This window comes from Mustela lutreola, chromosome X (genome assembly GCF_030435805.1).
Source record: "Mustela lutreola isolate mMusLut2 chromosome X, mMusLut2.pri, whole genome shotgun sequence".
Classification (NCBI taxonomy): Eukaryota; Metazoa; Chordata; class Mammalia; order Carnivora; family Mustelidae; genus Mustela; species Mustela lutreola.
Genome location: NC_081308.1, coordinates 67080718 through 67224896, shown reverse-complemented (window position 1 = coordinate 67224896; position 144179 = coordinate 67080718). Strand labels below are relative to the sequence as shown.

The following is a 144179-nucleotide window of genomic DNA, read 5'->3' as shown; positions in this document are numbered from 1 at the left end:
CAAGCTCCAGGGATCTGGAGGGGAAGAGAAGGGGGGGACCAAGGTTATGTATGCCCCCACCCCCAGCCTGGCCAGTGCTTGCATTTTTCAAGCCTGAAATTGGGTCTCTGGGGTTGGGGTTAGGGTTGAGGTAGAAGGGTTCATGGAACAAGTCTCTGCTGGGTGGATCCCTGCTTGCAGCTGGTTACATTTCTTTGACCAGCTTCCAATAGGAAGAATTCGTCTCCTGATGAAGAAGCACATTCCCCTGGATAGAGAATCTAATTGTCTGGGAGGCGGGAGTCCTGGGTTTATGTCCTAGCTCTGTCATCAGCTTGCACTGTGGCTTTAAGCAAGTCAGTCATCATCTCTTTGTCTCAACTTCTTCCATTTAAAGTGGAGCTACTAATACCTGCTGCTCACATATATGGAGTAAGAACACGGTGTAGGGGACATTGTTGAATGTTCTGGGAGAAATAAAGGGATGGTAAGACTTTATTCTTACCTCCCTCAGATGGAAGGAACTAAACTAATTGTTCTTATTTCCTTTCCTCTTGCCTTATGATGTTGGTAAGATGTCAGGGTATGGGGAAGTCTCTAAGGATTTAGATAGTCATGGGGCAAAAGGAAGAATGGTGGTATAAGCAGAAGCATAACCTAATATACAAGGGGATATACCCTAAAACATTCTCAAGGAGATGTTGACGGCCAGCTGGAAGCAAAGTCTTGTGATAATGGGAAATAAGATGTTGGGATCAAGGGTGACACATAGGTGCCAGGAAGGAGGAGAGTGCCAAAGACAAATTTTATTGCCTCTTACCATAATGCATTGGACTGTGCTAATCCTATCTAGAAATTGCCCTCATTGGCTACCTGGACTATCAGAACCTTGGCCCAGCTTTGGTATCTCCAAGCTTCTTTTTCCCTTTGGACCAGAGTTGTACTTGGGCTGCATACCTGGAAGGGGTATCAGAGGATACGAGAAAAAACAGCCTCTGCCCTGGCATCAGAAGTCACTTTGGTCCTACCTGTACTCTGACACTCCTATCTCTGACTTACTGTCCTCTTGAGATCTAGACATATGCTGTCCAGTGTGGTAGCCACTAGCCAGATGAACAACACTGCACTGCTCATGAGAAGGCCTGGATAATAGTATGGTTGCTTTGGCAGCAGCCCAGCAATGCTGTGAGACCTCAGGGCTCATATCCTCCTGAGAGTAGAGTAAGATGCATTTTTTTTTTAAACAAAGGCTCTTGAATGAAGCATTTTAAATAAAACAAACAAAAAAAAAAGAAAGAAAATCTGGGAAAGTAATTGGACTAGGAATTTTATTACCTGTTAATCATATACCTGCAGAGAGCAGAGAGCCTAAACCCATAATCCATCCCCAGGCCTCCTATTTCATAGCTCTTTGTAGCCTGGAAAGGGTGTTCACGACCATTATTTCATTTAAGTCTCCTTAATAAGGTAGAAGCAAGTATACCAGGAGTTATTCTATTCATCTGATACACAAAGAAACTGAGGCTCAGCAGACTGAAGTGATATCCAAGGGCCTCTAGTTATTAAGTGGTAGTGCCAAGCTGAGCATGGAAAAACCTTGGGTAGCATCTTTGACTCCTTTAGTTCTATTTTCAGTCAATTGCTAATTCTGGGTGATTTTCTTCTTTACCTCATCTTTAAGCAGTCCATTTTCTCCCCATTGTCAGTGTCACCACTGTAGCCCAAGTCCTCCAGTCCATTTTCCAGATAGCAGTCAGAGTGATCTTTCTAGTGTATTAAGTTGATCATGACAGTCTCTTGTATAAACCCTTTCTAATTGTTCTTAGGATAAAAAACAAGCTCTTGAATCTGGCCTACATAATGCCGTATGGCCTCTATCACTTAGAGTCTGTTCTCTCTCTCTCTTCCCATTCCTTCCTTGCATTCTATTCTTCAAAAACTTTGAAAATTTTCAGGTCTTTGAAGATATGCTTCCAGTCTATACACATGTTATTTTCTCTGCCTGCCATACTCAGTTACCCGACTCCTCTTCACTTGGTAAACTCCTGCTTATTTTTGAAGCCCTACCTCTGATACTGCCTTCTCTAGGAACCCTCACCTTAGCTTCTCCGTACTCAGGATGGGTTAAGCGCTTCTTCTCTGAACTCCCATAGCACCCCAGACCTGCTTGTTAATATAGCTGTTATTATGTTATATTATAATTATCTGTTTTCTTGTTTGTCTCTCTTGGTAGATTTTGAGTGTCATAAGATCAATAAATATGCCAATTTTAACTCTCTATTATGTACCTAGCATGAAGCAGAGGGCGTGGCACATAATGGATGCTTATAGATATTTCTTGATTAATTGAATGAACGAAGGTAAGAATAAATGAATGATGGATCCCACGTAATCCACCCTGCAATACAGTGTTCTTTCTACTTAGAAACAACATATTTTATTATTTATTTTTAAAGAGTTTTATTTATTTATTTGACAGACAGAGATCACAAGTAGACATAGAGGAAGGCAGAGAGAGAGGAAGGGAAGCAGGCTCCCTGCAGAGCAGAGAGCCCGATGTGGGGCTCGATCCCAGGACCCTGGGATCATGACGTTAGCTGAAGGCAGAGGCTTTAACCCACTGAGCCACCCAGGCGCCCCTATTTTATTTTTTTACAAAGCTTTTATTTGTTTATTTGAGAGGGAGAGAAAGATAGAGAGAACATGAGATGGGAGAAGGTCAGAGGGAGAAGCAAACTCCCCACGGAGCTGGGAGCCTGATGTGGGACTCGATTCCAGGACTCCGGGATCTTGACCTGAGCTGAAGGCAGTTGCTTAACCAACTGAGTCACCCAGGTGCCCATAAAACAACATATTTTAATATAGAGATGGTCATTTGACCTTCATACCACCATTTCAGTGAATATTTAAGACATGTTTACTAGTCATAGGACCTTAATATTGGATGAAGGGGCTTGGCATATGCTGTGTGTCAAACACACTGCTAAATGATCTATATTCAATGTATGCATTCATTTATTTATCAGTTTGAAGGAGGGATAGACAAATATGATTAAGTAAGTAAAATATATAGTATATTAGACCGTATTAAATGCCAAGGAGAAAAGTAAAACAAGGATGGGGGGATAGGCTATGTGTATAAGGATTATAATTTTAGATAAAGGTTGAGAATCAGAATGACATGATAAAAACAGGAAAAATTGAGGGGATAAAGAATAAGGGAAATGCAGAAAAAAATACAGGTTTTGAGTCTGGAAAAACAGTGAATCATACAGAAAGATAGAGTACCTTTCTATCTCAGATGAGGTTTCCCAGCATGAAAACATTCCTTAAAAAGTATCCAAGTTGGAGACAGATGTGCTACTGGGTATTTACCCAAAAGATACAAACTTAGTGATCCAAAGGGACATGTGCACCCGAATGTTTATAGCAGCAATGTCCACAATAGCCAAACTATGGAAAGAACCTAGATGACCATCAACAGATGAATGGATCAAGAAGATGTGGTATATATACACAATGGAATACTATGCAGCCATCAAAAGAAATGAAATCTTGCCATTTGCGATGACATGGATGGAACTAGAGGGTATCATGCTTAGTGAAATAAGTCAATCGGAGAAAGACAGCTATCATATGATCTCCCTGATATGAGGAAGTGGAGATGCAACATGGGGGGTTAAGGGGGTAGGAGAAGAATAAGTCAAACAAGATGGGATTGGGAGGGAGACAAACCATAAGTGACTCTTAATCTCACAAAAAACTGAGAGTTGCTGAGGGGAGGGGGGTTGAGAGAAGGGGGGTGGGGTTATGGACATTGGAGAGGGTATGTGCTATGGTGAGTGCTGTGAACTGTGTAAACCTGGCGATTCACAGACCTGTACCCCTAAGGATAAAAATATATTATATGTTTATAAAAAATAAAAAATTTTAAAAAGTGAAAAAAAGTATCCAAGTTGAAATATGATGGGAGAGTCCAATTGATGTCTTTGAATTATGGGTAAATCTAGGACTCATAGTTGCAAATGAGGGTCATCTGAGAAAAGCAAATGTGCAAAACTAGATGAAACAAGGCAGCTTCATTATAGCAGAAAGGGCCTGGGGCAGAGAGTTAGGAAACTTGGGTTTAGGCTACCTTTGCTGTGAACTCGGTTTGTGACTGGACATTTTTCCTCTCTCTGGGCCCTAGTACCATCTATGGTGAGGATATGTGGTTGGGTAGATGAGTGCCTTTTACACTCTGCATTATGTTACACCATGGGTGTGGAGAGCCCTGTCAGGGCTCACTGAAGTGGAGATGGAGTGGATATAAAAAGTCAGGGTTATTGGTCATCTTTCTGCTTCAGCAGAGTCAATCACTAGACTAGATGGTACCTGCTAGGTCAGATACTCTGTGACTGTTTGCCTGGCAACATCACTGGAAACCTTTGTTCACCCCTCTTACAGCTTATTCAAAAGCTTGTGAAGGTTTCCTGAGTAATGTGGGCATTATAGGGATGAGGAAGGAACAAAGGGAAAGAACTGTATGTAGTGTATGGCATTGACAGTTTTCTGTCAGTGATTACACAGAAAAAGAAAGAGGAATTCTCAGGCTTAGGGGTTGGAGCAGCTTCTGTGGTGTTGGTTATCAAACACTGGACCTTTCCAACTGGGCCAACCTTGACTATTGATAATATTTTCCACTAGTACAGCCTTGGAAATTAGACTCAAATGCTGTAGAATTGATGGGCTTTAGTTAACAAGACAGGACTTCCCTACCAATGGGAGTAGGGCAACTCATAAAGACTACCATATATGCATATCTTTTGAGTTGATAGTCAATTTCTTAGTGGAATTTGTGTATTCCTGGATGCATGAAATTAGATACCAGTCCCCTTTCTCTGGTTATTCAGGATAAGTAGGGGAGAGTCAGGTCAAGGAACAGGATAGTAATTCCTTACCTCTGTAGGATAAATCTTATTTTACATCTCTTCAGTCAAGGCTTTCAGCTGGGCTTCACATGAATTCTGTGGGGTTAATAGTGCTTAGATTCTTATTCTTATTTGATAGATTCTACCTTCTCATCTTTTAAGACTGAGCTTGACCTTTACCTCCTCTATAGTAATTCTGTTCTCACACTGTTCATCCACTGCCCATCCACCATAAAACTTAAACTCTATTCATTTCTGTGTAGTCATTTTATTATTCTGATTTAAGTCTCTGATTCTTTCATGTGTTTATGTTCCTGAAACAAGCCATTATCACTTATAACAATGACTTTTGACTTGTCCTTTACTACCTTTACTACCTTCCATATAGTCTACTCTCAGAGTAAAACCCCAAATCTTAACAATGGTCAACAAGGTCCTTCCATGCTCTTCATATTGCATGTCACTTCTCTGACTTCCTCTCCTATTATTCTCCCTTCGCTTGCTCTGCTTCAGCCACATGAGCTGCCTTACAGTCCGTTGCATGCACCCAGTACATTTTTTTCCTCAGGAAAAAATGTATTTTTCTGTTCTGTATTTTCTGTTCCTTATGTCTGGAATTATCTTTTCCCAGGTACATGGTTGGCTCCTTCACTTCCTTCATGTCTCTAAACAAACTTTATTTTATAAAAGAGTCCTTTCTTTATTATACTATGTGAACTATTAATGATATATACTTGCACTCTCCTTCTTGCTCTGTTTTATTTTTTATTGCATTCATTGACATATTATGATTTTACTTACTTAATAATGATCTATCTCTCCACACTAGGATATTAGTTGCTTGAGAACAAGGATTTTTGTTCTGTCCAACGTTAGATTTTCAGTCTCTGGAAGAGCGCTTGGCACATAGTAATTTTTTTTTAAATTCTGCTGGATAGCAATGGCCACGGTCGCCAAACTGTGGAAAGAACCAAGATGGCCTTCAACGGACGAATGGATAAGGAAGATGTGGTCCATATACATTACGGAGTATTATGCCTCCAGCAGAAAGGATGAATACCCAACTTTTGTAGCAACATGGACGGGACTGGAAGAGATTATGCTGAGTGAAATAAATCAAGCAGAGAGAGTCAATTATCATATGGTTTCACTTATTTGTGGAGCATAACAAATAGCATGGAGGACAAGGGATGTTAGAGAGGAGAAGGGAGTTGGGGTAAATTGGAAGGGGAGGTGAAACATGAGAGACTATGGTCTCTGACAAACAATCTGAGGGTTTTGAGGGGGCGGGGGGTGGGAGGTTGGGGGAACCAGGTGGTGGGTATTTTAGAGGGCACGGATTTCATGGGGCACTGGGTGTGGTGCAAAAACAATGAATACTGTTACACTGAAAAGAAATAAAAAATTTTAAAAAGTTATGCTGGAATTTTGTTAAAGATGTCATTTATTTATTTGAGAGAGAGAGAGAAAGATCGGAGGAGGTGCAGAGGGAGAAGGAGAAGCAGATTGCCCACTAAGCAGGGAGCCTGATGTGGGGGGCTTGACCCTGGGACTCCAGGGATCATGACATAAGCCAAGGGCAGAGGCTTAGCTGACTGAACCACCCAGGCATCCCCAAAACTTTTTTGGATAAATAAAACCTAAAAGGCCTAAGGGCTGATACTTTCAATTCCTTCATTCATGTTCCTTATTGTAAACACACTTGTCTTAATAGAACAATGGAAGTTAGAGCAGAAAAGGCATTTTTAAATAACTTTTTTATTTTTTTATAAACATATATGTATTATAAGCCCCAGGGGTACAGGTCTGTGAATCGCCAGGTTTACACACTTCACAGCACTCACCATAGCACATACCCTACCCAATGTCCATAACCCCACCACCCTCTCCCTACCCACCCCTGCCACCCTCAGTTTGTTTTGTGACATTAAGAGTCTCTAATGTTTTGTAGAAAAGGCATTTAGGGACCTGCTTGTCTAACTCTCTCATTTAATAGATGATAAGACTGAGGGGAGGAATCTTGCCCAAGACCATATAGCAACTTGTTGTCAGAGTCTGAAGAAGAGTTCAAGACATCTAAGCCTAGACCCACAACTTTCCCCATTATATTCCATGCTAGGCACACAAGTTAGTTTTATTTTCCAACTCCAGGGCATAGGTAAGGCATTGTCAGTACATAGAAGCAAGCTCTGGGCAGATTAATGTGGAGGTAGAAGAATTTTATTTTTACATGAACAGGAGTTTCTCTGAGCATTTACCACTCTGGTTTTGGAGAACAATAAACACTGGGCCAAGCATTACATAAATACCTGACCTATCAATCCACAAATAATAGTCATTCAATAAATCAAGTAGCAAGCCTTTCTTGAATGTATAACATGTGCCTAGACTTGTACTGGAGATATGAAAACATTCAGCCCTGATTCCTGCTTTCTAGGAGTAGTCTAGTAGTAAAGGCAAGACTCACCTCAGACAAGCAGATACCAATTTGTGAGATATGACAATAAGCATTGTAGAAAACAGCAGGAGACCACTGAAGGACAAATTAGTCCAAGAAAGCATTATGGAAGAAAGGAGACATCTTTGCACCTATTTCATGTTGCCTTCCTGTCAGTGCTTTATCTTCCTTCATTTGGAAGTGTTTATTTGCATGCATGGGCCCAACCCTATGCTCTTTAGGGAAGGATGATGAGTTTGATGCTATTTGAAGCCAGGTCTCTTGCTTCCTCTTCTTTTCACTCCTCCCAAATAGAATCTGCCTTAGTTTCAAGCATGTTTACTGAGTACCCTGTGGGTACCAGGTACAGATCCAGGGGCTTGGAATAAAAAGATAAATAATCTACAGTCATTTACCTGTAGTAGACCAAAGTCTAATAGGTCAGATAGATATGCACAGAGGTTTACAAAATAATTCAATATTGAAAAAAGTAATTTATATTCTTCTTCATTAAAGAAAGGATTTGAGGTGCTAAACGTGGTAAGTTCTGCTTATGAACAAATTATAATGAAAACCCAGATGAGAGAAGTAATGATGTAAAAGTAAATCATCCAAAGTTTGCCAGACTAGGTGATATTTGAATTGAACTCAGATAATGATTATTTTTCTAGGGAATCAAATATGGGAGGTATGGGTAAAGGGACGCATTCTAGACAAATGGAACATTACACAAAGGTGGGCATTGCCTGGCTTGTTGCCCTGTGTGTCTACAGCAAGTATGGTAAGTGTCTGGCATGGTCATCACTATCAGCTCCTTCCATGCCCATGGTAGCAAGCTTTAATCAGATGTAATATTCTTTCCCAGAAATCCTGGATAAGGCTTAGAATCCTTCTGAACACAGTATGGCCACTTGCAGTTAATTTGAATTGATTTACGAGATGAAACATATTTGCCATCCTTGGCTGACTTCAATACCTTTAAAGTTACAGACGTTCAGGAAACAGAATCCTATTGGGAATCTAAGCTTTTAACAATCTATTACCCCTCCACTACCTTCTGCCATGATTCTCATGTAATGAGTTCATGGATCTGTATTTAGTAGCTATTATGTTATATTATATTATTAAATTTGCCATCAGAAATTTTAAATCAGAAAAAAAGAAGTTTTAGATTAGAGAAGTGGTCTGTATTTCAGAAAGCTGCCTTTGGTAGTAGAATATAGGAAAAACCAGTGACAAGGAGACTGTATATGCAACTGTAATATTACAGGCAAAAGATGATGAATGCAGTACCTAGGAGGAGAGGGTAAATTAGATACTGACTGAGACAGATCATAGGAAAGTTTTAAGTGTCAGAATCCATGTGCTTTAGAGAGATATTAGAAGGAGAAAGAATTTGCAGGAGGAGGTGGTATATGGGGAAAGATTAGTAAAGATAGGATTTGAGCCAGGCCTTGAAGGATAGTTATCACTTGACATTGAGAAAGGGGTGGAAGTAGTTCATTTCAGACCTCTGTAGCACAGGAGCAAAGATACAAAAGTAGAAAAATCACAGGGCATGTCTGAGGAGCAGTATGTAGCTCAATTTGGCAGGCTTTAGTTTGGCATTCAGAGTGGACATCACCCCCATCACCATTCCTGTTAGATGGCTTTTCTCACCCTCCAGCCAGCAGGTACTCAGGAAACATAGATTCGTGTTAATATTAACTAAAGTGTGGTAAAAAGTGGAAGGCTTCTCATATGCAAGAATATCATTCTAATGCTGATTTTAAGAGCCATATCTGGGTTGTCTCCACTGCCATTTGCCAGCCTTGAACATCACGGAAGAAGGATGCCTAAGGGATGAAAGCTGTTTATTATCCAATGGGGAGTGGGGAGAAGAGGCTTATAACCATGAAAGGCAACTCAGGACACATCCAGAACACATAGTGGAAATCTCTGAATCACTCTGAAGGAACTCTGACCTATCTCCAGGCAAAAAGAATTATGAAAAATATCCTCCTTTAATTTAATTACATTATATAGTAACTCAACTTTTTCATAAGATATCACATTCGCAAAGTGCTGCCTCAGATAGTGTTTTTTTTTTTTTCTTTACTATAACCTTGTAAGGCATGTTTAAGATTGCCCTAATTTTGTGGGTAAAAAAACTATGTTTCAGAAGAGGTTACAGGACTTAAGCAAGGATATAGGAATATAGGATATAAGGATATAGGGCTAGTAATTGGCCATGCCAGGCTCCAATCCTTGTCTTCTGTCACCATCTCCAATTCCTAAACTTTTCCTGTACAAGAAGGTATCAAGGATCAAAATGGCATAAAATCTAACCCATTAATCTAACCCATTCTTTTGAGAGAATAATAATAATAATAATTCATTTCAACCAATACTTTCTGAGCACCTATTCTGTTTTAGACACTATGCTAGGTCCATGGGGTGCAGACTACGAAAACACAGTTCTTACCCTCAAGGAACTCACAGTCTAGTGGGAAAAACAGACATATATATATATATAGAGAGAGAGATAATCACAAGCTAATAAGTGAAGTGATACTTGAAGAATGTGTAAAGCTCTCTGGGAGTTCAGAAAAGGGTGAACTACTGTACAGGGAGGAATTGGCACTTGAAAAAATCCAAAGCCCCCAGTCAACACAATTAACTTCTTCTGTAGAATTGCAGGCTTGGAGATGGGACAGCGAAGAGAGAATTAAATGAGTATATTTTTGAGGCCTTTCTGAAAATGCCTTTGTGCTGTCCTGATTGAAAAGTTGGTTGCATTTGTGTGGCCATTATTGTGCTGCTAATGCCTGAGCTGGATTCAGTGGGCCCATGGCTTGTCCCAGCAACCTCTTGATTAACTTCTTTCAGGTTTGGTGCAAGGTGTTGGGTGCTGGGACATCAGACTGAATATTACCATTTGTAGTTGTTCTGCATGTGTCCAGGACTGGTGTGGGTCAGGTTCATGAACCCTCAGAGTTTACAATAAGAATAGGGCCTGTCAGGCAGCATTCTGCTTACCAGAGGAAGGATAACTGAATTAGCATTGATTGAACGCTTAATATTTCATTTTGGTTCAGATAAAACATACCTATGGAGGGCGCCTGGGTGGCTCAGTGGGTTAAGCCTCTGACTTCGGCTCAGGTCATGATCTCAGGCTCCTGGGATTGAGCCCCACATCGGGCTCTCTACTCAGCGGAGAGCCTGCTTCCCCCTCTCTCTCTGCTTGCCTACTGTGATCTCTCTCTCTGTCAAATAAATAAATAAATAATCTTTTAAAAAAATGCCTATGGAGTATCTTCCATGTGCTTGGCATTTTATATGGCACCACAGGTTCATCTTACAGTGGAAGAGACAATAGATAAAGAAGAAACTGTAAATGTATGATCCAAGGTGTTATGTTGTACAGTAAAGATCTATATAGTGAACTCTGAGTTCACAAAGGAAAGAACAATAAATTCTGTTTGGAGGTTCCAAACAAGCTTCATTGAGTAACTGACATTGGACTGAGTTCTTATGGATGAATGTACTAGTATTATATTAGATGTTTTAGGAGAGTAATTATTACTCAGGATGATTTTGGTTACAAAATCCAGAAAACCCAACTCACACTGGCTGAAACAGATCAGGGACTTATTGACTCATGTAACAGGAAAATATAGAGATAGGAGAGGCTTTAATCATGGTTTAGTCATTACTTTGCTTCTTTTCTTTATGATTCTCTTGACTCTGCCCTCTTTTATATGTTGGCTTTGTCCTCATCCTCGTTTCCCTTATGGTTGCAAAAGGGAAACCAGTGGCAACGAGGGTGGATGCTTCTTCTTTTATATTCAGTGAGGCAGTGAGGCATTGTTTCTCACACTATAACACAAAAGTGAACTTTAGTGGTTCAGGACAGATAAAATTTAGGGTAAGATTATAGTAAGCATGGGGGCGTCTCCCAAACATTAGTTAAAAGCAGTTGAACCATTCAATAGCTTAAGGGCAGTCCCGATTTCAGGCTTTGTTTCTTTTTCGCTTAATTCTTGCTTTTTAAATGATGTCCCAATGAGGGTGACTAGGTAGCTCAGTCAGTTGAGCATCTGACTCTTGATTTCAGCTCAGGTTGTGATCTCAGTGTCATGAAAGTGAGCCCTGCGTTGGGCTCTGCTCTGAATGTGGAGCCTGCTTAAGATTTTCTCTCTCTCTCCCTCTGCCCCTCTCCCCTGCTTGTCTGTGCACACATGTGCATGCACGCTCTTTTACTCTCTCTCAAAAAAAGAACAATCTTAAAAAATAAATAAATAATGTCCCTTTTCCTATGTCTTTTATGTGTTTTGATTTATAGGTCACATTCTGGACTTCAGAATAGTAATACTATTTCTATAACACAAAGGTCACTTGTTCTATCAAGGCATTCTTCATAGCCTGCATATGTAATGAGAGTAGTGGACAAAGTTAATTATGAGAGGGAAGTGTTGCAAATGGTTTATGAGCAATCTCTGAAGTCTGCCACATCAAGGTTCTCAACCCCGCTTTGCCATCACTTAGCTGGCTGCCTTGGACAAATTAATTCATCTCTTGGAGCCTTGGTTTCTTTATCTATAAGATGGAAATAATATTAATACCTATCTCATAAGGTTTGAGGCTTGCATGAGATAATCCATGTAATATATATGGCAGAAGCTCCCCAAGTTTCTTGGTTTACTGTGCCTTTCCTGTGTTAGTAACTGTTTTCACAGCATCCCCAAGCCAAAGGAAGTATTTAACCCTTCTGCTGTATTAAGAACATAACACATAATAGTAAGTAGTAGTTCATGCTCTGCCCGACAGATGTCACTGTGTTTCCCTCAAAAAAGTAAAATATAGTAGCCCTGTGAGTTGGCTATGGCACCCTGGTGTGCCTTGGTGCACAGTTTGGGAATAGAACACTGCCAGGCAAACAGTTAGTGCTAAATACATGGTATTTGTTATTATTATAAAATGTCTGTGATTGTTATTAGAATATCTGTTATTGTTATTAAATCGTTATTACCAAAGAGGATACTGACCTACTAGTTTGATTCAGATGTTGAATATCCCTGAGGAGAGATGCTTCCCTTTTTGGTAGTAATATCTTCTAGCCTCAGGTTTTCTCTTAAGTTAGGACCAAATAATCCTAGCTTGAGAGGGGAGAGTAATTTCTATGTGCATGGAGAAGAAAACTTCATTCTCAAAGAAAGTGCACTTTTCTAGCTTCTAGTGATTTCTAGTCAAAAATCACTCTTTCAGAAGAGGCTTCTATGTATTACATTTAAAAAATATACTTTCCTATGTTTCTGCCTGGCCTCTTCTACTCTCCTTTTCCTTCTCTTTCCTCCTCTACCTCTCTTCATATTTCTTTCAGCCAGTGTCTGAGACTTGGCCCCATCTCCATCATAATGAAGGGATGCTTGATACTAAGTTAAAAAAAAGTGATTAGTTGAACTATGTTTTGAATCTCAGCTTGGTCTGTGAACCAGTAAGAACAGTGGGTAATGATAGTTCATTCTTGTATTCTTCTTTCCCTTCCCCTGAGGGAGCATAGGAAAACAATTTAAACAGAGAGACTCCAGAAGTTGGCCTGTGGGCTTGGACACAGGAAGCTGAGGAGAATAAAGGTAAAGGCTGTGCTGAATTTCCAACTCTTAGCAGTTGAGGCCCATGAGGTATCTTTGACATTTTCCTAGAGGCTAGAGCTGACTTTAGTTCTATTTGGTTGTTTAGATTCACTGAAGGGAATCTGATGTCAGAGGTATAAGGAATAGAATAGCAGACCTGTCCATGCACTGTTGACTCTGGGCCTCCTTGGGGCTGGCCAGCAGAGGTCGGGAGTGGCCGGCTGGCTTTTAGCCCTGGCCAGCTGGCGGCGTTTGCTTTGGCCGTTGGGGGAAAGAGCACTTTGTGGAAAGCTGGTCTTCCCAGCCAAGGGCCCATTTTCATCTTGAATCTGTTGAGTCCAGCCTGAAGTCTAGATCCAGTATCAACAGAGGCTGTGGAAAATAGGACTGGATGCCTGGCAGCCAGAACTGTGGGTTTTGTCTTCCTGACCAGGACATTCTTCCCTGAGCCTGTAAAAGTAAGAATGATGGAAACTGGGGTAGTTGTGGTATCAGGGCCAGAGAGAGTTAACTGCTCTTTGCATGGTCATTGAAGCCCAGGATTGGCTGTAATATATCACTAGGCCTCATCTCTTCCCAGGTCTTCCAATCTAGGAAGGTGTATGTGTGGCTAGAGCTGACATAGCTCCTGAAGTGCCTGAGCCCCCCTAAATGGGGGCCTCCACACACTGAGGGACCACTAGAAGGCTGGATCAATAACCTTCCCAACCAACCATATACCACAGGAACAAAGAGAAGTATCAGTTTGGTTCCTTTTTTTCTGAGATCTCGAAGTCTTTTTGGAGAAACAAACCATTTTCACAAAGAGGTACCTTTAGTACTAGACAGGGTAGAGTGAAGCTCATGTGAATAGCACAAAGAAGCGCTAAAGGAGTTCAGAGGAGGGCAAAAGGGCTAGGAGAGATATAGGTTTAGATGGGTCCTGAAAAGTGACTAAGAACGAGATAAAGATATGATGAGAGTTTTCTTATGCTCCTAAGGCAGAAATCCTTTGAAACTGACTCAAAATATATTTTGATTTAGTATAGAATCCTGGTCTCCAACCAGATTATATTCACTAGGATACCTGTATTGAGATTGTTCTGAACTTGAGTTCGCATCACCAAAATGATGTGGTCTTCTCAAATATTACAACTTGTCTAGAGCTGGAAGAGAATTAGATACCTGGAGGAATGAATCACATTTCTCAAGTTCTTCTGTTACTTTGCTGCTCCACTGTTTCCCAACTTGAAACTCAATACTAGCTCTTCTGTTGCTTTCAGGATGGCCAAGCAACTGTATTCAGAGTTCAAGGCCTTTAACACTCTGAAACTTCCCTTCCTTACGTTCTCTCATTCTTTTTGGAGACTCTCAGCAATTTCATATAGCCTAAATCTCCATCTTGTCCCCTGAAGGCCATGAGAAATGGCTTAAAGTTATTTGTGGTCTCAGAAGACTTTGGTACCAGTCCCTGTCATCTGTTTGAGAATTTGACATTCTTCATGAGGTCTCTTCATTCCCTTTCATATCTAACATTATCATTACATTCTTACTTAAGCAGAGCTCTATAAAAAAAAAAAAAAACTGATTCTCTGTTGCTGTAGATCAGGAGTCAGCACGCTTATTCTGTAAAAAGCCATATAGTGAATATTTTAGGTTCTGAGAGCCATACTGTCTCAGATGCAGCTACTCAACTCTTCCATGGTAGCAGAAAAGCAGCTATAAATAATACGTAAATAAATGAACATGGTTGTGGTCCAAGAAAGCTTTATTTATGGTATGATATTTGAATTTCATATAATTTTCACATGTCACAAAATATTTTTCTTTTGATTTTTTCAACCATTTAAAAATGTAAAGCCATTCTTAGCTCACACTTTTCAGAAAATAGGTGATGGTTGAACATGGCTGGCAAGCCCTAGTTTGCTAACCTACACTCTAGAAGACAGAATTTAGATTACTGGGTGGATATTATGGGGGATTGAGCTTGGCTTAAAATTTTAAAAAAGAATCAAGATTATTGGAAAATGTAATAAATTCCCTAGGAAGTTAAACCTACTCCTTTTCCACTGAAGATATTAAAGCACCACTGACTAAGGATATCATAAGAGGACTCAAAGATTTTGTGGGGGCTTGGATTTGAGGTTTTTTAAGTCGACAGGACTGTGCTTTTGTGAGCTTTTCTTCCTTTATATAACCATCATTTCCCAACTACCTGCTGTCTTCCTTTAATTTTTAAAAGTCTGTGTGGTTGTCTTCTACTTTTATCCACCTAACATTTGATGATACTGTTTTAACTTGCTCCCCATCTTTTTCATATTTGTGCATATTCTTTCCCTTCCAGAAACCCAGGAGTTAATGTCAAAGGGCAGAGTTCATTAAGCAGCAGATGTACTGTTGCCTAGAAACCATGGGGGACAGCTGCAAATTACTGCAGGGGCCTTTTGGGGAAGATGGTCTCACCCAACCACCAGGGCAGAGTAAAGAGCAAAAGAGATAATATATGTAAATGCCCCTTATTTATTATACAAGCAGAATCTGATTCTGTTTTACAGAATATCATATCCTTTTTTACTTTACTAAAAGGAATTTAAATTTGCTTCAGGAAATTTCAGCTCCTTTTTTGCTCCCCTCCCTTCAACAGTGGTTTGATCCTGCTTCTTAGAACTGCATTCCCTTTCTGCCACTTCACAGTAGTGAAGATCCTGTCTCACAGACTACTAGGCCTTTTATGTTCTTACTTTCCCTTCTTCTATCCCTACCCCGAAGTGGTTTGATGACACCTTATAGAAAAGCCTCCTTGTTTTGCTCCTTATAGATCTCAGTGGTTTGATTCTGTCTGGGGAACATCAGCATCTTTTCCTCTTCTGTCTTACACCAATAATTTGATCCTACGTCATTGAGCATCAGTTTCTTTTAGCTCCTCCCCCGGGGTCTACAGTGGTTTGATCCTGCCTCACAAAGTATTAGGTCCTCTCTGATTCCCCCTCTAACATCGCCACCACAAATGGTATGGTCCTTAGCATCAGGTTCTTTTTGTATCCCACACTGGTCTTCGAAGCAGATTGAAGCTGCTTCATCTCATTCCTGATTCAAATTGATCCCTTCAGTGGCTCGTTCTTACACTAGCAACGTAAAACTGGCCCAAATGGGTTTAAAGTGGTCAGAACTTGCTCATGGCCAGTTCAAACCTTTTCTCACATGGAAAAATAAGTTCTGACCAGTTCTAATCTATTTTGACCAGTTTAATGTAATTCTGCAGAGCTGGAGCCTGAGGTCGGTAAACTCAGGAAGACGGCTGAAGAAGATGCTGATTTGAGCCAAAGCAAGGAATCAGGTACTTACAAAAGTTGAAACTGGGCTGAAAACTAGGAAAGAAAATAGATGAAATGAGAGAGTAAAATGTAGGAGCCAGAGTTGGTTGAGGGAAGCTCAAAAGAGATTAGTTGCACCCAAACCTATTTTTTTTTTTGAAAGGTGAGAGGCCATTTTGAGGAGGTAGTGCAGGATTTGGGGCTCTGCCTTTGTATGTCTGGGAAGCAGTATGGAAGCTGATACCATCCAGCAGTCCGATCCAGCTGGAGCTGAGACTGGGTTATATGTGGCCCCAGTGATACCTGGTTCTGCTATTCTTTGTGTTTGGCCTCATCTCAAGTTGCAATTATTAGAGTCCCAAACCACAAATGACAACATTTCCACTCCTTTAACTGTGGATGGTCATGATGCTTTTTAGCTGTTTAGGGATGTTATTTAGTTTAGAAGAAGGGATTGGTAAACCTTGAAGAAAAACTAATTACAGTAGATAATCATTAAGTGCAAAACTCGGTTAATTAGAATTGAGTTGAAGACTATACCTTGCAATTTTTCAGAGATATGTTTAAAAGAAGGTGGTAAGTTGAGAACAGTATTTAATCTTTCTCCTGTGGGACTGGTTATCTATCATCTTATTATTGACTGAAGTAAAAATTGGCCTGCATTTTCTGGATTTCTCCCAGGTGGTTGTCCTGTCCTTTACTAGGACTGTAGTAGATATTGAAAGAAATGGAGTCTGGAAAATGGAATTTTTATAGTTGTAGCATTTCTAATTTGAGCAAAATTTCTGCAGAGGGACAGTTGGCAAAGGCCAGAGGCTTTGATGATGAGTGACAGAACACTGCAAGATTGAGGGTGGGGCTGCGGCTCTGGTTTGGTGCAGGATGTCTCAACATCTTTTTTGCAGATAGATGAGGCTTTATGGCTATTTACAGGTTAAAAAAAGGAAGTATTCTTAGAATGGCATAAGAACTTTGCTGACTGGGAGGGAAATTGATCCTTTTATGAAGGAATTTGGCTTAGGATCCTGTAATTTGAAAGATGTCTTTTAGGAAAATGGATTCAATTAGCCACTGCCTATTTTTTGACTTGGAAGAAAGGAGACCATTTTTGTCAAGACAGTTGAATGGCACTTCCAAATGTCAAGGTAGAAAAAAAAAATCAAAAGATTTGGATTCAGAAGACCCAGGCTTTAAATCCTGTTTCTGCTATTTGCTACATGGGCCTTGAGCAAATTATTTAACCTCCCAAAGACTTACTTTCCTCATTTGTGAAATAAAGTTAATATCATCTGTCCTAAAAGAAAAATAACCTTAGAGTTTAATGCCTTTTGGAGCAAAGTAACTGCCATTCAACATTGTATGAATAAACTAAATTGTATGATGGATTATTTTTGTGTATATGTGGGGAAAATAATATACAATTTAGTTTGATAAAGACATTTATTTATTTTTAATTTTTAAAAAATATTTTATTTATTTATTTGACAGAAAGATAGAAAGCACAAGTACGCAGAGCAGCAGGCAGAGGAAGAGTGAGAAGCAGACTCTCTGCTGAGCAGGGAGCCCTATGTGGGGCTCAATCCCAGGACCCCAAGGCAGCCACTTAACCAACTGAGCCACCCAGGTGCCCTGATAAAGACAGTTTTTAAAAAGTCTTTCAACAATGTTAAACCTAAATGAAGCTAAACTAAAAATATAATAGATGTCAGAAATTATTATTTTTATAATAATTTTTTATTATTAAGTGACACTCAGAAAATCCATAGCATAAAATGGCTCCTTGTGTTTCAGATTCATAGAGATCTCTGGATCCAGATTCAGTTCCTATTTCATCCTGGACCTGTGGCCACTAGAAGCCCTGAGATGTGGTATGCACCATCATAAATTGTGGTGATGCAGGTGGTGGATAAGAGTTGGAAGAATCATGTCAGAGATATAGGTGATAGGTATGGACTAATGTAAACAGGGTAGGGTGTAACAAACTGTCCTTCAGCCATAAACATCTTGAAATTATTTCTTACAAGACAAACCTGGATTACTTCCCCTGGATTCTGTCATCCTCCTTGAAAACAGCAGGATCAGGTAAAGGAGCAACAGGAAGGACAATAATGTAGACCTTTATGAATATGGAAATCCTGATTCTGCCATTCATAGGTGATGGGGATGGGAGCCAAATAAGGCAGCAGAGCTTGAGCTGGAGAAAACCAACATTAGATTTTAATATATTTTTGACCATAATGGCCCCATTAAGGAGCTGTGTTCTGCATACAGATTTGTGGGCTTGGAAATGTGGCCTTTTTAAAATAAGGTTGACTAATAGATGCAAGTGTTTGATAGTTACAGTTAGTGTACCTGTATTACTGTAAGGTGTATAATAAAGATTTTTATTTTTATGACATCCTGGTTAACAAGATGGAGAAAACTAGAGCTGTGACATTGTTCCTTTAGTTAGACTCTGAAAGATTTTTTAAGTATACTATTCACTGAGCACTTACTATGTACCAAGCATTTTGCTAAGTACTTTATGCATTAATCATTTCATCCTGAAAAAAGCCTTATTATCTATGTGTAATTAGCTTCATCATACAGATGGGAAAACCATTTACAAAGGACACTAATAATTAATTCTAAGTTTCTCTGGAGCAGAAATTTTTTCCTGCTCCATAGCATAGGATTATTTTTTTATTTTAATTTTTTTAACTTAATTTTATTTTTTCAGTATTCCAAGATCCATTGTTTATACACCACACCCAGTGCTCCATGCAATCCGTGCCCTCCTTAATACCCACCGTCAGGCTCACCTATCTCCCACCCCCCCACCTTCCAAAGCCATCAGTTTTTTTATCAGAGTCCTGCAGTCTGTCGTGGTTCAACTCCCCCTCTGACTCCCCCCCCAATTCACTTTTCCTTTCCTTCTTCTAATGTCCTCCATGTTATTCCTTATGTGGAGCAGAAATTCTTGAGAAGTGTGTGTGGAATGAAAGGGAGGATGAAGGCACATTTTCTGAGGGGTTTAGTAGAATCACCTCAATGAAAGTTTTTTGAAACCATGTAGGCATTTCCCCCATTATAGTACTTTCCTTAGAAGTACTACAGAAGGCCTACCCCTCCTTGGGTATTTTAGATGTTTTGTGAGTTACTGTGATTATTGTGAAAGAGTGAAAGGAAGGGCCCTAAGGTGTGTTGAAGAGAGGAAAAAGGTTGAGCTTCAATATTGCAAAGGGAGATCCTTGATGGTGAGCTGTAGGACTTTGTACCGGGTTCCATCTTGGTTTTAGCATTTTAATTAACAATTGGATGGAGAAGTAGAATAGTATGTTCATCAGATTTTTAAGAGACAACTGGAGTGGGGGGGGGGTAGTATATATACTGGATACCAGAACCAGGAATTCAAGAAACATTTACTAGACTGTAACAATGGTTCAAAAAAGCAAAATTAATTTGATAAGAGTAAATATGACATCTTGCACAAATTTAATAAAATTTAAAAAATATTCCATAGGATAGGTTAAATTTAATATGTCTGCCAGAAAAGTTAATGCATACTCAGTCTGCATTAATAGTAGTAGAGAGTCTACAATGAAGGAGGTAATTATTCCACTCTTCTCTAGGTTTGTATGAACTACACCTCAAGTATTGTGTTAGTAGTGGCAGCTATCTCTTAAAAAGGGACAAAAACAAAATAGAGGTTAAGAAAAGAAGCTTGAAGGGTGAAGTGGGACATGATTGCTATCTTCCATTATCTAAAAGGCTGTCATAAGAAAGAGAATTTTATCTGCACAATTGTGACCCCAAGGGACAGAATTAAGATTGTTAGGTGGAAGTTATGGCAGAGCTGTCTGAAGATAAAATGGGTTGTGTTGGAAGGGAATGAATTCCCTGTCACAGGGAATATTTAAGCAGAGACTAGCTGACTACTTATTAGGGATTTGAGATTTGTTACAAAACCTCAAATGTAGTCTTATTGCTACAGTTCAGTGGATTGAGAGAATTTTCATTGAGCATTTCTTGAATGTTGTCTGGTTGCTGGAGGGGGTGGTGATCAGAAAGGAGAGGTATAAGGTAACCCTGATGATAATCTTTTAATCCAAGAAAACCCTGGGGTTAGCTGGTGTGGTTCAGCCAAGGATGATACTGAAGGCATAAAAGCACTTACTAAGCACCCTATACATGCCTGGTGATTTTACCTGTATTATTTCTTAGTTTTCACAACAATCAGGTGAATTATATATAATTAGCATCTCTTTTACAAATGAGAAAAAGGAGGTTCAGAAAGTTTAAGTGACTTGCCCAGGTTCATGCAGCTAGTAAGTGACTTTGGGGGAACATATCAGAGCTCTGTGAAGGGAAAGATGTGACAGAATTTCTACTTGTTACCTGAACACTTCTCCAGTTGAGTGAAGAGTTGGTATTGCCAGAGGCAAGTCAAAACTGTGTGGACAAGCATGTCATGCTGGGCTGGGTGCCTGGAGTAGATGAGAATATCATAAAGATATATGATCAGCCTCTAGTCCAACAAATCCTGGAGGATGGTGTTGGAATGCAACTGAGCTTTTACACAGGCTAAATGGCATGACTGTTTATTCATAATGTCTGTACCTTATACGGAACAGAATGGCACAGCTGTCAAAGGATATAAAGATCTTCAAAGTCCAGATAAATCTATCTATTTTGAAAAACAGAAGACTGTGCTCGAGAGAGGAGAAGGACTTTTCAAACCTGTTCCACTTAATAAATTTGCTCCTGATATTGCCAAGGAAGTTATTTTTAAAAATGCAATTTAGCAAATTTAGGACTAGAGCTTCTTGGAGCTGATTTGTTTTTCAGAAAGGACCAACTCCCCTGTGAAATGTGCTACTCTATTTCAGAACTACAATATGGATGGGTAATGTTCTGGTTTCTACACCTCCCCCCACCATATTATAGAAAGCAGCATCATATAAGTTAAAAGAGCATTAGTTTAGAATCAGAAAGATTAGATTTAATTCCTTTACTGGAACCCTTGGGACATTCTTTAGTTTTTTTGAGACTCAGATTCATTATCTTTGAAGATAGGAATAATAATAGCTCTATTTTAAACATGTGGAGTTTGAGGTTCTTCTGAAAAATCCAGGTAGAGAGATTAAGGGAAGGCTGAAGCTCAGGGGAATGACTGGATCTAGAGATACAGATTTGAGAATCAACAGCCAAAGGGAAGGTACATAAAGCCACATGCATGGATGGCATTGTCTAGCAGAAGGATTTCTTCCACATGATGACTCTTTAGCTCTTTGAAGTTGACAGTTATGTAATCCCAATTATTCAATTCTCTAGGCATGGCATCCCTAGATCAAAGATATTTCTGAATGTCTTGAATTCTAGCCTCTACATCAGCCAAACTGTCCTTTTGAGGACATATTATGTTTTGGTTTTATCAGTCTTGAGGTGTGGTGTTCTAAACATAGTATTCCTGGTATGGTATGGAGTTAAGTACAAAACCCTTAACTTATTCATTTTATTCACTATACATTTTTGGTGGCTCTGATGGAGGTTGTCCTTGACAGTACCTTGAGAAATACTGTCCTATGGCATAGAGAGAACTGCATTTGAACCACTCTAGTCCTTGGCATTGACATAGCTTGACATAGCTTCTAGCTCCCTACCCGGTCTTGCCTCACTGCTAAATGCAGGCATGAAGTTGTTGTGGGATATTACCAGCCCCATTTAATTTCCTAATAACCAACACTTGGATTTAGTGGAAAAGATAAAACTTTTTCCCCTTGCTTTTTCATTTTTTTAAAAAAGCTTCTTAGGTACTCTGGAACTGGCTTACCAGTATTTAGAAGGGCACATCATTGTGAGCCAGAATGACAGAGGGCTCAAAAGGTAAGGTTCATTGATTGGTGATTAGTGACTTCTTACCTCCCCCAACCCTAATTTAATACATTATCAAAAAAACCAAATGTCAGGTATATTAAACAGTTTTATGCAAAATATTGAAGATTTAAAAAATAGAAGGAAATGTAAGTGAATAAATTATTTCCTCTTTGCATATGCTTAAAGTAATATATGGTGTCATGAAGGAAAGGTTTATATATTTTTACATATAGAAATGAAAATCTCTGTAAATATAAACATGAAAAATATGAAGTACAGATGATAAACTGAAAAACTGCAACAAATACGACAATTGCAGTTGATACTCATTTGTGGATCCTATTCATTTAGTCATTAAAATTTATTTGTAACCCTGAAATCAATACCTGTGGTGTTTTTTTGGTCATTTGTAGATATACACAGTGGCAACATTTGAATTACCTGATGTGCACATTCCTCTCTGAGGTCCAACAAGATGATTCTCTTGTCTTTTTCTTTTAGCTCTCATGCTGTAAATAAGTGTATTTTCAGTCAATTTAGTGCCATGTTTTTCACATTTTTGTGCCTTTTCTTGGCAATTTTTAAAAAATATTTTATTTAAGAGTGCATGCATGCATGCGAGAAAGAGAGAGATAGCAAGAGAGAGCATGGTAGGGAAGGGAGAAGCAGGCTCCTTGCTGAGCAGGGAGCCATTCGTAGAGCTTAATCCCAGGACCCTAGAATCATGACCTGAACCGAAGGCAAATGCTTAACTGACTGAACCACCCCGGCCCCATTTTTCTTGGTGATTTTGCTGTTTATAATGTCCTCCAAGTGTGATGCTAAAGTGCTGCGTAGTGTTCTTGAGCACAAGAAGTCTGTGATATGCCTTACAGAGAAAATACATATGTTAGATTAGCTTAGTTCAGGCATAAGTTACAGTGCTATCAGCTGTGAGTTCAATATTAATGAATCAACAATACATGTTAAATAATGTTGTCTCTAAACAGAAACCCATATAAACAATGTATGTATGTATTGATTTATTGACAAAAATGTTGTGACTATGTCTCACAGGAACATAACTCTGCCGGAACTAAGCCAATCGAACATATCTATTTTCCCCATCTCCCTCTCTTCTCCTTCCCTTTCCCCTCTCCCTCTCCCTTTCTCTCCCTCTCTTTCACTTCCTTTCCCTCTTTCTGTTTCTCTCCCTCTTTCTCTCTTTCCCTCCCTCCACTTTTGGTAATGCAGAGAAAAGAAAGATTCATTCAGATTTGGGTAAAGAGGTAATGTGAGCAGGATCTTAGAAGACTTCAAGAAGGTGACATTTGAACTGAGTAATAAAAGATATGCAGGATTTTTCTAGGTAGAAAATGCAGGGCAGACCTTGACTTTCTTAGCTTCCAAATGCCAATGATGCTACCACAGATTGTAAAAGCATGCCTTTGAGAGTCAATGAGAATGATTTTCCTTTGATATAACTGCACCCAGAATTTTCTAGTGCTTTCCCTCAGATTCCAGGTGCGTTGTCATATTCTGATGCCCTGATGTTGGGATCAATAGAGGATGGACATAGAAAAAAAATCAAGAATTCTACATCATTTTGATGAATCAGGTATGTAATGTGGAGAATGGATTAAAGTTGGGGAGATTTGGGGGTGAAAAGGAGAAAGGAACAGATATTTGTTGAGAACAAAGATTTGTTGTAGTGTTACAGTTCTTACTTAATTTTAATGAGTCCATTTAACAACCCCATAAAGTAGGCAATTATTCCAATTTTACAAATGACAAGTAATGAAGGCCTAAAGAAGGTTAAAATAGTGGAGGTGGTGAGAAATGGATATATGCAATTTACATTTTGGAAATAAACTTGAATGTAGCAGTAGGAAGGGTAAAGAAATTATTAATCAGCTTAACTGTAATGTGCAGATAACACCGCTCAGTTCACAGTGTTATGCCATAAAGTTAGATGAAATAAGGGCTATGACAATGCTCTATAAACTGTAGACCATTATACCAACGAGAGATGCTCAGAAGCTTTGAGCTTTGGCAACTTGGGAGGGTGGAAATATTATTAATGGAGGTGGGTACTGAAGAGGAAGAGTGTTTTGGAGGGAAGATGATATTTCCTAATTCTTCAACATCTCCTCTTATCCTTATCAGTTCACCTGTCTCTTGGCAATTTCTATTGTTTTTTACCACTGTGCATAGAGACTCCATCTATGTAAATATCTGTAAATGCATAGATTATCTCTGGAATGATACACAAGAAACTTTTGACAGTGATTTTGCCTGCAAAGAGGGGACATGGGTGGAAGTGGGAAAAACACTTTTTACCCTGTATTTTTTGTACACTTTGAACTGTGTGTCATATACATAAGTTATGTGCTTAAAAAAGAAACATTATAAAATAGATTAAAGATAAAATGGGGAAAAAAATGTCTTACAGCTACAATACATTTACATCTCCTGTACATTAATCTCAGAATTTCCCCTGTGTCCTGTTGTCTGTGAAGCTTTTCTCTGACAATCCCATATCCTATCCTTTCTTCCCACTTGATGTGGATGCCAGTGGGAAAAAGGAAATTTGAGCTAATAAGTATTGACTACTTTTGTAAAGATTAGTGGAGAAAGGAAGGGTATTGGGTAAAATGGGACTTTGGGGTTAAGAGAGGGTTTCTAGTTTAGGTTATTTATTTGTGGCTACGAGTGACTTTTGTACCTGTTTATAGGTAGAGGGGAAGAAGCTTGGAGAGAAGTTAAAGATAAAGGAAAAGGAGGGTTTGTAAACAGGCTGTTAGCTTACACTAAGTATCAGCAATATTGAGATAGAGTTGCAAATGTATGTGTTTCTAGGAAACTGTTTAGAAATGGTGCTTAAAAAAAACCAAAATGCTGTCTGTGAGGAACCAGAGCCCAGACAGGCCCCTCTGTAGCCATTTACAATATCAGCTCTTGGGTCTGCTGAGATCTATCAGGCATTCCTTCGACAAATGTTAAGTGATTACTATGAGTAAGGCACAGCATACAGCAAGGGTTGTGTGGTTAATTGAATGTACTGACTTGATATTCACTAAAGAAAGAAAGTTTCTGTAAGAATAAGGATGCTTAGATATAATTCTGGGGCTGGATTAAGAGAGTCCAAGTGTAGTGGATTCTGACAGAACCGCTACAGTGCTTGGTTCCTAGTAGGTGTTCAGTAAGTGTTTGTGACATAATTCGTTTATTGAGCACCTCCTATCAATCAAGCACTGTGCTAGGCTCTGGGACCACACAGATAAGTTAGACAAGGTCTTGCCTTTTCAGGTGCTTAGGTTTAGTAGTGGTTACAATAAGGTGATGGGTTCAAGACAGAGTTACAAACAAGGGTAGGAGGGGACCTACTCCAGAAACAGCCAGATTATAGTGTGTTGAGGAGTAAATATGGACAGAGGAAGTGAGGACACTGAATGTAGACTGTTCTTTTGAGACACAGTTTGGTTAAGAAGAAAAGGAGACAGAGGGCAGGAAACAGAGAGACAGGGTTCAGGGATTGTTTTTTAAATAATGAGAGATTTGAACATATTTTTGCATAGAGAAGAAAGAAACAGCAGAGAGGGAAAGAGTAAAGATTAAGAAATAAAGGCAGTAATAGATGAAAAGAGATCACTGAGGGTATAGGAAGTGATGGGAGATAAAACTGACCAGGAATTCTTGGAAGAATCATTGTGTGGCACTGAGAATTTTTCTGAAGCAAGAGAATTTTGGGGTGATACTAGGTCAAAATATGGTAAGTCAAGAGTATGGAAGATAGTGGATAAAATAATGGTCTTTGTGCCCATGCTAGTCACGGAAGAAAATTAGGCTGCAGGGGACTGGTAAATTGGGAGGAGACCAAATAATAGGAGTAGTAGGAATGAGGAAGTAAAAAGTCCTTAATGGGAAAATGTATCTAGAGAGTGGAATATATGGATATAAGATTTTAGAGGTAGAGTGGTTTTGAATGGTAAAAAGATCCTTGTAGACTTCTTACCATTGGTTGTGGACAACTGAAATGCAGGGAAAGGTCACTGGAATTGAGCCGAGAAAGTGGTACTCTAAGGTTTATCTTCATGGATGTTTAAGTCTCTCCATAATGATACAAAGACTTGTATCAAGAGCCAAATATACAATTAATGTTTGGAAGAAACCAGGAAGTAGGCAGAGGCCACTGATGAGACTAACAAGTAGCTAGTGTTTCACTTGTTCATTCACCTACCCTTCCAGATAAGGAGATAAGTGATAGAAATTGTGCTAAACATTATGTGCTTGGCTTTCCCTCCTCAAAGAGCTTCTAAGGGAATGAGATGGTAGATTCAGATGTTTGACCTGTGACTGTGGAGTCCAACCTGTCCCAGCAGCACCAGCTTATTAAAGGTCTAGTCTGCAGGGTAAACCAGACCAGTATGGTATTTGTGGCTAGCCAATAACATGCAACTCCTCAGAAGCACTGAGTGGTGTAGGGATGAAGAGGTACTGAATCACATAAAGGAGATGGAAACAATATGTTCTGGGCTGAGTAATTCCCCAGAAAGTGTGGCGAGCTGCCAATCTGTCCATGCATTTCCATGGTCTTTATAAGAACAGTAGTGAACTATAACATATAAAAGTTTATCTCCTTGAGACCATGAAAGAAGCATCAGGTAGTGAGACTAAGATTTCCTTGTGTCCAGGACAGATTTTCAGGTATAGTTTTGTTTATCAGTTGGCCCCAGAGTTTATATCCTGGTGGGAGAGGTATCCCAGAGGAAGAATAGTAACAAAATAGAGGCTCCCAACTTCGGAGGTACTTAAGAAGAAAACTCAGAGAAAATAGGGAATAGCTTCAAGAAGGCCCAAGCTATCCTATCCAAGTAACAGTGGCAAATAACAATCCAAATGACAGCAGCTAACACTTACAAAGCATTTACTCTATACCAGGCAATGTTTAAGCACTTTGTGTACATTATTTTTTTCAGGAATTATAACAATCCTGTGAGATAGGTATTAATATCCCCATTTCCCTAAAAGAAGTACACATTGTTTTCCCAGGATTTATTCTCACTCTGCTGCTGGGTCCTGGGTATGTACATTAGAGACTGTTGCTTGGTTGAATCTTTGCAGATAGTTTTGGCTTTATAGTTTGGACCATGCTGTGGAAATCAGGTGTTGCTTTGAAGCAAACCTGACAGAAAGAAACTTCACAGAAGTTTTTATAACATCTAAAATTATAATAATATGCATATATATGCTTAGAAATTTTGAATAATGTTTTCCTCTAGTGAGGTTAACTGTGTGCATGTATTACTGTGTACATGTTTACCATGTGCATAGATTATCCTTTTAAAACTAAAAATAAAACAAAAAATGCATATTGTAAACTCTGCAAATACTCTTTTGAAAATTCCATTTCTTCCTTTCCATTTTCCCCTAAATAATGCTCTAACACTGCATGATAGGACTTAAGGTAAGGGAAGTAAAATTAATAGGCATAGAGCTTGCTGCTACAATTTTGCCATTTTTTCCCCGAGAGGGCTTATTGTACCTTGTAACATTCAAAATAGTTCCATAACAAACTTCAAAAGTATAAATTCTATATTTTATATTCAAAATAGAGAATAGCATAGCTACTTGCCACCATTCTGACCTATACCTTTATTTGAGTGGGGGTATAACTAGGTCTAAGGTCTACTAGGTGTTTCCTTTAATAGAAATATTCAATTTCAATTAGCCTGAGAGATCTAAACTAAAGAAAATCATCTTGTAGCTATCTGGCCGTTCAAAAGAGTTCTCTGCTCCCTTGAAATTCATTACAAATTCTCTTCAAATAATAGACCTCAACACACTGTTGCCCGATATACACTGGCCTAGTTTTGCCTGTGTCCCTTCATTTTTCTTGGTGCTATCTTGTCTCTTACTTTTAAGGTTGTATACCAAAGCCCCTAAAAATTAAAATATTTTTTCTGGTTCAAACCCTGTAAACAACTTAGAGCCTATCTCTGTTTCCAGTAAGACCCTCAACCTTATTTTAATTGTTAGCCTGTTTATTATTGTTAAGTTTCAAGGTGAATTAAATGATCCATTAGGTCACATCCACTTTAAGTCTTTGGTTCACTTAAAGCAAGTATTTCACATTCCAAAGGACAATCCTCCCTCTTGGCCACCCTTTTCCACCTTTCTTAGGACTTATGGTGTCAAAGAGTGAATATATTTTTTTTCCAGAGACATCTCAGGGAATTCACATTGTTTAAACCAAAGAAGTAAATTGTTTACATTAATAGTGAAATATCTGGTCCTAAAGAGGTTGGTGTTCAGGTAGAGGCCTTCCTAATATTCCCCTTTGCCCTTGTAAACAGTGATTATTCACAAGCTGTAGGCAAGGAAAGGACCAACAAAACAGAAAGTCTTATCATTCTTCTAGAGCTTCCCTTGATACCTCTGCATCCTCCCAAACCCCAACATTACTTTTGCCCTCTTGAAGTTACCACTCAAAGGTGGTTTGCTCAATCTGGTCACTATGAAGATTACAGCCACATTGTTGAAAAGACCTCCAAAATAAATATCACTTAAAGCCACTGTGTTATTGAACTAGTGGATGCTTCTTGCTCCAGGTCCTGGGCTAAAGGCTTCACCTGATATATTTGTACTTCCTCCAGACTAGTTGCTGCTGACCTCAGAATCAGGTTGAGAATCCTGAGAAAAATCAAAGCCTTATGCTTTACCCTAAGGCAAAACTGTCCTTGTTACCTTAAGTGCCTGATTTTATTAGTCACTTTTTTTCCTCTGGGGAAAATTAATACCATATTTAAGGACAATAAAGTCACATGGTCTCAAGTCCAGAAGCCAATATCAGACCTTGGCTATATACATGTGAAAGTAAAAGACAGGAAGGGAAACTCTCTGACACTGTGGAATGGATATCTACTTGTCAGCAAACTGCTCCAGGTTAGGGCCCTAGACTGGGAACACCATTCCAAATCAGGCTGGTTTGGAAGGAACCCCTTGCTTGGAAGGATGTGACATGATTTTTAATGAAATGGTTTCTGGCTTCTCTTCTGAATAATTGGCATGATAATGAAAGGGAACAGTAGAAGGCTCTGGTAAGATCTATAATGATGTTATTTCCTCTCCCTAGCTCCAAAAGTGATCCAACTTTAGCCTAGCTCACAGAGTCTGCTTGATCCCTGGTGTCAACCTCAATTGACAGCAACTACAAAAGCCATCAGATGACTGAGTTACATCATTAGAAGTAGGTTCTAAAGGTCATCTAATTCACCTCATTCTTCTCTCTCTCACCCTTAGCTCCCATGCAGGATTGTACCTGAAATAAGCTCTTAACTGCTGAACTTGTCAGGACTTGTCAGGAAAGGTGGATTGTTATTTCCATTTCAACCCAGTGAAACTGGAGTACAAAAAAGCAAAGGAATTTGGGGACCCACCTTTACCTGCCAATTTAGCTGCACATGGGTTTAAGCTTAGAATCTAAACAGAGAGGAAACAGTTAAGATGAGAGCATGAAGACAGAATGGGGCCTTCAAATAAGCCATTTCTGTTCTTGGAGAACAGAAATGTAGCCTTTAATGTCTTCCTGGTACCTTCTATCTATGTGAATATCTCATTTCTAAAAGAATTTTCTCCCTAAGTTCCCTGGACTTCCTTTCACTTCTTATTCCTGGTTCCCAATAACTCCCTGAGTTTGAGGGCAGAGAGCATGGGAATACATGCATATACATATACATACTCTCCTGATGTTAGGAACTAGAAGGTCCTAGATAAAGTCTTTATAGAACACTTCTCTAGTCATAGCCAGACAAAGTAATTTCAATGTGGATGTTTTTATATAAGGAATATATTAAATTGTATGATTACTGCTTTAGTATTTCAACTAATCTTCAGTTTAATGAATATGACCTTTAGAGGATTAAAATTCTCAAAAAAACTAGCAGAGCGTCCGGAATTACCACACAGAGTCTTCCAGTCGTTCCTGTGAGGGAGCATAGAGCTTTACAGGGGTGTTGTAAACTCTGGTAGATGACTAAGAATTTTAGCAGTGAGGTTGAGAGGGTGGGAATGAGGGTCTATTTTTCTTTTTGCAACTTATATTGTTTTACTAGTTATGGTGAATTCATCATAATGTAGAATTTATTAAAATTTTTCATTAACAAAATGGTATGTAAAAAAGAAAAAATATAAAATTGGAAATTGAATATTGGAAAGGAGAAAATTATTTTAAAAATACAAGTGGAAAAGAAAAAAGGAGGAAGGAGAAAATATTAAAAGCTAACAGAGGAGAGAAAAGGAGAAGGAAAATGGAAGCAGAAGGACAATAGAAATGAAAAAGGAAACTCTAGCAAATGTAAAAGAAAAAGGAGTAGGAAATAATTTTAAAAAGTTTAACAAGTGAAAAATAAAAAGAAGAGGTCATGTTAAGAAAATGCACAGAAATAATCCTGAAAGAGCATCCAATAACCAAAGTTGAACAATTGGAACAACAAAATAGATAATGCAGTACTTAATTCCAAATCATTTACTTGGATACGTGCCCCCTACCCCAGGAGGTGGAGCTTAGTCTCTTCCATTCAAAATATAGATGAGGCTTAATGACTTGATTTTAGAAAGTACAGTATCGAGGGGGATGAAAATAACTTTATAGTGGAGAAACTTGGCAAACACACCTTGGGCAGGTAATCAAGGTTAATATCAATAGTGATAAGTCCTGTACTGCTATGTATTTTGCTTTCATGACTGTATTTGCTGCATTCCAGAAGTTTTGGACCATCATGTTTTCATTATTGTTTCCATGTATTTTTTAATTTCTTTTTTGATTTCATGGTTGACTCATTCATTCTTTGGTAGAATGTTCCTTAACCTCTATGTATTTGTGGTCTTTCCAGATTTTGTCTTTTTTTTTCTTGTGATCGACATCAAGTCTCATAGCTTTGTGACTGGAAGTGATGCTTGGTATGATCTTAGTCTTTTTGTACCTGTTGAGGCCTGATTTGTGACCAAGTATGTGATCTATTCCTCAGAATGTCACATGCACTCAAAAAGTATATGTTGGCCGACTGAAGGTAATAATAGAAAGTGTATTTTGTTGCTTTAATATGAAATGTTCTGAATGTATCTTTTAAGTCCATCTGTTCCAATGTATCATCCAATACCATTGTTTCCTTATTGATTTTTCTGCTAAATGATGGGATGTTAAAATCCTCTACTATTATTGTGTTATTATCAATGAGTTCCTTTATGTTTGTTATTAATTGTTGAATATGTTTAGGTACTCCCAAGCTGGGAGCATAAATATTTACATTTGTTAGATCCTCTTGTTGGATAGACCCTTTTATTATGATATAGGATCCTTTTTCATCTCTTGTTATAGTATTTGGTTTAAAATATTCGGTGATATAAGTATGGCTATTCCAGCTTTCTTTTGACATCCATTTACATGGTAAATATTTCTCCAAACTCCTGCAGGTGTCTTTAGGTCCAAAATGAGTCTCTTTTAGGCAGCATATAGATGGGTCTTGTTTGTGTGTGTGTTTTTTTTTAACCCATCCTGACACCCTTTGTCTTATGATTGGGGCATTTAGTCCATTTACATTCAGATTCAGAGTAGTTATTGATAGATATGAATTTATGCCATTTTATTAATTGTTCTGTTGTTGCTGGAGATTTTTGGTGTTCCTCTCTAGTCTTTGTCACTTTTGGTCTTTCTTTCCCACTCAAAGGAGTCCCCTTTAATATTTCTTACAGGACTGGTTTATTGGTCATAAACTCCTTTACTTTTTGTTTGTGTGGGAAACTCTGCTTCCCTTTCTATTCTAAATGATAGCCTTGTTGGATAGAGTATCCTTGGTTGCATACTTTTTCTAATTGGGACAGTGAAGATATTATGCCACTTTCTTCTTGCATACTAAGTTTCTCTGGAGAGATCTACTGCTAAACTTATTTGTCTTCTCTGTGTGTTAAGGGATTCTTTTGTCTTACTGCCTTTAGGACTTTTTTCTTTAGCTCTATATTTTGCAAAAGTTTTTAAAGATTTTTATTTATTTCACACACACACACACACACACACACACACACACACACTCTACAGGCAGGCAGAGGTAGAGAGAAAAGCAGATTTCCTGCTGAGCAATGAGCCATCTATGCTACCCAAAGCAATAGACAAATTTAATGAAATCCCTATGAAAACATGACCAGGACTTTCCACAGAGCTAGAACAAACAATCCTAACATTTGTATGGAACCACGAAAGACCCCAAATAGCCAAAGAAATCTTGAAAAAGGAAAGCAAGTCTGGAAGCATCGCAATTCCAGGCTTCAAGCTATATGACAAAGCTATAGTCATCAAGATAGTATGGTACTGGCATAAAAACTGACACATAGACAAATAGACCAAAAGAGAAAATCAAGAAATGGACCTACAACTCTATGGTCCATTGATCCTTGACAAACCATGAAAGAATATCCAGTGGGAAAAAAGGCATTCTCTTTAACAAATGGTGTTAGGAAAACTTGACAGCTACATGTGGTAGAATGAAACAGGACTACTTTCTTACACCACACACAAAAATAAATTCAAATGAATGAAGGACCTAAATGTGATCAGTAAACCATCAAAATCCTGAGGAGAACGTAGATAGAAACCTCTTTGACATTGGCCATAGCAACTTCTTACTAGACAGGTTTCCTAAGAAAAGGGAAACAAAAGTAAAAATGAACTATTCAGACTTCATCAAGAGAAAAAGCGTCTATACAGTGAAGGAAACAGTCAATAAAACTAATAGGCAACTATGGAATTGGAGAAGCTATTTTCAAATGATATATCTGATAAAGGGTTAGTATCCAAAATATATAAAGAACTTATAAAACTCAACACCCCCTGCAGATAATCAAGTTAAAAAATGGACAGAAGACATGAATAGACATTTTTCCAAAGAAGCTATCCAGATGGCTAACAGACATGAAAAGATACTCAATATCATTCATCATCAGAGAAATACAAGTCATAACTACAATGAAATATTAATTTATACCTGTCAGAATGGCTAAAATTAGCAACACAAGAAACAATAGATGTTGGTAAGGATGCAGAAAAGGTGTACCTTTTACACTGTTGGCCAGAATGCAAACTGGTGCAGCCATTCTGGAAAACAGTATGGAGACTCCTCAAAAAAGTGTAAAACAGAACTACCCTATGATCCAGTAATTGCACTAGTAGACATTTACCAAAAGAAACAGAAATACTGATTCAAAACCATATATACACCCCAATGTTTATAGCAGCATTGTCAACAATAGCCAAATTATGGAAAGAGTCCAAATGCCCATCAACTGATGAATGGATAAAGAAGTGGTATACATATGTAGACAGATAGATAGATAGATAGATAGATGATAGATACACACACACATATACAATGGAATATTATACAGCTATAAAAGGAATGAGATCTTGACATTTGTAATCACGTGGTTGGTGCTAGAGAGTATTATGCTAAGTGAAATAACTCAAAGAAAGACAAATACCACATGATTTCACTCACATGTGGAATTTAAAATATAAAACAAATGAACAAAAGGAGGAAAAAAGAGACAGGCAAGCCATAAAACATACTCTTAACTATAAAGAACAAACTGAGGGTTGTTGGAGGGAAAGTGGGCAGGGGGATATGTTAAATAGGTTATAGGTATTAAGGAGGGCACTTGAGATGGGCACTAGTTGTTGTATGTAAGCGATGAATTACTAAATTCTACACTTGAAACTAATATTACACTGTATGTTAAACAATTGAAATTTAAATAAAAATGTGAAATTTAAAAAAATTAAAAAGTAAAAATAAAAAAATATATTTAAAAAAGGTATTACTGACAGATAACATAGTGGTAAGTAATGTTGATAGTGTGTTCCATCATTTGATGGGTGAGAAGAGCTCTTCACCTATGTGGTCTTTCTCTCCAACATATTTCCCAATTCTAATTATGAAAGAATCATTGGGGAAATCCCAATTGAGGAGAATTCTATGAAATACCTGACCAGTACCTCAGAACCATCAAGATCATCTAAAAGAAGGAAAGCCTGAGAAACTAAGTCAAGAGGAACCTAAGAAGATATGACAACTAAGTGTAATATTGCACCCTGAATGGAATGTTGAAATAGGAAAAGGACATTAGATAAAAATTAAGGAAATCTGAATAAAGTATGGACTTAACAATAACATTTTAGAATTGGTTCATTAATTGTAACAAATGTACTATACTAACGAAAGATGTTAATATAAGGAAAACTAGGTGAGTATATAGGAACCCATTGTATTATCTTTACAGGTTTTCTGTAAATCTAAAATGATTCCAATGTAAAAATATTACTAAAAGTTAAAAAAAGAGGCAAAATGTTTAAAAAAAAACCACTTAACTGAAAGGAGATAATTTTTTTAAATTAAAGAAACAGAAAAAAAGGGAAAACTTTAACAGAAAAAGAAAAATCCTAAATTCTAAAAAAAAAAAAAAAATTTATACGCCTTAAAATATAAAGAAAAATGTAACAAAATTCAAAACCCAAAGGGAAAAAAGCATAGAAAAGAAAAATCCTCCCCAAATGAGTAAACAACAAGAAAAAATACAAAACCCAGGAAGAAAGTTAAAACCCCAAACAAAAAGAAACAAACAAACCAGAGAAAAAAACCCATAAAAGAAAAATCTGAAAACACATAAAAGTAAAATGAATGCCCCAAACAGAGGAAGATATTCCCCAAATTGCAACAAAAAGAAGAAAACCAATGGGAAAGAGAAGGCAAGGACAGTGAACAGCATCAGCAACAGCAGCAACAAGAGCAACAAAGGGCAATAAAATAGCCCAGCACTAAAAAAAAATCCCAAAAGAAGGACAAAAAGCACAAAAGAAAGAAAAAGAAAAAACTTAAGGAAAGGGGAAACTCCGATAACTATAAAATCAAGCTTGGGAGAGACCGAAGTGACTTGCTTTCTGTGGGTAGGTGTGTGGAGTGGAAGAAGTACCCACAAAATGTGGCTGTCCACAGCACCCTTTGGGAGCCATTGGAAAGAATGAAAAGGGTATGTTATTGTAACATATGCAGACAGGCATTTAAGTGGCTCATTACCACCATATTAACTTTTTTCCCAAGTGAGTCTGGGAACCTGACTGTTTTTTTTTTTTTTTTTTTTTTTAAGATTTTATTTATGTACTTGACAGAGAGAGATCACAAGTAGGCAGAGAGGCAGGCAGAGAGAGAGAAAGGGAAGCAGGCTCCCCACTGAGCAGAGAGCCTCATGCGGGGCTCCATCCCAGAACCATGGGATCATGACCCAAGCCGAAGGCAGAGGCTTAACCCACTGAGCCACCCAGGTTCCCCAATCTGACTGTTTTTATCCGGAGCCCCTGAGCCCTGTTTTATTTTACCAGGGTCTGAGAGATAAACATTTATTGATTGGCCAGGTCTGAGTTCTGTATTGAGAGGGTGCCTGTCCAGATGGAGATACTGTTTTCTCTTTCAAGAGTCATTTAGGGGTGTGTGGGTGGCTGAGTGGGTTAAAGCCTCGGCCTTCGGCTCAGGTCATGATCCCAGGGTCCTGGGATCGAGCCCCTCATGGGCTCTCTGCTCGGCAGGGAGCCTGCTTCCCTTCCTCTCTTTCTGCCTCTCTGCCTATTTGTGATCTCTGTCTGTCAAATAAATAAATAAAACCTTTTTTAAAAAAGAGTTATTTATTATGATTGAAGGCAGGCCACAGCTAAGTGAGTACTATGTAGTTCCTCTTGATACTCTGCTGAGTCAGGACCCTGGAAGTTGTTAACTACTAACCTAACCAGTAGCCAGAAGGTGGTCTTGTTTTTAAAAAATCTGTGATTCCAGTCCATGTAAATGGGTGCAGGGATAAGGATTGTCCTAAACTGCTGGAATCCCAAATAGAAGCAATCTCAAACAGTGACCTTCAGTTTGACTTGGGAGCATATTATGTGGTAGTTTTTCTTGGTATTATTTGCTCTACCTTTAAAATTCTGTGTGGCTTAAGTTGATGTTAAAATCTTTTAGATATCAGATTGGGTCTTGATTGAGTGGTGGAAGGTAATAGCTAGGATGAAATATTGAATTTAGGTAATTCATAAGTCAAGTTATTTCAATGAAAATCACTGACAATTTGGTAATAATGATAATGATGATGACACTTGTGTGAACATTTTGATACATCAGTTCTCTCCTCTGGCCTTTATTTGGCCAGAAGTGGTAACAACAGGTGGCAACAGTGATAGGGCTCTTGCACCACCTGTATTTCACAAATCATACCAGTGACTAGCCAGGAGCCAGAGGCCTTTATATTCCCAGTAACGTTGTAATCTTTCTGGGTCCTGGAGTCTCGTGCTACTTGGGTCTGGCACCTAGAGTGGTGATGTTGGGCACTTTCAGGACAAATCATATTATATATAATCATATAATATAACAAATTATACCACAATGTCATTGGCCAGCTGATGGGTCATATCAAGAAACTGAGTTAAGATGTGCAGTGGATAGAAACGTGGATAAGAGAAAGGATTATGAGATCTAGAATGAAATTCTAGACTTTAGTCCTTGTTCAGTCCCATGTGAACCAATTTGTCTGGGAAAAGTCACTTAACCTCTCTTAGCTTCTTCTATACAATATGCCAACCTCATACAAATTGAGTGTCTGTGTCTTTTTTCCTCATAATAAAAATTTGAATTGAATCACAAATGAAAAATATAAATATGTGGTGAAAAAGCTATTACATATTAAATCAGGATAGTATGGTAACTTGAAGTTACCATAACAAAAAACAGGGTGATGCATTGATTGCAAACCAGTTTGTTTCTCCATGTTCTGCCATGTACATTTTTTTTTCCTTATTTGTCTTCCTCTCCACATCCCAGTCAAACCAGTCTTTTTCTGACACTTTGCTCAGTATATGACACTTCAGTGGCATATTCAATGGGTGCAAAATCTTTTGGGGGTCAGAAGAGACCTTGGATTAAGTGATGATATCCTGCCTGACACCAGATTGGACTAGGCTAGTAGAAGACTTCAAGTTTTCACACATCAAATATTTTCCAAAAAATGTTGAGACTTCACATGAGGCTGACAATTTATTATTTTTGTCAATTAAGGACATTATAAAAATAACAAGTATTTTCTGTGTTTATCATTATTTCATAAAAGAAAGGATATTTTAACATAAAAAATGGACATAATCTCATGGGGCACCTGGGTGGCTAATTTGTTAAGCATCTGCCTTTGGCTCAGGTCATGATCCCAGGGTCTTAGGATCAAGCTTGGCATCAGGCTCCTTGCTTGGCAGGAGGCCTGCTTCTCGCTCTCCAACTCCCCCTGCTTGTGTTCCCTCTCTGTTTCTCTTTCTGTCAAATAAATAAATAAAATCTTTTTAAAAAATAAAAAAAATGGACATAATCTCAAAATTAAAAATAGTTTAAAATTTTTAATTTAATAAAATAATCACTACATAGTTCTTGTATTTCTCATATTTTCCTTGGACCAGTGATGTTTATTATCAACTTATATTTAGGAACTACCCCCCTATATCTTGGTTCTAATTTTGACTAATTTATTGTGTGACATCTGGCCAAGTTTTTTCTCCATTTATCTCAGTTTCCTCATTCCTAGAATGGAGATAGATTAGATGAGATCCAAATTCCTTTTTAACTCTAATGTTCAATATACTGTAATTTGTATTTGTTGAGGTTCTTTCTAGTTCTTGGAATCTAGTTTGTGCTGAAAAAAAAAAAAGAAGACTGATAATTACAGAACCCCAAATCAAGTAGCACGCAATTCACATTCCTAGTATGCACATAACAGAATATTTGTACCAGCCATGATGCAAGACATCAGGCCTTTCCCTTTTCTCATGTTTTTTTTTTTTTTTGTATTGGGGGGGATATAAAGGTTATTTCTTTGATATCAAACTGTTGCTTCTCTAGCATTTACTACAATCACTGCATTCTCCTGTTTTGCTTCACCTTTTCCTCAAAACAATGGAAACTCAAAGTCTATAAGCCTTCTCCTCTGGTATGCATTTCTCTTTGGCATTGGTTGCTATGTAAAGATTTTTTACCTCTTATCTGTTTTTATCTGTTTTTTTTTCTCCCTTCTGCTCCTATCCCCTAATATGTACTTTCCATGAATCCTTCCATATTTATTTTTTTCTTTCTTTTTTCCTCTTTTGACAGAAAGCATGACCTCAGCTGTTGGCATGGTCCATAAATGGCATTATCTGAATTCTTGGCCAAACCCCAATTGAAGAATGTTGGGCTACAGTTGGTTCTAGGTAGCTAGAGGAACTATAAAATTAATTAGCAACATAATTTTGAGTTTCACCTGCCTTGTAAAAGTGTACTGGTGTTTGTACTAGAAAGCACTTTCTGGCCCAAATCCTACTCCGCTTTTTTAGTTTTAGTTCAAGTTTTAAGAATACTTGGATTTTAAATGCAACATTTTGAGCAAAGTGGTCATTTTATTGGCAACCTCAACTTTACTAGTCCTGGGCAAGAAATACAAGAGCAAACTCGGGACTCCAAGACTACTGTCTTGGAGTTTAAGGAGAGCTCAGTCTGCACTTGTCTTAAGAGATCCTAGGTCTGAAGATGAAAGTCTGTTCTCTTGTCCCCACTCCTGCCTCCAGTGTCTCTCTTCATAGTTTGTTTTCTTGACATTTATTCGCATGACATCTGAAGGGTGGGTCATTGAAAAAAAAAACATGGCATTCAAGAAGCAGCCCAAATTATAGTGGTTTCTTTTTATCAAATTTATTTAAAAACAAGCCAAAATGATATAATCCACAATTCAATTTAGATTCAGTTTCGTTAGTTGCTCACTACTGAGAGTGATGCATTGTTTTGTCTCTGGAAAGGCCTTAACTGAGGCCATTTCTCTGTGATCCACAACCTGCACCACCCCCAACCTGTAACCCACCCCCCACCTGCATTCCCACCCCAGCCTTCTTTGCCCTAGAGCTGAGCCTTCCCAGCCCTCGGTAGTGGGATTGTGGCACAGTGCACTTCTGGATTCTTCCAGCTGTACTCTCACTGGGGAAAATCAACTTTGAAGTAAAGCTGGGAGCCTGCCAGGAAACTGAAAAGGGGTTATTAAAAATGCTATTTTTCAAACCACAAGTGATGTTTTGCTAACAGAGGGTAACAGGTTACTTGGAACCTGAACTCCTTTGGGTTTTGGATTAAATTGCAAAGTTGGCTGAGATTTCAGACCCCCAGGGTCTTGAGGGCTGAAGACACAATTGAAAGCATATTAAATGCTGGCTGGATCTACACAATACCAACCAACTAGTTAAAAAGGGAGAATTCACTAAAATCTGTTTATTTAGTGTCATGAACACAGAAAAATAAGTTTGAATTTAGCCTTATTCTTTTTTAACTTAGTTTTATTTTTGATTTATTAATTAGTTTTATTTTAATATATTCAGGCAAATATTTTGAGTATGGAAATAGCCTGTATTTCTACTATGAACATCGTATTGTTTAGAATTCCACTATATTCTCCTTCACTTTCCTACCCCCTACAGCTTTCAATTGTGACGATTCTATCTTAAGAACAAAAAAAAGGAGTTCTGTGGGATTCTTTACAACATCACTAGCTCATTCGACTCTCCAAACTGTTTTCCCTAACAAACTATGATAAGACCTGAAATTTGGCTTTGTTCATTTAGGTCCTTAAAGAAATTTTAGTTTCTAAGAGTCTTCATTTCAGTATTTGTGGCTTAAACAGGCCTTTGGCATCATCTCATCTAGCACATAGTTGATAGTCACTATAGCATGAAAGGGCTTTCTCTCCTTTTGTCCTTATGCTGGATTCTTAGAGGTATTCCCTTCTATAATTCGGTCCCCCCAAACTTTCCCAGCTTCATGTTCTCTGATTCCTTTTCACTGGACCACTTGTTCTTCCTTTAACATTGGGATGTATTAGCAGCAGCCTCTGTATGAGCCTTGGCTATGGCAGTTTTGAGCCATAATCTCCAGGGTACCCTCGAGTCACCTGACAAGCTTTGCTTGGTAAAATTCTTGGGGAAAAGTTGCTATTATCTTATTTTCAGCTCGTAAGCTGGTATTTCTGGCCTGGAAACCTGTAATTTTGAGCTACTGTTACTTTGAGCATGGCCACTGGGACTGTTGTTGTGGATCTGGCCTTGCATTTCCTACTCTTGCTCCCCATTCTTAGGCCCAGTAGGTCCCCCAAGAAAAATATCTTGAAGAACTATGGCCAAAACCCATGGAAGTTGGTGGAGGTTGTGGATGGGGCAGACACTAATTTCAAATGTGTCTAATCTAAATTTCAAAGTATCTAATCCCACTTGGATGTTTTCCAAATTCAGGATCCCAGAAGTAACTTAAACTATTAGGATTGAAGAGGCCTTCAGAGATCTTTTATTGCATCCTCCTCATTTTTATGATGAGGTGACCAGTGTTGTTGTAGGGATTTGGCCAACATCACAGAGCTAGTCAGTGGGAGAAATGGGGTGAGAGCCTTGGTCTATATAAGTTGTCTGATGTTATGGTCTGTTAGTATTGATGCTGAGATTCAGTCTGTAGCCTTTTTAACTCCCAAGCAACTCTTTCCAGTTTTCCTCCCAGTCTACTTAATAAGAGAAAATAGCAGTAACAAACTAATATATACACTGAAATTCCAAATCAAGTGTTCGAACATTTTAGGCCTTGATGTCCCAGCTGTCATCTTAGGTCCTGCCCTGACCCCCACAGCTGCCCCTCTCCGTGGAATATCTGAGGTGGAGGTTCTCCTTTTGGTTTCTGACAGACCATGGAAGGAAGGTAAGGGAAGTTTTCTGCCTCTACAGAAGGCCAGCGCTGGCCTGAAGCCAACTTTCCCATTTCTCCCAGGGGGATTCCACAGTAAATGGGGGTAGGAGGAGACACAATTGGCCCAGACTGTTTTTATTTGGTCTGTAGTGTGGAAGATCAGACGTTCTGAAGAGAATTTAAAACACTTCTTTCTTTGGATTCCTGGGGCTGTGTAGGGGGAGATTGGGCCCCACTTGGCACAGAGTTGATTACAACATTCAAAAAAGCTCCAATATTGTTGCCCAAGGCTAAATGGAAAGTTTTCCTTCCAGTCAGGGGTGACGCCTAACCCCCCCACACACCTTCTTAAGTTTTTGATTAAAAGACACCTGCCACCTAGAAGACCAGCAAACAATAAAGCTGTGAGGGGCTGCTCAGAAAACCCCTGAGGGTGGATCAACAGTAGTGGAGCCTGGATGGGAGGAATACAATGATTTGGCACCTCTATGGGTCCATAAAGTCCCAAAACCCAGTTTTTAAAAAAAAAAACTTTCTTTGAATCTACTGAATGTTAAGTTTTTCTGTTTTTAACTCATTTATATGTACTGAACATGTCAAAAACATCACTTTATTGAATGCCACTGTGTCCAAGGAGTTAACCTATCTCCTTTATTTTTCACTTGAGGTAAGAATGCCAACTACCTCACCATTTGTCATCTCATCTTATTCAAAATGTTTAAAAAGAAGAGACTAAAGACTGAAAATTGATGAACTACTGATGACCACTTCAGGGGAGTTTGTGGCTTAAAAGATGTTAGAAGAAAGTTATAATTAATGCAAAGGAAAAAAAATAATGTCTCACAAATAGAACTTCAGACTTATTAGGGAGGAGAGAGCTTTTCTAGATCTCTTGAATGAGCCTACCTTCATGAGAGACTATTTCTGGAAATAGCTTCCTGTTAATCAGCATAAATAATTATTTTTAAATGTTAATGATTATTTATACCCCCATGTACTTTCAAAAAAATATTTTCAATTGCTAGGAGTAAGTATTTGATCTGAAAGAAAGTCATTGCAGAGACTCCTTTTGCAACTGGCCATGATGAAGTATTTACCCAGAGCAAAGCACATTGGACTAGTTGTCTTGGTGATAGACAGCTTGGCAGCAAGAGCTGTCTGAAACTCTCTGAGGTGGGGTTGAACTGTCTGTAAAGTCTCCATTCAAGTTTGGCTAATTGAAATTAGGAAGAAAATTAATGTAGAAAGAAGGCAAAAAAATTATACCTCTAGTCAGGTTTTGCATGTCTGTCAATGTACTGGGTAAAAAAAAAATAGTTTGAGGAGTTCCTGTTCTGTTATTTTTACTATGTCGTTGTTATGCAAGAAAATGGCACATTAGCTTATAAGACAGGGTTACCAGTATTGGCAACATTCGTTTCCAGAGGACCCCAAGTGAAGCTGAGCTGTGTCACTATCCACACATCATCATAGTACCTAAGGCACAGAGGAAGCAAGGAACATGTCACTGGAAAATGACCTCAGTAGCATCCAGATAAAAATGATATATGTTTTGCCAGGAAAGGAAGCATTGTGCTCAAGGCCAAAAGAAACCAAGAGAGAGGCATTTAATCTCAAGTTTATGAAACTCTAGAAGTTATTAGCAAAAAAATTCATGTTTATATGCATATGTGCAATTTTCTGGAGTCTTTACCTTTGATCAGATTCACTAAAGATCCGAAATCCTTTGAAAGTTAAGAAGTACTGCTACATAGATTCAAATTTATTGGATTGGTTCATTGTTAGTTTCTTTTCCTGATATTTAGGAATTGGTTAGCAGGGGAATGATGAAATCTTTTGTGTTCAACATGTAGACCCACTAGCTAGACATGCTCTAGTTCAGAATAGTTGGGTGTGGAGATCATTTAGCATGTTATTCTTTGGGAAAAATAAAAACATAAATACTAATCTTTCTTTTTCCTTAGATATGCCATAATTCATAATGTAGAATAAGGTTTACAGAAATACAAACACAGATATACAAATTTAAAGCTTTCTTATCTATTTTGTGTCATTATTTAATTTCATCCTACCTTCATTGCTTTAAGTATTTCTCACTTCCATAGAGTATTGAAACACCCCTACTTCTTCATTTGATAAAACCACTATACATCTTTCTGTATGATGTTGGCATTATTTGGTCGGTTTTCCTTACTCTGGTAAATGTTCTTAGTTATCATTAACTAATTAGTCTCCTTTATTCTGGTCCCCCATATTTTCCAAATCAGCTACCATCTCTACTATCAAAAATCCAAAGCAGAACATTATGACACAGTCATTTTGAAGAAACTGTTTCAACTATGAATAGTTACTATTGTTTTAAACTTATCAGTTGATATTTACAGCATACGTATCTACCTAACTCCAATCCTAGTTGTCTGAGTCTTTCATTTTATTCTTTAATTTTTTTATTTTAAAAACTTTGATGAGCATATTACCTTTATATTTTTAAAAAAGAATTAAAGATCTATGTATCTATGTATCTATGTATCTATCTATCTGGCACGTCCTTAGAAATTAGCGTGACTGGCTCTAACAGATATATATATATATGTAAATATATATATATCTGGCTCTAACAGATATCTGTTAGATGACGTGCCAATCATGTTTTTTGAAACTCTTTGATTAAAGGAACATTACTTGTAGAGCATAAGGAATAACATGGAGGACTTTGGGAAAAGGAGAGGAGAAGGGAGTTGGGGGAAATCACAGGGGGAGACGAACCATGAGAGACTGTGGCCTCTGAGAAACAAACTGAGGGTTTTGGACGGGAGGAGGGCGGAGGGTTGGGTGAGCCTGTTGGTGGATATTAAGTAGGGCACGTATTGCATGGAGCACTGGGTGCGGTGCATAAACAATGAATCTTGGAACACTGAAAAAATAAAATAAAATGAAAAAAATGAACATCATAATATTAAATATATGTGTATTACTGAGATGTCTGAGATTACTGTGAGAGATCCAACCAAAGATTTCCTGTACAGCCTAGATCTCAGAATGAGAGATCATAATGTGGCTAAAATACTTTCTCTCCCCAATGTCTTTGACTTTTAAAGGAAAATCAGGTTATTTGAAGTGTTTATCAAGATATAATTCTTGGAAAGTGAGAAGATAGATTACTGAATATAACTGATGGCCCCTTACAAGATGACCGCAGGTGGTCAACACACCACTCTTCGTATATGAAAAAACATAAATATGCCAAATTCCCACTCCATTTCAAACCTCACTCTTCCCAAGTGTAGAAGCTGGTGTTAGGGTGAGTGTCAGAATGAGGTAAGGTTATTTGTTTTATACTTTACCTGGTAATTTATAAAACAGTTTAAAGTGTAATGGTGTGTTGTTTTAGGCCACACCAAAACGGTTGGGTTAAATTAACTCGGTCAAAGAGTTCCTGATGTCAGAATGGCTGAATAAAAATCTGAATTGATGCTTAGCTAAAATGCTGCCTCTTTCAGAGGGCTTTCTCACAGTGAAGCTGAAAACTCTTAATATGTCAAGGTGTGAATAATATATCTAAAATTTATGGAATTTATGGAATGGCCACATTTATGGAATGGTCTATTAAGGATAAAACTGATAAAAATTCTTTCTCACAGTAACTGAAAACTCCGAACCAATATTGTAAGGTGTAAATAATACATCTAAAAATATTCCTTCCACTCTATCTTGAGTATATAATATTAACAATAAACCATTACTTGCAATTTTATTTTCCCACACATTATCCCTCACTCAGTTCAGGGTTTCTATGTTTGCTGTGGCTAAGCACATTTAATACATACCAGGAAAGCATCCTCTTACTTTGGAGGTGGGAACACTGTGTATCCTCTCCCAAACATCTCACTCCTAAGCGTTTCTGTTTATTCTTTTCAGCTTATCAAGTGGGGAGTAGGGTGAATAGAATCTGTTAAATCTGGTTGTTTGATATGTTGAATAAATTGATTGACAACTGATAAATGGTTATACTGAATTAATTAGTCGTGAGGCAGAACTTACTGTTAGACTGAGTTATCTATTTGACTGAAGTAATTGCTTAATTGAACTGTCAGAATGTTTCCTTGACCAATTTTAAGCAAAGTTAGAAATGAATTACAGAGTTGGACATTTTTGTCTCCTTAGAGTGTAGGAGTTCAAAAGGAATAACTCTGAAACCCTGAGAATTTTTGGGCTAGACATCATGTGTCTCCTATTTAGGATTTAGGCTTATTAACCACCCAGAGACAGTCATTGGGCTAATGAATTGGAGGGTCATGCTGCATTTATCTTTTGGGAGAGAGCAGTTTTCCAAGAAAAACACCAGATCTCTGCTAGGTATTGGCTTATTCTCGAAATCAGATGAAAGTTAAAATTAGTTATTAGGAATTGTGTGTGATCCGCAGAGGCAAACGAAATAGGTCATTTCAAAAGTAACATCAGAAGTAAGTACATTGGAGGAGGGTAGAGAAAAACATACATATTAAAAACACACTTAGAATATATTGCAAGCATCATAAATTCAACTTTAACAGAATTATGGAAACCAAAATAATACGACCCTATCTTCTGGTAGATGAGTGGCTGGGATAGAGATGAGGCAGAGTGAGGCCAACATGACTTCCTATTTTTTATTTCATCTTTAGATCAGTTTTTCTAGAGGAAGCCATTTGATGAACACTTTCCCTCTTTCTTCACAGGTCCATTCTACACCTGAAACTAATATTGTACTATAGAACTCAAGTCTCTTTTGTATTTTCAAAATTACCCCTAGTTTTTACTGTCCATTCAAATTGCATTTTTCAAATTTTGTTTTGTTTTGAGAGATAGTAGAAAATCTTCCATCCCTTGGAGTCTGTAGCTTTAGGATCAATAAGAACTGCTTGTTCTACCTACGCTGCAAATTCAAATGTCTAAAATCAAACGTTTACTTTCTGTGTGTAATCCTTCTTCCTGATTTCCCTTTCAAACAAAATTCTCTAGCTATCCTTTCAACAGATTTGGGAAACTGTCATAAGATATAATCCTAACTAAACTGACACAAGGAAGTTCAGTTACTCTATTTGCAACTCTTAGAGGCAATAAACATAAAAATATCTCCCCAATCTCTCATTCTTTGAAGTTCTTGCTGACTCAAGCAGACTCTGACAATTGACTTTCTTATCAAGGCTGAGGGCAGTGGGACAGAGAAGTTTTCAGGGATTTGTTGGAAAACAGGGTTGGGGAAACCCCTCATATCACAACTACTTTCAGGGAGTTGGTTCTTATATTGGAAATATGTAAACTTGGAGCTGTCTCTGGTTATTGGGGCAAATTCTTGAAGTTTCTAAGTAAATGAAAATATGCTCAATTTTGAAGATCAGATGGCATACCTTAAGTGTTTGGAAAGTTCTCAAGAGTTCCCCATGTATATTACACTTTGGGTAGAATTTAGAGGTGAGTCTCTCTGAGCATGCTGAAATTTATCTCTTAGGGCTTGGGCAGCCATCAGATATGTATAGCTGATGTCAGATAACTTGACATTCACTGCCACAATCAAGTCACAGAAAACTGGAAGAAATGGCTGACACTTGTTGAGTATCTACTCCATACTAGGTAATATTCTAAGCATTTTACATAAAGTTTACTAATTTAATATTTAACACAACCCTAAGAGTAGGTACAATTACTATCTGTACTTTACAGATAAAGAAATTGATAAACAGAGAACCCTTGATCACACATGGCTGAGCCAAGGTTTGAATCCAGGCAATCTGGCTCCGGACCCAGTCAATCCATATAAATAGTTATAATTTCACTACTTTACATTAATATAATTACATTATTTGTTTATAATAATATTTGTATATGTGGGTTTTCATTTATACTCCATCATATTCCAGAAAGTATGTCAGCATAGAATATCAAGTAAGGTAAAAAGTGTAGGTGGTATTCTATTTCTTATTAGACTGAAGAAACAGGCAGAGATAAATTTATCTAAATAGCTAGACAACCAGAAGTAGAAGCTGAGTTAGCTGATTCATAAAGGGGCATATGGACTTATTGTTTACTTGGCAAATTTTATGAGGGCTCTGAGGCACAATTAAATGAAAGATAATATGAAGATAAATGAATATGCGGTAATATCCCAGTGCCACTGGGAGGATCTGGTACATAGTGAATGTTCAGTAGGCATTAAGACACACTACATTGTGCAGTGGTACTATACCAGTAAAAGAGATAAGATTCTTATCCTCAAGGAACTTACAGTCTAGTTGGGGAATCATCCATGGACACAATAGTATATGACCCATGCTACGGTGAGAGATGAGGCAGGCAGAGGACAGATCTTTGATGGACTTTTACAGGACACTTAGAAGGTTCAGGTTATATCCCCAAGACGATGCAGACCCATTCAGCTATGGTGGCAATCTGATCAAATTTATGGGAAATTTCACACTGTTAGTAGTGTAGAGAGTATATTGGAGAAAAATAAGATTAGAATCTTTCAACATTGACCTGTTCCTAATTTTGTATTCTCTAGTTCATACTCGTCTTGATCTGCTAATTTCTTGATTCATTCAAACATTTTTCAGTGGCTGTCCACTATCTTTGATGGATATAAAACTGAAAAAAACTGCCCTCAAGGACGTCACAGTCCAGTTGGGAGACATTCATTATGAACATAGAGATGAGAAAAGAGTTTTAATTATTCTATGGACACAGTGATAGAGAAGCACAAACTGGAGTGTCTGGGAGAGTCTACCCTGGAAGATTGTAAGAACTCCTTGAGGACTGTCTTTTATTTTCCTGTGTCCATTGAAATAGTGCAGATACATAATAAAAGGTCAGTAAAAATATTGCTTTCCTTTTTGTTGTTGTTGTTATTTTTCTTACTCAGTATCTAGCATTTCTACTGACAATGAATCCCATGATGGCAGCTCAGATCTTAGGTCTGCTCTTGTCTCCTTTTCATCTCAGCTAACCTTTTCATTCCTTGATAAAGTTAATGTATGAAATCATTAATAAAAATGCATTATTTTTTTATGGCTTGTTCTTCTCTTCCTAATGTAATATATATAATAGTTGGAAAAGTTCACTCACTCATTAGATAAGATCTCATAAAAGATGCCCAAAGCTGTGATATTATTCCTTTTGGGTTTAAGAACATAGCTAGGTAGGATTTTATGCTGCATAAACTCAGAACCATTAAGAATCAAAAGAACAGGTTGTAAGAATCAAGTTCATTTTCTTCTAATATCAAGATGATATCCAGTAGAGGAATTGCAGCTGGACAAAGGGAAAACTGAATTCACGGTCTTAGGCTTAGCAATAGCCTTTTGGGAAATCTTTGGAAGATTGACTCCTCAAAGAAATTTTCTCAAAATATGCTCTGGAAGATTTTCAGTCAGGTTCAGTTCTGGAGAAAGACCATTGGATATAGACAACTGTTTTTGTTTTGCCCTGATTTTGAGGCTTTCACCACAGGCTACATCTTGTAACTCCAGCTTGTTTCTAATTTATGGCCAAGTGGTGATTTTATTTCAAATCTTTACATTTGACAGTTGTGTTATAAATTTGGTTTTCTTGTAAGTGAATGGGGTTGGTAGAAATGCAGTGAAGGTGAACATAGATAGCACAGACCTGGTTTGTTGTTGTTGTTTTCAATACTATTATATTAAGGTTCATTACTAGTGGGGGACTCTAGAGTTGTCAAACTGTGGTTGGTCTTTTCTGAATAATTTATGTTCAAGTAGGGGAGAGGCATTCCCCATCTTTTGTGTATAATTATAAAAGGAAGTTTGGTTGACTGATCTGAACAATGATTATTCTTATAATTTTGGTTGGGGGAAAAGAGAGACAGAGACAAGGAGAGAGAGAGAGTAGGGGAGAGGTGATGGGAAAGGGAGGGAAGGAGAAATTGGGAAGGAGGGAGCTTGGCACAACTCATTCAAAAGCAAAAGAAGTAAAAAAAAAAAGAATTTATGGAGAAGATCTAAATAGGATAATTCAATTAGGTTATGCTAAGCAAAATAAATTCTGTTGTCATTTTAAAAAAGCATTACAAATTCTCATGTTGTCTGAAATAAAGATTTGCTCCTGAAGTTTATTCCAGCTCCAAGTGATAGACCCTAAACTCAGAGGGTGGAAAGGAAGAGAGATGAAACAAGATATTTTTCTTGACAACTGTTCAGGCCTGATTCAAGCCATCTTCCTCTATCTAACTGTCTGAATCAGAAAATCCATTTTATTAAAATTTGTTTGATCATTATATATATAGCTATGAAATTGCAATTTGTCCTACAGCCAGGATGGGGGCTCAGAAAGGAAATCAGAGGCCCTATCACGGAAGATATTTCCCATAGATGTTTTCATAACCAGAGTACAATGATTACCATGTGTTGTAAATGTTTATTTTTCTTTGATGGTGCTAAATGGGACATACTAATAGTGTTAAGTAAACACAATAGCATTATAAGATTTTAATAGCTCCCAAACTTCTTCAGTGACACCATTGATATCTTTGATTTCAGTTTAAGCAATGGAGGCCCATTTTTTTCTATGATGTTTCTAAATTACTTCAGTGATAGGTTCAGCTATTTTGTGTACATCCAGGGTACACAACAGACAGCCAATTTACCTTGCAGCAACTGTGATCTGAGTTTTGTCAGCAGGGTCAACATTCCTGAGTAGAGGGTCCAATGATTTGTTTCAGAATAAAGGAAGCCTTCTAAAAACTCATACTTGCCAGTAAGAAAACCTTATAAATGAAAACTTCAGGAAGTTGATATGTAAGTTCAAGGAATAATACTTTCAGGGGATTTTGTTGAGGAAGAAAAGTCATTTGTTGTATAGTTAGTGTGCTTATCTCTCTCTCTCTCTCTCTCTCTCTCTCTCTGTGTGTGTGTGTGTGTGTATGTGTGTGTGTATCTATTTTGAAAATATAAGACTAAAAAATCTCCTTAAGACATTTGGACAGATCAGATTCTCTGAGTTGGAAGAGATTTTTTAAAAAAATTATTTATTTATTTGTTAGGGAGAGAGATAGAGAGCACAAACATGGGGGAGCAGCAGGAAGAGGGAGAACCAGGCTCCCCACTCAGGAAGAAGCCCAATATGAGACTCAATCCCAGGACCCTGGGATTGTGACCTGAGCCAAAGGCAAGCACTTAACTGACTGAGCTAGCCTGGTGTTCTGGAGGGGATATTTTTTTTTTTTCCTCTTCAGATTTTTATTTAAATTCTAGTTAGTCAACATATACTATAAAATGGGGTTCAGGAGTAGAATTTAGGGATTCATCACTTACATATAAAACCCAGTGCTTATCATAACAAATGCCCTCCTTAATACACATCACCCATTTAACCCTTGCCTCACCCACCACCCTCCATCAAATCTGTTTGTTTTCTACCCTCAAGGGTCTCTTTTGGTTTGTTTCCCTCTCTCTCTTTTTTTCTTTCTCTGATATGTTCATCTGTTTTGTTTCTTAAATTCCACATATGAGTGAAATTGTATGGTATTTATCTTTCTCTGACTGACTTATTTTACTTAGGATAATACACTCTACCTCCATCTACATCATTGCAAATATCTAGATTTCATTCTTTTTGATGGCCAAGTAATATTCCACAGTGTGTATGTGTATGTTTGTCTGTGACACCTCATTTTCTTTATCCATTCGTCAGTAAATAGACATTTGGTCTCTCTTCATAGTTTGGCAATTGTTGATAATGGTGATATAAACATCAGGGTCCATGTGTGCCTTTGAATCTGTATTTTTCTATCCTTTGGATAAATACCAAGTGGTACAATTGCTAGGCCACAGGGTAGTTATACTTTACCTTTTTTGAGGAATCTCCACACTGTTTTCTAAAGTGGCTGTACCAGTTTGCCTTCCCACCAGCAGTGTAAGAGGCTTCCTCTTTGCATCCTCACCAACATCTGTTATTTCCTGAGTTGTTACTTTTAACCACTCTCATAGGTGGGAGGTGGTATCTCATCTTTTTTTTCTTTTTATATTAATTTTTAAAATTTTTTATAAACATATAATGTATTTTTATCCCTAGGGGTACAGGTCTTTGAATCGCCAGGTTTACACATTTCACAGCACTCACCATAGCACATACCCTCCCCAGTGTCCATATCTCCACCACCCTCTCCCTCCCCACCTCGCCCCAGCAAACCTCAGTCTGTTTTTTGAGATTGAGTCTTTTAAGGTTTGTCTCCATTCAGATCTTCTTTCATTTTTTCTTTTATGCCCTCCAAACCCCCCATGTTGCATCTCCACTTCCTCATATCAGGGAAATCATATGATAGTTGTCTTTCTCCGATTGACTTATTTCACTAAGCATAATACCCTCTAGTTCCATCCACGTTGTCGCAAATGGCAAGATTTCATTTTTTTTTTGATGGCTACATAGTATTCCATTGTATATATTCACCACTTCTTCTTTATCCATTCATCTGTTGATGGACATCTACGTTCTTTCCATAGTTTGGCTATTGTGGACATTGCTGCTATATACATTCAGGTGCACGTGCCCCTTTGGAGCACCACGTTTGTATCTTTAGAGTATATGCCCAGTAGTGCAATCACTGGGTCATAGGGTAGCTCTATTTTCAGTTTTTTGAGGAACCTCCACGCTGTTTTCCAGAGTGGTTGCACCAGCTTCCATTCCCACCAACAGTGTAAGAGGGTTCCCCTCTCTCCACATCCTCGACGGCATCTGTCATTTCCTGACTTGTTAATTTTAGCATTCTGACTGGTGTGAGGTGGAATTTCACTGTGGTTTTGATTTGTATTTCCCTGATGCTGAGTGATGTGGAGCATTTTTTCATGTGATTGTTGGCCATCTGGATGTCTTCTTTGCAGAAATGTCTGTTCATGTCCTCTGCCCATTTCTTGATTGGATTATTTGTTCTTTGGGTGTTGAGTTTGCTAATTTCTTTATAGATTTTGGATAGTAGCCCTTTTTTCCAGTGTGTCAATTAAAGTCTTTATTTCCTTGTTGATCTTCTGCTTGGATGATCTGTCCATTTCAGTTAGGGCAGTTTTAAACTCCCCTACTATTATTGTATTATTGTCGATGTGTTTCTTTGATTTTGTTAATTGGCTTATATAGTTGGCTGCTCCCATGTTAGGGGCATAGATAATTAAAATTGTTAATTCTTCTTGTTGGACAGACACTTTGAGTATAATACAGTGTCCTTCCTCATCTCTTATTATAGTCTTTGGCTTAAAATCTAATTGATCTGATATAAGGATTGCCACCCCAGCTTTCTTTTGATTGTCCATTACCATGGTAAATTGTTTTCCACCTCCTCACTTTAAATCCTGACGTGTCTTCAGGTCTAAGATGAATTTCTTGTAGGCAGCATATTGATGGGTTTTGGTTTTTTATCCACTCAGATACCCTGTCTCTTTTGATTGGGGCATTTATCCCATTTACATTAAGAGTAACTATTGAAAGAAAGGGATTTAGTGCCACTGTATTGCCAGTAAGGTGACTGTTACTGTATATTGTCTCTGTTCCTTTCTGATCTACTACTTTTAGGGTCTCTCTTTGCTTAGAGGACCCCTTTCAATATTTCCTGTAAAGCTGGTTTGGTATTTGCAAATTCTTTCAGTTTTTGTTTGTCCTGGAAGATTTTTTTCGCTCCTTCTATTTTCAATGATAGCCTAGCTGGATATAGTATTCTTGGCTGCAGGTTTTTCTCATTTAGTGCTCTGAATATATCATGCCAGTTCTTTCTGGCATGCCAGGTCTCTGTGGATAAGTCCACTGCCAATCTAATATTTTTACCCTTATATGTTACAGACTTCTTTTCCCAGGCTGCTTTGAGGATTTTCTCTTTGTTGCTAAGACTTGTAAATTTTACTATCAGGTGACGGGGTATGGACCTATTTTATTGATTTTGAGGGGCATTCTTTGAATCTCCTGGATTTTGATGTTTGTTCCCTTTGCCATATTAGGGATATTCTCTACAATAATTCTCTCCAATATACCTTCTGCTCCCCTCTCTGTTCTTCTTCTGGAATCCCAATTATTCTAATGTTGTGTTGTCTTATGGTGTCACTTATCTCTCGAATTCTCTCCTTGTTGTCCAGTAGCTGTTTGTCCCTCTTTTGATCAGCTTCTTTATTCTCTGTCTTTTGGCCTTCTTTGTCACTAATTCTTTCTTCTGCCTTATTTATCCTAGCAGTAAGAGCTTCCATTTTTGATTGCACCTCATTAATAGCTTTTTTTATTTCAACTTGGTTAGATTTTAGGTTTTTTATTTCTCCAGAAAAGGCTTTTATCTCTCTGGATAGGGTTTCTCTAATATCTTCCATGCCTTTTTTGAGCCTGGCTAGAACCTTGAGAATTGTCATTCTGAACTCTCGATCTGTCATATTACCAATGTCTGTATTGATTAGGTCCCTAGCCTTTGGTACTGCCTCTTGTTATTTTATTTGTGATGAGTTTTCCCACCTTGTCATTTTGCCCAGATAAGAATATATAAAGGAGCAAATAAAATGTTAAAAAGGTGGCAAAGACTCCAGGAAATTTATGCTTTAACTAAATCAGAAGAGACCCCAAATCGTGGGAGGGAGAAAGGGGATAAAAAAGAAGTTCAGAAGAAAAAAAAAAAGAAAACAAATAAAGAAAAAATATTAAAATATTAAATAATTATTTAATATTTAAAATATTGTAAATATTTTTAATATTTAAAAATAAATAAATTTTGAAATAAAAATATATAATATAAGTATCATAAATATAAAAATAATATTTAAAATATTAAAAATCTAGTTCTGGGACTAGAACAGGGTCATTCACTTAATTTTGGGAATATTTTGGTCTCTTAGAAGAAGCTACCTCCTAAAATTTTAAAGGATGAAAAACATATATAAGCATAGGCACAATGAAGGGATGGAATAAGCCTATAAAGATGAGAAATTTTTTTTTAATTTTTAAAAAATGAGTTGATAAAGCAAGTTGGTTGGAATTATAAAGAAAAAGAGAGTGGAGAGAATTTGCTTGGGCTGGAGACTAAAACAAACCCAGAGCTAGATTTAGGGTATATTTTGATCTATTAAGAGAAGTTGTACCCAAATTTTTTAGAAGAAAAAACCCTATGTGTATACAAAAAATATAGTTAGATACAATGGAAGATAAAATATGAGTATAGTAATGAAAGTTCAAAAAAGATTATTTTTTTGGTAAGGTATTGTTAAGATAAACTAGTTTAAAAAAACGTTAAAAGAGGAAAGGGTAAAATTTTAAAAAAATTTAGCAGAAGAAAAAAGAAAAAGAAATATTAACTGCAAGACTAAAGAATCATGGGGAGAAAGCCATGAATTCCTTGCTTAGCTTTCTCCTCCTCTGGAATTCCACTGTTCTCCTTGGTAAGTGAACTTGGTCTTGACAGGATTTTTTGATTTTCTTGGGGAGGGGCCTTTTGTATTGATTCTCAAGTGTCTTTGCCCGATGCAGAATTGCCCCGCCCTTACCCGGGGCCAGGCTAAGTAATCCACTTGGGTTTGCTTTCGGGAGCTGTTGTTCCGTGAACGCTTTCCGTGGTGTTCTGGAGGATGAGAATGAAAATGGTGGCCTCCCAATATCCAGCCCAGAGGAGCTGAGTGCTCGGGGCCCCATTCCTCAGTGCACCCTCAGAGAAAAGTGCTCAATCAATCACTCCCGTCTCCCAACCTCTGGCCGTGCTTGGAGAAAAGCACTCAGTCACCAATGCTTGGAGAAAAGTGCTCAATCACTCCCGCTTGGAGAAAAGTGCTTGGTCACTCCCGTCTCCCTTGCCTCTGGCTGCGCTTGGAGGAAAGCACCCAATCACTCCTGTCTCCCCGGCCTTCAGCCATGCTCTTGGAGAAAAGAGCTTGGTTGCTTCCATCTCCCTGGCCTCCAGCCGCGCACTTGGACAAAAGTGCTCAGTCACTCCGTCTCCCTGGCCTCTGGCCACGCTCCGAGCTCACCCAGCCTGTGGCCGGTTCAAGGTAACCCCAAGCTGAGAGCTCACTCCTCGGCTTTGTCGCTGTAGCCGGCTTCCCTGCTCTAATACCTGTGAGCTCTGTGACACTCAGACACCCCTGGTCCTTCTCTGACCCCGCGGGACCCGGTGTTACGCTGACCCCACGTGGGCTTCACCCTGGTTTAGCCTCTGGAGCGATGTCCCTCAGTGGAGCAGACTTTTAAAAGTCCTGATTTTGTGCTCCGTTACTCCGCCGCTTGCCAGGAGCCGGGCCCTCCCCTCCCAGTCTATCTTCCCCTCGTTTTGGATTCACTTTTCCACTGGTCCTACCTTTCAGAAAGTGATCAATTTTCTGTTTCTAGAATTGTTGCTCTTCTCTTTGATTTCCCATTGGAGTTGTAGGTGTTTGCAATGGTTAGATAAGCTATATAGCTGATCTCCTGCTACCTGATGTCATCTCAGCCTGCTACTTTTCCGCCATCTTGACTCCTCCCATGTTTAGGGTTTTTATCAAGAAAGGATTCTGTATTTTGTCAAATGCTTTTTTCTGCATCTATTGAGAGGATCATATGGTTCTTATATTTTATTTTATTAATGTGGTGTGTTACATTGATTGATTTGTGAATATTGAACCAACCCTGCAGCCCAGGAATAAATCCCACTTGAATGTGGTGAAAAAAGTTTTAAGGTACTGTTGGATCTTTCTGGCTAGTATCTTGGTGACAGTTTTTGCATCCATGTTCGTCAGAGATTTTGCCTTGTAATTCTCTTTTTAGTGGGGTCTTTGTCTGGTTTTGGTATCAAGGTAATGATGGCCTCATAAAAGGAGCTTGGAAGTTTTCCCTCTATTTCTATTTTTTGGAATAGTTTGAGAATAATAGGTATTAACTCCTCTTTAAATGTCTGGTTGTATTCCTCTTGGTAGCCATCTGGCCCTAGACAGCTGTTTTTTGGGGAGATTTTGGATTACTGATTCATTGTCTTTGATGGTTATGGGTCTATTCAAATTTTCTATTTTTTCCTGTTTCAGATTTGGTATTTTGTATGTTTCTAGGAATTTGTCCATTTCTTCCAGATTGCCCGGTTTGTTGGCACATAATTTTTCATAATATTCTTTCATAATTGTTTGTATTTCTGTGGTATTGGTTACACTCTCTCCTCTTTTGTTTGTGGGTTTTTAAATTTTTTTAAAAAGATTTTATTTATGACAGAAAGAGATGGTGAGAGAAGGAACACAAGTATGGGGGAGCTGGAGAGGGAGATGTGGGCTCCTTACTGAGCAGGGGGCCCGATATGGGGCTCCATCCCAGGATGCCAGGATCATGACCTAAGCCAAAGGCAGCCACCTAAAGACTGAGCCAGCGAGGTACTCCTATTTGTGGTTTTATTTATTCAGGTTCTGTCTCTTCTCTTTTTGATAAGTCTGGCTAGAGTTTTATCAGTTTTATTCATTCTTTCAAAGAACCAGCTCTTAGTCTCTTTGGTCTGTTCTATTTCTTTTTGTGTGTTTCTATAATTTCTATATCATATATTTCTCCTCTAATCTCTATTATTTTACCTTCTTTTGCTGACTTTAGCCCCCCCCCCCCTTTTCCTTGTCTAGCTCCTTTAGGTGTCAGGTTAGGTTTTGTATTTGAGACTTTTTGCTTCTTGAGTTAGGCCTGTATCGAAATACTTCCCTATTAAGACTGCCTTTGCAGTCCAAAGGTTTTGGACTACCATGTTTTCATTTTCATTTACTTCCATGTATTTTTTTTAATTTCTTTTTTCATTATTTAGTAGGATGTTCTTTAACCTCCATGTATTTGTTCTCTTTCCAAATTTTTCTAGTGGTTCACTCAAGTTTCATAGGCCTGTGGTCTGAAATTATGCATCATAAAATCTCTATCTTTTTGTACTTTTTGAGGGCTGATTTGTGACCCAGGATGTAATCTATTGTGGAGAATATTCTGTGAGCTCTTGAAAAGAATATGTATTCTGCTGCTTGAGGATGAAAGGTTCTGAATATATCCATTAAGTTCATCTGGTCCAGTGTGTCTTTCAAAGCCATTTTTTCTTTGTTGATTTTCTGCTTAGATGATCTGTCTATTGTTGTAAGTGGTGTTTTAAGGTCCCCTACTATTATTGTATTGTTATTAATGTTCTATATTAGTTATTTTTGGTTTGTTATTAATTGTTTTATGTATTTGAGTACTCCCTTTCTGGGGGGCAAATACTTACAATTGTTGGATCTTCCTGATGGAGAAACCCCTTGACTATGATATAATGTCCTCCTTCATCTCTTGTACAATCTTTGGTTTAAAATCTAGTTTGACTGATATAAGTATGGTTCCTCCAGCTTTTTTTTAAATGTCCATTAGCATGATAGATGGTTCTTCATCCCCTCAATTTCAATATGCAGTTGTCTTTAGGTCTAAAAGGAGCCTCTTGTGGATAGCATATAGATGGGACATTTTTTTTTTTATCCATTCTGATACCCTATGTCTTTTTTTAATCAATTATTTTTGTTGAATTATAATGATTATTTGCCCAAGGGGTACAGGTCTGTGAATTGTCAGGCTTACACACTTCACAGCACTCACCATAGCACACACCTTCCCCAATGTCCATAACCCAACCACACTCTCCCTAACCCCTCCACCAGCAACCCTCAGTTTGTTTTGTGAGATTAAAAGTCTCTTATGATTTGTCTCCTTCCCGATCCCATCATGTTTCATTTTGTCCTTCCCTATCCTCTAAACCTCCCACTCTGCCTCTCAAATTCCTCATATCAGGGAGATCATATGATAATTGTCTTTCTCTGATTGACTTATTTCACTCAGCATAATAAACTCTACTTCCATCCACATTGTTGAAAATGGCAAGACTTCATTTCTTTTCATGGCTGCATAGTATTCCATTGCATATATATACCATTTTTTAATCCATTCAATTGTTGATGGATATCTAGGTTCTTTCCATAGTTTGGCTATTGTAGACATTGCTGCTATGAACATTCGGGTGCACGTGCCCCTTTGGATCACTACCTTTGTATCATTAGGGTAAATACCCAGTAGTGCTATTGCTGGGTCATAGGGTAATTCTATTTCCAACATTTTGAGGAACCTCCATGTTGTTTTCCAGAGAGGTTGCACCAGCATGCATTCCCACCAACAGCGTATGAGGGTTACCCTTTCTCCACATCCTCGCCAGCATCTGTCATTACCTGACTTGTTAATTTTAGCCATTCTGACTGGTGTGAGGTGGTATCTCATTGTGGTTTTGATTTGTATTTCCATGATTCCATGATGTGGAGTACTTTTTCAAGTGTCTGTTGGCCATCTGGATGTCTTCTTTGCAGAAATGCCTGTTCATGTGTATATATACCACATCTTCTTTATCCATTCATTTGTTGATGGATATCTAGGTTCTTTCCATAGTTTGGCTATTGTAGACATTGCTGCTATAAACATTTGGGTGCATGTGCCCTTTCAGATCACTACATTTGTATCATTAGGGTAAATACCCAGGAGGTGATTGCTGGGTTGTAGGGTAGTTTATTTTCAACTTTTTGAGGAACCTCCTGGCTGTTTTCCACAGTGGTTGCACCAGCTTGCATTTCCACCAACGTTGTAGGAAGGTTCCCCTTTCTCCACATCCTCTCCAACATCTGTAATCTCCTGACTTAGCCATTCTGACTGGTGTGAGATGGTATCTCATTGTGGTTTTGATTTGTATTTCCCTGATGCCAAGGGATATTGAGTACTTTTTCATGTGTCTATTGGCCATCTAGATGTCTTCTTTGCAGAAATGCCTGTTCATGACCTCTGTCCATTTCATGACTAGATTATTTGTTCTCTGGCTATTGCGTTTGATAAGTAAATTTTAGATTTTGGATACAAGTCCTTTTTCTAATATGTCATTTGCAAATATCTTTTCCCATTCTGTCAGTTGTCTTTTGTTTTCCTTGACTGTTACCTTTGCTGTGCAAAAGCTTTTTATATTTTTTTAAAAATTATTTATTACTTGACAGTATAACAGAATTCATTGTTTATACACCACACCCAGTGCTCCATGCAATATGTGCCCTCCCTAATACCCACCAGCTGGCTCCCCCAACCTCCCACCCCCCACTCCTTAAAACCCTCAGATAGTTTTTCAGAGTCCACCAGTCTCTGATGGTTCATCTTCCCTTCCAATTTCCCTCAACTCCCTTCTCTCCACCTCCCCATGTCCTCCATGTTATTTGTTAAGCTCCACAAATAAGTGAAACCATATGATAATTGACTCTCTCTCTGCTTGACTTATTTCACTCAGCATAATCTCTTCCAGTCCCGTCCATGTTGCTACAAAAGTTGAGTATTCATCCTTTCTGATGGAGGCATAATACTCCATAGTGTATATGGACCACATCTTCCTTATCCATTTGTCCGTTAAAGGGCATCTTGGTTCCTTCCACAGTTTGGCAACCATAGCCATTGCTTCTATAAACATTGGGGTACAGATGGACCTTCTTTTCATCACCTCTGTATCGTGGGGGTAAATATCCAGTAGTGCAATTGCACTTCCCTTCATAGGGAAGCTCTATTTTACTTTCTTAAGGAATCTCCACACTGTTTTCCTAAGTGACTGCACCAACTTGCATTCCCACCAAAAGTGTAAGAGGGTTTCCCTTTCTCCACATCTTCTCCAACACATGTTGTTTCTTGTCTTGCTAATTTTGGCCATTCTAACTGGTGTAGGGTGATATCTCAATGTAGTTTTAATTTGAATTTCCCTGATAGCTAGTGATGATGAACATTTTTTCATGTGTCTGATAGCCATTTGTATGTCTTCATTGGAGAAGTATCTGTTCTTATCTTCTGCCCATTTTTTGACATGATTATCTGTTTTGTGTGTGTTGACTTTAAGAAGTTCTTTGTAGATCCTGGATATAAACCTTTTGTCTGTACTGTCATTTGTGAATATCTTTTCCCATTCTGTGGGTTGGCTCCTTGTTTTATTGACTTTTTCCTTTGCTGTGCAGAAGTTTTTGATTTTGATGAAGTCCCAAAAGTTTATTTTCACTTTTGCTTCCTTTGCCTTTGGAGACATATCTTGAAAGAAGTTGCTGTGGTTGATATCGAAGAGGTTACTGCCTAAGTTCTCCTCTAGGATTCTTGTCTCATGTTGAGGCCTTTTATTCATTTTGAATTTATCTTTGTGTATGGTGTAAGAGAATGGTCGAATTTCATACTTCCACATATAGCTGTCCAATTTTCCCAGCACCATTTATTGAAGAGACTGTCTTTTTTCCACTGTATATTTTTTCCTGCTTTGTCAAAGATTATTTGACCATAGAGTTTAGGGTCCATATCTGGACTCTATACTCTGTTCCACTGGTATATGTGTCTGTTTTTATGCCAGTACCATGCTGTCTTGGTGATCACAGCTTTGTAGTAAAGCTTGAAATCAGGCAATGTGATGCCACCAGTTTTGTTTTTCTTTTTCAACATTTCCTTAGCAATTCGGGGTCTCTTCTGATTCCATACAAATTTTAGGGTTATGTGATTCAGCTCTTTGAAAAATACCAGTGGAATTTTGTTCGGAATGGCATTGAAAGTATAGATTGCTCTAGGCAGTATAGACATTTTGACAATGTTTATTCTTCTGATCCAAGAGCATGGAATTGTCTTCCATCTCTTTATGTCTTCTTCAATTTCTTTCATGAGTGTTCTGTAGTTCCTCGAGTACAGATCCTTTACCTCTTTGGTTAGGTTCATTCCCAGGTATCTTATGGTTCTTGGTGGTATAGTAAATGGAATCGATTCTCTGATTTCCCTTTCTGTATTTTCATTGTTAGTGTATAAGAAAGCAACTGATTTATGTATATTGACTTTATAGCCTGCCACATTCCTGAATTGCTGTATGAGTACTAGTAGTTTGGGAGTGGAGGCTTTGGGTTTTCCATAGAAACTATTAAATCATCTGCGAAGAGAGAGAGTTTGACTTATTCATTGCCAATTTGAATACCTTTTATTTCTCTTTGTTTTCTGATTGCTTTTGCTAGGACTTCTAATACTATGTTGCACAAGAGTGGTGAGAGTGGGCATCCTTGTTATGTTCCTGATCTCAACAGGAAGGCTGTGAGCTTTTTCCCTTCGAGGATAATATTTGCTGTGGGTTTTTCATAGATAGATTTGATGAAGTTCAGGAATGTTCCCTCTATCCCTATACTTTGAAGCGTTTCAATCAGGAACAGATGTTGGATTTTTTCAAATGCTTTTTCTGCATCAATTGAGAGGACCATGTGGGTCTTCTCTCTTCTCCGATTGATTTGTTCTATTACATTGATTGATTTGTGAATGTTGAACCATCCTTGTAACCCTGGAATGAATCCCACCTGGTCATGGTGGATAGTCTTTTTAATGTGCTGTTGGATCCTATTTGCTAGGATCTTGTTGAGAATCTTAGCATCCATATTCATCAGGGATATTGGTCTGAAATTCTCCTTTGGTGGGTTCTTTGCCTGGTTTGGGAACCAGGGTAATGCTGGCTTCATAAAAAGAGTTTGCAAGTTTTCCTTCTGCTTCAATTTTTTGAAACAGCTTCAGGAGAATAGGTGTTATTTCTTCTTTGGAAGTCTGGTAGAATTGCCCAGGGAATCCATCAGGTCCTGGGCTCTTGTTTTTTGGGAGGTTTTGGATAAATGCTTCAATCTCATTACTAGAGTGTTCTATTTAGTTGTCAATCTCTTCCTGGTTCAATTTTGCGAGTTTATAGTTTTACAGGGATGCATCCATTTCATCTAGTTTGCAAAAGCTTTTGACCTTGATGAAGTCCCAAATGTTCATTTTTGCCCTTCCTTCCCTTGCCTTTGGCAATGTTTCTAGGAAGAAGTTGTTGTGGCTGAGGGTGAAGAGGTTACTGCGTGTGTTTTTCTCAAGGATTTTGATGGATTCCTATCTCACGTTGAGCTCTTTCATCCACTTTGAGTCTATTTTTGTGTGTGGTTTAAGGAAATGGTCCAGTTTCATTTTTCTGCATGAGGCTGTCCAATTTTCCCAAAACATTTGTTGAAGATACTATCTTTTTTCTATTGGACATTCTTTTCTGCTTTGTCAAAGGTTAGTTAAGCCTTAGAGTGGAGGGGCCATTTCTGGGGTCTCTATTCTGTTCCATTCATCTATGTATGGGTCTGTTTTTGTGCCAGTACCATATTGTCCTGATGATGACAGCTTTGTAATAGAGCTTGAAGTCTGGAATTGTGATACCACAAACTTTGGCTTTCTTTTTCCACATACCTCTACGTATTCGAGGTCTTTTCTGGCTCTATATAAATTTTAGGATTATTTGTTCCATTTCTTTGAAAAAAATTGATGGTATTTGGATAGAGATTGCATTAGATGTATAGATTGCTTAATGTAGTATAGACATTTTCACAATATTTGTTCTTCCAATCTATAAGCATGGAAAGTTTTTCCATTTCTTTGTATCTTTCTCAGGTTTTTTCATGAGTACTTTATAGTTTTCTGAGTACAGATTCTTTGCATCTTTGTTTAGGTTTACTCAGGTATTTTATGATTTTTTGTGCAATTGAAATTGGGATTGACTCCTTAATTTCTCTTTCTTCTGTCTTGTTGTTGCTGTATAGAAATGCAACTGATCTCTGTGCATTGACTTTATATCCTGACATTTTACTGAATTCCTGTATGAGTTCTAGCAGTTTGGGGGTGGAGTCTTTTAGGTTTTCCATGTAAAGTATCATATCCTTTGCAAAGGGGGGGGGAGTTTTATTTCTTCTTTGATGATTCTGATGCCGTTTATTTTGTTTTGCTCTCTGATTGCTGAGGCTAGGACTTCTAGTACTATGTTGAACAGCAGTGGTTATAGTGGAGAGCTCTGCTGTGTTCCTGACCTTAGGAGAAAAGCTTTCAGTTTTTCTCCAAAGAGAATGTTATTCACTGTGAGTTTTTAATCTAATAGTAAAACTTACAAGTCTTAGTGACAAAGAGAAAATCCTGAAAATTGTACAGGACAAGTCTGTAACATACAATGGTAGAAATATTAGATTGGCAGAAGACTTATCCACAGAGACCTGGAAGGCCAGAAATGAATGGCATTATATATTCAGAGAACTAAATGAGAAAAGTATGCAGCCAAGAATACTATATCCAGCTAGGCTGTCACTGAAAATAGAAGGAGAGATGAAAAGCTTCCAGGACAAACAAAAGTTAAAAGAATTCACAAACACCAAACCAGCTTTACAGGAAATATTGAAAGTGGTCCATTAAGCAAAGAGAGAACCTGAAAGTAGTAGAACAGAAAGGAACAGAGACAATATACAGTAACAGTCACATTAGGGGCAATACAGTGGCACTAAATTCCTATCTTTCAATAGTTACCCTGAATGTAAATGGGCTAAATGCCCCAATCAAAAGACACAGGGTATCAGAATGGATAAAAAACCAAAACCCATCAATATGCTGTCTACAGGAAACTCATTTATGACCCAAAGACATCTCCAGATTTAAAGTGAGGGGGTGGAAAACAATTTACCATGGTAATGGACATCAAAAGAAAGCTGAGGTGGCAATCCTTATATCAGATCAATTAGATTTTAAGCCAAAGACTATAATAAGAGATGAGGAAGGATACTGTATCATACTCAAAGTGTCTGTCCAACAAGAAGAATTAACAATTTTAATTATCTATGCCCCTAACATGGGAGCAGCCAACTATATAAACCATTTAACAAAATCAAAGGAACACATCGACAATAATACAATAATAGTAGGGGAGTTTAACACTTCCCTCATTGAAATGGACTGATCATCCAAGCAGAAGATCAACAAGGAAATAAAGGTTTTAAATGACTCACTGGACCAGATGGACATCACAGGTATATTCAGAACATTCCATCCCCAAATAACAGAATACACATTCTTCTCTAGTGCACATTGAACATTCTCCAGAATAGATCACATCCTGGGTCACAAATCAGCTCTCAACCAGTACCAAAAGAGTGGTATCATTCCCTGCATATTTTCAGACCACAGTGCTCTGATAGTAGAACTCAATCACAGGAGGAAAGTTGGAAAGAGCTCAAATACATGGAGGTTAAAGAACATCCGACTAAAGAATGAATGGGCCAATCAGAAAATTAAAGAACAATTGAAAAAATTCATGGAAACAAATGAAAATGAAAACAAAACTGTTCAAAATCTTTGGGACTCGGCAAAGGCTGTATAGTAGCGATACAAGCCTGTCTCAGGAGACAAGAAAGGTCTCAAGTACACAGCATAACCCTACCCTTAGAGGAGCTGGACAAAGGACAGCAAATAAAGCCTAAACCCAACAGGAGAAGAGAAATAATAAAGATCAGAGCAGAAATCAATGAAATAGAAACCAAAACAACAGTAGAACAGATCAATGAACCTAGGTGCTCGTTCTTTGAAGAATTAATAAGACTGATAAACCCCTGGCCAGACTTATCAAAAAGAAAAGAAAAAGACCCAAATAAGTATAATCATGAATGAAAGAGAAGAGATCACAAAAGACACCAAAGAAATACAAACAATTATAAGAACATATTATGAGCAGCTATACACCAGTAAATTTGACAATCTGGAAGAAATGGATGCATTACTAGAGAATAATAGACTACCAAAACAGAACTAGGAAGAAATAGAAAACCTGAACAGACCCATAGCCTGTAAAGAGATTGAAGCAGTCATCAAAAATCTCCCAACAAACAGGAGCCCAGGGCCAGACAGCTTCCCAGGGGAATTCTACCAAACATTTAAAGAAGAATCAATACTTATTCTCCTGAAACTCTTCCAAAAAATATAAATGGAAGGAAAACTTCCAAACTCATTTTATGAGGCCAGCATTACTTGATCCCAAAACCAGACAAGGATCCCATCAAAAAAGAGAGCTATAAACCAATATCCTTGATGAACACAGATGCGAAAATTCTCACCAAAATAATAGCCAGTAGGATTCAACAGTACATTAAAAGGATTATTCACCACGACCAAGTGGTATTTATTCCAGGGCTGCAATGTTAGTTCAACATCCACAAATCAATCAATGTGATATAACACATTAATAAAAGAAAGAACAAGAAACATATGATACTCTCAATAGATGCTGAAAAAACATTTGACAAAACTGCAGCATCCCTTCCTGATCAAAACTCTTCAAAGTGTAGGCATAGAGGGCACATACCTCAATATTATCAAAGCCATTTATGAAAAACCCACCACAAATATCATTCTCAATGGAGAAAAACTGAAAGCCTTTCCGCTAAGGTCAGGAACACAGCAGGGATGTCCATTATCACCACTGCTATTCAAAATAGTACTAGAAGTCCTACCCTCAGCAATCAGACAACAAAAGGAAATTAAAGGCATCCAAATCAGCAAAGAAGAAGTCAAACTATCACTCTTCACCAATGACATGATACTATACGTGGAAAACTCAAAAGACTCCACTCCAAAACTGCTAGAACTTGTACAGGAATTCAGTAAAGTGTCAGGATATAAAATCAATGCACAGAAATCAGTTGCATTTCTCTACACCAACAACAAGACAGAAGAAAGAGAAATTAAGGAGTTAATCCCATTTATACTTAAACACCAAACCATAAGATACCTAGGGATAAACCTAACCAAAGACCAAAAATCTATACTCAGAAAACTATAAAGTACTCATGAAAGAAATTGAGGAAGACACAAAGAAATGGAAACATGTTCCATGCTCCTGGATTGGAAGAATAAATATTGTAAAAATGTCTATGCTACGTAAAGCAATCTACACATTTAATGCAATTCCTATCAAAGTAACATCCATCTTATTTTAAGAAATGGAACAATTAATCCTAAAATTTATATGGAACCAGAAAAGACGACGAATATCCAAAGGAATATTGAAAAAGAAAGCCAAGGTTGGTGGCATCACAATTCCACACTTCAAGCTCTATTAAAAAGCTGTCATCATCAAGACAGCATGGTACTGGCACAAAAACAGACACATAGATCAATGGAACAGAATAGAGAGCCCAGAAATAGACCCTCAACTCCATGGTCAACTAATCTTCGACAAAGCAGGGAAGAATGTCCAATGGAAAAAAGACAGCCTCTTCAATAAAAAAGATCAAAAAGGAGAATTACAGACCAATATCCTTGATGAACAGATGCGAAGATTCTCACCAAAATACTAGCCAATAGGAACCAACAGTGCTTTAAAAGGATTATTCACCATGACCAAGTGGGAATTATTCCTGGGCTGCAAGGTTGGTTCAACATCTGCAAATCAATCAATATGATACAATACATTAATAAAGAACAAGAACTATATGCTACTTTCAGTAGAATCTGAAAAAGTATTTGACAAAGTATAACATCCTTTCTAGATCAAAACTCTTCAAAGCGTAGGGATAGAGGGCACATACCTCAGTATCATCAATACCCTATGTCTTTTGATTGGAGCCTTTAGTCCATTTACTTTCAGAATGATTTTTGAAAGACATGGATTTAGTGCCATTGCATTATTTGTAAAGTTGCTATTTCTAGTGATATCCTCTCTTGTCTTTGTTGCTTTTGGTCTTTTTTCCCCATTCAAAGTGTATCTTTTAATATTTCTTGCAGTGCTGATTTAGCGGTCATGAACTCCTTTAGTTTTTGTTTGGGAAACTCCTTATCTCTCCTCCTATTCTGAATGATAGCCTTGCTGGAAAGAGTATTCTTGCCTGCATATTTTTCCCATTTGACACATTGAATATATCATGTTTCTTTCTTTTGATCCAAGTTTCTTTGGACAGATCTGCTGTTAACCTGGTCTGTCTTCCCTTGTGGGTTAAGACTTTTTTTCCCTTGTTGCTTTCAGGATTCTTTCCTTGTGTGTGTATTTTGTGTATTTGACTATGATATGTCTTGGTGGTGATTGGTTGGCTTTTGTTGAATTTAATGGAAGTTCTCTGTCTTTCTTGGATTTCAATGTTGTGTCCTACCCAGATTAGTGAAGTTTTTAGCTACAATTTGCTCACATAAATCTTCTGCTTTTTTCTCTCTCTTTTCTTCTTCTGGGACTTCTATAAAAAGAATGTTATGACACTTTAAGGAGCCATTGAGTTCCCTAAGTCTTTATTCTTTCTTTCCTTCTTCTTTTCAGCTTCATTATTTGCCATAACTTTATTTTCTATATCACTAGTTAGTTCCTTTACTTCTTCCATCCTTGTTGTTAGGACATCCAGTTGGATTTCCAGATGGAAATCCCAGCTATAGCATTTTTAATTTTCTTTTTGCTGGTTTTTAGTACTTTTACTTACTAGAGAAGTAAGGGATTCTCTAATGTTCACTATGCTTTTTCCAAGCCCAGTTAGTATCCTTATAATTGTTCTATAATCTGTTTCAGACATCTTACTTATATCTGTATTGATTAAATCCCTGGCCATGACTTCTCCCTGTTATTTCTTTTGGGGTGTATTCCTCCAACTTGTCATTTGTTCCAGGTCACTGTTGTGTGTGTGTGTGAGAGAGAGAGATTGTTAGGAAAACATGTTATATTCCTGCTTCTGTGAGTAATGGCTATATTAAGAAGAGGGTAAAAAAGGGAGGGGGCTCCTATATGTAGTCTGCTATTGTTTTTTGGCTGCTCCTACCCTCAGATCAGCCCTCTGCAGAGTTTCTACTGGCCTGCAGTGGGGTGGGGGGTGTTTGGATGTTGTCCACTGTGTGGCAAGTTTTAACTAAGTGTGATTTGGTCTGCTTGTAAAAGAAGCTAGATCAAAAAAGAGAGAGAGATAGATGCTAGATCTTATTTCCCATAGAACTGAAGCTTTGCAGCACTCTATGATGGGAAGACTTGATGCATGTTGGGGGTTTGTGCTGGTGTTCTCGGGGAGGGGTCTGTGGCACTGATTTCTCAGGAGGAATTGCCCTAGTGGACATGCACCTGCAGGGCACAGGGGGGTGGTGCTTGTTGTAAGGGGCTCCAGCCTCCAATTGGGGGCACTGTATTGTGCTGAATTTGGTCATTGCTGGTGGGCAGAGGCGAAAGTGGCTTTGCTAAGCTATCTCATCCCTGGATTGGGGAGTTCAGGCACAACACTCTTCAGGAAGTCCTCACAGAATAGTAAATAATCTCCAATCAAGAAATGGGCAGAGGACATGAACAGACATTTTTGCAAAGAAGACATCCAGATGGCCAACAGACACATGAAAAAGTGCTCCATATCACTCGGCATCAGGGAAATACAAATCAAACCCACAATGAGATATCACCTCACACCAGTCAGAATGGCTAAAATCAACAAGTCAGGAAATGACAGATGCTGGCGAGGATGCGGAGAAAGGGGAACCCCCCTACACAATGCAAGCTGGTGCAACCACTCTGGAAAACAGCATGGAGGTTCCTCAAAATGTTGAAAATAGAACTGCCCCATGACCCAGCAATTGCACTACTGGGTATTTACCCTAAAGATACAAACGTAGTGATCCGAAGGGGCACGTGCACCTGAATGTTTATAGCAGCAATGTCCACAATAGCCAAACTATGGAAAGAACCTAGATGTCCATCAACAGATGAATGGATCAAGAAGATGTGGTATATATACACAATGGAATACTATGCAGCCATCAAAAGAAATGAAATCTTGCCATTTGCGACAACATGGATGGAACTAGAGCATATCATGCTTAGCGAAATAAGTCAAGCAGAGAAAGACAACTATCATATGATCTCCCTGATATGAGGAAGTGGTGATGCAACATGGGGGCTTAAGTGGGTAGGAGAAGAATAAATGAAACAAGATGGGAATGGGAGGGAGACAAACCATAAGTGACTCTTAATCTCACAAAACAAGCTGAGGGTTGCTGGAGGGAGGGGGGTTGAGAGAAGGGGGGTGGGGTTATGGACATTGGGGAGGGTATGTGCTTTGGTGAGTGCTGTGAAGTGTGTAAACCTGGCGATTCACAGACCTGTACCCCTGGGGATAAAAATATATGTTTATAAAAAATAAAAAATTTATAAAAAGAAATAAAAAAAAGAATAGTAAATAATCACCCTTCTTTTGTACTTGGCTTCTGTCAAGTTCCTGCCTTCACCCTGTTTGTGTCCAAGCTGTCTACCTGTGAGGTGGCCCAATACTATGTTTTATCTCAGACACAGCTGGGTTTCAAAACCAAATTTTAGGGACCAATGCAGCATGGACCAGTCCTGATCCTCTGAGTGAAGGCCTCATTGTGCTTTTGCCACTTGCTGCTTTGTCTCAGAAAAGCAGTCACATGACTGTCCAGTGGTTCAGAGTTTAAAAGTGGAACAAAAAGGCACTGAGGTTTGCTGCCCTCAGCTTGTGTCTTTTGTCCCCTTACACTAGGGAAGAGGCAGCCTGTTCTTTTGTCCCCAGAGAGGCTGTTCCACCACTCACAAATGCACTCCAAGAAGGGGAACTGTTTCTCGATGTGCAACCCAGAAGATCCTCCGACCATGCTGCTCGCTCCCAAGTATCTGTCCTTCTTCCCTGTAGTAGCACTGCTAAGCCTGCCAGGGATGACCCCAGTCGTGGTATGGACTTCTAAAACTTCAGATTTTGTGGTCTGCTGCTTAAAATAACTTCCAGTAGTCAGCTCCTCTCCTTTCCTCAGTCAGTGGTTTTAAAGAATTTTTCTTGTGCACTCCCCTGCCTGCTGCTTCATGCTCTCTCTCTGTCTCTCACTCCTCTTTCCATGATCAGGACTCTCTCCCCTTCACAGCAGCTGCAGTCCTTTTCTCCCTCAAATTAACTCTCCACAGTTCTATCTTCCACAAGGTGGTTGTTTTTCTACTTGTATATGTGTAGTTACGTCCTTTCAGTCTTCAGATTGATTTCTTGGATGTTCCAAATGATTTGACATTTATCTAGCTGTGTTTGAGGGATTTGGAAAGCTTAAGGTCCCCCTACTCCACTACCATCTTAACGCCTGCCAGATCTTTAATAGTTAAGCAGAAAGGACACCCCATTCCTTAACTTCTAAGTTTTAATTACCTCTCTGAAATTCCTTTCTCATAGTTATCCAGCCTCTGATTACACACTTGGAGTTTAAGGTGTACTCACTTACAAGGCAGCCCATTCCATTGTTGCACTTCTCTTACTTGGACAAAACACAGTGTTATTTAAACATTATGATCTCTTTAAAGTTGGATCTGGGTTTAAATCCTGGCTCTACACCTTACTGAAGAAATTGCTTTATCTCTTTGAACTTCAGCTAGCAAATTATGCTATATATATGCCTCTACCTGGGTCCACATAGGAAATTGAGATCTTCCAATATCACAGAAAATATTTTAAACCAGAGCAGCAATGATTAACTAGTAAGTAGTTTGTAATAAGGCTTTGATCATTGACTCAGTCAGTATCTTCCAAGCTGGGTATAATTTCTCCATCCTTAATCAACTCTGAAGAATGTTAATATTTTCAAAACTTTCAAGTCACCCAAGCTATCTCAATAACAGCTCTTCTTAACAGCAAACAGAATATGTCCCTCAGAAGAAGATGTTTATTCTTATCCTGTCTCTATACTTTTGCTCATGTTGTGCTCAAAATTTGAAATGCCATTTCATTCTCCTCTCAATCATTATAAATCCTATTCATTCTTTAGGGCATGATTTAATTTCAGCCTCCATCATGAAGCCTTTCTTGATTATTTCCAAACATAAGGCTGTCTTCAAACACATGGAATTGATCATACACAATATTACATTTTCCCTAGTCATTCAAAAAAACCCTAAAAAAATTCCTATTTGTACCATACATACTATGTGCCAAAATTTATAAGGAATACAAAAATATACATAAACAAGGTCTTTGAACTAGTACACAGAAATAGCTAAGTAGTGGACCAGAAACAAAACTAGTAATGGAGCAACACAATTTTTTTCTTTCAGGTATAAAATATAATGATGCAACTATTCTATACATTTCTTGGTGCTCATCAAGCTAAGTGTACTCTTAATCCCCTTTATCTATTTCACCCATTCCCACCTACCTTCACTCTGGCAACCATCAGTTTATTTTGTATATTGAAGTCTTTTCTCTTGTTTGTTTTTCTTTTTAATTTGTTTATTTTTTACTTAAGTTCCCCCATATGGGGTTAATTGTATGGTATTTGTCTGTAACTTATTTCATTTAGCATTATACCATCTAGATACATCCATGTTGTTGCAAATGTCAAGATTTCATTCCTTTTTATGGCTGAGTAATATTTCATTGAATATATATTTCACATCATCTATATTTATTCATTTATCAATTGATATTTGGGTTCCTTCCCTAATTGAGTATTGTAAATCATGCTTCAATAAACACAGGGCTGTGTATATCTTTTTGATTTTGTGTTTTCATTTTCTTTGGGTAAATGCCCAGGAGAGTAAATCTTTTAATTATAGCTTCTAGTAAGAAATAGATATTGATGGTGAAGCCTGGACAGTTTTGATCTGAAAAGGGGTGAGATATGGAGTGGAGGGGGTTTGAAACTAAGCAGGATAAGCTTGAGGGTTTCCTGGGACTAGAGACTCCAAGTAAAAACTAAAGAGCCCAGAGCTAAAAGTGGCTGGAACTGGAAAAATAAGACTTATATGTAGAGACAACATGAAACTTCTGGTTTCTCCTCTGGCTTAGAAGTCATCACTCCTGTTCTAATAACAATAAAAAAGGAATAAACTAAACATCATTGACCCTTCTTACATGCGCTAGAGAATTGAGATCTCAAGAAAACTGCTTACCCACCCCCAGTTGGATAGTCAGACAGGGGAAAACAGAACACAATTTATTAGAGCAGAATCCCAGGAGCAGAAAGTGCCCCTGGTAGTGATAATGAGTTAGGAAAACAAACTGTAGTTGGCACATTGTTGGAGGCTCAGTGTGGACAAGCTTGTTAGTTAAAAACTCCAGAGGGGACAAGTTTTAGGGGAGCCCCCACATTTTCACGAGTTTTATCTCTAGATTCCCTACTGAATTTTCACAGTGAAGATATAATAATAATAATAATAATAATAATAATAATAATCCCCTTGTGCATCCAGCAGAGGAAGGGGGAGAATAACCATTTTGAACTATGCCCAGAAAATTCTGTTCTTTTTAAAAAGGCCTGCCCTCAAAGGAAACTATTCTATCAAAGCCTAACTGACTGGGATTTTACCAGAGCCAAAATGTCCCAGGGAAAGGAAATACCAAACTCCAACCCCCTCTAGGCTTTCTGTCTCACCCAAGGGGATAAAAACTGAGAAGCACTTGTGAAGATCATGGCCTAGTAATGTAGGCTCACTAAAAGACTGAGCCTTAATCATAGGACTATAGAATGCTTCCCTTCTCCCCACACCTCATCATTACTTCAAGAGTGCTTCTGTATTATAACAGAGAAATTCAGCTGAAAGAACTGTGTGTCTCAGATATTACTTAAGAAGTCTCAGGGCACCTGGGTGGCTCAGTCAGTTAAGCATCTGCCTTCAGCTCAGTTCATGAACCCAGGGTCCTGGAATTGAGTCCCATGTTAGGGTCTCTGCTCAGTGGGGAGTCTCCTTCTCCCTCTCCTTCTGCCTGCCTCTCCCTCTCACCCCTGTCAAATAAATAAATTTTTAAAAATCTTTATTAAAAAAGAAGTCTTAACAGGAGAGAGAGAGCAAAACAAAACAAACAAACAAACAAAAAAAAAAAAAACAAGTGCACCAGAAAAAATGGTTTCTGACATCTACAGCTAAAGCAAATAGTAAACACAGTAAAACACCTAGCATATAAACATAAAACTTCACAGTAAAGGCCTATTTACCTCAGTTCCTTTTACTAAGTAAATCATGTCTGGCTACTAGTAAAAAAATAAAAGACATACTAAAAGACAAAAAAAAAAAATACAGTTTGAAGTGACAGAGCAAGCACCAGAATCAGACTCAAATACAGCAGAGATGTTGGAATTATCAGACTGAGAATATAAAGCAACTATATTAATATAATAAGGGCTCTGATGGAAAAAATGGACATCATGCAAGAACAGATGGGTAATTTGAGCAAATAAATGGAAACTCTTTCTTAAAGAATCAAAAGGAAATGCTAGAAATAAAAAACAAATACAGAATTACATTTGATAGACACATCAAAAACAATAGACTGGACACAGCTGAAGAAAGAATCAGTGAACTTGAAGGATTGTCAATAGGAACTTCTAAGAATAAAATGCAAACAGAAAAAAGAATGAAAAGGGCAGAACAGAATATGCAACCCGTGGGACAATTGCAAAAGTTGTAACATACACAATGCAAATACTAGAAGGAGAAAGAAAGGAGCAGAAGAAATATTCAAAGTAATAATGACTACAAATTTTTCTAAAACTAATGAAATACATTAATCTAGAGATGCAGGAATCTCACAGAAGACCAAACAAGGCAAATACCAAAAATATATTCCTAGGCATATCATAATCAAACTGGAGAAAATCAAAGGCATAGGAAAATCTTGAAAAAAGCCTGATGAACAAAACACCTTATCTATAGAGGACAGAGGGTAAGAATTACATCAGATTTCTCTTCAAAAACTATGCTAACAAGAAGAGTAGAATGAAATATTTCAAGTATTGAAAGATAAAGCCCGTGAACCTAGAATTCTGTATTCAGAGAAATTATACCTCAAAAGTTTAAGAGAAATAAAGCCTTTCTTAGACAGAAGTTGAGAGAATTTATCACCAGTATATATGCTCAAAAGTTCTTCAGAAATAAGGAGAATGATATAGGTCAAAAGCTTGGATCTACATTAAGAAAGATCATTAGAGAATGAATAAATGGAGGTAAAATTAAATATATTATTTTTATTTTATGTGATACATAACTATTCAAAGTAATAAAGTAATAATGTATTTGATAGTTATAGCTTATGCATAAGTGAAATGAATGACACCAATGTTATAAAATATAGGGAGAATGAATTGGTAATGCTCTGTTATAAGGTGTTTTACTACCTGTGAAGTGGTATGACATTATTTGTGGGTTTTTTGGAGGGTGTGTATTTTTTAATATATATATTTTAATTTTAGTTGGCACACAATGTTATATTCATTGTACTTGGATGTACTTGGTGTACTAGGATTAGTTGTAAATATAAATTGCAAATTCTAGGGCTACTATTAGAAAAAGTAAAAAAAATACAACTGATATGCTAGGTGGAGAGAAAATGAAATCATATAAAATATTTAAAAGCAGAGAAGGCAGAAATAGAATGACAAAAAAAAGAAACAAATAACAAAGGCAACACAGTGAAAGCAGTAAAAATATGGGTAGATATTAAGCCAACTATATCATAATCACTTTATATGTTAGTGGTCTAAATAACCCAATTAAAAGACAGTCCTAACACTAGTTGAAAAATATATATCTACCCCCTATATTTGTTGCAGCATTATTTACAATAGCCAAGATATGGAAACAACCTAAGTGTCCATTGACAGATGAATAGATAAAAAAGATGTGGTATTTATATAACTGAATATTATGCAGCCATAAAAGGGATAAGATCTTGCCATTTGCAATAACATGTATGTACCTAGAGGGTATTATGCTAAGTAAAATAAGTAAGACAGAGAAAGAAAATACTGTATGATTTCACTTATATGTAACTCTAAAAAAATAATACAAAAGAATAAACAAAAAGCAGAATCAGACCCATAAGTAGAGAGAATAAACTGATTATTGTAGAGGGAAGGGAGGAACAGGCAAAATGGCTGAAAGGGAGTGGGAGATACAAGCTTCCAGTTGTGGCATCAATAAGTCATGAAACAAAAAGCACAGCATAGGGAATATAGTCAATAATATTCTAAGAGTATTGTATGGTGACAGATGGTAGCTACACTGGTGGTAAGCATAGAATGAAGTATAGGGAAGTTAATAATAAAATAATAAATAATAATAAATAATAATAATAAAATAATAAAATTAATGTATCATTGTGTGTCAACTTTAGACAAATTTAAAAAGATTTTAGTCTTTTAGAGTGGATTAAAAAAAGGCTCAGGGCACCTGGGTGGCTCAGTTTTTAAGCATCTGCTTTTGGCTCAGGTCATGATCCCAGGGTCCTAGGATCTAGCCACACATTGGCCTCCCTGCTCAGCAGAAAGCTTGCCTTTCCCACTCCCTCTTCCTGTGTTCCCTCTCTTGCTGTGTCTCTGTCAAATCAATAAATAAAATCTTTAAAAAAAAAGGCTCAACTCTATGTTGTTTAGAGGACACTCACTTTAAATATAAAGACAAAGATAGATAAAAGTAAAGGAATAGAGATAGATATACTGTGCTAACATAAAAGAATTCTGAAAGAATTATAATAATAAAATATATTTATTAAAATAATAAAAGACAGGGCGCCTGGGTGGCTCAGTGGGTTAAGCCGCTGCCTTCGGCTCAGGTCATGATCTCAGGGTCCTGGGATCGAGTCCCGCATCGGGCTCTCTGCTCAGCAGGGAGCCTGCTTCCTCCTCTCTCTCTCTCTCTGCCTGCCTCTCCATCTACTTGTGATTTCTCTCTGTCAAATAAATAAATAAATAAAATCTTTAAAAAAAAAATAAAAATAAAAAAATAAAATAATAAAAGACAAAGATGACTTCAAAGTAATGGAAATTATCAAAGATAAACAAGGGCATTATGTAATGGTAAAGATCAATACTCCAAGAACACATAAAAGTCCCTAATATGTATGCATCTAACAACAAAGCATCAAAATACATGAGGCAAAAACTTATAGAACTGCAAGGAAAAAAAGATGAGCCCACTATTATAGTTGGAGATTTCTTATCTTATGTGATGGATCCAACAGGCAGAAAATCAGTAAGGACAGAGTTGAATTGAACAGCACCGTCTATCAACAGGATTACCAAATTCTATAAGTATTTTACAGAATACTTTATCCAACAACAGCAGAATGTGCATTCTTCTCTGGATCATGCAGAATATTCACCAAGATAAACCCATACTGTGGGTCATAAAACAAACCTTAACAAATTTTTCCAAGAACAGAAATAAAAATTTATGTTCTTAGATCTCAATGGAATTAAACTAAAAATCAACAACCTGGGTGGTTTATTCATTAAGTGTCTGCCTTGCACTTGGGTCATGATCCCAGGGTTCTGGGATCTAGCCCCACATCAGGCTCCCTGCTCGGCGGGGGGCCTGATGCTCTCTCTCCCATTCCCCCTTCTTGTGTTCCCTCTCTCACTGTGTCTCTCTGTCAAATAAATAAATAAAATATAAAAAAATAAAAATCAATAACAGAAAAATGGTTGGAAAAGCCCACAATACTTGACTATTAACACGCTTATTCATAACACATAGACTATGGAAGAAGTTTCATGAACATTTTTTAAATATTTCACATTAAATGAAAAAGTATAAAATCAAAATTTGTGGTATGCAGCAAAGAGCACTTAGAGGAAAATTTATAGTAGTGAATTCATATATTAGAAAAGAAGAAAGATCTAAAATCAATAATCTAAGCTTCCACCTTAGGAAACTAGGAAAAGAGCAAATTAAATTCAAAGTAAGCAGAAGAAAGGAAGTAATAGAAATTATTACAGGAATCAATGAAATTGAAAATGAGAAATTAGTAGGGAAAATTAACAAAACTAAAAGCTATTTCTTTGAAAAAAATTAATAAGTTTGATAAACCCCTAACCAGGCTAAGAAAAGACACAAATTACTAATACTTGAAATGAAAGAGCTACCATCACTACTAATCACAATATTTAAAAGATAATAAAAGAATATTATGAACAGAAAACACAAAAACTATGTGACCACAAATTTGATAATATAGATAAGATGAACCTATTCCTTGAAGAATACAATCTACCAAAGCTCAGACAGGGAGAGAGAATGTAAATAAGCCTGTTTTTGGTAATGAAATTAAATCAATAATATTCTTCCAAAACAGAAAGTACCAGACACAGATGAGTACATTGGTGAATTCTACCAAATATTTTAAAAAGAATATATATGCAACTAATGAATCATTGAACACCACATCAAAAATGAACAATGTACTATATGTTGGCTAATTGTACATACATACATACATGCATACATAAATAAAACATGTATCAATTCTGTATAATCTCTCCAGAAAATAAAAGCAGAAAGAATATTTCTTAATGAATCCCATAATGCGGGGCACCTGGGTGGCTCAGTGGGTTAAAGCCTCTGCCTTTGGCTCAGATCATGATCTCAGGGTCCTGGGATAGAGCCCTGAATTGGGCTCTCTGCTCAGCAGGGAGCCTGCTTCCTCCTCTCTCTCTCTCTCTCTGCCTACCTCTCTGCCTACTTGTGATCCCTGTCAAATAAATAAAATCTTTAAAAAAATGAATCCCATAATGCAGCATAATATAGTAGAAAGGACACAAGACTAGAGTTCCAGTCTTGGCTTATATACTTATAAGTGTGTATAAATCACAAAACTTCTTTGAGCCTCAGTTTCTTCTTTAGTAAAGTATGGTTAATACTGTTATGGACTGGGGACGCCTGGGTGGCTCAGTTGGTTAAGCAGCTGCCTTCGCCTCAGGTCATGATCCCAGCGTCCTGGGATCGAGTCCCACATTGGGCTCCTTGCTCAGCAGGGAGCCTGCTTCTCCCTCTGCCTCTGCCTGCCATTCTGTCTGCCTGTGCTCGCTCTCTTTCCCTCTCTCTGACAAATAACTAAAATCTTAAAAAAAAAATACTGTTATGGACTGAATTGTATCACTCCAAATTCACACGTTGTTGTCCTAACTAGCTGATGTCAAAGAGTTTACTGTCTGTACTCTGCTCTAGGAATTTTTATGATTTCAGGTCCCATATTTATGTCTTTCATCCTTTTTGAACTTATTTTTGTGTATGGTGTATGAAAATGACCCAGCTATATTTTGTATGATTTTGTCCAGTTTTCCCACACCATTTGCTGAAGAGACTTTTACCCATTGAATGTTCTTTCCTGCTTTGTCAAAGATTAGTTGACTATAAAATTGTCGATTCACTTCTGAATTTTCTATTCTCTTCTACTAATCAATGTGTTTATTTTTGTGCCAGTGCCATACTTCCTTGATCACTGCAGTTTTGTAATATAACTTGAAGTCCAGAATTATGGTCCCTCCAGCTTTGCTTTTCATTTTCAAGATTGCTTTGGCAATTCAGGGTCTTTTGTTGTTCCATACAAATTTTAGGATTGTTTGCTCTAGTTTTATGAAAAATACTATTGGTATTTTGATAGGGATTGCATTAAGTGTGTCAATTGCTTTGGGTAGCATAGCATTTTAACAATATTTATTCTTCCAATCTATGAGCATGGAATGTCTTTCCATTTATTTGTGTCAGCTTCAATTTCTTTCATCAGTGTTTTATACTTCTCAGAATATGGGTCTTTCACCTCTTTGGTAAGTTTTTTTCCTAGCTATTTTATTATTTTTGGTGCAATTGTAAATGGGGTTGTTTTCTTAATTTCTCTTCCTGCTGCTTCATTATTGTGTGTAGAAATTCAACATATTTCTGTACTTTGATTTTGTATTCTACAAGTTTACTGAATTTATCAGTTCTAGCAGTTTTTTCTTGGAGTCTTTTGGATTTTCTATAAATAGTATTATATTATCTGCAGAGAGAGTTTTACTTCCTTTTACTGATTTTAATTCTTTTTCTTTCCTTTTGTTTTCTGACTAAGACTTCCAGTTCTATGATGAGTAAAAATGGTGAGTAGACATTCTTGTCTTGTTCCTGACCTTAGGGGTAAAGCTGTCACTTTTTCCCCATTAAGAATAATGTTAGCTGTCGATTTTTCATAGATGGTTTTTATTATGTTGAGATACACTCCCTCTAAGCCATTTTGTTGACAGTTTTTGTCATGAATGGATATTGACCTTTGTAATGCTTTTTTTCTCCATCTGTTGAAATGATCATATTTTTCTTATCCCTTCTCTTATTAATGTGACATATCACAATTGATTGATTTGAAAATACTGAATCACTTTTGTGACCCAGGAATAAATCCCACTTGATTGTGGTGAATGACTTTTTAAATGTATTGTTGAATTCAGCTTGCTAGTAATTTATTGAGAATTTTTGCATCTATGTTCATCAGGGATATTGAACTATGGTCTCTTTTTCAGTGGTGTCTTTATTTGGTTCTGGTATCAGGGTAATGCTGGCCTCAGAATGAATTTGGGTGTTTCCTTCCCTTTCCTATTATTTTGGAGCAGTTTGAGAAGAATGGGTATTAACTTCCCTTTAAATGTTTAGTAGAATTCACCTGTGAAACTATCTGGTCCTGGACTTTTGTTTATTGGGAGTTTTATTTTTTTATTACTGGGTCAATTTGCTTGCTGTTTACCAGTCTTTTCAACTTTTCTATTTCTTCTTGTTTCACTTTTGATAGTTTTTATGTTCCTAGGAATTTATTCATTTCTTCTAAGTTTTCCAGTTTGTTAGCATGTAGTTTTCCATAATGTTCTCTTATGTTCACTTGTATTTCTGTGGTATTGGTTGTTACTTCTCTTCTCTCATTTGTGATTTTGAGTCCTTTCTTTCTTTTTTCTTTATAAGTCTAGCTAGAATTTTGGCAATTTTATTGATTCAAAAAAAACCTCCTGGTTTCATTGATCTGTTTTATCATTTTTTAAAGCTTCTATATCATTTATTTCTGCTCTAATCTTTATTATTTCCTTATTTCTGCTGGCTTTAGGTTTTGTTTGTTCTTTTTTCTAGCCCCTTAAGGTATAACATTGGGTTATTTAATTGAGATTTTTCTTGCTTCTTGAAAGCCTGTATTGCTAACTTACTTCTTATAACCACTTTGCTGCATCCTAAAGGTTTTGGGCTGTTGTGCTTTCATTTTTATTTCTTTCCATGTACTTTTAAATTTCTTCTTTGATTATCTGTTGACCTATTCATTGTTTAGTGGTATGTTGTTTAATCTCCATGTATTTGTGATCATTTCAGATTTTTTCTTGTAGTTGATTTCTAGTTTCATATTATTGTGGTAAGAAAATATGCATAGTATGATTTGGTCTTGAAATTGTTTAGGTTTGTTTTGTGGGGTAATATGTGCTCTGTTCTGAAGAATGTTCCATGTGGACTTGAAAAGAATGTGTATTCTGATGTTTTAGGATGAAATGTTCTGAATACATTTCCTAAATCCTACCTCTTTTATTGTGTCATTCAAAGTGATGGTTTCCTTTTTGATGTTCTGTTTAAATGATCTGTCCATTGATGTGAGGTGTTAAAGTCCTCTGCTTTTATTGTATTATTATTAATTCCTTTGTGTTTGTTATTAACTGTTTATGTATTTGGGTGCTCCTATGTTGAGTGCATACATACTTACAATTGTTATATCTTCCTCTTGGAGTGTCCCCTTTATTATTATATGGTGTCCTTCTTTGTCTCTTGTTACATTTTTTTTGTTTTGTTTTAAAGTCATTTTGTTTAGTGTAAGTACTACTACTCTGGCTTTTTTCATTCAAGATTTTATTTAAATTCCAGTTAGTTTACATATGGTGTAGTACTAGTTTCAGGGTAAATTTATCGATTCATCAGTTGCATATAACACCCAATTCTCATTACATCAAGTGCCCTCCTAATGCCCATCACCCAATTACCCCATCCTCCCACCCATCTCCCCTTCAGAAACCTCAGACTGTTCCTTAGAGTTAAGAGTCACTTATGGTTTGCTTCCCTCCCTCTCTTTATCTCAATTTATTTCTCCTTCCCTTCCCTTATGTTCATCTGTCCTGTTTCTTAGATTCCACATAAGAATGAAATCATATGGTATTTGTCTTTCTCTGACTGACTTATATTGCTTAGCCTGATACACTCTAGTTTCATCAATGTCATTGCGAATGGGAAGGTTTTATTCTTTTTGATGGCTGAGTAATATTTCATTGTATGTATATGGCATACATATATATGTATGTGTGTATATGTGTGTATACATACACACACATACATACACACCTCATCTGCTTTCTCCATTCATCAGTCGTCAGACATTAGGGCTTTTTCCATGTTTTGACTATTATGAATAGTGCCGCTGTAAATATTTGTATCCATTTTCATGATAGATGTTCCTCCATCTTTTTATTTTCAATATTCAGGTTCTTTAGAACTATAATGGGTCTCTTGTAGGCAGCATATACATGGGTCTTGTTTTTTTTTTTTTAATTAATTTTTTTTTCGGCGTAAAAGTATTCACTGTTTTTGCCCCACACCCAGTGCTCCATGCAATCCTTGCCCTCTCTAATACCTACCACCTGGTTCCCCCAACCTCCCACTCCCCACCCCTTCAAAACCCTCAGATTTTTTTCAGAGTCTATAGTCTCTCATGGTTCACCACCCCTTCCAATTTCCCTCAACTCCCTTCTCCTCTCCATCTCCCCTTGTCCTCCATGCTATTTGTTATGCTCCACAAATAAGTGAAACCATATGAAAATTGACCCTCTCTGCTTGAACTATTTCACTCAGCATTATCTCTTCCAGTCCTGTTCATGTTGCTACAAAAGTTGGGTATTCATCCTTTCTGATGGAGGCATAATACTCCATAGTGTATATGGACCACATCTTCTTTATCCATTCGTCCATTGAAGGGCATTGACCGCTTGCTATTTTCTAGGCAGCATGCTGGGACACTGAAGACACAAAGACGTCATAGTCGGGGGAGATAAGTTGTCGGGGAAGTAGGAGGAGGCGCCCTTTCAACCTGTACCCTAAAGTGAGCTGATTACCTTTCAAAGAACTCTGATCACCCACAAAATCAGCCTGAGATCAGAATTATACACGTCTGGATCTCTAGCGGAGCAGAAGACACCAGTGGGCAGGTAAAGCGGAGTGGGAAAGTTGGACTGATATTGGAAGATAAACAAAAGGGAGAGGGATCCACCAGAGGCGACCCATTAGAAAGTAATATCCCAATACGAGAGTGCCTTGCATCTGGGGACCAGCATTAACTTGGGAGTCTAGTAGAAAGCACTCAAAAAGAACAAAGGATCACGGGGGGGGGGGAGGGTTGTAGGAAATGGGGTGTTAGGGATGGGGCTTAAGTCCCCAGACCCAGGACAGCCACCCCTGGTACAGAGCCAGAGAGAGTGTGGCGGAGAAACCAGGTCTTGGTCCCCGAGCCACCAGCGTGCCTGAGAGCGCGTGGGGCCCAGCTCCCATGAGGGGCTGGGAGCCTCGTCAGCCAACAGAAGCACAACCTTTTTGCAGTCCCCATGCGAGTACCCTGCCGTGCTATCAGTGTCCAAGTTGCGCCCCCATGCCCTCCTCTGAGAGAGGTGCGCACAGGCACCAGCCTGGTGCTCTCAACCAGGAAAGACCAGGCACTCCCAGCCCCCAGCCAGGGCCAGTGGGAAAATCTCAGTGTGTGATCATTGCTTGGAACTTCTCTGGCAGTCTGGAGCTGCCCAGACAGCCACCTCTGCCGTGGTTTTGGGTACGAGCAAAAATCCTGTGTCCCCAGGAACCGTGACTGGGAACCCGTTCTGCCAGCGGCCAAGGAGGGATTTATTTGGGCTCTGCAGCCAGACTGAGGCTTCTCTCTGCGAGGGAGGTCAGGGTGCAGGTTGCTTTCCTCTAAACCTACAAAAACTATCCAAAGCGGTCAAGGTGAGAGAGAAAAATGAAAGTGAACAAACATAAAAACCTCCAGAGAACAAAAGCCTGAAAAAACCAGTTTCCCCAGAGCCCACCCTCTTGAGGGAGGCGGGAGGACTTAACTCAGAGAACATCATTGACTGAAAACCCACTTGGCAGGATCCTCCCCCAGAAAACCAACCAGGAAAGAAAAAAAAAAAAAAGATGACAAGAGAACAACCACCACTACTCCATAGGACAACTTTTATTTTTAATTTGTTCCCACTATTCTGGCTCATTTTTTTTATATAGATAATTTTTTAACCTATTTACCATCACAGTGAGCTGTCCAGTACATCAAATTCTATAATAACCTTCTAACCTGAACTTTTTGATACATACACCTGTGTTTTCCTTTTGAATTTCTATTTTTTAAATTTCTTTTTTTAAAAATTTTAGTTTAGTTGGGTTTTGTTTTTAAAATCTATTTTGTCACGTTATGTTTTTGATTGGAGCATTTTGTGTATTTACTTTCAAAGTAGTTATTGATAGATATGTGTTTATTGCCATTTTATTACTTTTTTTGTGCTTGTTTCTGAAGATTTTCTCTTATCCTTTTTTGTCTTTCTCTGCAAAGCAGATATCCTAAGCTTGGGTTGTGATCATGGAAAATAGTGGCCTGTGGGATCCCGCTAATTTGAAAGTGTGCTTTGTATGTTAGTTTTAAGATCTCATTGGGACCTGTATTAAAGACTAGAACATAGCTTCATATCCTCTCTTTTTTAAATCTTTCTTCTCTCTTTAACTCCAGAGTATTAAAGCTACATACTCTTTGTTTTTTCCTTCAGAGACATCATTCAGGCACCAAAAACAGAAATGGAAAGAGACAGGTTTAGTCCAAAGCACCAGTTTCCATTGCCTTAAGCTGCCTCAATGGTTTTTTTAGAGTGTAGAATTTCTCACACTTGGTCTCAGGCTCACAGTGTGTGCAATACTTCAATCAAATTGCTTATGACATATTGGAGTGAGTGCTTAGGAATTATGAGTTCTTCATATATTAAAAGAAGGCTGAATACTACTTACAGAGGCACTGAGGTAAAGAGGGGAATAGTTCTCAAAATTCCTCCTTGTCATGGAGTTATACTCAAATGTTGAGTTCTGTTTTACATAACACACAAAGATGCACAGTCAGAGACTATGTTGGAAAATATAGATTCCAAGAATGTCATTCAAAGTCCTCCACACTCTGGTCCTGGCCCGTTTTTCTGTTCTAATCTATTATGCTTATTCTTTCAGTTTAGTTCCATATATGTTTATTTGAGTGTTTGTGATATACTTATTGGTCACATCCTAAGCCCTGTAGATAAACAAACCAATCTATCTACAGTCCTTTCTTCAAGAATCTCAAAAACTCATCATCCCAGAAGGGAAAATTCTAAAGTGTACTGCACGGTTAATGGGATTATAGGAGCCTGCTCCATGTGAAGAAGTTATGCATGAGGGCATGTGAGCCATTCTTGGCCACCGGTTTTTCTGACAGCCATAGGAGGCCAAAGGGAATAGAGAAGAGAATTTAGATAGGTGCAGTGTAAGTCATGGGTTCCAGTTCTGTTGTTTTGATTTTGGGCAAGTCGCTTCTTGCAAGAGATGCAAAGTAATATTATTTTCCTGCTTAACCATAGGGAAGAGTTGAACAAATTTCAAGGAATGAGGTATAACCATCAATGAATTTTTTCCTTATGGTGAATATTTGTTCCTCAATAGGAAGTTTGACTCTTCCAGCAATTTTGAGAGAAGCTTGGAAAGCATGAAACATGCTGACATTCTAGCAGTCTTGGTGTGTACAAAGTTCTCAACCTGTAATCATCTAGGAATGCAATTCTGGGAATATCAGGTATCCAAATTCCACCTGTGTTTCTCCTTGATGCCCCATTTATCCCTAAGACATCTGCTATAACAGGTGTGTGTGTGTGTGTGTGTGTGTGTGTGTGTGTGTGTTTTAGCTGATAGAGGGAAAGATGTCTGGGTGAGGGGAGAGGGTACTGCTGCTGCGGATTACAGGCATTTGAGATAACAGGCATTGGATGTTCTGCAGTGTTAACAATGGGCTCCATTCCTTCAGGATTTTCAAGGAAAAATACTAGGGATGAGATGTGAAGGAGAAAACAATCTAGATAGTGGTATCTGTTACCAATTCAGTACAAATAGTGCATAAAGTTCATAGGTAGACAAATATTTAACTTTAAAAAATCTTAAAAGTTAAAGTGAAAAAATTAGAGTTTTTGTCATCTCATAAATGTAAATAAAGCCATTCTTGAGAATTAAAAAAAAAAAAAAAGAGTAGAAAGACTGTTGCTCAAATGGAACTTTGATATTTGGTAAAAAGGATGTTCTGGAGGTCAAGATACTTGGATTCTAGTCCCAGTTCTGTCACTGACTTGATATGTGACCTTGGGAAAGTAATCTCTTAGTTGTGACCCTCACTTTCTTAATATTAAAAAAGTGGCTGGAATAACTGATTTCCAAGGTTACTTTCTCACTCTGACTTTCAATATTTTGGGTCCTCAAATTTCTTTAGAGAGGGAGCAAATACCAAGACTGTCAGATATCATAAACAGAAAGTTAAGGAATATAAGATAATAAAATAATTTTACAGTACCAAAACAGAAAGTATGAATTATGCATTTTATTATTGTGTTACTAGTATTTTACTCTATGTACTTTCCAGATTTCGCAGGATAAATATCTTGTCCTATTTTCCCTATAAACAGTCCAAATATCCTGGTAATTGTAATGTTTTACCATCCCAATTGAGTCTTCTAAACTGCCTTATTTGATCAGAAAGGATTTCAGAACACTTTTCCTTAGAAAATCAGAGAGATAGACAAACCATAAGAGACTCTTAACTATAGGAAACAAACTGAGGGTTGCTGGAGGGGAGGTTGGGGAGCATGGGGTAACTGGGTGATGGACATTAAGGAAGGCACATATAATGAACACTGGGTGTTATATGTAACTGATGAATAACTGAATTCTACCTCTGAAACTAATGATATGCTGCTATATGTTAACTGATTGAATTTCAATAAAATAAAAAAAAATCCCTTATTTTTGCTTCAGAAAATATGGTTGCCATAACTCTGTAGCACTCATTTTATGTTTCCTTTCTAGGTTTTTTCTAATGCATATGAATTTTTTCATTGGCATAAGGAATATTTAAAGCAATTGAAACTTTCTATAAATATAATATGCATGGATCACTTATTACTCACAAATGACATGTGTTTGGGAATACAAAAAATCATGCTTAAAACTAGACATGTACAGTGGATGTTTGGAATAGACAAGCAAATGAGGCTTCTCAGCTATAATGTTCTGGAGATAATTGTAGGGAAGAAGAATCTGGGGAGTAGGGAGGAATGGCAGTAGAAGTAGAGAGAAGGAAGTTTCAAGTATCCCTTATGTACGGCCTCTGCTGGTGGGTATTGGGAGCCAGAAGGTTTAGACTTAGGTGAAGTAGAAGGTCATTGATGTCTGCCTGAATTTTTATCTCTAGGCCAAACCTTTCCTGAGTCCAAGCCTAGAATTTCAAACTGCCTGTTCCATCTCTCAGTATGGCATCGCAAACTCATTCATCTTCCCTTCAAGACCCTTTTCTTCTCCTGGATTCATTGTTCCTATAACTGGCACCATCATTTTTATTTCCCCAATTACTAAGATGAATAACTTTGGCAGTATCTCTGATTCTTCCATTGCCTCACTAAACACAGTCAGTCGCCACATTGTGTTGCTATTCCACCGTAATATCTCTCATGAGCAAAAGCTCCTATGCATACTTACTATCTTCGCCTTCATTTAGGCCTTCCTAATTTCTCATTTCAAATACTTTAATAAACTTTTATCTGGTCCATTCCTTTGAAACCTTATCAACTTCAATCAATAAAATCCTAGAGCAACATTTAACTTAGTTTCCTTTCCCACCAGTAGTTTCACCAGTAGTGTTAGACCAAGTTTTTAGAGGTACATGTGCATTTTTTTAAATCAGAGACATGAATAAGGAATGGCATTAGTTTGCTGGACTTCCTGAAATAGAGGAAATTTCAGGAGTTTTAAGTGGACTAAGATGCTTGAATAATTAGATTCTTTTCTAACTCCAAAGCACTCTCACTGTATATTTTATCTCCTAATTTGGATGTTAAAATAGACCTGACATCTATAGCTTTCCTTTTGGCCACAACAGAAAATTTGATCTTTGCTTCTTTTTTAAATACACCTATATCATCTGAATGCTTTTCTGTTGCTAAAAAGCTCTCTAGCCTCATCTGATCCATTTCACAGGTGTTGGGAATTCAGGGATTCCCCTTAGGTTTTAGTGTCTCCTCCCTCATTACCAACCTTCGCCTCTTACTACAGTCATATTTCCATCACTCACATGTACTTGGCCACGTGGCAGATTTGCTGATGGGCTCTGCAGCCATCTCCCACAAACACAGGCCAAGAGGTGACATTCAATCTATCCAGAGTATACTTCCATCCTGCCAAAGCTGTAAAACTGTCTAGAATTGTAGTCCCTTCCAGTTATGTGTACCAAAGCACCTGCCAATGTCATTAATCAGTTTCCTAATGATTTCACAGTGCATCAGATAGAGCTCAGTTGGCTTGTAGTAAGAATGTAAGGCCGTAGCAGCATTGGGCTAGATGTTTGGCCTCAGTGATCCTGAAACTCTTAAGCCACAAAGCATAAGAAGTCCATTAGGTGTTTCTGGAACCTGTCCCAAAGACGGGGAAATATCCAGGCAGAGGCAAAGGAAAGGTCAAGAGAACGCAGAATATCAGACAAAGGCTGCCTCCTCAGTGGGGGTTATGGTGTGACCCAGCCCAGTAACCTCATGGCTGCCATTTAGTCAGTGGGCCTGCTTGTCTGGATCTAGGGTCTGGTCTGGAGGGTTTTCCCAGTGTCCAAGGCATGTACAATGCTTCCATCTAACTCAAACCACATGCAGAAGGATGGTGTCATATTTGGCATACAACCAATCAAGAAAGGCATGAGAGGGTGTCCAGACCTTAACTTGTTTGAACAAATGTTCAAAAAACATTTCTAAGGGGATATTCCAGAAAAACATACTCAAGGTCTTAAAACAGATGTTCAGTCTCTAGGAGGATTGTTGCTTTGTAGCCAGTATTATTGAATGCTATAAGAACCAAATCAGTTCAAGGTTTGAACCATGGTGGCTTTTCAGATTTTTCTTGTAGTTTATTGTGGGCCAGGGAAAGGGTGGGTTAGATAACAGGGGATAATGCTAAGGAGGCAACATTTTGTTGTGTTTTAGTGCCTCAGCTTCAGAGTTAGGCAGGCAAAGACTTAGACACCTGACTAGCTGAGTGACTTAATCTCTCAGAGCCTTAGTTTTCTTCATTTGTAAAATGAGGGCAATAACATTGCTTACTTGATAGGTTTATGAAGTGGACTAAAAGGAAATATCTGTCTATATATAAAGAGTGTGCATAGTGCATATCATGTATTAGGCACTCAATAAGTCCTAGACAATATTACTATTAATATCACCACTAGAAGTACTTTTATCTTTACTGCTTCTTCTACTATTACTATTATAATTACTTCACTATACAACAACTACAAAAACTACTACTGCTGCTGTTGCTGCTGCTACTATTACTACTACTACTACTGGTAATGAGGGCTTTTCCCAAATGAGTTGGGAAGTTGAATACCTCAAGTTCATGATTTCTTTTTTTTTTCTTTTCTTATTTATTTTTTGTTTATTTTCAGCATAACAGTATTCATTATTTTTTTCACCACACCCAGTGCTCCATGCAATCCATGCCCTCTATAATACCCACCACCTGGTACCCCAACATCCTTAACTTATGTAGAAAGTAGTAATATCAAGGAAGATCACAGGATTGTAACTCTTAGAATAGGGAAAATACCAAAGAAGTACAGGAACCTGGGGCACCTGGGTGGCTCAGTGGTTTAAGCCTCTGCCTTCGGCTCGGGTCATGATCCCAGGGTCCTGGGATCGAGTCCCGCATCGGGCTATCTGCTCAGCAGGGATCCTGCTTCCTCCTCTCTCTCTCTGCCTGCATCTCTGCCTACTTGTGATCTCTCTCTCTCTCTGTCAAATAAATAAATAAAATATTTTAAAAAAAGAAGTACAGGAACCTAGAATTGTATTTCTTTTATCTCAGACCCAAGCTCTTCCACTCTTCTTTAGTTTGCTATGCAATATAGCCCAAGCCACTTTAGATCTCTAAGTTTCAGTAACTACCCTTGAAAATAAAATGTCACTGAAACTTATTTGCAAGTCTCCTGGCTATACCAGAGGCCTAAGCTGTGAATGGAATATATAACTAAACTGGTCCACATGGGGCATGATCCCAGTCTCTAAAGCCACACCAAGCTAACTGGCTCCTAATCCAGAGACATGCTATAACCACTACCAGAATTTTTGTTAACCACTGCCAGTGATAACTTGAGCTCATTGCCATTGGGAGCATGGTCTTACTTTCAATATAGCCATCACCTTATTATTTCACATTTTCTCATCTATGTTTGTTCATCCATAATGTCTTTTAAAGGAATTTAATTAATTCATTCATTTATCTATCCATCCATTCAACAAATAATTATTGAGCAACTAAAACATGCCAGACACTGTTCTTAGCACTGAGGATAAAGCATTGAACAAGCCAAACAAACATCCCTGCTATTATGAAACTCATAGTCTAGCTGCCTGGTCTGGCCAAATGTAATATTCTAAGAAATATTATTGAGGTAAGTTCAGTCTACCTTTTTGAAACAAATTATAGTCAATACTTTTCAACTGAACATGTTTTGGGGAGGCATGTTTGGGTGGAGAGGGAGGAGATGGTCTTGAATCTAGCCTGAGAAAAGTCTCAGAGGGTAGTTTGGGAAAGGGCTTTAATAATAATATGACTATTTTAATTTATCAGATGACTCTGGTTTATATAAATTATATAGCTAATATATGTTGTATAGCTGATGTATATTGAAATATGTTAGAAAGTAATGTGACTTTTAATTGTGTAGTTCATAAACTGGCTCTGAAGGCAGCTCCAAAAACAGCATTTTGAAAATATTCTGAACAATAATAGCATAATAATAATAAGTTTATAGATGACAGATAGTTAGATCTTCAAGGGGACTACTTTGAAAAGTACAACATGCATTTGGATGTACAAGTTCTGGTATGTTCTTAAATATTAAATTAGCAGTTAATTTGTTTAAAAAAACAGTGAAGTAAGAAATGTGTATGTATTTATTATGTTTGGACTTAAGTCATACAATTCAGTAAATAATTATAAAATTAGCTTACTTTAAAAACACTGAACCAAAATTTTCTTTGCTCATAGGTTCTTTCAGTTGATTTATACGTAATTTTCTGCATATGGGTCTTAAAATGCACAGTATAGTTATTTGGCCATTACCTACACTGTTACATTTTCAATATGCAAATCAACCTTCTGATTATATGACAGGTCTGAAGAAATACTGCCTTCTGATTTGATGCCAGTGTATGATCAAGTTTCTTAAAATTTAACTGGTATTTATGTTACAGGCAGAATGTTAAATCAGGAATCGTAAACAATTCCTAGGCAATGTGTATAATGTTTGTAAGTCATTCCTAGAAATTGTTCACAATGTCTGTAACATATATGCAACTAGCAACTGCCTGAAATATTTAAGAAATTTTCAAGATGCACACTTGCTATCCCCATGCCATCCTGAATTATAACATTTGTTTTAATAATTCTACTTATTTATTTGTATACTTAGATATTAACCATAATTAACCATAATTCTAGTAATAATAGAGTTTATTTGCATAGTTCTCATGGGTTCCTAGATTTTTACTATTTATTGGATGATGCAGGGCTTTGAACATCCTCATTTTAAGAGGTACTAGGAAAAAAAGAAACCAGTAAATTAAAATAAAGGGAATCTTTTTTGTCAGATACTCTAAGGCCTCATCCAAATATTCTTAGTCCTGTTCACAAGCTGTAGCCCAAGATCCCTTGCCTTTCCCCCCACATCATTAGACTTTATCCAAGTAGTTTTGATACCCTAAAGCCTTCAAAGTTTCCTAGGTCACTCAAAAGAAGTCTAATAAGTTTACAAACCTCATTCTGTCTAAACATGAAATTTTCTTGCCTGTCCCTGTTCACTTTCCCACTTCAGTCTATACATGGTGTAAATATTTCATTCTACATATTTGATTCCTGCTTAAGTTTATCATATTTTCATATACTATTTTGAAATGATCTACATTTTGGTTTATGTTAACATTGTCTGCTATGTAACTACCCCAAACCAATTTTGAGATGAAGAAAAAAAAAGTCAAATTAGTCTGACTTTTGAATGCTAAGGTCATATCAAATAACTTTTTGGAATTCTTTATCCTCTCTAGCTGGAGCATTTCTAGTCCATCTAAACAACTAAACTGATTTGGCAAACTTTTGATTGACCAATGGAACTAGAGCCCATCAGGATTAGGCCAGGAAATGAATTGGCAAAATAGGATGTAGGATCAAGAAGGAAACTTCTGAATGACAGAGAAGGGCCTTCTGACAATTGATCTCAGAATCTAATGTAGGTGCAAAGAAATTGGTTGGTACGAAGTGAGACAGTTTGACTTCTTCATTGCCAATTTGAATACCTTTTATTTCTCTTTGTTGTCTGATTCCTGTTGCTAGGACTTCTAATACTATGTTGAACAAGAGTGGTGAAAGTGGGCATCCTTGTCATGTTCCTGATCTCAACGGGAAGGACGCAAGTTTTTTCCCATTGAGGATGGTATTTGCTGTGGGTCTTTCATAGATAGATTTGATGGAGTTCAGGAATGTTTCCTCTATCCCTATACTCAGAAGGGTTTTAATCAGGAACGGATGCTGGATTTTGTCAAATGCTTTTTCTGCATCAATTGAGAGGACCATGCGGTTCTTCTCTCTTCTCTTATTAATTTGTTCTATCACATTGATTGATTTGTGAATGTTGAACCATCCCTGTAGCCCAGGAATGAATCCCACCTGGTCATGGTGGATAATCTTTTTAATGTGCTGTTGGATCCTGTTTGCTAGGATCTTGTTGAGAATCTTAGCATCCATATTCATCAGGGATATTGGTCTGAATTCTCCTTTTTGGTAGGGTCTTTAAGGTTGATATCCAGGATCTATAAAGAACTCCTCAAACTCAACACACACAAAACAGATAATCATATCAAAAAATGGGCAGAAGATAGGAACGGACACTTCTCCAATGAAGACATATAAATGGCTATCAGACACATGAAAAAATGCTCATCATCACTAGTATCATGGAGATTCAAATTAAAACCATATTGAGGTATCACCTTACACCAGTTAGAATGGTCAAAATTAGCAAGACAGGAAACAACATGTGTTGGAGGGAATGTGGAGAAAGGGGAACCCTCTTACACTGTTGGTGGGAATGCAAGTTGCTGCAGCCACTTTGGAGAACAGTGTGGAGATTCCTCGAGAAATTAAAAATAGAGCTTCCCCATGACCCTGCAATTGCACTGCTGGGTATTTACCCCAAAGATACAGATGTAGTGAAAAGAAGGGCCATCTGTACCCCAACATTTATAGCAGCAATGGCCACAGTCACCAAACTGTGGAAGGAACCAAGATGCCCTTCAACAGACGAATGGATAAGGAAGATGTGGTCCATATACCCTATGGAGTATTATGCTTCCATCAGAAAGGATGAATACCCAACTTTTGTAGCAACATGGACAGACTGGATGAGATTATGCTAAGTGAAATAAGTCAAGAAGAGAGGGTCAATTATCATATGGTTTCACTTATTTGTGGAGCATAACAAATAGCATGGAGGACAGGGGAGTTAGAGAAGAGAAGGGAGTTGGGGGAAATTGAAAGGGGAGGTGAACCATGAGAGACTGTGGACTCTGAAAAACAATCTGAGGGGTTTGAAGCAGCGGGGGGTGGAAGGTTAAGGAAATCAGGTGGTGGGTATTAGAGAGGGCACAGATTGCATGGAGCACTGGGTATGGTGCAAAAACAATGGATACTGTTATGCTGAAAATAAATAAATAAATAAAATTTTAAAAAAGAAATTGGTTGGTACAGTATGATGCTGCTAAGTAGGATTTGACAGCCATATAAGTGGGCCCTTTAGTCTGCTTAGATGATGACCATCATTCCATTTCTTTCACCACTGTTCCAATTATGACCTACCTGTTCTAAACCCCACTCAGTCCTATCTCCTGTGTTGAAACCCTGCTAGTTGCTTCACTGGTAGTGGTAGTGGTAACACTGGTATGTTTTTTCCTTAAACCCCTCTAGTTCTTATTTACAATTATTTTGACTCTAGCACTGAATTGCATTTATCTAAATATTTACTGTGTGATATTTTATAACCCAAAAGTTAAAGCATATCATTTTAAAATTTAGGTAGACTATTTGAAATTAACAGTACCCTGAAAAACAGATGCTTATTCCTTTCTGTGTCACTCACTTATTAAATGTTGGCTGCTATTGATGAAAAGATAAAGAGCAACATAGGTTGACATCTACTACAAATAAAGGACACTGATATATGCAGTGTCTAATACAGAGAAGCATTGCACAAATACCTTATCATTGTGTGAGGAATGATGTGATAATCCTGAAAAGGGGGGAAAAACTGTGGGAAAGGAAGAAAAGCAAAAAAATTACCAGTAGAAAAAGATGTTATATAAGGATCATATCATATAAGACATCATATAAGGGTAGTCTAAAAGGTGGGAACTTGTTATCCAGAAAGACAGAAATAAAAGAGGTTTCACTGATGTCTGTTAAGGATGTAGATCAGGTGAACTTGGATTTGTTTACCAAATTCTAGAATCCTTCACTGGGCGGCCTATATTCCTGCATACCAAACTTTCAAGTAAATTCAGAAAAATAGAAAGGGTGATAAGAACATGGAGCTTGCTATTTTAAGAGGTAGTGTACAGGATAAGAACATAGCTTAGAAAGTTTAGGGTCCTTTAAGGCTGACAGATCAATAAAGGATATTAAACTATTTTTATCCATTACTTTTTGGCTCAATTAGTTAATGAGATAACTAGTTAATCCACTGTACAGCAGAAAGAAGCCATTCATCTAGAGTCAGACATGCTTACAACAAGAAGAAGGGGCAGCTTAGAGTGAGGAGGAGATTAAAGCAGAGAGAATTATTTAAGACTACTAATATGGAATTAGTTTAGGGGCTAATTTACCTACATACCTTACTATCACCTTAGTGTAACAAAGCATAGTACGGCAATTCATGCCCTTAATGGCAACCCTGAGTCATTAAGACAAACTTAAATTATATTCTATCTACTTTGTTTATGTGGATAGGTGATATCTCATTGTAAATCTGATTTGTTTTTTCCTAATGGTGAGTGATGCTGAACATCCTTTCTGTGTCTGTTAGCCATATGTATGTCTTCCTTCAAAAAATATCTATTCATGTCTTCTGCCCATTTCTTGACTGTATTTTTTGGGTGTTAATATTGGTATGTTTTTTATAGAGTTTTGGAAACTAACTCCTTATCAGATATGTCATTTGTGGATATCTTCTCCCATTCCATAGGTTGCCTAATATTTTTGTCAATTGTTTCCTTTGCTGTACAAAAGCTTTTTTATCTTGACGAAATCCCAGTAGTTTATTTTTGCTTTTGTTTCCCTCACCTCAGGAGATATATCTACAAAGAAGTTGCTATGGCTTATGTCAAAGAGATAGCTGCCTGTGTTTTCTTGTAGGATTTTGATACTTTCCTGTCTCCAGTTTAGGTCTTTCATTCATTTTGATTTTATTTTAGTGTATGGTGTAAGAAAGTGGTCCAGTTTCATTCTTTTGGATGTTGCTCCAGTGTTCCCAACACCATTTATTAAAGACACTCTCTTTTTTCCAGTCTTTCCTGCTTTGGTGAAGATTAACTGACGATATATTGTGGGTCCATTTTTGGGATTTCTATTGTGTTCCATTGATCTTTGTCTCTGTTTTTGTCAGTACCATGCTGTCTTTTTAATTTTTTTTTTAATTTTTTTTTCAGTGTTCCAAGATTCATTGTTTAATACTACGCCCAGTGCACCATGCAATACGTGCTCTCCTTAATACCTACCACCAGGTTCACCCATCCCCCACCCCCTCTCCTCCAAAAGCCTCAGTTTGTTTCTCATAATCCACAGTCTCTCATGCTCCCATACTGTCTTGATGAATATAGCTTCAATATAATATGACTTCAAGTCTGGAATTGTGATGCTTCTGGCTTTGCTTTTCTTTTTTTTTTAAATTTTTTATTTTTTATAAACATGTATTTTTATCCCCAGGGGTACAGGTCTGTGAATCACCAGGTTTAAACACTTCACAGCACTCACCAAAGCACATACCCTCCCCAATGTCCATAATCCCACCCACTTCTCCCAACCTCCCTCCCCCCAGCAACCCTCATTTTGTTTTGTGAGATTAAGAGTCACTTATGGTTTGTCTCCCTCCCAATCCCATCTTGTTTCATTGATTCTTCCCCTACCCACTTAAGCCCTCATGTTACATCACCACTTCCTCATATCAGGGAGATAATATGATAGTTGTCTTTCTCTGCTTGACTTATTTCGCTAAGCATGATACGCTCTAGTTCCATCCATGTTGTCGCAAATGGCAAGATTTCATTTCTTTTGATGGCTGCATAGTATTCCATTGTGTATATATACCACCTCTTCTTGATCCATTCATCTGTTGATGGACATCTAGGTTCTTTCCATAGTTCGGCGATTGTGGACATTGCTGCTATAAACATTTGGGTGCACGTGCCCCTTTGGATCACTACGTTTGTATCTTTAGGGTAAATACCCAATAGTGCAATTGCTGGGTCATAGGGCAGTTCTATTTTCAACATTTTGAGGAACCTCCATGCTGTTTTCCAGAGTGGCTGCACCAGCTTGCATTCCCACCAACAGTGTAGGAGGGTGCCCCTTTCTCCGCATCCTCGCCAGCCTCTGTCATTTCCTGACTTGTTTATTTTAGCCATTCTGACTGGTGTGAGGTGATATCTCATTGTGGTTTTGATTTGTATTTCCCTGATGGCAAGTGATATGGAGCACTTTTTCATATCATCAGCATGGCCATCTGGATGTCTTCTTTGCAGAAATGTCTGTTCATGTCCTCTGCCCATTTCTTGATTGGATTATTTGTTCTTTGGGTGTTGAGTTTGCTAAGTTCTTTATAGATTCTGGACACTAGTCCTTTATCTGATATGTCGTTTGCAAATATCTTCTCCCATTCTGTCAGTTGTCTTTGGATTTTGTTAACGGTTTCCTGTGCTGTGCAAAAGCTTTTGATCTGGATGAAATCCCAATAGTTCATTTTTGCCCTTGCTTCCCTTGCCTTTGGCGTTGTTCCTAGGAAGATGTTGCTGCGGCTGAGGTCGAAGAGGTTGCTCCCTGTGTTCTCCTCAAGGATTTTGATGGATTCCTTTCGCACATTGAAGTCCTTAATCCATTTTGAGTCTATTTTTGTGTGTGGTGTAAGGAAATGGTCCAATTTCATTTTTCTGTATGTGGCTGTCCAGTTTTCCCAGCACCATTTATTGAAGAGGCTGTCTTTTTTCCATCGGACATTCTTTCCTATTTGTCGAAGATTAGTTGGCTGTAGAGTTGAGGGTCTATTTCTGGACTCTCTATTCTGTTCCATTGATTTATGTGTCTGTTTTTGTGCCAGTACCATGCTGTCTTGATGATGACAGCTTTGTAATAGAGCTTGAAGTCCGGAATTGTGATGCCACCAACGTTGGCTTTCTTTTTCAATATCCCTTTCGCTATTCGAGGTCTTTTCTGGTTCCATATAAATTTTAGAATTATTTGTTCCATTTCTTTGAAAAAGATGGATGGTACTTTGATAGAAATTGCATTAAATGTGTAGATTGCTTTAGGTAGCATAGACATTTTCACAATATTTATTCTTCCAATCCAGGAGCATGGAACATTTTTCCTTTTCTTTGTATCTTCCTCAATCTCTTTCATGAGTACTTTATAGTTTTCTGAGTATAGATTCTGTGCCTCTTTGGTTAGGTTTATTCCTAGGTATTTTATGGTTTGGGGTGCAATTGTAAATGGGATTGACTCCTTAATTTCTCTTTCTTCTGTCTTGCTGTTGGTGTAGAGAAATGCAACTGATTTCTGTTCATTGATTTTATATCCTGACACTTTACTGAATTCCTGTACAAGTTCTAGCAGTTTTGGAGTGGAGTCTTTTGGGTTTTCCACATATAGTATCATATCATCTGCGAAGAGTGATAATTTGACTTCTTCTTTTCCGATTTGGATGCCTTTAATTTCCTTTTGTTGTCTGATTGCTGAGGCTAGGACTCCTAGTACGATGTTGAATAGCAGTGGTGATAATGGACATCCCTGCCGTGTTCCTGACCTTAGCGGAAAAGCTTTCCGTTTTTCTCCATTGAGAATGATATTTGTGGTGGGTTTTTCATAGATGGCTTTGATGATATTGAGGTATGTGCCCTCTATCCCTACACTTTGAAGAGTTTTGATCAGGAAGGGATGCTGTACTTTGTCAACTGCTTTTTCAGCATCTATTGAGAGTATCATATGGTTCTTGTTCTTTCTTTTATTGATGTGTTGTATCAAATTGACTGATTTGCGGATGTTCAACCAACCTTGCAGCCCTGGAATAAATCCCACTTGGTCGTGGTGAATAATCCTTTTAATGTACTGTTGAATCCTATTGGCTAGTATTTTGGTTAGAATTTTCGCATCTGTGTTCATCAAGGATATTGGTCTATAGCTCTCTTTTTTAATGGGATCCTTGTCTGGTTTTGGGATCAAGGTGATGCTGGCCTCATAAAATGAGTTTGGAAGTTTTCCTTCCATTTCTATTTTTTGGAACAGTTTCAGGAGAATAGGAATTAGTTCTTCTTTAAATGTTTGGTAGAATTCCCCCGGGAAGCCGTCTGGCCCTGGGCTTTTGTTTGTTTGGAGATTTTTAATGACTGATTCAATCTCCTTACTGCTTATGGGTCTGTTCAGGCTTTCTATTTCTTCCTGGCTCAGGTGTGGTAGTTTATATGTTTCTAGGAATGCATCCATTTCTTCCAGATTGTCAAATTTGTTGGCGTAGTGTTGCTCATCGTATGTTCTTATAATTGTTTGTATTTCTTTGGTGTTAGTTGTGATCTCTCCTCTTTCATTCATGATTTTATTTATTTGGGTCCTTTCTCTTTTCTTTTTGATAAGTTGAGCCAGGGGTTTATCAATTTTATTAATTCTTTTAAAGAACCAGCTCCTACTTTCGTTGATTTGTTCTTTTGTTTTTTTGGTTTCAATTTATTGATTTCTGCTCTTATCTTTATGATTTCTCTTCTCCTGCTGGGCTTAGGGTTTCTTTCTTGTTCTTTCTCCATCTCCTTTAGGTGTAGGGTTAAGTTGTGTACCTGAGACCTTTCTTGTTTCTTGAGAAAGTCTTGTACCGCTATATATTTTCCTCTCAGGACTGCCTTTGTTGTGTCCCACAGATTTTGAACCGTTGTATTTTCATTATCATTTGTTTCCATGATTTTTTTCAATTCTTCTTTAATTTCCCGGTTGACCCATTCATTCTTTAGAAGGATACTGTTTAGTCTCCATGTATTTGGGTTCTTTCCAAACTTCCTTTTGTGGTTGAGTTCTAGCTTTAGAGCATTGTGGTCTGAAAATATGCAGGGAATGATCCCAATCTTTTGATACCGGTTGAGTCCTGATTTAGGACCGAGGATGTGATCTATTCTGGAGAATGTTCCATGTGCACTAGAGAAGAATGTGTATTCTGTTGCTTTGGGATGAAATGTTCTGAATATATCTGTGATGTCCATCTGGTCCAGTGTGTCATTTAAGGCCTTTATTTCCTTGCTGATATTTTGCTTGGATGATCTGTCCGTTTCAGTGAGGGGAGTGATCAAGTCCCCTACTATTATTTTATTATTGTTGATGTGCTTCTTTGATTTTGTTATTAATTGGTTTATATAGTTGGCTGCTCCCACGTTGGGGCATAGATATTTAAAATTGTTAAATCTTCTTGTTGGACAGACCCTTTGAGTATGATATAGTGTCCTTCCTCATCTCTTTTATAGTCTTTGGCTTAAAATCTAATTGATCTGATATAAGGATTGCCACTCCTGCTTTCTTCTGATGTCCATTAGCATGGTAAATTCTTTTCCACCCCCTCACTTTAAATCTGGAAGTGTCTTCGGGCTTAAAATGAGTTTCTTGGAGGCATCATATAGATGGGTTTTGTTTTTTTTATCCATTCTGATACCCTGTGTCTTTTGACAAGGGCATTTAGCCCATTAACATTCAGGGTAACTATTGAGAGATATGAATTTAGTGCCATTGTATTGCCTGTAAGGTGACTGTTACTGTATATGGTCTCTGTTCCTTTCTGATCTACCACTTGTAGGCTCTCTCTTTGCTTAGAGGACCCCTTTCAATATATCCTGTAGAGCTGGTTTGGTATTTGCAAATTCTTTCAGGTTTTGTTTGTCCTGGAAGCTTTTAATCTCTCCTTCTATTTTCAATGATAGCCTAGCTGGATTTAGTATTCTTGGCTGCATGTTTTTCTCGTTTAGTGCTCTGAAAATATCATGCCAGCTCTTTCTGGCCTGCCAGGTCTCTGTGGATAAGTCAGCTGCCAATCTAATATTTTTACCATTGTATGTTACAGACTTCTTTTCCCGGGCTGCTTTCAGGATTTTCTCTTTGTCACTGAGACTTGTAAATTTTACTATTAGGTGACGGGGTGTCAGCCTATTCTTATTGATTTTGAGGGGCGTTCTCTGAACTTCCTGAATTTTGATGCTCGTTCCCTTTGCCATATTGGGGAAATTCTCCCCAATAATTCTCTCCAGTATACCTTCTGCTCCCCTCTCTCTTTCTCCTTCTTCTGGAATCCCAATGATTCTAATGTTGTTTTGTCTTATAGTGTCACTTATCTCTCGAATTCTCCCCTCGTGGTCCAGTAGCTGTTTGTCCCTCTTTTGCTCAGCTTCTTTATTCTCTGTCATTTGGTCTTCTATATCACTAATTCTTTCTTCTGCCTCATTTATCCTAGCAGTGAGAGCCTCCGTTTTTGATTGCACCTCATTAATAGCTTTTTTGATTTCAACTTGGTTAGATATTAGTTCTTTTATTTCTCCAGAAAGGGCTTTTATATCTCTCGAGAGGGTTTCTCTAATATCTTCCATGCCTTATTCGAGCCCGGCTAGAACCTTGAGAATTGTCATTCTGAACTCTAGATCTGACATATTACCAATGTCTGTATTGATTAGGTCCCTAGGCTTCGGTACTGCCTCTTGTTCTTTTTTTTTTGTGTGTTGAATTTTTCCGTCTTGTCATTTTGTCCAGATAAGAGTATATGAAGGAGCAAGTAAAATACTAAAAGGGTGGCAACAACCCCAGGAAAATATGCTTTAACCAAATTAGAAGAGATCCCAAATCGTGAGGGGGGAGAAAGGGGATAAAAAGAGGTTCAAAAAGGAAGAAAGAAAGAAAAAGAAAAAAGAAAAAAAAGAAAAGAAAAGTATTTTAAAAAAAAGAAAACAAATAAAGAAAAAATATATATATATTAGATAAACTAGTTAAAAAACATTAAAAAAGAAAAAGGTAAAAGTAAAAAAAAAATTTACCAGAAGGCGAGAAAAAAAACAAAAAATGAAAAAGAAAAAAATTAAATTAACTGCAAGACAAAAAAAATCACATGGAAAAAGCCATGAGTTCCGTGCTTGGCTTTCTCCTCCTCTGGAATTCTGCTGCTCTCCTTGATATTAAAACCGCACTCCTTGGTAGGTGAACTTGGTCTCAGCTGGATTTCTTGTTGATCTTCTGGGGGAGGGGCCTGTTGTAGTGATTCTCAAGTGTCTTTGCCCCAGGTGGAATTGCACCGTACTTAGCAGGGGCCGGGCTGAGTAATCCGCTCGGATGTGCTTTCAGGAGCTTTTGTTCCCTGAGCGCTTTCCTTAGAGTTCCGGAGGACGGGAATAGAAATGGCGGCCTTCTGGTCTCCGGCCCGGAGCAGCCGAGAGCCCAGGGCCCTACTCCTCAGTGCACCCTCAGAGAACAGCGCCCAGTTACTCCCGTCTGCCTGACCTCCGGCAGTGCTCCAAGCTCACCGAGCCTGCGACCGGTTCAAGGTAACACCGAGCTGCGAGCTTACTGTTGTCTCTGTCTCTGTAGCCGGCTTTCCCGTTCCAATACCCGCAAGCTCTGCGACACTCTGACACCCCCGATCCTTCTGTGACCCTGCGGGACCTGAGGCCACGCTGACCCTGCGTGGGCTTCGCCCCGTTTTAGCCTCTGGAACGATGTCCCTCAGCGGAACAGACTTTTAAAAGTCCTGATTTTGTTCGCCGTTGCTCCGCCGCTTGCCGGGAGCCGGCCCCTCCCCCAGGGGTCTATCTTCCCGTCGCTTTGGATTCACTTCTCCGCCGGTCCTACCTTTCAGAAAGTGGTTGTTTTTCTGTTTCCAGAATTGCTGTTCTTCTTTTCGATCTGCCGATGGATTTGCAGGTGTTTGCAATCTTTAGATAAGCTATCTAGCTGATCTCCGGCTAGTTGAAGTAGTCTCAGCCTCCTACTTCTCCACCATCTTGACTACTTGGAATGGCAATTAATTTAATGTATGGCTTTGCTTTTCTTTTGCAAAGTAGTTCTGGCTATTTAGGGTTTGTGTGTGTGTGTGTGTGTGTGTGTGCTTACACATCCATTTTAGGGGTGTTTGTTTTAGCTCTGTGAAAAATGTTGATGTTATTTTAATAGGGATTGCATTAAATATGCCAATTGTTCTTGTTTTTATATATATTTCAACAATATTTGCTTTCCCAATCCATGAACAAGGAATGTCTTTTTTCCTTTTTTGTGTGTGTGTTTGTCCTCTTCAATCTCTTTCATAAGTGTTCTATAGTTTTCAGAGTACAGATCATTTACTTCTTTGGTTAGGCTTATTCCTATTTCTTATTGTTTTTGGTGCAATTACAAATGAGATCAGTTCGTTGATTTCTCTTTCTGCTGCTTCATTATGTTGTATAGAAATGCAGAAGATGGGCGCCTGGGTGGCTCAGTGGGTTGAGCCGCTGCCTTCAGCTCAGGTCATGATCTCGGGATCCTGGGATCGAGTCCCGCGTTGGGCTCTCTGCTCAGCAGGGAGCCTGCTTCCCTTCCTCTCTCTCTCTGCCTGCCTCTCCGTCTACTTGTGATTTCTCTCTGTCAAATAAACAAATAAAATCTTTAAAAAAAAAAAAAGAAATGCAGAAGATTTCTGTGCAATGATTTTATATCCTCCAACTTTACCCAATTCATGTATCAGTTCTAGCAAATTTTTGGTGAAGTCTTTTGAGTTTTGTACATAATGTATAATGTTCCCTGTAAGTAGTCTAATTTTCATTTCTTCCTTACCAAATTGGATGCTTTTTATTTCTTTTTGTTTTCTGATTTTTAAGTCGAGGACTTCCAGTACTATATCAAATTACAGTGGTGAGAGTGGACAACTGTGTCTTCTTTCTGACCGTAGATGCTCTCAGTTTTTCCCCATATTAAGGGTCTTTCATGTATGCCTTTTATGATACTGAGGCATGTTCCCTCTGTCCCTACGTTGTTGGGGCTTTTAATCATGAATGGATGCTATATTTTGTCAAATGTTTTTTTCTGTATCCATTGAGAAGATCATATGATTCTTATCCTTTTAAAAAATATTTGTTTATTTGACAGACAGAGATCACAAGTAGGCAGACAGGCAGGCAGGGGTTAGGGGGAAGCAGGCTCCCTGCTGAGCAGAGAGCCGGATGCATTGCTCGATCCCAGGACCCTGAGTGGAATCATGACCTGAGCCAAAGGCAGAGACTTTAACCCACCGAGCCACCCAGGTGCCCATCCCTTCTTTTATCAATGTGATATATCGCATTCATTGATTTGTAAACATTGAACTATCTTTGCAATCGATGAAAAAAAGTTCCATTTGATTGTGGCAAATTTCTTTTCTTTTCTTTTCTTTCTTTTCTTTTCCTTTCTTACTTTATTTTATTTTATTTATTTTATTTTATTTTTTCAGTGTTCCAAGATTCATTGTTTATGCACCACACCCAGTGCTCCATGCAATACGTGCCCTCCCTAATACCCACCAACAAGCTCTCTTCCAAAACCCTCAGTTTGTTTCTCAGAGTTCACAGTCTTTCATGGTTCGTCTCCCCCTCCAATTTTCCCCAATTCACTTTTCCTTTTCTTCTCCTCATGTCCTCCATGTTATTTCTTTTGTTCCACAAATAAGTGAAACCATATGATAATTGACTTTCTCTACTTGACTTATTTCACTCAGCATAATCTCCTTCAGTCCTGTTTATCTTGATACAAAAGTTGACCCTGCAATTGCACTACTGGGTATTTACTGCAAAGTTACAGATGTAGTGAAAAGAGGAACCGTATGTACCTCAATGTTCATAGCAGCAATGGCCACAATCCCCAAACTGTGGAAAGAGCCGAGATGCCCTTCAACAGAGGAATGGATAAAGAAGATATGGTTCATATATACAATGGAATATTATGCCTCCATCAGAATGGATAAATTTCTTTTAATATACTGTTGGATTTGATCTTCTAGTATTTTGTTGAGAATTTTTAAAAAGGTTTATTTATGTATTTGAGAGAGAGAAGGAGAGCAGGGGAAGGGGCACAGGTAGAGAAATCTTCAAGCAGACTACCAACTGAGTGAGGAGCCTGACATGGGCCTGGATTCCAGGGTTGTGAAATCAGGACCTGAGCTGAAACCAAGAGTCAGACACCTAACCAACTGGGACACTCTGGTGCCCCTTTTGTTGAAAATTTTTGCATGCATGTTCATTAAGGATATTAGCCTGTAGTTCTCCTTTTCAGTGCGGTGTTTGTCTGGCTTTTGGAATCAAGATAATCCTGGCTTCATAGAATGAGTCTGAAAATTTTCCATTCATTTCTATTTTGGGGGGAATAGTTGGAGAAGAATAGACATTAACTCTTCTTTAATTGTTTGGTAGAATTCCCTTGGAAAGGCATCTGGCCTTGTACTTTTGTTTGTTGGAAGATTTTTGATCACTGATTCAATTTCCTTCCACATAATTGGCCTGTTCAAGTATTTGATTTCTTCATATTTTAGTTTTTTTCATTTATATGTTTTTAGGAATCTATCCATTTCTTCCAGTTTGTCATGTTTGTTGGCACATAATTTTTCATAATCTTCTCTTATATATAAGGCACATAACTAGAGGTGCCTCCACAGGGTGCGGCCCAGAATAAAGATGGCGCCAGCTTGCCGTCTCTTCCTGCCAACAAGGCGCCAATTTCACAGTTTCGGTTCCTGAAACCTATGGCACTTCCTCCTCTCGCTGGATCTTATTGGCTCTTCCCCCTCTGTCCTCACTTCCCTTCTGCTGCTCTATATAAGGTGTGCCCCCGCACAATAAAGTGAGATCCTGCTTCGACAGATCCCCCGAGCCTGGTGTCGTCCGTTGGTGCGTCCGGGTTCGCGACACTCGCCATCCCGCTCAGCCCCGGGAAGGGGCCTCCAGCCGGTCCGGTCGCCTCCACCCCTCTGAGGGAACCCCAACAACTGGTGCCCCGTGTGAGGAACCTCGCACTTCTCGCTGATGGGCCAATCGGTCAACGGGTGAGTGTACCCCCATAAGCTATGGGGCAGTCCTCTTCTAAAAACGACCCCCCTGTTAAACCAAAGAGGTTCTACCCCTCGCTAGACCCCTTTGACGCGGCTCCTTGGCCCCCGGACCTCCAACCCAGATCTCTGGCTAAGGGCCCCCCTGCACGCCCCCCTTCCACTAACCCCTTTATTCAACCGTCAGCGCCCACTCCTCCGCCTCCTTATTGCGCCCCCCCTCCAGAGCATACCTCCCCTGAGCCCTCCAGTTGTTCTCTCTTCCCTGTTAATGTTAACCCAGGAGGCAACCGTCCAGCTCCATGGTACCCATGGGAGCCTGGGGACCTTAAGGAGCTCAAAAAGGCAGTGTTGGAGGATGGGCCCAATGCCCCCTGGACAGAAACCATCCTCCGAGGTCTGGCCCATTCCCCATGTACGGCGGCTGACTGGCGGTCACTAGCTAGGGCCGTTCTTCTGGGGGCCCTATATATAAAGTGGACAGCCTTATATAAAGAGGAATGTCAGCAGATTGCAGAAAGAAATGCCTGAGCCAATCCAGCCATCCCTATAACTATGGGAATGCTTGCTGGGACTGATGGCCAGTATGCCTCCGGAACCCAACAGGCAGCCATCCCCCGCCTTACCAGGACCAAATCCGAGCCGCTGGGCTCGCAGCTTGGAGCAAACTTGAGGAGGGGCCTTCTGAGTCACCAATAGCAGGGTTACACCAAAAAACTAACGAAGATTTGCCCTCTTTCATTGATCGGGTGGAGAAATCCATTAAGAAAAAGATGCCCCCTGGGGATCTCAGAGACCATTTCGTCAGAATGGCAGTATGGGAAGGAATGACCCGAGATTATAAGATGGCCTGTGCTGGCCTAAAAGAAAGATCTATGGACCACTGGGTTATTGCTACAAAAGACATTGGGTCCACATTGCATCAGGCGCAAGCTATGGCGGCAGCCTTAAGAGAGCATCAACAGGACAGCCTTGAGACGCTAGTGTGTGTAATGCAGCAGGCATCATTGCAGCCCCACCAGGCCAACCTTCCCCGCCTGTGCTTTGGCTGTGGGCAAGAGGGGCATTTTAAGAGAAACTGCCCCCTAGGGCGCAAACCAAGCTCCCCACAACCTGTTGATACGCTCCGAACACCATGTCCTAAATGTAGGAAGGGGTTCCATTGGGCCAAGGATTGTAGATCTAAGTTTGATATCCAAGGCAAACCTTTAAACTCCAATCGGGGCAATCCCCAGCCCCGTTAAACAAGGGGAAAACACCTGTCAAGGCTCATTGGACAGTTCCTTTGGTCCCAGGCCTCCGCCCCAAAATGCGTCTTACCATCGGAGACAAGTCCTTTAAATGCCTCATTGATACAGGTGCTGAACGCACTGTCCTCAGGCAAGAGGAAGTCCCCCCTTCTTGGAAACTTGTCCCCGGCCCTCCCCTACTGGGGGTAGGAGGCCAGTCCAGCTCTTATGAGACTGCTAACCCGTTATGTTGGGTAGATCCAGATGGCAACAGAGGACAGATTCGCCCCCTAGTGGCCCCTGGCCTCACCGCTAACCTACTTGGTCAAGATATTCTAGGGGCAACGGAGGCCTTCATTACTACTGACCATAAGGCCTTCTTTGATGATGTACTAGATGAGGAAGAATACCAACAGCAGTTCCAGGAAGGAAGGGACTCCCATCCTAATTACCGAGAGGACCCCTATCTTGAGAGCATTAGGCAAAGGTATCAGTCCCCCCAATCCTAAAGGCCACTGCCCTGCCCCAGGTCCCTAAGATTACCTGGAAAGAGGGACCTCCCATTTGGGTGGAGCAGTGGCCTCTCCCTTCCCACAAACTACAACAACTCCATATCTTAGTGCAGCAACAGCTCGACCTAGGACATATACGCCAGTCCCTTAGCCCTTGGAACTCACCCATTTTCGTTATCAAAAAACCCAATGGTACATGGAGATTACTACAGGACCTGCGACAGGTCAACAATAAAATGGTCCCCTTTGGAACCCCCAAAGGGGACTTCCATGGATTCCAGCCATTCCATCCAACCATTTTATTACCACCATTGATATAAAGGATTGTTTCTTCTCCATTCCCCTCCACCCTGATGATATGGAAAAGTTCGCCTTTTCCCTGCCCTCTCTTAATTTTTCCGGGCCAGATCAGAGGTTTGAATGGACGGTCCTCCCCCAGGGGATGGCTAATAGCCCATAAATCTACCAGAACATATTAGCCCATATTTTTACATCATTTTTCAGAAACCCAGACATTCTATTTTACATCTATATGGATGATATTATCCTAGGAGCACCTGACCGCTCTCAGCTTGACCTCCTCACTACCGAGTGCCTTTCTATTTTGGCCCACCATAATTTCAAGGTGGCCCCTGAAAAGATCCAAAGGATCCCCCCTTTTAAAATCCTTGGATCCTTACTCTCCTTGGATACAGTGTCCCCGATCAGACCCCAATTAAAGATTCAACCCTTGTACACCCTACCTTAGTTACAAAAACTACTTGGTGAAATAAATTGGATGAGGCCATGGATCTCTATTTCTACTGAGAAACTCACCCCTCTATTTGACCTACTTAAGGGCTCAAATCTTTCGTCTGATATCATTCTAAACACAGAACATATCCAAACACTCAATGAGGTCCAACGGGCCATTGATAAATCTACCTTAAAGCGATTCACTCCCTCCGTACCCTTAATTCTATATGTTTTCCCTGGGGAATCCCTAATGACAGCGCTATTAGCCCAACAAGGAGAACCCATTCAATGGATCCACCTTTCAGTGGGGGGCACCCCGCGAGTATACGCGGTGACTGACCAACTCGCTGACTGCATCACGAAAGGGAGAAACAATTCGCTCCGTTTATTTGGACAGGATCCAAGTAGCATTGTTATTCCCTACCAAACTCAGGACTTCACATGGCTCCAACGCAATAATGCTAGGGTGGCCATAGCCTTAGAAGGATTCTCCGGAAATATAGATTGCCATTATGGGCCTTATAAATGAATGAATTCCTTCGGTAAGCTGCAGTGGAAGATCCCCATGCTATTCATCACCCAAGCAGATCCATCCTTTCATACAGCCTTTACAGATGGAGGAAAAGTAGGAGCTTCAGTAGTGATCTTCCCCCCTCACTCTGATACTGATAGAACCCCTACCCCTCAGAAATCTCTCATCCACCTGGTCCAGGGGTCCGCACAATTTAAAGAGCTTTATGCTGTGGTCCTAGCCCTTTCCACCATTAAGGGTCCCCTCAATTTATTTTCTGACAGCCTCTATGTGGTAAACCTCCTACCCAACCTAATCGACGCTCACATCAAACTAGATTCTAACCCCATCACCCCACTTATGATCCAAACCCGAACCCTCCTAAAACAAAGAACCAGCCAAATATACGTTCAACATCTCAGGGGACACCAAGGACTTCCGGGTTTCCTATCCCCCAAGGTAACTCCTTGGCCGACCAACTTGCATCTACTCCCCAATGTTACTCTGTAGAAGAGGCTGCTCACTTCCATAAACTTACACACACCAATTGGAGGGGACTCCATCAACGCTTCCCCCAGGTACCCATTAAAAATCTCAAAAAAATTATTCGAACCTGCAAATCCTGCCAACCTTTCCTACAAGTTCCCCCACTCCAGGGGCCGGGGTGCAATCCTAGGGGGCTACACCCCAATCACCTCTGGCAAACAGATGTAACCCATTACCCCTCCTTTGGTAAACTTAAATTTGTTTTCGTGTCCGTTGACACATGTTCACATGCTTTCTGGGCAACTGCCCATGCCGGCGAAAAGACTAAACATGCTGTCAGCCATTTCTTACAATGTTTTGCCACTCTAGAACTCCCCAAACAAATTAAAACTGATAATGGTCCTTGCTTTACTAGCACAACCTTTAAAACCTTCCTCTCAGAATGGAACATCTCCCACTCCACCGGCATTCCTTATAACCCTCGAGGACAAGCCATTGTGGAAAGACAAAACCGTACCCTCAAAGACCAATTACAAAAACAAAAGGGGGAATCCCTTCCCCCACATGATCAACTCAAAAGGGCACTGTTCACCCTTAATATTTTAAATTTTTCAAAATATGATCATTTGACAGCGTTCCAAAGACACTGGTCCGCCATAACCCCTTATACCTCAATATCGGTCAGATGGAAAGACCCCCTGACTGGGTATTGGAGGGGACCTGACCCCCTCCTCACTACAAGTAGAGGGTTTGGATGCATATTCCCCCCGGAAGAAAAGAAGCCTATTTGGGTGCCCGCACGAGACATCAAATACCTCCCAGCCCCAGAAAACAACAATAACCCAGACCCAGAGAGCCCACAACTCTCTGAGGAACCTTTTCTCCCTATCTGACCCACAGATCTACAGTCGAAAGATGATATTATCAATGCTCCTGACCCTACTGGCTCATGCACAAGTCACTATTGCGGGACTTGGTGACCCAGGTAAAGCCAAGGCCCTGCTCCGAGGAATACAGGGAACCGATCAAAAATCTCATGCTCAGGTAAGTTCGCTGCCCTTATACTAACATCTCTAGATGGAAATAAATGCCTTGGGGCCGTAAATTCATACGTTTGTTGGAATGCTCCCAGAACCGTCCCTACATCACAAGGAAAACCTGGGCCTTGCCCATGCTCCACATTCCATCCCTCACTCCACACTGCTTGCTACACAGACACCGCCCAACAATGCTCTTTTGATAACAAAACATACTGGTACACAAAGCGGGGGACAAACTCACCCAGCGATACGGGGGCCGGCAGCAACTCGATGCCATCCCCTTGTTATGGCACCCCAGGGCAGGATGTCTGCTTCAACTCCGTGGCGCCCATAGGAGTATCTGCTGGGGGCGGGCCCCAAGATCAAACCCGCAATGCAATTGTATCGCGCAGGATTGAAATTATGATCAAGAGCCAAGAACCTCCTGTCTATCACCCCCTAATCTTACCTGAGAACCGGGGAGTGCTACAGCTTGACCCCGAAACCGAAAGTATTCTAAACACTGTGTTCGCTCTCATAAACTCCTCCAACCCCTCTCTCGCCCAGAACTGCTGGCTATGCCTTAAGAATGGGCCTCTTCTGGCCCAGGCCATTTTAGTCAACAATATCTCATTATCCCTACTCCCCTCATCATGTCAGCTTCTACCGCCCCGACCCAACATATATATTTCCCCCCTCTCCCCTAATACCTCCTGTCTTTGGGCGCCACCCCTTGCTGATAATTCCTCTAACCTTAGATCTCGGACGCATTGACGATGTTTTCTGCAGTAATAACTGCCGAAAAGGGAGGCATCTGCTTGTTTTTGCAGGAGGAATGCTGCTTCTATGCCAACAAATCAGGCATAGTTTAAGATAAAATTAGAAAACTACAAGAAGACCTGGAGAAGAGGCGTCGCGAGATGTGGAACAGTCCGTTCGGGACCGGCTTCGGTGGCCTTCTCCCATACTTCCTCCCTCTTCTGGGCCCCCTCTTTATTCTGCTCCTTGTCGTTTCCTTTGGCCCCTGCCTTATCAATAAGCTAACTCAATTTATACAAAAAAGGATGGAAGCCATTCAGTTAATGAATGTTCAAGTACATTACCAGAGACTGGCCACCCATGATGAAGAAATATATCATTAATCTTTATTGGCCAATGACGGGTAAGACCCCATATCGGTTGGGGCAACCTAAGACAGGCCTTAAAGGAGATGCCCCCCCGTAGCAGCATGATATTCAGTGACGGGTAAGACCAATGAGAGACACAGAGCAACCTAAGACAGAGGACATACCTATGCTGTATGACCCTCAATGACGGGTAAGCCTGTTGTCTTGTCACTGGCAACCTAAGACAGAAGTCATGCCTACAAAAACAAAAGGGGGAAATATAAGCACATAACTAGAGGTGCCTCCACAGGGTGCGGCCCAGAATAAAGATGGTGCCGGATTGCCGTCTCTTCCGGCCAACAAGGCGCCAATTTCACAGTTTCGGTTCCTGAAACCTATGGCACTTCCTCCTCTCACTGGATCTTATTGGCTCTTCCCCCTCTGTCCTCACTTCCCTTCTGCTGCTCTATATAAGGTGTGCCCCCGCACAACAAAGTGAGATCCTGCTTCGACAGATCCCCCGAGCCTGGTGTCGTCCATTGGTGCGTCCGGGTTCGCGACACTCGCCATCCCGCTCAGCCCCGGGAAGGGGCCTCCGGCTGGTCCGGTCACCTCCACCCCTCCGAGGGAACCCCAACACTTATACTTGTATTTCTGTGGTATTGATTGTGATCTCTCCTCTCCCATTTGTGATTTCATTTATTTGGGTCTTTTCTCTCTTCTCTTTGAGAAGTCTAGCTAGGGGGTTATTACTTGAATCATTCTTTCAAAAAACCAGCTCCTGGTTTCCTTGATCTGTTCTACTGGTATTTTTTGTTTGTGTATCATTTTTGTTCTAATCTTTATTATTTCCTATCTTCTCCTGACTTTAGGCTTTATTTGTTGTTCTTTCTCTAGCTCCTTTAGGTGTAAGTTTAGGTTGTGTATTTGAGATTTTTCTTGCTTCTTGAGGTAGTTCTGTATTGCTATATGCTTCCTTCTTATTACTATGTTTGTTGCATCCCAAAGGTTTTGGACTGTCATGTTTTCATTATCACTTATTTCCATGTATTTTTTTATTTCTTCAGTTTCCTGATTGACCCCTTCATTCTTTAGTAGGATGCTCTTTAACCTCCATGTATATGTGGTCTTCCCAAATTTTTCAAGTTTCACAGTATTGTGGTCAGAAAATATGCATTGTATGTCAGTCTTCCTGTACTTGCTGAGGCCTGATTAGTGACCCAACATGTAATCTATTCTGGAGAGTATTCTGCTGTTTTAGGATGAAATGTTCTGAATATATTTGTTAAGTCCATCTGGTCCAGTGTGTCTCTATATCCAATGTTTCCTTTTTGTTTTTCTGCATAGATGATCTCTTCCATTGCTATAAGTGGGATGTTGATGTCCCCTACTATTATTGTATTAGTATCAGTGGGTTTAATTATGTTTGTTATTGATTTATATTTTTGAGTACTCCCAACTTGGGAGTATAACTATTTGCAATTGTTAGTTCTTCTTAATGGAGAGACCTTTTTATTGACACAGTGCCCTTCTTCATCTCTTATTACAGTCTTTCATTTAAAATCTCATTTTTCTGATATAAGTAAGGCTACTCTGGCTTTTTAAAAAATGTCCATTAGCATCACTTTTAATCTGCAGGTACTTTTAAGTCTAAAATGAGTCTCTTCTAAGCAACATATAGATTTTTTAAAAATTCATCTTGACACCCTATGTCTTTTGTCTGGAGTATTTAGTCCATTTACATTCAGAGTGATTACAGATGGATATGAATATAGTGCCATTTTATTACGTGTTTTGTTATTGTTTCTGGAGATTTTTGCTGTTCTGTTCTAGTCTTTGTCACTTATATTCTTTATTTCCCACTTGAGGAGTCCCCTTTAATATTTCTTTCAGAGCTAGTTTAGTGGTCACAAACTCCTTTAGTTTTTGTTTGTGTAGAGAACTATTTGTCTCTTCTTCTATTCTGAATCATAGTCTTGCTTGATAGATTGTTGTTGGCTGCTGACATTTTCCATTCAGTGCTTTGAATATATCATGCCTCTCCTTTCTGGTCTGCCAAGTCTCTCTAAATAAATCTGCTGCTAACCTTATTTGTCTTCCTTTGTAAGTTAGGAACTTCTTTTCTCTTGCTGGTTTTAGAATTTTTTTAATCTCTATATTTGCAAATTTGACTATGATGTGTCTTGTTGTTGGCCTGCTTTTTTTTTTTTTTTATAGGAATTCTCTCTGGTTCCTGGATTTGGATGTCTATTTCCTTCCCCACATTAAGGAAGTTTTCAGCTGTAATTTCCTCAAAGAAACCTTCTGCCCACTTTTCCCTCTTTTCTTCTTCTGGGACTCTTATGATAAGAATGTTATTACACTTTATGGTCATTGAGTTCCCTAAGTCTACATTCATAATCTAACATTTTTCCTCCCCTCTTTTGTTCAGCTTCATTGTTTTCCATAATTATATTTTCTATATCACTTATTTATTCTATATCACCTATTTATTCTTCTGTTTCTTCCATCTTTGTGGTCATTACATCCAGTTAGTTTCAAATCTTGACTATTGCATTTTTCATTTCAGCTTGACTAGTTTTTAGGTCTTTCATCTCTGTAGTAAGGGACTCCCTGGTGTATTCTGTGCTTTTCCAAATCCCAAATAGTATCCCTGTGATTGTCATTTTAAATTCTGAATCAGGTATATAATTTATATGTGTTTTGATCCCTGGCGATGACCTTTTCTTATTCTTTCCTTTGGATAATTCCTCCATATTGGCATCTTGTCTAGGTCTCTGCTTTCTTCTGTGTTAGCAAATCTTTTTATGTTTCCTGCTCCTAAGCTATGATGTTTCCTATTATGGCTTTATAAAGAAGAGGTCATATAATGTCCAGGGTCTGGTGCTTCAGGATTTGTCTCTGGTATATGTTGTGTGCACTCAGCTACTGTGTTTGACTGCTTTTTGCATCAGCTCAGTCTTCTGTAGAGTTTCTCCTTCCCTGCAGTGGGGAGTGTTTGGACCTTGGGCAGGGTGTGGCACATTTTAACTAGGTGTGCTCTAGTCTGCTCATTAAAAGAAAACATGATGCTCTTTCCAGTAGAGCTGAAGCTTTGAGAACTCTATGGTCAGTAGACATGGTGTGTGTGGGGTGATGGTTGTGCTGATCTTATGGGGGGTGAGCACAGCCCTGCTTCTCAGGGCTTGCCTGAGAAAAGCAGCATCTGAGGAACATAGGGCATGGGTCTTTCTGTAATTAGTTTAGGCCATCACCATTGACACTGTGCTGCTTACTGATATTTGTTTATGCTGATGGATGGGGAAAATAAATCATACTAGCCCTTTCCCTTATACCTGGAGAGGGGAGATCATGCTTCCTGCTGTCTGGGAATCCTTCCCAGAAGGGTGAAAAATCTCCCCTTGTATGTACCAGGCATCTCTCAGATCGCTCTCCACACGCTGTCTGTCTAGGCCACCTGCCCACCCAGCAGTGGAGTGCATCTTGGAGTCTATATCAGGCAGGTCAGCTGAGTCTTAAAAATCCAAACTTTAGGGATCTGGTATGGTACGGACCTGTGCTGGTCCTCTGGGAGAGGGTCTCACTGCTCTGGGACTGAGGTAGATTTGTTCCAGGAAGGCAGTCTCACTAAAGCACAGTGGTATGTATTTTGGAGTAAAGCACAGTAAAAAGCCAGTGTCCAGGTTAACTACCCTCAGTACGTGTCTCTGCACCTTTGCTGAAGGGTGAGAGTAGGCAATGGTACTTGATGGCACTTTTGTCCTGAGAGAGTCAATGCCACCTCTCCCAAATGTGCTCTTAGAGAAGGGAGAACCATTTTTCCCAGTGAATCCCAGCAAATCCTCAGATTGTGCCTTCTGCTCCCAGGCTATCTGCCCTACTTCTCTACAGGAGCAATGCAGTGCCCTCAGAGCTTCACAGGGGCCATCACGAACTTCTAAAACTCTAGTATTTGAGCCTTGTTAGTTGTAAAAAATAATGAAAATCAGCTCCTCTCATTTTTCTCAGTCAGTTGCTTTGGAGAAGTGTTTTCCTTGTGTGGTCCCCTCTTCAGTCTTCTCTCTCTTGCTTCTCGTTGTCACCAGGGTGGCTTCCTCCCTTCTGTAGTTCTTGCAATCTGTTTCTCCCAAAACTCACATCTTTCTACCTCCTACCTTCCATGATGTGGCCTCTTTTCTCCTTATGGTTGCATGGTTTGTTTTGTCAGTCTTCGGATTGATTTCTTGGGTATTCAGAATGATTTGATATCTATCTAGCCATGTTCAAGGGATAAAGCAAGTGTAGGATTCTCCTCTAACTCTACCATTTCAGCTCCCCTGGAACTGTTGAATTAATATGCTATACACCTAAAACTAATATAACATTTTATGTTGATTATACTTCAATTAAAAAATAAAATCCCAGTAGTGCAATTGCAGGGTCATAGGGAAGCTCATTTTGAATTTCTTGAGGAATCTCCACACTCTTCTCCAAAGAGGCTGCACCAACTTGCATTCCTACCAACAGTGGAAGAGGGTTCCCCTTTCTCCACATTCCCTCCAACACATGTTGTTTCTTGTCTTGCTAATTTTGGCCATTCTAACTGGTGTAAGGTGATATCTCAATGTGGTTTTAATTTGAATCTCCCTGAGGGCTAGTGATGATGAACATTTTTTCATGTGTCTGATAGCCATTTTTATGTCTTCATTGGAGAAGTGTCTGTTCATATCTTCTGCCAATTTTTGGATATGATTGTCTGTTTTGTGTGTGTTGAGTTTGAGGAGTTCTTTATAGATCCTGGATATCAACCTTTTGTCTGTACTGTCATTTGCAAATATCTTCTCTCATTCCGTGGGTTGCCTCTTTGTTTTGTTGACTGTTTCCTTTGCTGTGCAGAAGCTTTTGATCTTGATGAAGTCCCAAAAGTTCATTTTTGCACTACTGGGTATTTACCCCAAAGATACAGATGTAGTGAAAAGAAGGGCCATCTGTACCCCAATGTTTATAGCAGCAATGGCCATGGTCACCAAACTGTGAAAAGAACCAAGATGCCCTTCAATGGATGAATGGATAAGGAAGATGTGGTCCATATACACTATGGAGTATTATGCCTCCATCAGATGAATACCCAACTTTTGTAGCAACATGGACGGGACTGGAAGAGATTATGCTGAGTGAAATAAGTCAAGCAGAGAGAGTCAATTATCATACAGTTTCACTTATTTGTGGAACATAACAAATAACATGGAGGACATGGGGAGTTAGAGAGGAGAAGGGAGTTGAGGGAAATTGGAAGGGGAGGTGGACCATGAGAGACTATGGACTCTGAAAAACAACCTGAATGTTTTGAAGGGGCGGGGGGTGGGAGGTTGGGGGAACCAGGTGATGGGTATTAGGGAGGGCATGGATTGCATTGAGCACTGGGTATGGTGCAAAAACAATGAATACTGTTATGCTGAAAAGAAATAAAAAAATTTTTTAAAAAATCCCATAAAATTAAAAAAAAAAAGTAAATCACACCAGACTCATCCTAGATGGTTACTGTGATGGTTAGTTTTATGTGTCACCTTGACTGGGCCATGGAGATATGGAGATAGTTGCTTAAATATTATTTGGGGTGTTTCTTTCAGACTGTAATGGATGAGATTAACATTTAAATTGGTAGACTGGAAAAGGAGGCAATATATTGGAGGAGTAGGAGACCCCATTTCTACTGGTCCCCTGAAATGAGCTGGATGTCTACCAAACCATTCTGAACACCCAAGAAATCTGCCTGTTATGTAAGAATATATATCTGGATCCTTACAAACAGAAAAACATTGCTTTTTTCAAGATAAGACATACAGAATCATGAATCTCTGGGGAGATATCAGAAGACAAACAAGGGAGAGGGAGCCTCCATAAGCTGGCTTCTCAAAAGTGATATAACACTAGAGCACAAAATCAGAACCCTTAGAAATCTGCTCTAGTGAGAGACATTCCTCTCTGTAAGGGATTCTGGAAATGAAAAGACAGAATTCTAGGTAGGGCATAGTTGTCTCATGATATGGGGATCAATAGGCAAAAGGATGTTGCTGAACCAGTAAACAGCCCCAGCAGCAAAGCCAGGAAGCAGATTGTGGTCAGCAAGTCCAGAAAGGCACTCTTCATTCAGATCACCATTTAAACCATGAGCTGGGCTAGTCGATAATCGCTCTTCTCTTGTGCAGCCTTAAAAAAATCTGGAACCTGTGCTCGAGACAGGGAAAAAACTTGCAGAGCAGTAGCAGCCTGGAAAGGGCTTTACAGCCACGCACAGACACCATCCAGGAGCTTTGGGTGTGCACACAAGCCCAAGGACACATGTGGTTTTAGAATCACAAAGGACAGTGACACTTCTGGGCCCCAGGGACTACCTCTGAGAGAGTTGCTGTGGACACACACCATGGAAGGCTGTGCATGCAGAAGTGGGGACTATTTGTCTTGGAGTGTTTATTAAAGGGCAGACTGAATTTTCTGCTCTGGGCCAGAGGTTTGGCTGTGGCCATTTTTGTTCGAAGAGTGGAAAGCCCCCGGGAAACAAAAGCCACAGAAAAGACAGGTTTCCACAGAGACCATCCCCCTGATGGGATTGGGATTGGGGGGGAGTAGGCAACTTCACACAGGCAGAGTTAACTAAGAAACAGTATGTCAGGCCCCTCCCCCAGAAGACAGGCTGGAAGAACACCTGGAGGACAATTCTATGGATCCTATAAGACTGTAAAATCCCAATGCTAGGAAAAATTCTATATTGAGCTCTAGGTATGGCCTCATGACTTGTTTATTATTCAGACAGAATTTTCTTTTCTTTTTTCCTTCTTATACTTTCCTCTTTTTCCCTTTTTTCTCATTTCAACTGGATGTTTATTATATCAACTTATATTTCCTAGTCACTTTTCAACTTGTATTTTTTCACAACTAAATTTTTTATAGATCTGTGCTTTATTGTAGTACTTTTTTCACTATTCAGTTTTACCTTTTTATACATACAAGTTTAACTTTCTTGTAATTTTGGGGCATAGTGTCCTCTAATACACAGACCAAAATACACCCAGGAACAACTGAAACACCCTACTATATCCTTTTATCCCTCCACCACCTTTAAAAAAATTTTTCATTTTTTAAATTTTATTTTTGTGTTTCATTTTGGCTTTGTTTTTTCAGTGGTGGCTTCTGACCACTCCAGATTTTGCTAGGGTGCATCTTGCTTGGATCGTAGTTGATATTTTGGATCTGCTCATTCACTCAGCCATCTCTTGACAGAATGATTAGGGGGAGGAACTCTCAGCAAAGACCAAAGCTCTTTCAAAAAATAGAAATGGAAGGAACACTTCCAAACTCGTTCTATGAAGCCAGCACTACCATGATCTCCACGCCTGACAAAGTCCCCATTAAAAAGGAGAATTACAGACCAATATCCCTAATGAACATGGATGCCAAAATACTCAACAAAGTCCTAACCAGTAGGATCCAACAGTACAATAAAAGGATTATGCACCACAACCAGATGGGATTTATTCTTGGAATACAAGGGTGGTTCAACATTCACAAATCAACTAACACGAAAGATCTGTTTAACAAAAGAGACAAGAACCATATGTCCCTCTCAACTGATGCAGAAAAAGCATTTGACAAAATACCACATCCTTTCTTTAATAAGATTCTTCAAAGTACAGGGACAAAGAAAACATACCTCAATATCATAAAAGCTATCTATGAAAAGTCCACAGTGAATATCATTATCAATGGGGAAAAGCTCTTGAGAGATTTCCCTTAAGGTCAGGAAAATGACACGGATGCTCAACTCTCACCACCATTGTTCAACAAAGTACTAAGCATCCTAGCTTCAGCAATCAGACAACAACAACAAAATGAAAAACATTCCAATTGGCAAAGAAGACAAACTCTCTTTTCACAGATGACTTGATATTTTATGTGGAAAACCCACAAGACTCCATTCCCAAAGTACTAGGACTCAAAAAGCAATTCAGCAACATTGCAGGATACAAAATCGATGCACAAAAATCAGTTGTGTTTCTAGACATTAACAATGTAACTGAAGAAAGAGAAGTTAAGAAATTGATTCCATTTAAAATTGCACCAAAACCCATAAGATACCTAGGAATAAACCTAACCAAATAAGTAAAGGATCTATACTCAAGAAACTACAGAACATTTATGGAAGAAATTGAGGGAAACCCAAAGAGATGGAAAAACATCCCATGTTCATGGCTTGGAAAAATAAACATTGATAAAATGTCTATGCTGTCCAGCATAATCTACACTTTCAATGCAATCCTTATAAAAATAGCACTGACATTTTTCACAGAGCTGTAACAAACAATCCTAAAATTTTTGTGGAACCAGAAAAGACTCCAAATAACCAGGGTAATATTTAAAATGAAAACCAAAGCTGGGGATATAATGATGCTATGTTACAATGCTATGATCATCAAGGCATCATATAGACACAGAAACAGACACCTAGATCAATGGAACAAAATAGAATCTCCAAAATTGGGCACTCAACTCTATGGTCAACTCATCTTCAGCTAATCAGGAAAAAATATCCAGTGGAAAAAACACAGATTCTTAAATAAATGGTGCTGGGAAAAATTGGACAGTTATACTCAGAAGAAGGAAACTCGACCATTTGCCTACACAAAGATAAACTCAAAATGGATGAAAGACCTCAGTGTGAGACAGGAATCCATCAAAATCCTAGAGGAGAACTTAGGCTGTACCCTCTTCTACATTGGCCACAGCAACTTCTTTCAAGACATGTCTATAAAGGCAAGGGGAACAAAAGCAGTATGAACTATTGGGACCTCATTAAGATAAAGCTTCTGCACAGCAAAAGAAACAGTCAACAAAACTAAGAGGCAACCCATGGAATGTGAGAAGATATTTTCAAATGACACTACAGAAAAAACACTGGCATTGAAAATCTATAAAGAACTTTGCACACTCAACCTCCAAGAAACAGCAAATGTTGGTGAGGGTGTGGAGAAATGGGAACCCTCTTACACTATTGGTGGGAATGCAAGCTGGTACAGCCACCTTGGAAAGCTGTGTGGGGGTTCATCAAAAAGTTAAAAAACAGAGTTACCTATGACCCAGCAATTACACCATGAAGTATGTACCCCAAAGATACAGATGTGAAAATAAGGGGCATCTGCACCCCAATGTTCATAGCAGTGGTGTCCACAGTAGCCAAACTGTGAAAGGAGCTGAGATGTTCTTCAACAGATTAATGGATAAAGAATATGTGGTTTATATATACAATAGAATATTACCAAACCATCAGACAGGATGAATATCTCCCATTTGCATTGACATGGATGGAACTGGAAGGGATTATGTCAAGTAAACTATGTCAAGCAGAAAAAGAGAATTATATGGTTTCACTCATATGTGGAACATAAGGAATAGCACAGAGGACTATAAGGGTAGGGAGGGAAAACTGAATGGGAAGAAATAAGAGAAATAGATTAAACATGAGAGACTGGACTCTGGGAAACAAACAAGTTTATAGGAGGGAGGTGGACGGGGGATGGGTTAACTTGGTGATGGGTTTTAAGGAGGGCATGTGTTGTGATAAGCTGGGTCTTAGAAGCAACTAATGAGTCTTTAAACACTACATAAAAAACTAATGACATACTATATGTTGGCTAATTGAACATAATATAATAAATAAACAAACAAATAAATAAATAAATAATTCTAGTGAGCTAACACACAGCGTAATATTGATTTCAGTAGTGGAATTTTGCGATTCATCACTTAAATACAATGCCCAGTTGCATCATCTCAACATGTGCCCTCCTTGATACCCATTACATATTTAATCCATCCCTCTTCCTACATCCCCTCCTTCAAACCTCAGTATTATGAAGAAGAGTTTATATAGTGTTTAAGGCCTGATACTTCACGGGGTGTCTCTAGAGTGTGCTGCATGCCTTCTGATGCTGTTTGGCTGCTTTATCCCACAGGTCAGTCATCTGTAGAGGCTTTCCTTTCTCAGTGGGCAGTGTTTGGACCTCACCCAGAGTGTGGCAGGTTTTAGCTAGGCATGCTCTAGTCCAGTTGTTAAATGAGACCTGATTTTACTTCTAGTAGAACTAAAGCCTAGTAGAACTCTGTGGTTGGTAGACATGGTATGTGCAGACCTTTCTCCTGGTCATCTGGGGAAGGGGCTTGCTGTTCTGGGCCATAGACATACTTGCCTGAGAAAAGTGCAGGGTGCAGGGTGTCACGACTTGGTGTAAGCAGTTTAGGCAGGCAGTGTTTGCACTGTGCTGTTTACTGAAGTTGGTTTATGCTGAGGGGCAGCTGAGGGAAATGGCATTGGCCAGTTCTTTGTCCCGAGATAGGGGACTCAGTGCTGGCTGCTCTCAGGAAGCACTCCCAGAAGAGTGAATTAGTTCCTCTTGTGCATCCCAGGCATTTTTTTGAATTGCTGTTTTCACACTGTCTCCAGTTTACTTGCCTGCCTGGAGCAATGCAGTGCATTTTAAGCTCTATCTCAGCCAAGCTTGCTGACTTTTTGAACTCTAAACTTTAGGGTCTTGGTGTGGTGGGTATATTCACTGGTCTTCTGGGGGAGGGTCTTGTCACACTGGGAGTGATGCATTTTTGACAGAGAAGGGAAGTTGCACTAGAGCACAGAGCCATAGGATTTGTAGTAAAGCAAGCTAAACAGCCAGTATGCAATTTAGCTGCTCTGGGTAGGTGTCTCTGCACCTATGCCAAGGTGGGCAGGGAGGGAAATGGCACCTGCCTGCTATTTTTTATCCTGAGAGGAAATGTTACTTCTCACAGATGTATTCAAGAAGAGTGAACAGTCTCCTCCCATGCACCTGACTCGAACCTCAGATTGTGCTGTTTGCTATGGGTTGCTTGCCCATCTTTTCTTCAATAGCAGGGCAGTGCCCTCAGGGCTCTCTCTCAGCCAAGCCCAGGCACCTCTATAACTCCAGTGATTAAGCCCTGCTGGTTGCAAAAACTCATGAAAATCAGCTCTCTCATTTTACTAGCAATGGGTTTGGGGAAGTGTTTTCCTTGTGCATATCTCTGTATGCTTCACTCTAACCAAGGCTCCCTCCCCTCCATTGCACCCATGATCTGTTTTTTTCCCCAAAACATATCTCCACACTTCCTACCTTCCTTGTTATGGCCTCTTATCCACTTGTAGTTGTGCTGTTTGTTCTGTCAGTCCTCAGGGAGATTTCCTGTGTATTCAGAATGATTTGATAGTTATCTATGTTCTATGTTCTCTTCAGATAACTATTAACTGTAATAGTTATTTGTATTCAAGGCATGAGGTAAGCTTAAGGTCCTCCTATGCCATCATCTTAGTTCCTCCTTTTGATATCCGTTTGAACGATAAATTTTTCTCAATCCCCTCACTTTCATTCTACAGGTGTCTTTAGGTCTAAAATGAGTCTCTTGTAGACAGCATATAGATAGTTCTTTTTTAAAATTCATTCTGACATCCTATGTTTTTTGATTTGACTGTTTAGTCCATTCACATTCAGAATCATTAGTGGTAGATATGTCTTTATTGCCATTTTATTACTTGTTATTATTTCTGGAGGCTTCTTCTGATTGTTTCTGGTCTTCATCAATTTTGGTCTTTCCTCTGCCCTCAAAGAGTCCTCTTTAATATTTCTTCAGGGCTGGTCTAGTGGTCATGAACTTCTTTAGTTTTTGTCTGGGAAATGGCCCCCCTTTCTCTGGGAAACCACCCCCCCCTCCATTTCTCTATTCTACATGCTAGTCTTGCCTGGTAGAGTCTTCTTGGCTGCAGATTTTTTCCCATTCACCCTTTTGAATATGTCATGCTATTCCATGCTGGCTTGCCAAGTTTCTGTTAAAAATTCTCCAACTTGCTTTATGGATTTTCCCTTGAAAGTTAGGACTTATTTTTTCTTGCTGCTTGTAAGACTTTTTACTTTAACACTATATTTTGCAAATTTAATTTCAGTATATCTTGGTGTTCGCCTGATTTTTTTAGATTCTGATGGGAGGTGTCTGTGCCTCCTTGATCTGTGTCTGTTTCCTGTTCCAGATTAGAGAAGAAATCTATTATTTCTTCAATCATATTTTCTGCCCCCTTTTATCTCTCTTCTTTTGGGATTGATATAATCTGAATATTATTACATTAGTAGAGTTCCTGACTTCTGTAAGTCTATTCTCATATTGCATAATTCTTCTTTCTCTCTTTTGTTCAGCTTTATTGCTTTCCATTACTTTTTTACCCTCAGTCACCAATTCATTCATCTGCTTCTTCCAGCCTGCTGTTTATTGCATCGAGTGTATTTTTAATCTCATTTATTACACTGTTCATTTCTGATTGATTCTTTTTTTAACTCTTTTATCTCTGTGGTAAGGGTTTCACCAATATTTCTATTCTTTTTTTTAAAGCCCTTGAGTATCATTAGTTTTTCCTTTAAATTCTTCATCTGCCATATTACTTATATCTGTTTTGCTTAGATCTCTGGCTGTGGCCTTATCTTGTTCCTTGATATTGGGTGAAATTTTCTGTCTTCTCTTTTTGTCTAAGTTGCTGCCTTCTCTGTGTTAGAAAATCCATTTATGTCTATTGCTCTTGAAAGTAATGGCCTTATGAAGAAGATGTAATGTAGTGCCCAGGGCTTAACACTTCAGAGAGTATCTATGGTGTGTGCTGTGTGTGCTCTGCTATATGTAGAAGAAAGGATATCAACCTTTTGTCTGTACTGTCATTTGCAAATATCTTCTCCCATTCCATGGATTGCCTCTTTGTTTTCTTGACTGTTTCCTTTGCTGTGCAGAAGCTTTTGATTTTGATGAAGTCCCAAAAGTTTATTATCACTTTTGTTTCCTTTGCCTTTGGAGACATATCTTGAAAGAAGTTGCTGTGGCTGATATCAAAGAGATTACTGCCTATGTTCTCCTCCAGGATTCTGATGGATTCCTGTCTCATGTTGAGGTCTTTTATGCATTTTGAGTTTATCTTTGTGTACGGTGTAAGAGAATGGTCGAGTTTCATTCTTCTACTTATAGCTGTCCAGTTTTCCCAGCACCATTTATTGAAGAGAGTGTCTTTTTTCGACTGTATATTTTTTCCTGTTTTGTTGAAGATTATTTGACCACAGAGTTGAGGGTCCATATCTGGGCTTTCTACTCTGTTCCACTGGTCTATGTGTCTGTTTTTATGCCAGTACCATGCTGTCTTGGTGATCATGGCTTTGTAATAAAGCTTGAAATCAGGTAACGTGCTGGCCCGAGCTTTATTTTTGTTTCTCAACATTTCCTTAGCGATTCGAGGTCTCTTCTGATAACATAAAAATTTTAGGATTATTTGCTCCAGCGCTTTGAAGAATACCGGTGGAATTTTGATCAGGATGGCATTAAAAGTATAGATTGCTCTAGGCAGTATAGACATTTTAACAATGTTTATTCTTCTGATCCAAGAGCATAGAATGGTCTTCCATCTTTTTGTGTCTTCTTCAATTTCTTTCATGAGTGTTCTGTATTTCCTTGAGTACAGATCCTTTACCTCTTTGGTTAGGTTGATTCCCAGGTATCTTATTGTTCTTGGTGCTATAGTAAATGGAATTGAATCTCTAATTTCCCTTTCTGTATTTTCATTGTTAGTGTATAAAAAAGCCACTGATTTCTGCACACTGATTTTGTATCCTGCCACGTTGCTGAATTCCTGTATGAGTTCTAGTAGTTTGGGGGTGGAGTCTTTTGGGTTTTCCATATAAAGAATCATGTCATCTGCGAAGAGAGAGAGTTTGACTTCTTCATTGCCAATTTGGATACCTTTCATTTCTCTTTGTTCTCTGATTGCTGTTGCTAGGACTTCTAATACTATGTTGAACAAGAGTGGTGAAAGTGGGCATCCTTGTCGTATTCCTGATCTCAACGGGAAGGCTGCAAGCTTTTTCCCACTGAGGTTGATATTTGCTGTGGGCCTTTCATAGATAGATTTGATGAGGTTAAGGAATTTTCCCTCTATCCCTATACTTTGAAGCATTTTAATCAGGAATGGATGCTGGATTTTGTCAAATGCTTTTTCTGCATCAATTGAGAGGACCATGTAGTTCTTCTCTCTTCTCATATTAATTTGTTCTATCACATTGATTGATTTGCGAATGTTGAACCATCCTTGTAGCCCAGGGATGAATCCCATCTGATCAGGGTGGATAATCTTTTTAATGTGCTGTTGGATCCTGTTTGCTAGGATCTTGTTGAGAATCTTAGCATCCATATTCATCAGTCATATTGGTCTGAAATTCTCCTTTTTGATAGGGTCTTTGCCTGGTTTGGGGATCAGGGTAATGCTGGCTTCAGAGAAAGAGTCTGGAAGTTTTCATTCTGCTTCAATTTTTTGAAACAGCTTCAGGAGAATAGGTGTTATTTCTTCTTTGAGAGTTTGGTAGAATTCCCCAGGGAATCCGTCAGGTCCTGGGCTCTTGTTTTTTGGGAAATTTTTGATCACTGCTTCAATCTCGTTATTAGATATCGTTCTATTCATGTTGTCAATTTCTTCCTGGTTCAATTTTGGGAATTTATACTTTTCCAGGAATGCATCCATTTTATCTAGGTTGCTAAGCTCATTGGCATATAACTGTTGATAATAAATTCTGATGATTGTTTCTACTTCCTTGGTGTTCGTTGTGATCTCTCCCTTTTCATTCATAATTTTATGAATTTGGGCTTCCTCTCTTTTCTTTTTGATTACTTTGGCCAATGGTTTATCGATCTTAATGATTCTTTAAAAAAACCATACGTTCTACTGTATCTCTGGTTTCTACCTCATTGATCTCGGCTCTAATCTTGATGATTTCCCTTCCTAAGTGTGGAGTTGGTTTGATTTGTTGTTGATCCTTCAGTTCTTTAAGGTGTAGAGATAGCTGCTGTATTCTGGATTTTTCAATTTTTTTGAGGGAGGCTTGGATGGCTATGTATTTCACCCTTAGGACCGCCTTTGCTGTATCCCATAAGTTTTGGACCAAAGTGTCTTCATTCTCATTGGTTTCCATGAATTGTTTCAGTTCTTCTTTGATCTCCTGGTTGATCCAAGCATTCTTAAGCAAGGTGGTCTTTAGCTTCCAGGTGTTTGAGTTCCTTCGGAACTTTTCCTTGTGATTGAGCTCCAGTTTCAACGCATTGTGATCTGAAAATATGCAGGGAATCATCTCAGTCTTTTGATATCAGTTGAGTCCTGATTTGTTTCCCAGTATGTGGTCTATTCTGGAGAAGGTTCCATGTGCACTTGAGAAGAATGAGTGTTCTGTTGTTTTAGGGTGGAATGTTCTGTATATATCTATGAGGTCCATCAGGTCCAATGTGTCATTCAATGCTCTTGTTTCTTTTTTTTTTCAATGCTCTTGTTTCTTTATTGATTTTATGCTTCAATGATCTGTCTATTTCTGAAAGAGGTGTGTTAAGATCTCCTACGATTAGTGTATTCATATCAATATGACTCTTTATCTTGATTAACAGTTTTCTTAAGTAATTGGCTGCTCCCATATTGGGAGCATAGATGTTTACAATTGTTAGATCATCTTCGTGGATAGTACCTTTAAGGATTATGTAGTGTCTTTCTGTATCTCTGACTACAGTCTTTAGTTTAAAGTTTAATTTATCTGATCTGAGAATCACTACCCCAGCCTTCTTTTGAGGCCCATTGGCATGAAAGATGCTTCTCCATCCCTTCACTTTCAGTCTGGGTGTATCTTTAGGTTCAAAATGGGTCTCTTGTAGACAACATATGGATGGGTCCTGTCGTTTTATCCAATCTGCAACCCTGTGCCGTTTTATGGGCACATTTAGGCCATTCACATTGAGAGTGATTATTGATAGATACGTTTTTATTGCCATCGAGTTACCTTTGAAGTCTTTCTTTCTGTAGACTGTCTCTATATTTTTGTTCAATGCTATTCTTAGGATTTTTCCTCTTTGATAGAACCTACATAATATTTCCTGCAGTGTCAGCTTGGTGGTTGCATAGTCTTTTAAGCCTTGCCAGTCTTGGAAACTCTATCTCTCCATCCATTTTGAATGTCAGTCTTGCTGGATAAAGTATTCTTGGCTGCATGTTCTTCTCATTTAGTTCCCTGAATATATCTTGCCAGCCTTTTCTGGCTTGCCAGGTCTCTGTGGACAGGTCTGACGTTATTCTGATGGGCTTCCCTCTGTAAGTAAGGAGCCTCTTTGCCCTGGCGGCTTTCAAGAGATTATGCCTACAATTATAATTCCTCAATTTGACTATTAGGTGTTGTGATGTTTTTTTGGAATGTATAATCTTGGGTGGAGACATTTCAGCCTCTAGTACATGAACGCTGGTTCCATTCGCGAGATTGGAAAAATTTTCTTGAAGGACTTGTTCCACGATATCTTCTAGACTTCTTTCTTTCTCCTCCCCTTCAGGGATTCCAATAATTCTGACGTTGGAACGCTTCATGGCATCATTTATTTCTCTGATTCTGTTTTCGTGGTTTCTAATCTGTTTGTTCCAGGCTTCCTCCTGATCCTTTCTCTCTGTTTGTCTTCCAGATCACTAATTCTACCTTCTGTCTCAGTCACCCTAGCTTTGAGAGAGTTTAGATTAGATTGGAACTCATTGAGAGCATTGTGAATCTCCTCCCTGGTAGCTTTAAGCTCCGCCCTAACATTGTGAACATCCTGTCTGGTGGCTTTCAGGTCGTCCCTAATCAATTCTGCTTGGTCATCCATGGCTTTCTCCAACCTAGCTATTGCCTGGATAATTGTTAGCCTGAATTCTCTTTCCAACATATTGTCTATGTTGATAGCTGTTAGCTCTGTTGCAGAAGGTCCATACTTTGTATTTTTCTTCCGTTGGGCATTCCTCCTCCTAGTCATTTTGGTGGGAGATGATTGAACAGATGTAGCTGGATGTATCAACTGTGGGGCAGTGAAGGTGCACCCTGGAGCACTTCTGAGCAATCAGGATTCCCCACCCAAACGAGAGACAAAAGAAAAGAAAGAGAAAAAGAAAAAAAAAAGAAAAGAAAAAAAAAGAGAGAGAGAGAGACAGGAAAGAAAGGGAAGATGAAAGAGAAGGTTCAGCCCACATGGGCCCCAATGTATGATTTATGAAGTAGACAAAGAAAAAGAGACAAAAAGACTGATACAAGTATATGACAAGAGAAAAAAAAAAAAAAAATATATATATATATATATATATATATATATATATATGAATAAAGGAAGAACCTCGTCAAAAAGAACCCCAAGTGTGAGATTTATATGCTATCAGTACAAACACAAAAACGCAGAAACACTGGTGGAAGAAGATGGGAGAGTTCTTATAAATTCTCAGTGTGTGCGAGGAAGGTTGTTTTGATTCTTCCTGGATGTATGTTGATATCTTTGTTAAAGGACTCAACTTTCCTAAAGGAAGGGGATTAAAAATTGGTTTACCTATAGAGGTAGTATTGATTGGGGAAAGGGGTTTACTTTGAAGTTTAACTCTATATGAATATTAGAGGATAAAAATAAAAAGGAATAAACTAGACTAAACTAAACTAAAATTTAAAAAAAGGAGTTCAAAAAATAAAAATGCAAAAGAAAAACATAAGTGTATGTATCAAAAAGTTCAGGTTAGAAGGGTATTATGGAATTTGATGTACTGTACAGCTCGCTATGATGGTAAATAGGTTAAAAAAATTACCTATGTGTAAAAAAAAAAAAAAAAAATATTCCGGAATAGTGGGAACAAGTCAACACCACAAGTTTTCCTATGAAGTAGTGGTTGTTCTCTTGTAGTCCTTTTTTTTTCTCCTCTTTTTTTTTTCTTTCTTGGTTTGTTTTCTGGGGGAGGGGCCTGCCACGTAGGTTGTCAGTCAATGATGTTTCCTGAGTTAAGTCCTCCCACCCCCCTCAAGGGGGTGGGCTCTAAGGAAACTGGTTTTTTTCAGGCTTTTGTTCTCTGGCGGTTTTTACGTTTGTTCACTTTTTTTTCTCACACCTTGACCGCCTTTGATGGTTTTTGTAGTTTCAGAGGAAAAAACCACACCCTGATCTCCCTCTCAGAGAGAAGCCTCAGTCTGGCTGCAGAGCCTAAATAAGTTCCCCCTTGGCCACTGGCAGAGCAGGTTCCAAGTTGCAGACCCTGGGGGTGCATGATCTTTTGCTTGTACCCAAAGCCAAGGCAGTGGTGGCTGTCTGGGAGCTCCCTACCACCAGAGAGGTTCCAAGCAGCGATCGCACACTGAGATTTTGCCACTGGCCCGGGCTGGGAGTGCCTGGTCTTGCTGGGTCTAAGAGTTCCCGGCTTGCGCGCACCTCTTTCAAGGGTGGCTATGGGTCGCGCGCGCATCTCAGGCACTGAGAACGGGGCGCAGGTCTGAGAGCACCAGGCTGGGCTTTTGTGTACCTCTGTCAGGGGAGAGTTTGGGGCAAGGGGCTTAGGCTTTGAAACAAAGGCGTGGGCGGAAGAGCGCCAGCCGGGCCTTTGTAACTCTCTCAGAGGAGCATGAGGGAGGGGCGCGCGTATCTCAGGCTTTGTGGTAGGGCTCCCGCATTCTGCTGAGGCCGTGGCTCCCATCCCCTCACAGGAACTAGAACCCACGCATTCTCGGGCGCACTGGCGGCTTAGGGACCAAGAGCCGGTTTCTCCGCCGCACTCTCTCTGCCTCAGCGCGGGGGAGGCTGTCCTGGGACCAGGGACTTGAGCCCCTGTCCCTAGCCGCCCCGATTCCCACAATTTCCCCTGTGATCCTTTGCTCTTTTGGAGTGCTTTCAACCAGTCTCCAAGTTAATGCTGGTCCCCAGACGCAGGGCACTCTCGCTCATATTGGGGGAATTACTTTCCAACCGGTCGCCTCTGGTGGCTCCCTGCCCCTTTTGTTTATCTTCCGATATCAGTCCGCCTTCCCGCTCCGCTTTACCTGCCCACTGGCGTCTTCTGCCCCTGTAGAGATCCAGACGTGTATGATTCTGATCTCAGGCTGATTTCATGGGTGAATGGAGTTCTTTGGTAGGTAATCAGCTCACTTTGGGGTACCAGCTGAAAAGGCGCCTCCTCCTACTCCCCTGCCATCTTGTCCCCCCCTCAACTTTTGTTCTTTTCTAAAAAAATTTTTTCCCTGGTTTAGGTGTTTTCTGTTTTGTTTGTTTGTTTGTTTGTTGTTGTTGTTATTGTTTTTGCATTTCCATGTACAGTTTACAATTTAGCTTGGAATTTTCCACAAAATAATTCCAGTACATTGATCAGAATTGTGTTCAATTTTTAAACCAGTTCTGAGGAAATTTTATATCTTGAAATATTGAGACTTCCAACGCATTTATATGTCGTATCTCTTCAATTATTTTGTCTCCTTTTATTTCTCTGAGAAAGTGTTTTTGTTTTCTGTCTACAAGTCTGACACGTGTTTTCTTAAATTTATCCTTAAGTGTTTTGTATTTTTCATGCTATTTTCAATGGTATCATCCACATTTTAATTTATAATATTGTATTACTATCAATGGACATGCAAATGACTTTGTATGATGGTCTTGTATTCTGTGGCCTTACTAAACTCTCTTCTTGGTTTTAGTTGATTTTTCTTGTAGATATCTCAGAATTTTCTACATGGATAGTCATTCCATTTACAAAACAAGATCTTATTTATTAATATTATTAATAATAAGATATTATTCTGATGGGCTTTCCTCTGTACCTAAGAAAGTTCTTTTTTTCTAGCTGCTTAAAAAAAAGAATTTATTTATTTATTTGACATTCAGAGATCACAACAAGTAGGCAGAGAGGCAGGGAGAGAGAGAGATAGAAGCAGGCTCCGTGTCAAGCAGAGAGCCCAATGTGGGGCTCAATCCCAGGACCCTGGGATCATAACCTGAGCCAAAGGCAGAGGCTTTAACCCACTGAGCCACCCAGGTGCCCCTGTCCTAGCTGCTTTCAAGAGCTCCTGTCTACCATTTTGATTCATCATTTTCCCTATCATGTGTCTTGAAGTCTTTCTAGATTCTATGATCTTGGGGGGAGATCGTTCTGCCTCTACTACATGAAAGCTGGTTCCATTCATGAGATTGGGAAAATTTTTCAGGGAGAATTTTTTCAACTATATCTTCTAGTCTTCTTTCTTTCTCCTCCCCCTAAGGGATTCCAATAATTCTGATGTTGGAACTTTTCATGGCATCATTTTTTTCCCCTAATTCTGTTTTCATGGCTTCTAAGCTGTTTGTTCCAGGCTTCCTCCTGATCCTTTTTCCTCTATCAGTTTGTCCTCCAGATCACTAATTCTATCTTCTGTCTCAGCTACCCTAGCTTTTAGAGAACTTAGATTAGATTGAAACTCATTGAAAGCATTGTGAACATCATCCCTGGTGTCTTTCACTTCTCCCCTAATCAATTCCATTTGGTCATCCATGGCTTTCTACAACCCAGCTCTGTCTGAATAACTATTAGCCTGAATTCCCTTTCTGACATATTGTCTATGTCCATATCCATTAGCTTTGTTGTAGAAGGTCCAACCTCTGTATTTTTCTTCTGTTGGGCATTCCTCCTCCTGGTCATTTTTTGAGAGATGGCTGAACAGATGTGTAGCTGAATATATAGACTGTGGTGCAGGCAAGGTGCACCCTGGAATGCTTCTGAGCAATCAAGAGTTTCCACCCAAAAGAAAGAGAGAGAAAAAAAAGAGAGACATAGAGAGAGACAGGGAAAAAAAGAAAGATAAAGTAAAAGAGAAGGCCCAGCCCAAATGGGCCCCAAGGTAAGATTTATGAAGTATACAAACAAAAACAGACAAATAAAAGACCAACAAAAGTAGATGAGAAGAAAAAATAAATATATAAAAGCAGCAAAAAAAAAAAAAAAAAAAGAACCTTGTCAAAAAGAACCCCAAGTATAAGATTTATATACTACCAGGACAAAACCAAATACAGAGAAACACTTGTGGAAGGAAAAGTTGGGAGAGTGGTTATAAATTTTCAGTGTGGGTGAGGAAGGTTATTTTGATTCTTCCTGGATGTATCTTGATATCTTTGTTAAAGGACTCAACTTTCCCTTTCCCAAGATAAAGGGGGATTAAAAACTGGTTCACCTATAGGGGTAGCATTGATTGGGGAAAGGGGATTATCTTGAAGCTTAACTCTATAGGAATATTAAAAAAAATAAACTAAACTAAAATTAAATTAAATTAAAAATATTAAAAAATAGAAAAGCAAAAATAAAGTTCAGGCTAAAAGGTTATTTTGGAATTTTATGTACTAGACATCTCACTGTGATGGTAAATATGTTAAAAATTATATGTATATTAAAAAATGAACCAGAATAGTGGGAATGAATTAAAAATAAAAGCTGTATCTATGAAGTAGTGGCGGTTTTCTTGGTTTTTGTTTTGTTGTTGTTGTTGTTGTTGTTGTTGTTGTTTTTGCTTTTTGGTTTTTTGGGGGAGAGGCCTGATGCTTGGGTTTTCAGGGAGTCTTGCTGGAATTAAGTCCCCCTGCCACCATCAAGGGGGTGGGCTCTGAGGAAACCGGGTTTTACAGGTTTTTGTTCTCTGGAGGTTTTTTAGTTTTTTTGTTCATTTGTTTTCTCTCCCTTTGGCAACTCTTGATGGTCTTTGGAGGTTTAGAGAAAAGCAAACTACACCCAGACCTCCCTCTCAGAGAGAAGCCTCAGTCTGTTCCCCTCTGGGTGCTCCAGATCACATAAATGTCTCTCTCTGCTGCTGGCAGAGCACGTTCCCAGTCACGGTCTCTGGGGCACAGGAACTCCCACTTTTACCCCAAACCATGATAGCTGCAGCTGTCTGAGCAGCTCCAGACCACCAGAGAGGTCCCAAGCAGTGATTGCACACTGAATTTTTCCCGCTGGCCTGAGCTGGGAGTGCTCGATTCTCCGCGGTCCAAGAGAGCACCAGCTGGAGCCTACAGGACCTCTCTCAGGGGTGGGTGTGGACCACAACTCAGACTCTGGTAGCACGGCACGTGTGGAGAGTACAAAAGGTTGTGGTTCTGCCAGCTGGTAAGACTCCCTCACCCTCACGGGAGCCACCACTCAGACACCCTCAGGTGCAGCAGTGGCTCAGGGACCAAGACCTGGCTTCTTTGCCACACTCTGGCTCAGAGCCAGGGTGGATGTCCTGGGTCCAGGCACTTAAGCCCCTGTCCCTATCTGCCTTGATTGCCACAAGTTCCCCCCACAATACTTTGCTCTTTTTGTGTGCTTTCAACCAGACTCCAAGTTAATGCTGGTCCTCAATCACAGGGCACTCTCATATTGGGGTATTACTTTCCAATGGGTGGCTTCTGGTGGCTCCTTCCACCTTTTGTTTATCTTCCGATATCAGTCCGATGTTCCCACTCCGCTTTACCTGCCCACTGATGTCTTCTGCCCCCATAGAGATCTAGAAGTGTATAATTCTAACCTCAGGCTTATTTCATGGGTGATCAGAGCCCTTTGGTAGGTAATCAGTTCACTTTAGGGTACAGGTTGAAACGGTGCCTCCTCCTCCTTCCCCACCATCTTGTTTCCTCCCCATAGTTTAATTTTTTGCTTGATTTTATCTAGTTTTTGTATGAGCACAATACAGATTAAAATAAAATAAAATAATAAAATAAAACAAAAGATTTTGTGTAGAATTGGTATTAATCTGTCTCAAAATGCTTGATTGAATTCACCAGTGAAGTCTCCTCATCTTGGCATTTTCTTGTAATACAGTTTTTATTTTTTAATTTTGTGTAAATATATTTTATTTGTCAAGAGTAAATGTTAATTTTATTTAGAAATATTCAAGTACAAAACAAGAAAAATTGTATACAACTCAGGGCTGCCAAATGGAAAATATTTAGGGCAATGTGTGATGGCAGGGATTGGCATGGAGCTTCTTGCATTCTTCCAGCATGTAATTCTCAAAGCACCTTGAATTTTTTTATTAACCAGGAAACTCCTTGTAGTGAGGATTTAAATTACAAATTCAATTTATTTAGTAGATATAACAATATCCATTTTCTATTTCTCTTTTAGTTAGTTTGGTAAGTCTTGTTTTTTAAAAAAAAACCTGTTTATTTCATGTAAGTTGTGTAATTTATTACTTTGCTCATATTTCTTTATTGTAATTTTAATGTTGATAATGTATATATTATTACTTTTTTCTTTCCTGATATTGGAAATTTGTGTCCTCATCCTTTTCTTACTTGATCAATCTAATTAGAAGTACATAAATTTTATTTATCTTCTAACTTAGCACTTAAAGTAACCCAACTTTTGTTTTTACTTATTTTTCTAATGTTTGTTCCACTTTCATTGATTTCTGCTCCTATATTTATTTCCTTCCTTCTACTACTTTGGGTTTAATTTGCTCTTGTTTTCTTAGTTTATTAAGGGGATATCTTGTGCCATTTCATTATAATATAATTAATAAATAGGTGTCTGTCATTTATGATGTAGTCAATTTTTAATCTCTTGCTTTTGTGCTAGATCTCAGGGTAAGTCGGTTTGTGTGTGAGCCTATTAAGAGTGGGATCTTTGTTTCCATTGTTTTTTGAGTCTCCTGGTATCCCCATTGATTTTCAAAACAAGACATTTTGGGACATTGCTTTTTCAGTGCTGGACCCCTTGGTCAGGGTATCTAGTGTGGGGAATAATCCCTTCACTCCTCGAGGGAGTGTTCCATATTTTGGGGATCCTTTATGCTTATGGGATCACTGAATCCTGGGTGGGATCCTGACTGAGACCATGACGGTAACTTTCCTACTTTTATAAATGTGTCTTTTTTGTCCTTTATTGTGAGAGATTGTTTATTTAGTGTCCAGGTCCTTTTCAGAAGAAAATTATTCCATATGTAGCTGTGAATTTGTTGTTGGGAGGGGTGAGTTTGGGTTCTTTTTACATTGCCATCTTGAGCCCTTTATTAGTATATTGATAATTTGTTTTATTTGATCTTCAATTTTTTTCTCTTCACTATGTTTAGGGTTTTCTTTTAATATTTGAAATTTGTTTATAAATTTGTATCACCTGCTAAATGCATCATCTCTTTCATTTCTGGTTTTGCTTCTATTGACTGATGTTTCTTCTGGTTGTGAGCTACATTTTCATGACTTTGAGCTTGTGTAATAAATTTTAATTTGGTCCTGTACACTTACACTTTTGTGTTTTAGAGTGTCTGGATTTTATTGTTTTCCTTTTAAAAATGTTGAGCTTCTTTCTGGTAGTCCAGTTAATTGCTTCACTTTTGCTTTTATGTTCTGTATAAGTTTAGATTGGCCTTTATTCTGGTGATATTTTAGCTACAATACTAAGGCAGAGTCCTTTTGTGGTCCTTCCCAAATTCTCTGAGTGATTAACAAGGGTTCTGTATTCTTACTTGTCTTATCTCAAATATCTTCCTTCCCTGTGTGAACTTTGGGAGATGTTTAAATCAGGATTTTCTGTTTTCCACTTACCCAGCCTCTTAGAATCACTCTTTGTATGCATTTCTTAATATTTTGCATAAACTCAAGGGTATCTTTATGGAAATTTCTTGAACTCTTTATGCATGGTTCTTTCTGTAATTTTGACCCACCATTTCCAGCAGCCAGATCTCCAAACTCTGATATTTAACTCGGCCAGTGTCCTGTTTGGGATCACTCTTCTTGCTCCAAGGTACAGAATGCCTGGCCAATTTTAGCATTTATTTCATTTTATTTCCTTTTATTCTTGGATTACAGCCCTGTGCTGCCTATTATCTGATGTCTGAAACCTGGTGTACTATATATTTTCTCAGGTTTTCTATTTATATATGATGGGAGGATAAATCTGGTTTATATTAATTCATCATGACTGGAGATGGAAATTTTCAATATATTGAAATATATTTCAATATATGAAATATATATTTGAATATATATGAATATGAATATATATGAAATATATATATAAAATATATATGAAAATATAGTTTCTCAGGTTTTCTGTTTATGTATGATGGGAGGATAAATCTGGTCCATGTTAATTCATCATGACTGGAGATGGAAAATTTCAATATTATGTTTTTATGATATTGTATTATTATACATAGCTAATTAATTTTTAACACTGTATATTATACCAATATCTGGATATGTATTTTGATTTATTATTTTTTCTTTTATTGTTGAAAATTTAATTTTCAATTTTTAGGAATTAAAAATAAATTTACTTTGAACATTTTAATAAATGTATCCTGGTGTACACATGCAAGAGATTCCTTAAAGCAGTGGTTCTAAAATTGTGATCTCTGGACCCTTGGGGCTCTCCAAGTTCCTTTTAAGATGTTTTTAGGGTTAGAACTATTTTTATAAATACATCACTATATTATTTACATTTTTATGTTGACATTTACGCTGATGTTTTAAAAGCAATAGTGAGTAAAACTGGTGCTATCTTTGCATGAATTAAAACAGGGTCACCATTTGTCTGTTAAAGGGCATCTTGGCTCTTTCCACAGTTTGGCGGTTGTGGTCATTGCTGCTGTGAACATTGGGATACAGATGGCCCTTCTTTTCACTACATCAGTGTCTTTGGGATAAATACCCAGTACTGCAATTGCTGGAACATAGGGTAGCTCTATTTGTATCAACATGGACAGAACTGGAGGAGATTATGCTGAATGAAATTAAGTCAAACAGAGAAAGTCAATTATATGGTTTCACTTAATTGTGGAGCATAAGAAATAACATGGCATGTCAGGGACCGCCTCCAGCCGGGAAAATCCCCGCCATTACAAGATGGCACTTGGCTCACTGCCAGCAAAATACGCTGCAAGTAAACAACGAACGTTCTGGTGAAGCTCGCCTAAAGGAGGACATAGTCATTGACTGTTTCAAATTTAATAAGCATAGTAACAGGACTCTCATTGGCTCTCCCCATTGCTTGGCCCTTATTGGTCACCCTGCCACATATAAGCTAAGGAAGTTGACAAAATAAATGGATGAAGCATTAACACCATACCAGGCTGATTGTCGTTCTTGCAGGCTGAGGGCGACAAATGGTGCTGAGACCCGGGAATTGTTAACAAGTAGTAAACCTTGCAAGGAGAAAAACCGCAGGTAAGCGGGAAAGGAACCACGATCAAAGTGGTGGGAATCTTGTACAAGACCGCAACAAGAAGCGGGGCGGCCATAGAGCCAGGATTTTATAAGACCACAACAAGAAGAGGGGCGGCCATAGAGCCGGGATTTTCTTTTTGCTTGTGAAATTAACCTAAGCAGCCAGATGGGTTCTGAATTATCAAAATCTAGATTGGAGGGTTCTTTAAAGGACCTTCTCAAAGCCAACGGTGCACCTCTGAAATCAAAAACTGCCAGAGCATTTCTACAGTGGAAACCGTTGCACCTTGGTTTTTGGATGAGGGTTTGTTAAATATTCCGCAATGGGACCATTTAGGAGAGGATCTTAAGAAAAGAGATAAAAGCAAACCATTGCCGCCTGGAACATTAGCTATATGGACTCTGGTCAGAGGATGCCTTGGTGGACATAAGCCGAGATGTGAGTCAGCTATTCAGGAGGGAGCTGAGGCCCTTGAGGAAGTTAAAGAGGAACGGTCATTTCATGCTTCAGAAAGAAACAGTTCTAGCGAAAAGGAAGAGGAAATGTCAGGGGAGGAGTTAGAGCAAAAGGTGGGGCAGAAACCTGAGCCCTTACAATCTTTGCCCACAGCAACACCTAGGGCCCCACCACCGTATAACACTTGTATGAATAGGGATATATGTGGTTGTCATGCACCTACTACTGAGAGTTGGACAACTAAATGGAAAGAAGCTGGCCTCACCTCAGCTTTCCCAGTTTTAGAGGACCAAAATTACCAACGATACCACCAACCGCTTGACTTTAAGTTAGTCAAGCAATTGAAGGAAGCAGTTATGCAGTATGGCCCTCAAGCGGCTTTTACTATCTCCTTAGTGGAGTCTATAGCAGGAATGAACTTAATTCCAGAAGACTGGGGGAATCTAGCAAGGGCCGCACTTTCCGGTGGACAATACTTGGTATGGAAGACAGCATGGCAAGAACACTCTCAAGATGTTGCTCAGCACAACGCCGCATCCGGTAACCTGCAGTGGAATTTAGACATGCTTATGGGCATGGGACCCTATGTGGGCAGGAATGAGCAATTACAGTATAACCCTGCAGTATACTTACAAATTGCAGCCTCTGCAACCAAAGCGTGGAAAACACTTCAGGGTTGTGGGGACTTACAAGGTCAGTTATCTAAGGTAATACAAGGATCAAATGAAGCATATGCTGATTTTGTTGCAAGGTTGATGCAAACGGCTGGAAGGATCTTTGGTGATGCAGACACTGCTATGCCTCTAATTAAACAACTGGCTTATGAACAAGCCAATAAATGGTGCAAAGAGGCTATCAGACCATGGAAAGCTAAGGATTTAAGTACATATATCAAAGTATGCAGAGACATTAATGACAGTGTTATACAAGGGCAGGTGCTAGCGTCGGCCATTAACCAAGGTTTTCAAAGCATTCAAGGACCCCAATGTCGAAATAATAAGGGAGGCACAGAGGGTTATTATAAATGTGGAGCCCAAGGGCATTTCAAGCAGGAGTGCCCTGGGAACAAGGGCCCAAACCAGGTAACAAAACGACCTGGCTTGTGCCCTAGGTGTGGCAAAGGTGCTCATTGGGCCAACGAGTGTCGATCAGTGAGAGATATACAAGGCAATCCTCTACCACCCAAAGACTAAAAAAAAAAAAAAAAAAAAAAAAAAAAAAAAAAAAAAAACGGGAAGCGGAGCCCTTCACCCCAGGGCCCTCAAATGTATGGGGTGCTCCAACAAGTGGCCCGCTCGCATTATCTGCTGACGAGCCCAGGCGGGCCACAAGAGGGAGCACCGGATTGGACATCTGCGCCACCAACAGACTTGTATTAACTCCTGAGATGGGTACCCAGATAGTAGAATCGGATTTCAAAGGCCCATTGCCTCAAGACACCGTGGGCCTCTTGTTAGGGCGAAGCTCCACAGCATTAACAGGATTAGCTGTTCATCCGTGTTTCTTGTCAAACATTTCAAGCAGTTTGAGATACACATAGCACCAGAAAAAATCCAAAAAACATCTATCAAGGACTATCTGGACAGTAGACTTGATGATACTAAAGTTAAACCTTTAAAGGTAACCCTACGAACAGATAATTTAAAAACATTAAATGACTTCCAAAAGCTACTAGGAGACATTAATTGGATTAGGCCTTATTTAAAGCTTACAAACCAAGAATTACCTCCTTTATTTGAAACGCTCAAAGGAAATGCTGATCTCAATTCACCCCGTCATATGTCCAGACAAGCCCAAGCAGCTATCGAATTAATTCAAAAAAGACTGGAAGCTGCTCAGGTTGACAGAATTGATTATTCAAAAACGCTATATTATTGTATTCTCGCTGTGGAACGAGCCCCCACTGCGGTCTTCTGGCAGGAAGGACCCATATCATGGGTCAACCTAGCCTACTCCCCAGGAAAAATTCTGCCATGGTATCCAAACGCCATTGCAAAAATTATACTGAAGGGTGTAAAACTCAGTGTCACAGCATTTGGCAGACAACCTGACATCATCGTCACTCCCTATACACAAGACCAATTAACCTGCTTAGCAGCATGTGATGACGATTGGGCTATAACCATGACCACTGTTACAGCAAAGTTCGACAATCATCATCCTACAAGCCCATGGCTTCAATTTAGCTTAACCCATCCACTCATTTACCCTAGGGCAACTCGCCACAAACTACTCTATGGTGCTAAATTGGTTTTCACTAATGGATCCAAACATGGGGTGGGTGCTGTAGTCACAAAGGAAAAAAATTGGACCTTCCTGTTTCAGAGCTCTTCCCCACAGGTCACAGAGCTACTTACCGTTACAAAAGCCTTTCAACTATTTCATCATGAACCCTTCAACCTCTTGTCAGATAGCAAATATGTTGTTCAAGCCGTTTCCATTCTTGAAAATGTAGGTCATATTAGTACCAAATCCTCTATTACCAAAGCCTTAAAAAACCTCCAAACAATAATATGGGACAGAAAAGCCCCATTTTTTATAGGTCATATCAGAGCACATACAACTCTACCTGGTCCCCTAGCAGAAGGTAACCGCACCAGGGATCTACTAACAAAAGAACAGTTTATCTTTACAATAGAGGATACATTACAACAAGCAAAACACTTTCACAAACTGTTTCATGTAAATGCACTCACACTCAGATTAAAATTTAATATAACAAAAGCTCAAGCCCGAGACATAGTTGTATCCTGTAAAAACTGTGTGACGCTGATTTCGTCACCTTCCCTAGGAGTAAATCCACGTGGTTTACTGCCCAACCATATATGGCAAATGGATGTAACTCACATCCCTGAATTCGGCAAACTCAAATATGTACATGTCTCGGTAGATATACCTGCTCGGGAGTCATTTTTGCCTCTATCCATACAGGAGAAAAAACCAAAGACGTTATTTCCCACTGCCTTCAAGCCTTCGCCACTTGGGGTAAACCCCGACAAATAAAAACGGACAATGGCCCTGCATATACTTCACAATCATTCCGCAGTTTCCTTGCCCAACTAGATATTACCTTAAATCACGGTATTCCCTACAACCCTCAAGGACAAGCTATAGTAGAACGCACCCACTTGACCCTCAAACAAGCTCTTTTAAAACAAAAAGGGGGAATAGGGGACACGTTTCAGTCCCCTAAAGACAAACTAAACACGATTCTAACACTTGATAAAAATGGACATGCAGCACCTGAGAGACATTCAGCACGTACCAACTCCTCCCCCAAGCCTTTAATCCTTTGGAAGGATATTCTTACAGGACAGTGGAAGGGTCCAGACCCTGTACTAATCTGGAGCAGAGGTTCTGTTTGTGCTTTTCCACAGGACAAGGAAGTACCTATTTGGATTCCTGAGCAGTTAACCCGACAAGCCCCAGACCCTGAAGACAGCGCTAAAGAAGATGCCACTGATACTACTGATATGGGGAGCATTAACACTCCACCTCCCACCAATAGCGACCCGTGAATTGTGAGCAATCCTTAAAGCCTGGCCTTACCTTAGACATGAACCAAACATCACCCCCATGTATCCAATTGAGTAATCAAACACTCGGACATTTTCAGCCATATAATCACACTGCCGTTAAAGGTAATGTTACCGTCTTACAGGGTCTTACCCCCACCCCTTTGTGTTACCCCTGTAAAATTCAATTTAATAAGGCCAGGAATTCCTCCCAACAGCTCTCCCAGTATTTGCAGGGTGCTTGGTCTGATGATTTTCAAAATTTCACACAAATCCTTCTGGCTGAGATAACCCAAGTAAATAGTACGTGTGTGCAACCAGCTTCCCTCCCAGAGCTATTTCAAACATTCAGCAATATGTTCCAGTTCACCAAACAATGGGCTGGCACAATTGGTCTTCTTGTCCTCCTTCTTATTGAATTTCTGCTTCTATTCAGAAAAGTTCGCCAATGGAGAACACAGCAGCGAGAGCAGAGCCGAGCTATAGTACAAGCCCTTATGTCAATAGAGGCTGGGACATCTCCCCAGATATGGCTAAGCATGCTAGATCGGTAGTCAAAAACGGGTAAGATCAGTAGAGAAACATACCAACCTAAGACAGGACAGAGATCATCGATACCTTGTGTCTGATGACGGGTAAGGATGTTTTCTGCTACTGACGACCTAAGACAGGCACGATGTCTGCCATAAAACAAAAAAGAGGGAGATGTTGGGGACCGCCTCCAGCCGGGAAAATCCCCGCCATTACAAGATGGCGCTTGGCTCACTGCCAGCAAAATATGCTGCAAGTAAACAACGTTCTGGTGAAGCCCGCCTAAAGGAGGACATAGTCATTGGCTGTTTCAAATTTAATCAGCATAGTAACAGGACTCTAATTGGCTCTCCCCATTGCTTGGCCCCTTATTGGTCACCCTGCCACATATAAGCTAAGGAAGTTGACGAAATAAACAGATGAAGCATTAACACCATACCAGGCTGATTGTTGTTCTTGCGGGCCGAGGGCGACAATGGAGGACACTAGGAGAAGGAAAGGAAAAGTGGATTGGGGGAAATAGAAGAGGGAGATGAAGCATGAGAGACTGTGGACTCTGAGAAACAAACTGAAGGTTTTGGAGGGGAGAGGGGTGGGGGGTTAGGTGAGCCTGGTGATTGGTATTAAGGAGGGCACATATTGCATGGAGCACTGGGTGTGGTGTATAAACAATGAATCTTGGAACACCAAAAAAATAAAATTAAATTTAAAAAATAAGCAAGCAAACAAACAAACAAAAAAACCAGTGTCACCAAACTGTATTAGGAGTTCATTTATTCTTCACTTCCATACACTTGCAGAAAAAAAAAAAAAAAAAACCTGTTTCATTTTAAAATGCCCTTGATGAAGCAGTAAAAGTTATTAATTTTATTATATGTCAAAATGAGGGGTTTTTTTTTTAGTATTCTGTGTGATTAAATGGGAAATATTTATACTGCATACTGGTATATACTTGTCTTGATAAAAAGCTCATGTGATTGATTTGAAAGCTAAACAAGCATCATTTTTTCTATGCATTCTTTTTGTAAATTTGAAAAAAATGATGTAGACAATTTTTTTTTAAACTGAAGTATTTGGCAGAAACTTTCTCACATTTACCAAATGAGTTTGGCATATCAAAAAACTGTCATTATTTGTTAAAATTCAAACTGTCAAACAAAATTACAGTGTTTGCAATGTGTCTGTCAACAGATCTTGACACCTTCCCCATATTTAAAAACTTTTTTTGAAGAGACTGGTATGAACAGACTTGAATTATTTATGATTACTTGTTTTAAAAAGCAGGTTTACCAAGTTATGATTTTTATAACATAAAATTCACCTATTTTAAGTGTGTAATTGAATGAATTTTTATAAACTTAAAGTTTTGTTATCATCACTACAATCTAATTTTGTAAAATTTCTATTACTACCAAAATATTCCTTATGTCCTTTTGCAGTGATTCCCCATTTCCACCCCAGTCCCAGGCAAAATTTAATATATTTGATCACTGTAGATTTGTTTCTATGTACATTTCATAAAAATTGAATTATATAATATGTGCTTTTTTTTGGCTTGAACTTTTTCACTTAGCATGAAGTCTTTGAGATTCACCCACATTGTAGCACTGATCAGTACTTCATTTATTTTTATTGGTGAATAGCATTATACTGCTTGTTGTTTTTTTGTTGTTGTTACATTTTTGTGTGTTTTTTGTTATTATGTCTTTTGTCTCAGTTTTTATTTAAATTCTGGTTAGTCAACATATAGTGCAATATTGCTTTCAGGAGTAGAATTTAGTAACCCATGACTTACATATAACACCCAGTACTTATCGCAAGTGCCCTCCTTAGTACCCATCACCCATTTAGTCCATCCTCTACTCACTTCCCCTCTAGCAACCTTTAGTTTCTTCTTCATAGTTAAGAGTCTCTTATGGGTTGCCTCCCTCTCTTTTTTCCCTTCCTCTATGTTCATCTGTTTTGTTTCTTAAATTCTGCATACGTGTGAAATCATATGGTATTTGCCTTTCCCTGACTGAGTTGTTTCACTTAGCATAATACACTCTGGCTCCATCCATGTTGTTGCAAATAGCAAGATTTCATTGTTTTTGATGGCTGAGTAATAGCTATATATATATAATCTTATCAATTGATTATTCAAATATAACACATTTTGTTTAAGCATTTACCAGTAAATGGTCATTTGAGTTTTTTCCAATTTTTGTCACTTATTGGGTGCTATGAATCATGCTGTTATGAACATAAAAGTACAAGTCTCTGTGGACACATTGTTTTTCCTTAAGTAGAAACTTAAATGTTGCCACTTTGGAGAACAGTGTGGAGATTCCTCAAGAAATTAAAAATAGAGCTTCCCTATGACCCTGAAATTGCACTACTGGGTATTTACCCCAAAGATACAGATGTAGTGAAAAGAAGGGCCATCTGTACCCCAATGTTTATAGCATCAATGGCCATGGTCGCCAAACTGTGGAAAGAACCAAGATGCCCTTCAACGGACAAATGGATAGGGAAGATGTGGTCCATAAACAGTATGGAGTATTATGCCTCCATCAGAAAGGATGAATACCCAACTTTTGTAGCAACATGGACGGGACTGGAAGAGATTATGCTGAGTGAAACAAGTCAAGCAGAGAGAGTCAATTATCATATGGTTTCACTTATTTGTGGAGCATAACAAATAGCAAGGAGGACAAGGGGAGTTAGAGAGGAGAAGGGAGTTGGGGGAAATTGGAAGGGGAGGTGAACCATGAGAAACTATGGACTCTGAAAAACAGTTTGTGGGGTTTGAAGTGGCAAGGGGTGGGAGGTTGGGGGAACAAGGTTGTGGGTATTAGAGAGGGCACAGATTGCATGGAGCACTGGATGTGGTGCAAAAACAATGAATACTGTTATGCTTAAAATAAATACATAAATTAATTAATTAAAAAAAGAAAAAAAGAAAGAAACTTAAATGTTAAATCAGCTTTTTTTGTTAACAGAGAAATCAGAGGCCCAATGAGGACAAGAACCTTGCTTCAGGTCACCTAGCTTATTTGTAGTAGTTTAGACAGGACTGGACCCTAACTTTCATGGCCTCAGTATTCTCTTTCCAGAGCTAACACCACACTACTACTTTTGGCATGTGCCATGGGACATCTTCCCATGGATCCTCAGGTAAAGACTTATGTCACTTGTACTCATTGCATTCAGAAAGATCACCTTTTTGAATCCAGTTTTTACTGGTGACCAGAAAGTTGAGCGTCAGAAAGACATTTGAATTACTTCTTTTCATTTGTGCATCTGCAGTTTAAGAAGGAGAGAAAGATGAAACCAGAAGGACAGTTGGGATAGAGGTAAAGCACATGAGGAGACTGAGGAAGAGTCATAGTATAATAAAACATCAGAAAGCATAAATCTCAGAACACAGTGGTTTGGACATATTGAAGAAAATAAAAATCATTCTGAATAGTGGGAATAAAGGTATTTGTGCTAAGTGGTGGAGGTGAGGTTGGAGGATTTGACCAGAGCTGTATCCTGAAATGATTATTAGCCATGATAGGGAGTTTAGATTGTATTCTGGAGGGAATGAAAGGATTTTAAGGAATAATGTAGCAAAATTTTGAAATAGCATTATTTTTTATGACAAAATAGAATTAAAACAAAAACTTGATAAAGAAAATAGGGAAGTAATTTGTAGCCAAAATAAAAACATATATGTCAAACAATACAGACTCAAAAGGGATTAAAGCAAGTATCTACAGACTTGAATGAACAAGTAGATATGCAAAAAATTGTGGTTAGAGGTTTTAAAATACTCTCAAAATCTAATGATCAGGAGGGTGACATCACCAAGATGGCACCATAGTTGTTTCTGTCTTTGCTTCCTTTCACAAAAAGAGCAATAAACAGCTATTCATGAACAAAACACCACTGAGAGACTAC

The 144179-nt window shown here is 38.8% G+C and overlaps 2 long non-coding RNA genes across 2 annotated transcripts; both read left to right on the top strand.

Moving 5' to 3' along the window:
* Positions 1 to 15996: 15996 nt before the first annotated feature.
* Positions 15997 to 23681, top strand: LOC131822103 (uncharacterized). Its single transcript, XR_009350087.1, has 4 exons — positions 15997 to 16257; positions 18026 to 18102; positions 22019 to 22099; positions 23587 to 23681. It is a non-coding gene; the product is annotated as an uncharacterized LOC131822103 (long non-coding RNA).
* Positions 23682 to 78493: 54812 nt separating this feature from the next.
* Positions 78494 to 135847, top strand: LOC131821996 (uncharacterized). Its single transcript, XR_009350048.1, has 4 exons — positions 78494 to 78534; positions 81447 to 81651; positions 84170 to 84299; positions 135152 to 135847. It is a non-coding gene; the product is annotated as an uncharacterized LOC131821996 (long non-coding RNA).
* Positions 135848 to 144179: the final 8332 nt, after the last annotated feature.